Source organism: Falco biarmicus, chromosome Z (assembly GCF_023638135.1).
Source record: "Falco biarmicus isolate bFalBia1 chromosome Z, bFalBia1.pri, whole genome shotgun sequence".
Lineage (NCBI taxonomy): Eukaryota > Metazoa > Chordata > Aves > Falconiformes > Falconidae > Falco > Falco biarmicus.
The window spans coordinates 12,799,886-12,944,064 of NC_079311.1; the positions used below are offsets into that span (position 1 = coordinate 12,799,886).

The 144,179-nt window shown below is 41.4% G+C and overlaps 2 protein-coding genes across 2 annotated transcripts; one reads left to right on the forward strand and one right to left on the reverse strand.

Annotated features, from left to right (window-relative positions):
* Nucleotides 1-61,378: 61,378 nt before the first annotated feature.
* Nucleotides 61,379-102,688, forward strand: LOC130142708 (atrial natriuretic peptide receptor 1-like). The gene is made up of 23 exons (XM_056325038.1): nt 61,379-61,513; nt 67,072-67,168; nt 69,845-69,977; nt 72,238-72,361; nt 74,310-74,414; nt 75,108-75,210; nt 76,737-76,882; nt 79,489-79,561; nt 81,801-81,948; nt 83,391-83,477; nt 83,746-83,889; nt 84,750-84,871; nt 86,522-86,663; nt 90,221-90,273; nt 91,214-91,299; nt 92,246-92,365; nt 93,240-93,333; nt 94,123-94,210; nt 94,966-95,105; nt 96,258-96,410; nt 97,284-97,382; nt 99,770-99,861; nt 100,400-102,688. The coding sequence occupies exons 1-23, from the start codon at nt 61,379-61,381 to the stop codon at nt 100,562-100,564; spliced, it is 2,649 nt and encodes an 882-aa protein (XP_056181013.1). The 3' UTR covers nt 100,565-102,688.
* Nucleotides 102,689-104,363: 1,675 nt separating this feature from the next.
* TMEM215 (transmembrane protein 215) lies at nt 104,364-112,216 on the reverse strand. The gene has a single exon (XM_056323645.1). The coding sequence runs from the start codon at nt 112,007-112,009 to the stop codon at nt 111,290-111,292; it is 720 nt and encodes a 239-aa protein (XP_056179620.1). The 5' UTR covers nt 112,010-112,216; the 3' UTR covers nt 104,364-111,289.
* Between the last annotated feature and the right edge of the window lie 31,963 nt (nt 112,217-144,179).

Consider the following 144,179-nt stretch of genomic DNA (forward strand, 5'->3'; position numbering starts at 1 on the left):
TAATAACCTACCATCTGTGGGTGTCTGGCTGTCACATGCTGACTTTTTAATGAGGCGGATTTGTCTGACAGTTACTTTCCCTCCCTGATTGTGGGCTGTGGTTTGGGGGGCCATGAGCACGATTAGAAAGTGATATCATTTTCTAGGGCCTGCCATTCTCCCCCATGCTCTGATATGAAACAAGCAAAGCCCTTCTGCTTTACATCTGACCTTGACAAGGGTGTTTCTCATTTCCTCTCTACTTTTTCCCTCCTAATCCTTCCTGAAAACATGTGCCTGCTGCATAAATTTGATCCAGTGCTTTTAATTGGCATCTTCCTGGTGTTTTCGCCTGTGGTTGAATTTTACATGCGTAAGGTCCTTTTAAAGGGATGGGGGAGATGATTTCTCCTTTGGCAATTAACAGCAGTGATCTTTCCTTCAGTTACCATTCCCCATCTCTATGTTCGTCTGGAGTGTAGCTGGTCTGTCTGCCAGGATGGTGTGCTCTGATGAATGCCATTCTTCAAAAACACGTCAGCAAATCAGCTTTCCTCATTGAGGTGCCTAAAAGCAAAAGCAAGAACATTAGCCTGTTTACGCAGCTATTTAACAAAGCCTGTATTTTTTCTCCTTAGGTGGGTCATCTTGACTTGAAGGTGAGATATGAACGATCATTTATTCATAGAAGTCTTTCATTTGTATCTCAGATTAGGTAAATGACAAAAAAAAAAAAAAAAAAAAAAAAAAAAGCACAGCTACAAGGAGAACTCGGGTCATTTCAAAGAATTGAGATCTTTTCAGCAATCACTTAAATCAGACTTAGGACTGGGATAATGTCTTTGCAGTCTCCAGTAGTGCTGTATTAGGTTCCATCCTGAAAATATAAATACTTCTAAAGTCTAGCAGATTACTGCTTAAAAGTTAGAAATAACATAATTGCCTGACCACTTCCCCGCTTATTAATCAAACTAATTTTACACAATGACTGAAAGTAGAAGATAAAATCTTTGTCTTGCCAGATTAAACTAGTCCTAAATTTCAGAATTGCAGTGGTATTCAATAAAAGCTGGAGGATTTTTGCTTCCTCTTCCCTTTACCTATATGACTGCCACAAATTAACTAGTACTGAAGGATCTGCAGAAACGACTTACTGACAAAAACTACCACAAAATGGGAGTGTACTCATTTTTAAAATTATAACTGTATGTTCACTTTCTGATTCTTGTTAAAGTCTTCTTCATGAGACCTCCACCAACAAATGTCACTTAGTAATGCGCACTATTAAATGTCACATTAGCATCCTTTGACCTTGCATTTTCAGGATGTGTCTGAGTGCCTGCTGTTACAGGCAGCCTGCACAGGGCACAAATACAAGACCACTTGAGCAATGAAGACATTAAATGGTTCAGACAGGTTCACTTATGGTTTGAGAAGAAAAGGGAGACCAGGATGATTGTAATCCAGATGCAGTAGAGAGCTTCCTTCCATAGAGACACACTCCAGCACTGAGACCCCAGTTGCCAACCAGGAAAGCCAAATTCTTGCAAGACTAACACAGAGGAAGAAAACATAATTTTGTCTAAAAGATCAAGGAGGCATTCGTAGTCATCACTCTCACTTAAAATACTTCCTTCAAAATGTTTTGATCAGACTTGTTTTCCTTTGTAAAAGGTTTGTTCCAGAAAGTTTTTAACCATGGCAGAAGGTAATACTTGGGTTCTTTTATCAATAAAGATACACTTTTTCTGTGAATGACAACAGGGAAAGCAAGCATCACAATGCTTTAGGTTTTATTCACTTGAGCTGTAGGCAACAACTGGGGGGAAAAAACCCTGCAAAAACAGGTCCAGCCCTCTACCAAGTAAACCTATGACATTATAAAAGGATAAAAAACCTGACAGCATCCAACAGGCTAATTTAATAAAAGGTTATTAGAGGGATTTTTTAGACTGGCTTAATAGTTGGTTTCCTAAGACCATTGAAATTCCATTCTGTTGCAGTAATTTCCATACATAGAAGAAATCTGTATTCCTGTGCAGTCTTATCAATTTCACTGTTTTCTCATTCTACATTAAAAGAACACTAAATGAAAACAACACAGCAAAACTGCTCAGGGAAAACAGCCGTTTCTAATCATTTCTGCTCCTTGTACCTTACCATATCACACAGAGAGGAAAGTAGCTTTCAGACAAATATGCCACATTAAAGAGCCAGCATGCGGTTTTAAGATTCAGAGGCTGGGTTTCTGGGGATACGGGCTTGCTGGGGTGTGGGCTAAGGAAGGGAGAGAAAGGGTGTTTTCCATTACATTTGGGATAACCACATAGAAAAGGTGGCACTGGACCAAAATTTCAGAGAATCCAAAATTTTCCTGCTGACTCCCCAGATCCTGATAATGCACTGAATTCTTCATTGGCATATATATTCATATAAATGAACAGAAGTTTTGGCATGCAATCTGTATATCTCAGCCCTTTAAATGTCAAATACTCATGTTCAGTATAGGCTGCTCAGGGCGGGGACTTACTGCAACAAACCTCCCATCTCACTTAGCACCTCAGAAAGGTACTTCTATCTGCTGTTAGAAACTAGGCTTCCAGGAAAAGTGAACATCCGTATGCCCACTTCATCCACTTGATGAAATCAGACCTGTATTTCAGCATGGCTCCCAGAGGATCTGCTTTCAGGATGATGTGGATTCTGAACAGTACCAGCTGGCTCTCTAGTGCCACCACACAAAGGCTCAAGGTTTTGTGCAGTGAACTGACATAATCACCCCAAACGCTGCATGTCTGGGAACACCTGGTCAGAGTCGTCCACTCACTAAGAGGAAAAAAAACAAAAACAAAATCCCCAAAATTAAGAACCTGAATTAGATGTCTGGAAGGAGTGACTCAGTGATTGGGTCTTCTTCACAGTCTTATGCTTGCTTCTCATGCCTACATCATTTTTATTCCACTGCTGTGAGCCAACAACAATAAAACATTTCAAGGCTGTCACAACTAGATTTAGGCATATCTCTGTCCATTGACAAGTTCAGAGAGCAAAGTTGCAATGAAACAGCTGCAGCACTTTTCAGACTAGAAAGCTCTGTTTCTAAGAGTATATTCTATTTTAGAAATACATTATCTCAACCACATCTTAGAAACAAATCTGTAGATTTTGTTCTCAGAAAAGCCAGTACTCAGCTTCCATGTTCCAAAAGTTTGGGGACAGAAGTGATCACCATGCATGTTGTGAAACACAGCCTATAGACTCGTATTTTAGCATAGGGAAGAACAGTCTTTAAAAGGCAATATTCAAAACACAACAGTGGTAAGATTCATCTCTGGGAAGACAATTGGCATAAAATTAATCAATTTGCCACAGACGATTGACATCCACAACACTAACCCTAATTCTGACCCTAGATATTTTAGTGCTCCTGAGTTTGGATTCTAATTCCGCTCACAAAAGGAAGCCAAAGTAGCCTGTTTGCTGGCTATCATGGAAAAATCCCCTCAACCCACACAACAATACTTTGAGGTATGACCAGTACCTTCAAATATGAGGAGGAAGCCACTGGTCTGTCAATGATGAGAACAAGGGAAGTAACTGTGGTATCCTTTGCATGAATCTATGAAAAAAATGAATGGACTTCTCCACTTTGTACTCAGATGTAGAAGGAAAAAGTAATTCCAAAGAGGCAAAGCAGCATGCACAAACTTTCTTCTGCCTGCACAGTATCTTGCATATAACTCAGCAAAACAAGCACTGGAGGGAGGAGTCAGCTTTTATGCCTGAACATAAGACATGGTATCTCATGTCCACTACAAAGCTAACTTTCTGCAAAGATATGGATGACTTATTGAATATCATATTGCATGTGGTCAGGTTCTATTTCAACTTCACACATTTATTTTTCATGATTAAAGTAACTTTTTTTGTGTCAAGAATTTACCTGACAGAGTAAACCTTTAGTCAGAAAAAAAAAAAAAAAGGCAGAAAAGAAAGTTAGATTTTTAGGCTTTGCAGGAATATAAACTTTAGGCACCAAAGCTCCAAATGAGATCACCACTTCTGGTCCTCTGGTCCTGGACAGGAGGCGAGTGGGTGAGGTGAGCCAGAGGGCGGACAGATGTGAGTCTGCAGTAGGGAAGGAAAAGAGGAGGGAAATATGGAATATACAAACATGGAAAAGGCAGAGCACTGAAGCACTGGAAATTATGCTCTTCAGCACTTTTTCTTTCCCTTCAACGTCCCAGCACCTTCAGATTGGATGGGCCAAGACTCATTACAATGCTGGCAAATGCACTTTTTTTTAAAGAAAGTTGAGCAGCTGGAAGTCTTGAAACATCAAGGGAGAGGGGAAAAAAGAAAATAGCAAATCTAAAGTCTCTGGATTTCAACACAAGCTTGAATATGATATTCACAAGAAATAAATGCCATGCTGTCACAACCAGTGAGTCAAACCTGCCATGGCTGACTTAACTGACAAACACGGTTTGAACCTAAAGCTTCAGGACAGAATGGAGGCCTGTGTTCAGGTGAGATTTGGTTCTTTGAAAGCAGAGATATGACTTCAGAAATTAGACCTTGAGATCCCTGAAGAGCTCATAAAGCATGGCTGACCACAGAACAAATCACTTCTCCAGCTCATACACAAAATATTGACAGTTTGCAAGACGGTGCCAGCATTAAAATCAGGCCTTTTGGGGAATGACAAAAATAGTCTTATGAAGTGTAGGACTATTGGAGTCCTTATCAGACCAGTTTTCCTTTGGTCTGGGGCCTTGCACTGACTCTACCAAACATTCCCAAGGGACACAATTCTTGTAACACTGTGAGATACCTTGTCCCCACAGTCTGTTTTCTTAATGCATGGCACACCTAGGAATTTGCACTCTCAGGCATGAAGAATGCTATCATGGAGGTTTTATCACATTTTGTGTGATGATGGATGCTTCCCTTCTTCATGGTAATACCAGACCCTTCTCAAATCTGCAATGCTTGTATACAGAGTGATGCTTATTGCAGTGAGATTCAAAGGCTAACTTCATGATACTGTTTTAAGCTTTCACTTTGTGTCATTTTGATGTTTTTTCTACCCTTCAATTTAACCGACCCCAACATTATGAAATCATTTAAATAGGACACCAGAATGACCTACTTTGCCATGTCCATTTTTTCTTCATCTTATACAACACCTCCTTTTCTCTGCCTCTGACCTGGGAACTTCATTCTTTTTCATCTTTTCATAAGGAACAGATTGTTATCTTCAAAAATAAACCATTGACTGTCAATAGGAGGAGATGGAGGAGCATGGCAAGAACATTCTGCAGGGTTGAATGATATAATTACAGTTACTTTCACCTACATTTTCTGCCCTGTCCTCTATGTTCCTACTCTAATATTTTAGTAAGATGCACTGAACAGACATTTTCATCACAGCTCTGTCTTTCTGACAACGTGGAAAAGGTTGTGGTTGAGTTTGCTCAACTGCAGTATAGAGACTGCATGGCTTTTAAGTGTAAAACTCTTGTCTTGAAATACCAGAAGGTAGATAAAGCTACACTGTAGGACGAGACTTGTTTGCTGGTGTGTTAGAGTGACCATCTGTACAAATCCTCTATTTCCTACACACCCCTAGAGCTGTGCCTTACAGAGGCGAAAGCAGAACAGTCACCTTCTGCCAGGAAACTTCCTTGGCAAGAGATTTCAGCCTCCGGCATAGTAACATTTCATCAACCAATTAGCCCGCATATCCAGAGGCTCACAAATCTGGATGACCTTGAAGGCCACCCAAGTTGAAAATATTTCCTAGAGGAGATGGCTGAGGTGTTGCCTAATATGCTGGTAAAGCCTTCAAACTCAATGTCAGAGACAATGTCAGTCTGGACAAGCCCTCTCAACACAGTCACCCAAAGCCTTTTCTCATTTTCCATCTTTGCTCACTTACAATAATCTCTGCATATTTGTGTTGCTCTGAGTCAGTAGCAAAGGACTCCCCAGGACTTAGGGAAGTGGCCCCAGAAGACCAGGGTCATGACCAAAGCTCAAAGTTTCCCTGGAGAAAGCTGCCTCTCCCAGAGCTGGTCACGCACACAGCCTCCTGAGGCACAGGCATGGCTGACCCACCAGTGGTCTGACATTGACACCCTGCCTGCTATCACTCCTTATAACCCTGGTGACACAAGAGAAGAAAAAAGTCTCAAGCCTTGGACACCACAAACAAAGATGGGCACAGACTTTGTCACAAACCTCTGTGATGCCAGAGGAACTGTGTGGGTTGCTTGAAATTTAATGTGCTTGCTAGTACATTGATGACTACAAAGCATTTATTTTAATGAAAATGTCACAGCAGCTCCATTGACAATAAATGATCATTCTGGAATTGTACTGAGGAGCCAAGGACAGAATTTGTGGATTTTCTGGGTTAAAACCCTGGTTGCAGAACAAGGTTACAAAATGTTGCTTGCTGAGCTGTAAAATACCCTAGCAAAAAGTTGTCTTTTTTTTCTGCCAGCACTTGGCATTTTTACCTGTAGTTTGTTTTTTTTAAAAAAAAAAAATTACTTTTTTTTTTTTTCCTGCAAACACCTGATGTAACACAGCCTGCAACACAGGGAATAAGCATATCCATTACTGCCATGGCTAGCTAAACACTGCTCACTGCTTGTGCCATAAAGAAAACACAGTTATATTCATTCACTGAGAATGACCGCATTCATGGCATTTGGTATGCTGCTATTTTTACTTCAATGCTATAGTTAGATTCTGTATTTTCAACAGTAGAAAAAGGAGAAACTTTCTCAATGGAATATGTTCCCTATTTCTTGGGACCACATAAAATTAAGGACACTGTCCAGGATTTGAGAGAAATAGAAAATTAAAGGATTAGAAATACAGCTTGTGTTTTACAGAAATCTATTTGGTGCACTACAGTTGGACTATTTATACAGCTAATTCTTTTATAATTTGCTGGTTTCCTACAAAACAGACAACTCCATGTACTAAGTTAATGCATTCTCACATGTTAATTAACACTCACTGCATGAATAAATCAGCAGACAGCTACACTGGGCTACTTACCTTTTGAAATCAGATGAACCGTGATGTACCAGGGCTGCCCTGTCCTGTTTCAGAGATTTCATTTTCAATAAAGAAAGACCTGAATTAGAAGTGCAAGCCTCATAAAGCTAAAGGAAACAGTCTATATGGTCCCATTTCACTGGGGTTTTTTTTCTGCAGTGGGTCCAGAAGGAATTAGGCTCATAACCTCAGGGTGAGGTTCATAACCTCAGGGTTCCCTTATGATTTCATTATGTTATTTATTTGTTTACTTATACCAAGCAGTTACTGTGCAATGAATGAATGAGGAAACATCAACATCACCAGAATTGCTCTCAAATTGTACTGGTATAAATCCCTTTGTATAGAGTTTCCTCAATCTCAAGGCAATTATAGCAAAACCATGTTCTGTTCTTTTCCAGGATGACATAATATCATGCCTTCATCCTTTGGATGGGACTCTATGAAAGCTGTGGTATGGTTCATGATTTTTCAGTATGACAGCCAGATTAGGTAACCACCCTGTAGCTCCAGTGGCACAAGTGTTTCCATAGAAATACACAGGGCTTCTAGAAAATACCTATTAATATTTTAACATGAGGTGCAGAAATAAAGGAATCCCAGATCTTAGTCACCAAGTCATCTGTGGTATCAGCTCTGAACAAAACAGAGTGACAATTCCTTCTCTGAAGAACCTGAAGCTGGTTTAATCCATTTGACAAGGAAAAAACTGATTAAAAATAGTGCTGATTTGATATATATTACATAAAGTAGTATAGTTTAGTGATGTAATTCTTTCAACATATCAGAGAAAGATAAACTGTTACTTACATGAACTAATTACAGATGACAAAAATAATGTTTTGGTAGCCTGAAAAAATCGATTAATACTATATATATATATATATATTAATACAAATACAAAATTAATAAAAATACAAAAAATCTATTAATACAACTATATATAACATATACTTGCCCTGGGTTTTTTTTTCTAATAGCACTAGTTATTCTAAATATGCTGTATCTTTACATGCATGGTAGGAAATTGGGTAGGACATGTGTTTGCTATGATACTGCAAAGAGAATATTTACTTCATTTTGTAAAGTATCTGAGAAGAGAAGCAGTAAGTATGCAGCGTGGAAATTGAGATGAACTTTTAGAAAGGAAATGGAAATCCATTGTGACATGAAAAATATCTCAGGTGCATGCCGTTTCCTAGCTATGGTTGTAGATCACTGCAGGCTGATGTGAGCTAGCTGGCCTACGGGTAAGAGAAAAAGTTCTGCTGTTGTACTCTTACAAATTTAGGAAGTATGCTAAGTCAAGCAACGAAGGCTCTTTTAATAGTCACAAACCCAGAACTATTTCCTTGGTTTTACTCACCCCTAACAAATGAAAACTCTGATTCTGTTGGAATTAGAGAGGAGCTAAGATTTCACCCAGTATCCCCACCGATCTGCAAGTTCAAAAGACCAGGAAGTTTGGGATCCCCTGGGTTTTTGGTCTTTGAACACAGAAACATAAAAAAGTGAGCACCAGACTTGCTGCTTGTTTCCCAGACAGTCTGTGACCCCAGCAGTCTTCTGGCAACCTCACCCACCCACCCTGACCCCAGCTGCTTTCATGTCTGCCATAAGGAGCAGGGGAGACACTTTTTCTACCAGGAAAAAGGTTGCATAGCAGTGCTGAATTGTTAAGGTCTGCCCAGTGAAAGATGTTCCAAGGGACAAATCAAGAGGCGCAAACCCACTTGCTGTGGCTGGTCTGCATCCCCCCTCCCTCCCCCTTCCTCTGCAAGCAAGAGGTCCCAGAAGTTATGAAAATATTGAATCCGTTTATTTTTTAAACAGAGGAGAGGAGTTGGGGGGGGGGGCGGGGGAAGGGGAGTTTTTGCAGCCAGCAAAGCACCGCACCGTGCTCTAACAGGACGGACTCATCCAGCAAGCAAGGACAATAGCTCGCTTGTGCTGAGCCCTACCACATCATTGTCACACAGGAAGCGTATCCAAAGGTCACAAAGAGCAGACTACTGGCCAACTGTATTTCACAGGAGGAGATGTAAACCTGATGGATTGAAGGAACATTACATACTGGACCTTGCTGGGAGGCTGGTCATATACAATAACAAATTTGCGGTTAAAGAGCACAGGGGTTTAATGAGCTTCCCTTATTTCAAAGAAACTCCTTCCCCTCACCCAAATTTGGGGTTTTTCTTTCTGATTCAGTGCTAGAATACTACAGCACCTCAGTTATAATCCTAATTGAGCTTCACAACTAGCATGACAAATAATTATTCTGTTGGACAATTATGAAACCCAATTAATTGGATTTCAAAGAGAGGGAAAAAAAATCACCCCAACACTTGCTGTTCCAGCCTACAGAATAATCTGAATTAGTGGTCACTGAGTATTTTATAGGCCTCTGGAACAGAACTGACACCTTTGTGAAGTTGTTTCTCTCCCCCGCAAGACTCCAGTTGCAGGACATGCCATTTGCAATGACACAACCTGGTGGGTAGCACCTCCTTCTCAAAGTCTTGTTTTCATCAGAATGACCTGCAGAAATCATGAGGAGAGAAATAAACTATTCTCTATGTTTCACAAGAATTTCAGAACATATGTTAGAAGGAGCTTTCTATTGATAGGTTCTGTCAGCAATATAGAAATACAGGTGTAAAAGGACTTGCCTGTTGGGACAAGTTTCATTAAATGCAACCAACAAAGAATTGTGTGCTGATGTTCCTTCTGGAACAGGTCACAAGAGAATTTCCCCACACTTCTTTCATACTAACAAGTCACATTCTACCAAAATAGACAGAGGACAGTAATACAGAATAAATAGCCTCAAATCATACAGTGATATCGTAATAGGATTGGAGCAAGACCAAAACTTTGGAACCCCGAACACAGAATTGATAAGGTGAACATGCCTAGAAACTGATCTACAAGCCACACTGCAGAGGAAGGCTATTATACCTCCCCCTTTACCTCTGAAACAACTGTCCCTACTGTTTTGACCTAGAAGAATATATTTTTCTGACTAATCCAGACAAATGGAGTAAGTCCAAGCAGAAGCGGACCATCCAGGTGCCTGAGAAACTTAGTATTGGCAGCAGCAGTACCTAACCTCACACAGCACCAGTGCCCCATCAGTCATACCTGCATATTTTGACAATAACTCTGTCAGGCTTTGGATCCAGCATGCACGGTACGTAACTGCAGTGCAAACCAGTGAAATGATCTAAAGATTACAAACAGTTGTAGCCCTTTCTTGACTGTTTCATATAGCTCCCTCCCAGAACACAAACTGGGTGTCTTTCATAGTGGCTACCAAGCACCACAAGGACTGGCAACTTCTGCCTTCAACCATTCACATAACAAAGGAAACCACTTCAGCGTAACCTGTACTTTTCAGTCTTGAAAAGGCAAAAGGTGACACAAATTAAGTGACAGGCCACGGACAAATTATTCCTTTCCAACATGACTGACATGGTACATGTGCAAAATAGAGCAGATTATAAACTCCTTTACAGTTTTTTGGGGAATATGAGTGTGAAAACTCATGCTAGCCCTCAAGAGCAGAAATAAACCCAGAATTTTGTCAGATAGCTCTTGTTCAGTGTCTTCCAGTGAAGCTCTAGAGCAGAGATGCCCTTTATGTCTTGAAGGACAGACCATTTCTAAGCTTCTGTTGTGCATGCAGAATCAAGGGCCTGGCTATGTCTGGCTGGTGACAGACATTATGTCTTGGTTTGCTTCCCAATATGAGATCAGCTTTCCTAGTGATAAGCCCAGGCCCAAGAGGGATTTTGGAAAACTTCTTTCTCTTGTAGCTTGGTTGAATAATCTCAGACACAGCATTTTTTGCCTTTCTTTTCCTTCCTAATTTATTTCCACATAATCCCAGAGATGAGGGGAAGGAAGCCCATCTTTTCACGCAACATTGTTCTCCTCCTGGAATTTGACTAAAGCCAAGAGGGCTTTCAATAGGATTGGCCAAGGAGGTACAGAAGGGTGGCCTAGCACTTTTCTAGTCTCACTTTCTTGGGATAGGTCAGTAATATACACCATAGCCTATTTACTTCACCTAGACCCCAGCACTGGTTGCAGGGAGAGGTTGTCTGTTGGTCCCAGGTCCCCACAGGATTCTCTTTGCCCTGCAATAGCCATCCCACAGCTCTCCTATTGGATTTAAGGCCCACTGCACTATCTGTATGGCAACACCAATGGAAGAGAGACTCTGCCTCTCATCAGCAACAGGCTGGTAAACAGTGTGATTTCATCATTAAACGAAACCCTGAGCATTCCTACCATCCTTCAGGCTTCTCATTATGTCCTTTCCCACTTTTCTTTGTAGAGGAATTAATTTTGTTTACCAGTGTTTAATTTGTGGTGCTCTCACTTGTGAGCTAAATATGATGCACAATATTTCAAGTGACTATCATGTCAAGCTTCTAAATCTATATACAGGTATGTCAAGTTACTTAATATTTGTAGGTGTTTCAGACAGCTAGAACTCATTCTGGCTCCCTTTCCATTCTTTTTTGTTCCCTCCCCACAGATTTATCATTAAAATCAGTACAAAAGATTTTTGGTAACAAACATTTAAAAAATAGAGAAAGGCAGATGATGGGCAAACCAAATAATTTGGCTTAGAACAGTCCTCTAAACATCTACAGAAAAATATCCAGATCTCTGCTTTTTTGTGTTACACAGTCTTTGCTATTCCCTCACTGGAATGAAGCTTGACCTCTAGTTTTGAATTTATATCAAAACTTGGCGGTATGCATGAGTTATTTAGAGTAAAGACCAATTTAACAAATAAATTTTAATTATCTCAGCAAAAACATCTATATCAAGGACTGGAGGATTGGGGAGGAAAGGATGGGTCATAGTACAAATGGAAAACTTTAGGTTTAATTTTGAAAGCAAGTGCCCTGCTTAAGCTCAACTGCCATGAAAAATAATTTCACTATTAATTGCTGTTGTCTTAAACTAGACATGAGGCAGTTTCAGGAAACATGAAGGCCTTAACAATAACACCTGATAGAATATGAAGGTTTTAAAATATTTCCAAGTCCTTACAACTACATTATTTTTTCTTTTTTCTTTTTATTTTTCTTTTCTTTTCTTTTTATTTTTCTTTCTCTTTTCTTTTCTTTTCTTTTCTTTTCTTTTCTTTTCTTTTCTTTTCTTTTTCTTTTTTTTTTTTTGGCTATGCTTGTGATATCATTTGTTTGCATATTTCAACCCATGGTACTTGTTTTATAGCTATCAAAAAAATCTTTCTTTCCAGGTGTATTCCAACGAAAAGAAATAAAAGCCTGCTACAGCAACAGACACCATAATTTACTTATTTAGTGAAGAAAGTATACTGGGAAGAAAAAGCAAGAGCCAATACCTCAGAAGAGGCACTGTACAAGAACTTCTTCAAAATCCTTCACTTGTTTAACTTCATTTGAAAAAAATAAAGGGAAGACCTATATCTACTAAGTTCTCAAGGAATTGTTTTTCCATGCATTTATTGTGTAGGAATTCAGAGAGGTAGAAAGTTTCATGGAAGCTTTTCCAGATATAAAAATGGCAGATGAGGAAATAATAGTACTAGTTCAATATAATGTACTTTCTAGAAGGTTTTAAATTACAGAGGGGAAAACTGGTCTCATTTGATCAGCTTTTGGAGCTTTGGCAGTGTATTTATAAATTTTTAAATACAAATCAAAGAAAACTTGAACACAGAAATCGAGTCCTCAGTAGAAGAATGCAAGATTTGGAATAATTAAATTATTTTATATAAAATTATTAATTAATAATGTTACTGTATCCCACTACAATCATAATCCTCAACTATTCTGTAACTATACTCTATAGCTTTCTTAAACTTCCCCTAAAGCAGCTGCCACAGGATATGAGATGGGATGGCCCACTGGTCTGAATCATTCCTGTGAACCGATGCCAACGTTGTGGTTTAATCCCAGCTGGCAAATAAGCACCACACCGCCACTCGCTCACTCCCCCCACACCAGTGGGATGGGGGAGAGAATTGGAAGGGTAAAAATAAGAAAACTCATGGAATGAGATAAGAACAGTTTAATAATTGCAATAAAACCATCATCATCATTATCCTCGTCAAATGTAATGAAAAGGAAAACACAGAGAGAGAAATAACCCCCCCCCCCCCAAAAAAACAAGTGAGGCAAATTAAAAACTGTTGCACACCAGCAACCAACTAACTGATGTGCAGCCTGTTCTGGAGCAGTGGCCCCCGGCCAACTTTTCCCCTCAGTTTATATGCTGAGCATGATGTCATAAGGTATGGAATATCCCTTCGGTCAGTTGGAGTCAGCTGTTCCAGCTGAGTCCCCTCTCAGAGGTTCACGTACACCCTAGCCTACTTGCTGGTGGGGTGGTGTGAGGAGCTGAAAAGCCCTTTGCTTAGTGTAAGCGCTACTCAGCAACAATTAAATGTCAGTGTGTTATCAATGTTAATCTCATCCTAAGTCAAAAACCCAGCATGGCACCAGCTACTAGGAAGGAATTAACTCTATCCTAGCTAAAACTAAGACAGACAACATTACAACAAAAAATGCTAACCATTGTAATTATAAAGTTTTTCATTTACAACATGTTTTGGTATCCTCATGTAACTTTCTAGACTTAACTGTGGGAGCAACAAACTGCTGTCATGGACAAACGCCCTCTGAAATTGGTATTTAGACCAAGAATAAAATTGGCCCATATTATTTAGAAGCTATACTTCACTTTCAGCTAATTGGAATATTCCTTTGAAGTTTACCATGAAAGTTTCAAGGAGCAGACGAAAAATAATCAGAATTTAATTGCAGTGAGATTACTGCATAATTTGTTTGGGTGGCAATGTAAAACACAAGGCCAGCACGGCTGAATTTCATCTACGAAGTTTAGAAGTGGGCAAATTTTCACAGTTATGGAAAACCAAAGAAAAGAGGAATAGCATAATGCCTACCAAGGCTTATCTGCAGGACATAATATCAGCAAAAGAATCCCTAAATATCCAGCATTCCACTGCACGATAGTGTCCACAGGCTTTGTAGCTATGCACTGCTTGATATAGAAGGAAATGGAGTATTTTATTGCTTTGGGGTTAAACACTCTGTAATGCCTGGAGGTCATGGTTAACATTTAAAGTCTAAACCAAACCACTGAAGAAAAAACCCAGCTCACTCCAGGGCTGACAATCTGCTCATCAGACTGCAGAATTACAAGTCAAATTACTTGGATGTGCTTAACTTCGAACACTGACACTTCAGGCAAAAGTACACTGTCTGGGCAAAAGGATGGACTTAGAATTCTGTTGACAGATTATTATCCCTTTAGATGAGACATTATTTTCACTGGAGAGAGAGTTTAGTGCAGGGGTATCTAAACGTGAGCAATAGCAACTGCAAGCTTGTGGGGAATAGCCTGGCTCAGAAGTACAGTACTGGTGAAGCATGATGACAGCATTTTTGAAATAAAAGATTATTGCCTGGGGACAACTCTGTTCCAGAGAGAGAAAAAGAGGGTTTCCCCATATGACAGTGACAACTTCCACTTTATCAAAGCTATGATTCTCTATCAAGACACGTTTTGCAAGGGAAGTTTCAAGCACCATAATCACTTACAACTAGGTACATATGTAAGCATTTCTCTGGTCCAGAGACTAAATGAGACTTTTATTCAATTGTCTTCTTGTGTAGCATTACATATCAATTCTAATGTCTGGTATGAAACAAAGAATTATTTGGTTTTCTGAAGGACCTTCTATTCAAAAAGAAAATCCCATCACACACTGTTTATATTGCTTAGCTTTAAAACTCATCCATAAGGACGGTCTGGTTCAATAACTATTGGAATTAGTTCAAAATGGAAAACATGTTCACAAGTACTCAGGTAGATTCTCTTCTCCTACTCAGGTTAATTAAATTTTTTTAGAAAACATTCAAAAAGTGTTCAAAACACAGCCCAGTGTATAGGAGTGTACATTTTTAGAGAGAAGACACAGCTGCTGCTGGTATCCCAAGACCAACAGGAGCCAGACACCATGCAAACCTCTGTGAATCTGGGTGTTCAGGTACAGCTTGCTCAGGATCAGTCTCTTGAGGAGGAAAGAGATCTAAAACCAGAGCACCTCATCTGCCTGCCCCAGCATTTCCATGAAAGCAAGGAAGATGTTAATTCCTCGGCCCATAACTGTAATCAGTAGTGTCTCATCCCTTGACTAGACTTGTGAAAACAAGTAATATTGAGGTGTATTTTGCTGTCTCTTCCTAGAATGACACTGTTTTGCATATGACAAAATTTGTGTTCTATCTACTTAGTGATAAATCTGACTTAAATTATAGCTTCTCAGCTGTATTTCATTACCTTTGGCATTGAACCTGGGAATCTGTGAATAAGGCACCTTTCTTTCTGAGCAGGTGATTGGGGACACAATTACTTACTGGTTCCTGGGAAGCTGAGTTAGTGCAGGGCATGTTTCTGCATAGGTCATTAGTAAATGAATTCTCAGAGAGGAAGAAGAGTGATGAAGTGCCTTTTTACAAGGGCATGCAGTGATAGGATAAGATGTAGTGGTGTAAACTGAAAAAGGGCAGATTTAGATTAGAAATTAGGAAGAAATCTTTACTGTGAGGGTGGTAAGACACTGGAACAGGTTCCCAGAGAAGTTGTGTATGCCCTACCCCTGGAATTGTTCAAAGCTTTGAGCAACCTGGTCTAGTGAAAGGTGTCCCTGCCCATGGCAGGGGATTTGCAACTAGATGATTTTTAAGGTCCCTTCCAACCCAAATCATCCCATGATTCTATGATTCTAAGTGGTCCTTCTTGGAATGGTGTTGCTCCCTCTCTGTTCAAAGGCTCCAGATCCTCACAGCCCTTGTGGAGTGTAACCCTTACCAAAACAAAAACAAACAAACAAACAAAAAAAAAACCCACAAAAAAAAAGGAGAAAGACAGGGAGGAAGATATTAACAAGGTTCCATATTGATTATATCTACAGCGAAAATTCCCACCCTCATCATGATACGGGTAAACTGAGCAGGCAACTCCTAATATCCAGTCTTTCTCCTCCATGCCTTCCAGATTTCCTAAAATATCTCACCTGAAACACAGCAGTGCCAAGTTCATGGCCATGGAGCGCTGCAAGTATTAGCACGGGGTCACCAAGAAAGATGCAGGCGAACAGCAGGACATTGAAAGATAGTTTCCATTGTTCCTGGAAAAATACACTGGCTGCATTGTGTCTTCCCTGGTGGAGCCCAGCCAACCTTGCCCGGATTGCTCTGCTTTCCAAGAAGTTGCATTTAGAAACTAAGTTGTTTATACACCATCCCCAACTGACTCTACTAAGTACATTGGCATGCAGAGGCTGAAGTGTCTCTCCTGACTGTTGCCAAGTCAAATGGACAGGACTTTATACTGTTATTTCACATACTAACCCTACTTTGCTCTTTTGCTGATTTCTCATCTACTTGTACAATTGTGGGTTCAGGTGGAGTCCACATTCAGATTAAGGGCACAATGACATCCTTCAAAATGATGGGAAATGGAATACTTGAAGCACCTTTGAACGCTTTAGGGGGACACCTGGATCAATGATGGAAAGCAGAGCTCCATTAAAAGTGATGCTACAGGGACTTAGTGTCTCTGGCATGGCAATGCTGCCAGTTTAAGGGGAGATAGGGCCAGGCCAGGACATAGACTGCATGTGTATCTCTACCTTTCACTTCAGCAATAGGAAATGAATGCTACAGACACTTTCATCTTTTTCCAGGACTTGTCCAGCACTTGAAAGTAACTTTTATGGATTTTGCATTATGCCTTCACTGTAAGGCTTATCAGTAATACAGCTTAAAATACAAATAGGAAGTTAAAAATGAGAGCACCCACCTTCTGCTGTCATTTTTAAGTGTTTAGTTTCCCAACCTGTATCTGTCAGCACTGTCATAATAGTTTTCAGTTGTAAGAGACTTTTTTTCCTCTTTTGGTTGGTTGGATCAACATGTTAGTAGCCGTAGATGTCTATGAAGAGAGAGCTGGAGCAAACTGGGGACAGTCAGTTCAGGTAGATTAGGAAGCAGAGGGTGCCAATGGTAAAAAGAACCAGCACAGATCATTACCCACCCAACTTGTGTGCAGAACCAGCACTGGATTAAACTTTTTCCAGTCATGTCCATACTCGGCTGCCTAATTGGAATAGGCATTAGTTAAAAAATAAATCAAAAAAAAAAAAAGTCACAAAAGATGCAAGGCAGCAAGAAGACCTGCCCCAAATGGGACTATTTTAAAAAAGGCCGGTTATCAACATGTGTACACAGATGGGGCCTGCAATCTGGCAGCTTATCCCTGTCGTGAGTGACCACCATTGCATGCCTGTATTTGCATGCACATTGTTTGTGGCCTTTCTGCAGGGACATCCAGCAGACCACCCTTTTTTAAGCAGATGTCAGCACTTAACTTCTGTCAACAGCTGAAGCTCTTGGAGGAAGAGGTTTCATGTGCAACTGTTTCAGTGTGTGCATCTGTGTGTCTTGGATAGGGTGTAAATCACCTATTTTGCCCTGGGGCATGTTTGCATCTCTTTGTCTAGCAGCACTGGAAAGTCCTACATGGAGCTTGTTGCTTGTGATCTGAAGCCTGGCTCACGCAGTAATCTCCTCATGGGTGGTCTAGTTCACTGCAGAGGGTCTGCTGAATATTCTGTGGCTCCACCCACGCAGCAGTCATTGCTGTGTTCAGCCTGAGGCTGGAGGGCAGATCAGGTTGTCTGGTGTCGAAGAAAAGGGGCTTAAAATTTGGAATCTATTTAGTCTCTAAAAAGAGTTTAGAGAACGTTTATATGCAACCAGAAATGGAGGCTGGACGAAAGAAAAAATCATCTCATTGCAGGTATCTGGAACTTCTTTTAGCACAAAAGGAAAATAACCAAGTTACTTCCAGGAAAACAAACCACTTCTTATTATGTGATTTTGGGAATGTCTATAAAACCACAGTTTTGCTGAAGAGTAGCTCACCTCTTTCGGTTTTCCTCAGGAGGCCTCTGACACCAGGTCCCAGTGTGTAAAGGGAGGGTTTATGTGTACACAGAAAGCTTTATAGTATTTCTCTATATTAAAATTCTCACTTGCCTATGCAGCTAAGAGCTAGAGTTTGCAATTATTTTTTATGCCTTGCTCAAATTCACAAGACACCCATCCATCTGCCATGTGATCACTAATAAGTCTATCAGCTCGATTACATTACAGAGACGAATCACATCTAAAATATTGAAGCCACTTACTTCTGACAGGTTAATTAGAGAGGGGATTTCTATACCCAGTTACTAAAATGTTTTCTCAAATACTGGAATCTTATTTCCTGCCCCTCAAGAGCAGATCATGTAAAGCCTATAAGTGGGGAATTTAAGAATAGATTTACTTAATTGTAGTTGTAGAGACTAAAGGTCTTCCAATTTCATGCTTGCTTTGATGGCAAAAAGTCAGGAGTGGTTGAATGGAGATGGTCTGTGCCCTGATACAAGAAGGTAAGGGAGTAATGAAAACAGAGAAAAGCGACATAGACAGCTTGCTCTTCAGCTCACTCCCCGAGTGGTTTGCCTTCCAAGCAGTTCCTGTAACCTGAGGGAAGACTAGAAGAGGGCAGCCTTGCCTGAAATTGTTTTATATGCTAAACAGCAGTGGTCACTGTACTCCCATGAAGATGAATAGATGAAGGGAACCAGAAAGGAAGAGAAAATCTCAGAAGAGAACTTTCATTTCTTAATGGTTAAAACTGCAATGGTAAAAGACTTGAAGTTCAGATGGATACACAGTTGTTTGCAGAGTGCTTCAGTTCGGTTTCACATGAAAAGTCTTTGGCATTCCTATCAGCTGTCTAAAAGCCACTAATGGCTGCAAATTAAGCAAAGTGAGAGGTTAATCATTAAAAGCAAAGGAACTTTTAATAAATCTCAGAAGCTGAAAGACTATCTCAGCAAGCCTGTCATCCTGGCAGAACATTTCCAGAGCTGTGTCCAATTCAGTTTTAAATGATGAGACAATGGGATTGTCTATTCTGCAAGTCATGCCAGAATACGCAGATGTAACAGCAACCGCCACATAGATGCTGTGGTAGCACAACACCAAGCACGCAGAGAAACTTGAAGAAAATTATCATTACATGAGTGCCAGCATCAGAGAGAGGTTGGGGCCTTTTTGGGACTTCAGGACTTTGGTGAGCTGTAGGAAAGAGCCATTGTTCTGGCCTCTGTACAGTCTGCTAGACCTGGGAAGAAACATTCTCGCCCAATTTCTACCCCCTTAATACAGATAAGCAATGAGACGCTGATTAGAAATCAAGAGGACTCACATGCAGCAGAGTATCTTTCATCCCACCAGAATTTTTTTATCATCTGTCAGTGTACAGCTGTGCCAGCCAGCAGTACAAGGGCTGTGGCTGAACATAAGACGTAAACCCAAAGCTGAATAAAGAACCAAAGGTGGAGCTTGATAGGAGGTCACCTTGTGTGGTGTGTAATAGTGCTGGCTGGGTCAAGATGCAGCTAACACTTCTGTATCTCAGAGACTTAAGAACCTATTGGTCAAAAGTTTCAGGGAATGCTTTTGTCCAGACTCTGTCCAGGGGGTTTGGACACAGCAGAATTTACCTCAGTTTGTCTTTCAGTCTTACCTAAGGAAAAGACAATGACAACATTGGTTTTGTCAGTGGAAATAAGTTCTGCAACTTCAACACAACCACAGTCCAGCTGTCTCACATGGGCCAGAAACCATTCAACAGTTTCAAGATGTTCCCACTGTTGTTGCATTTACCTGTGTGTATTCTAGTTGTTTCTGGGAGCGTATGCTGTGAATCCTCACTTGCAAAAAGTATCCTGCATTGCTATTCCTTCCCAGGACCAACATGGCTGTCATCTTACTACTAAAAGGAAATTGTGGGAAGGCACTAAGGAAGTCAGAATTTAGATGATTTTATCTACACCTAGATGGGTAAGTTGCCATCAGAGACATTTTGGCTTCACCCTAAATCCCCAAGAAGCTGGCTAACTCAGTCTGAAGTTAGCGCCTAGAGAAAAGGCAGCTTTCCATGCAGATGGGAGCAGTCTCAAGGAGACTGTCCAGAGCCTGCACTATCTTCAAAATGAAGACAAAGTAAGAGGATTGCTTCCTGCCTTTGCAGTCTCCTCCTGGGGCACCCACAGGATTGTATACACTCTAGAATAACCCAGTCTACAGCATTTATCTGGACAGCTGAAGATCCTTTCATTTCACACTTACCAACATTTCCTTTTCTCATCTTTCTAGTGCACTCTCCCCACTTTTTGCCTCTTTTCCCCTCTGCAGTAAAGTTGATTGCTGTTTGACCTGTTACATAGCATCAGCTAAAGCTATATGGTTTCTGTATCTAGCCGCTCTGGAGCATGCTGCTTGGAAGGGGTTCTTGTCCCCATTTCATGCTAAGTCTTTATTCATATTAATACTTTGAACTTGGGGGAGCTGGAGGGGAAGGGAAGAAAGGGGAGTGTTTTCGTCAATTCAATTAGAGGTGCTCATTGCAACCAGGACCCAGCATAGTGCTGCTCTGCGTTACTACCACATGGATTTCATTTGAAATTAAACACAGAATCAGAGCTTCTCATGTTATTTCCAAATGAAAACCAGGTGTTTCCAACCCAGAAGTGCCATGCAAACACTGTGTCATATTTTGTCTGAAAAGGTTAAAAAGCTACAAACACCACAAGAAAACTGACTTGCTGACCAGTCATTAAAATGAAGAAAATCGAGAAATAATGACCCTGGGGTTTTTTTGTTCTTTGTAAATCACCATCTGGGAGGAGTCTCTGCCTGCTTAAGAAACTGACTTGCTCTCTCCTCAGTATCGTCATTCTCTGGGAAGTTTGTCTCAAAGCTGTTTTCAAGAAATATATGGTTATAAAGCTCTGCAGAACTAACAGCTTTGCAAGATGTTGCCCGTATGTGCACTAGATGTACTGGACACCTATGCAACTGAGAGTAGCATAAGCAGAATGCTCACACACAGTAGAAAGGACATGAGCACAGAGCCAAGAAAATCTAGGCTGTTGTGCCTGTTCCTGGAAATGAGGGAACAGAAAAGGACTTGAAACACTGTGGCTTCTGAATAACATGGAAAAGTTATTTTCTTTTACATTGCTTGATATCAGGCCTCTCTAACCATGTCCAGGGAAACAGCTAAATAGCCAGAAGACCATGGATGAAACAGAGAATGTGGGTATGGAACAGGAAAATGGAGCTCTGACAGAAACAGCATTCTTAAGAGTACACAGTGTCTCCCAAAAACTGCAGCATGAAAACACAACAAAATTGCTGTTTCCTCAGTATTGAAGTGATATTTCTAGAGGCAAATATCCTCCTGAATGGCATTAAACACTGATTAATCAAGAGCACATTATTAAAGCAGTAAGATTCAATAACAAAGCAAAACAGAGTTTGATGTGTTTAATACACATTTGTTTGTGATCAAGTTACTTGGAGGATCAGACTTCCAGTGTTTCTGTGTCCCAGATGACATACTTTATCTGATATGCTAGAAAGTGTAATCTTGGATCCTCATAATTCATCCAGGAAACTTAACAGTAATAGAATATTCACCTAAAGTGGCATGTGTGTAAGTCCTTGAACATGAAATGGAAGAACAGGAACAATTGCTGAGTAAGTTTCACCTGAGTACTTTCAATCCTACAGGTTGCTGGTTGCGCTGTCCTCTGAATGTCAGTATTTTGGGGGTGGCAGCAGTCTCCTGTTTTTGCAGCTTGAAGCCACCATTATGTAAGTCACAGTGTATTACCCTCCCCTGCTTTCTGGATTATACTTTCCTTTATGGCACTCTTATACAGAACTAAAATATTTTAAAGTAAGTGGAAACTAAGCTGATTAGCAAAAGAACATGATCTTCAGCAGTAAATAACTTATCCTTACTTTTCATCAAAATTGATTTATTCTGCTTGTTCTTTTCCATCAGAGGACTGCAGACATAGCTGTACAAGTACCAAAGACTACTATTGACATCCCAATCAGCTTTATTTAAAGGTACATGAGCAATCAGCTAAATGGGTAAGGGATATTTACTCTCACATCATTCATCAAATACCCATCCCAAATTAAGACAAAAGGAGCTGAAAAGCAGAAAATAATGGTTTTCAGAACAAAACAAAGGGGTGCTTCAGTGTGCAGTGAGAACTGCTAATCAGTACACTTCTACGCAATGCCACCACAAATACATTTCTCTTTGAATCTTCCAAATAACTCTAATTCACTGAGGAAGTTGCCACATGACTTTCTAGAAATATTTTACTGTACAGAGACCTGGAAGATAAGGCCACAATCCCATTTTTCTGAGTAAGCAGGACACATTTTCAGAAAAAAAAGTCAGTATTCCCCCCCCAATTAAAGTTATATTTTAATACCAAGGAACAAAGACATTATACAAGCATTGCCCTATTTTAGCGAAAATGCTTGCCTTTGCTTACACTAAATCCAGCATTTTTAAGGTCAGATCAATACTTTCCACACTGAAGGAAAGCAAGCACTCTTCATAATGAATAACATTTGCTACCTCAGCACTATGAAGAGTATTAAAACAATTTGCACTGATAAAATAATCTTAAAGGCGAAAAAAAACCAAACCCATATGCATTTTCCTTTTTCTCTTACAAAAGACTGCTGTTGAATGCTATTCAACATCCAGAAAAGGACCTAGGTGTACACAGCCATTAATACAAACATTAAGAACTGCTCTAGAGTTTTCTAGCATTAATTTCCTTCTTTAATGACATAGCCTTTTCTCAGTGGCATGGTGAAAAGACAGAAAAGGACAGGAAAGCACAGAAGCGTTGGGACTGATTTCCCTCTCAAACAAAGAGGTAAAGACACTTCACATTTGTCCCTACATTTTTTCTCTTCCCCCGCTTTCATTTCTCTTCTCTGTTCTTTGAATAGTCCCAGACTCCTCCCTGTCAAACAAGCTTATATCCAATCCTTTCCAAAAATTCTGCTTTGCTTTAAAATCAGCTAATTTATGAGGAAACATGTTGGACAATTTTCTGTAGCCACCTGCGAAACTTCCCTAGCCACATCCATGAAGAAATACACAAAGAACACAATTTCTGAAAAACCCAAATTCATAACAAAATATTTTAATAATGTGGCCTCAGGCTGGTTTCTGGATGAGTTAGCAGAAAACAGATTATGAGATAAAGTGAAAGTCTTTTAGATCTGTGTTAGTACTGGCAACAGGTTGAACAAGTTAAGTACCTTGAGTAAATGCATGCAATATTACCCCCAATCTAGATCATAACTGCTTTATCACTTAAGCCATGGGGTGCCTTATAAGCCACTCTTGAAATAGTTTTATTTCAGTGGCTGGAAGCTTTGCTTAAAGCGTGTTGGCTGTTTATTGTGGTGGGTGGTTCAGACATATTTCTATAAGAGGCCAGACATGCCTGCTTCTTGTAACAGTTGTGGCTCATTTGGAAAATTCTGCTTTTTCTGTGTGTCTCCATGAAGGTCTGTCCTAAACACCTGATGGTATCAACAGGAAAACACCACTAACTTTAACAGTAAGGCTGAATCATGCCAGCCAGCCATGTTTCCTTTTTGCAACCATAGTACTGCTTTAAGCCTTTCTGTTGTTGCCAAAAGTTATTTTTATTTCTACACTAAGGGTCAAGCATCAGTCTATAACCATGTTACTGCAGATACCAGCAAACAATTACTCTTCATGCCACAGGATAAATGCCTAGCTTTTACAAGCACTCTTATGACTGGAAATTCTGCAGTGAAGCCAAACGACAGGTTTTTATTTGGATTTTAATGGAGCCAGCTCTACCGGAGGAGAGTCAGAGCTGTCATCTATTTAGGTAATATTAAATTTCAAGGATAACATTTTATGTCATGTTATAACATAGTATCTATTAGGCCCAAACCCATACACATGAGCCAGATATTCATCTGGAGTAAGCCATGGTAGCAGTACTGACTTCAAAAGAGTGTTTTGCTTTCATCATCTGCTGAACTGATCCAAACAATGGTTCAGGTTAAGATTGCTGGCAAATTCAAAGAGGCCATGGCTCTACTGTCTGATTTGCTGATGTCAGAAACCTGAGCTAAGGGATGAGTTTTGCTTTTGGGCATCTGTTGCAGCCTCTAAAACCTAAAATAGTGGCAAGCCTTACCCTCCCTGTTTATGTCCTGACTTTTCTCATCCTCCTGTTTTCTCCCTGAGGCAAAAAAATAGTTCTGCTTCTCATCTTTGGCTAGCAAAGCTTTGTTCCCAAGGCGGAAAGGTCTTCAGCTGGCTCTGATTAAGAATGACTCCATCAGGTGGGAGGACAGGCTTTCTCACTTGAACAATTTCTCAGAATAACCTTACTGAAAAGAAAACCCTGATCATACCAAGCCAGTAAGAGTTTCATCAGTTTTATCAGGGCCAAGGTTCAGTAATATGTGTCTGTTCTCCATGGTTAACCCTTAACTGAAAATTATTTTTCTGTAAGCAGCAAAATTGATGTTTCCTTCCACAGAAGGGAAAAAACACATCCTATTTAAAATTGCATAAGATCTCATTGTTTAGATGACAAAGACAGCAGTGTTTGCTGGTATTTTCAAGTATTTGTGCTCAAAGAGGATCTTTGTTTGAGGGGTAGGGAAAAGTTCAATACAGAAATCACTGTATTCTATTAGCCAGAGTAGATTTGGAAAACTCACATATTAATTGGGTTACACTTCCACAATAGCAAAACAATGTTAAGCTAGCAGCCACAGAGAAGGATCAATTGGAAGCTTTGCAAGGCTACTTTTCAAAAAGTATTAAAATATTTACACTAGGGAGAATATTCAGAATTCTAGGAGTTAATATGTAAAAAATAAGTAAAACACAGAGAACTTTGGAAATGCCAACTTCTAGAAATAGGATAATCACTAACTACAATGGTCAGGAAGAACTTATTGCGAAGAAAGTAATTCCATCAAAAAAAAAAAAAAAACAAAAAGGTCCTCTCAGATATTCCTATCAATTTTTAGATTTGTTTACTGCAGTGCATTAACCACAGTACAAGTGTTACTATTCCACAGTGAATCAACAGTAAATTTGCCATAAGCCTCAAAGGATGAGAAACATTGAAATTCACAGCCTTATCTAAAAGCAAGTATTAGATGTCAAATAAAGCAATTATGTTATTTTTAACAATAAAATAGAATAGAACAGAATGGAATAGTTCTAGTTGCAGGGGACATAGCAACAGTCATCTAATCCAACTGCCTGACCAGTTCAGGGCTGACCAAAAGTTAAAGCATGTTATTCAGGGCATTGTCCAAATGCCTCATAAACACTAGTAAGCCTGTTCCACTGTTTGACCACCGTCTCGGTAAAGAAATGCTTCTTAATATCAAGTCTGAACCTCCCCTGGGCACAGCTCTGAGCTGTTTCCATGCATCCTGTCACTGGAAACCAGGGAGAAGAGACCAGCACCTCCCTCTCCACGTCACCTCCTCAGGAAGCTCTAGAGAGCAATGAGGTGGCTCTTCAGCCTCTTTTTCTCCAAACTAGAAAAACCCAGTGTCCTTAGCTGCTCCTCACAGGACATGCAATATTGATTTGTTATTAGGTAAAATTAGCTTAAAATCAAATCCTTTTCCTAGAAAATCATATACATGTTTTATAGACTAAAGCTCATTCTAAATTCAGATTGGTCATTTGCTACAAATTCCTCACCACTGCCCCTAAACCACAGAATAAGCAGTTTCAGTTAAATACAGTTTCCATTGAAGTATTTTATGAAGAAGAATTTTTTCAACTAATTTTTCAGCCTTGTGCGCTGGTCCGTCGCTAGTGTGTCACATTTTCAAATTCCAGAATAAGTATCTTGCTGAGGAATCAAGAATCAAGTGACAGATCTGGGAGCTTTTAACTTCAGGATGGTGGTGATACAAATTACAAAGACTTTTCTTTCCTGTAGACTTCCTTTCCTCAATACTGCAAACCTTGCTCAATCATACCAATACCTACAGCATGGAAGACACCACATCTTTAAGGATTTCATTTCTGATAGGTGAATCCTCTCCTGGACAGACAGCATGCAAACATACACATGCTGTGCTGCTGGCTCCAGCAGCCCTGCTTACTGGTACTTTGTTGATACAATATCAACAGAGAGGTTGTCAAGCACACAGGAGAAAAGTTGGGACATTGTGTCCTCCAAAATTCACCAGCAAGTGCTCTAAACTCTCCCATACACTTGAAATACACCTTCTCCTGCTTCATCCTCTTTTAAAAACACTAAGACAAGAGAGATGAAAACAGAGGTTTCTGCAGCCTAACAGAACCCTGCTGTGTAATGGCTGTGCCTGCTAGAAATCAAGATCCTGAAGGTTAAAGTTTTACTTCATGACTTTTCAGCAGCACAGGATGATTCCAACCACCATTATCTAAATCAGGGGTCCTCAAACTGTTTAACCAGGGGCCGGCGCGGATGCAGTGGCAGGCAGCCATCTGCGGCTGCTTGGTTTCCCCCCCAGCCCCCGGCGGGGGGGCAAGGGGGTCTGTAAATACCGGGGGCCGGACTGAGGACCCTGGGGGGCTGTATCCGGCCCACAGGCTGTTGTTTGAGGACCCCTGGGCTAAAGAAATCTTTTCAAGAGTTTTTAGGTCACTTGTGACTGGAGACTGCAACAGTGCATATGGTAGCCATTAGTACATTTGATAAAGAGTTTGAAAAGGCAGTGATTTCAGCCCTTCACTGATAGCACCCACAGGACACAGTACAAAGCCTTCCTCTCCACTTCCTCCTCCTCCTCTCCATCTTTAAAGGCAGGACGGCACTGACCCATCTGCCTTACACAAAGAAACTGCTAAGACACTACATACCCTCAAGGGGACATGGACAGACCAGGGCTGTACTACACTGTTTCACAGAGAGTTGCTTAAAGAATGTCAAATTATGACAGTTTTTTCAACTGAAGAATTGTATTAATTTACAGATCCCTTCCCTGGTAATACCGAGCCCAGTCCCAGCACTCATTCACCTCCTTCACGTGCAATTCTTCATCCCAGATCCCAAACATGGAACAATGGGGGAAGGAAAGAGAAAGCAGTTTTTCAGTTGACAGTCAGAAATTTGCACCTGTAGGAAAATAAGGAATATCATACCTAGTTTTTCTAGTAAACTTCCAGCTTAAGATGCCCTAAGGGAGGAAAAATTAATTTTAAGCATAATAATCTGAGAAACTCTTCAGAAACTTAAAATTAAGCAACTCCTTAAATAGTTGGCTGAACCATGACCATGTGGATTGGGGAACAGACTGAAAATTACTAGTTCAATGCAGGTCACTGTGTGTTTCTTGTTACCTCTGATCCTTAAACTCAAAATTGCATCACTGATTACTGTCTGTTTATAAATCTGCCTGCATTTGTCACACTTAGAATATCTCTTTGTCTCACAAAGTATTTCCTCCCAACCTCACTGCACATCAGTGCGAGACAGAAAAACTAAGCAGACAATGGAACATGGAAAAATGCCTTTGCCATCTGGTACTCCATCACTCCCCAGCTGAGACAGGAGAAACACTGCATTGTCATATGCACATGAGTTAAATGATGTGTCTTTGCCTCTCATGTTCAGAAAGCAGGAAGGCTAAAGGCAGGTGAGAAAATCACAAAGGTCAAGAAATGAAATCCAAAACCAACTTATGATGGGGAGAGCCACCTACAAGGGGACCCCATCATACATTAAGCCATGGACAGAATGTACAGCATAACAGAAAATCAGGTGACAAGCACTGTGACAGCAGAATAAGTATCCAGACAGTATGTTTTAATCAAATCAAACAGGATAATTCTCTCAACCTCACCTCACAAACTTTTACTGTATATTCTTTCAAAGTTATCTTGCATGGTGTTCATTGCAAGTATTCTCTCAGTAATCATCAACATAAGTAACAAGCACCACTGCATGGTATTCGACTCCCATTCAACACAAAACTTATTATGCAGAATGATTTCTGCTTAGTAAGTGTATGTTTGGGTCTATGGTGTCTGCAACACACATCACTCTAGCCCATCAGCTGTAAGAAAATTATTTACTCCTTGTTTTCTGGACTCTATTTGCGCTAAAGAGAGACCAGGTTTTCATATGATTGCCCAAGATATAAAGTGCTAGCAGTTCACACAAAATAGGATGCACATGTCCCATACTATAAGAGGTGGGAAGGTCTTCATGACTCCAAGATAAAATGATGACAGATCTGAGGGTTGCAAACGTAATGTACTATTTCATCCATCCAAGCCTTTTCCCACATGTTTATGAGTCCTTTTCATGCATTAAGGAAAGAGGAGCACAGAGAAGTAATTTCTCATCTAATAAAAGATACCCTAGTGGTGTTCTCTACCCAAACCTGGGTCATCACAAGGAACCTTGTGAGGACAGCATAGATGGAGAGGCAGGAGGGAGAAAGCAGGACTGGGACTCCTTACTTCTGGCAAGGTCCTGTCCTACAGGTGGCTAGGAAATGAGAAAGTGTTAGATGCCTTATTGCGCATACCCCTCTCACTAATTCAGTGCAGTACCAGGGCAAGGTATCAGTAGTTTGCCCAACATGCTGCACTGTCTCTACTGAGTCCTCACTTCCACTCTTACCTATCTAGATTTACCTTTTTTCTTTGGGTCTGTTCCAGTTTCTTCTCCCGCCAAGACAAAGTCCTCCACCCTTCAAATTCCCTTATTCCTTGTCAACTTGCAAAGACATCTTGTAAGCAAAGACCAATCTCTGGCCCTGGTATCTCTACTCCAAAACTTAGAATATTTATTTTGCCTCTCTCCTACTATTACTTTCCAACAGTCTGTCAGTTTGGGTATCCTAAGTAGTCCTAAGTAGTCTCCATACACACAGATGTTTAGCTGCTATAGCCTTGGTATTCAAAGCATTTTCCTTTCCTCTCTTAACAACCTGTTCTCAATAGCAGGATCAGTGGGAGCCAAGAGCAACTCCCTCAACATACCTTCCACAGCTCGAGTTGCAGCTGCAGTTGTTAGAGTCTGTTGAGGACAGAAAAATTAGATTTGGTTAAAGCAATAGTATTAGGACAATCTAATACTAGTATCTGGACAAATCCCCCATATTTTCAGTGAGAAAGCTTACCTTAACACTAAGGCCTCCAATTCCATACAAGTTAACTTCGTTCTCAAGATCACAGCAGTTATTCCAAGGAAAAAGATGTGGCAGGTGGATTTCTGATTTTTAACATGCATAGGACTTAGTATTTATTCCTTTTTATACTGTTCTCAAACTATTGTTGTGCTATGGCTGAGGGCAAACATAATTCCCTCTTAGAACAGGTCCAGCTCTCCTGTCTTCTCCAATATCCTGAACCGGGCTTCCTAACACTTCCTTGCTCCCCTCAAAAAGTTTAAGATTGGAGTTTATCTCAGAGCATTGAGCCAAGCTGTCCATTAGAGCAGTCTTCCAGATCTGTGATCTACCAAGGAAGAGCACAGAGGTAACTTCACCAATGCTCAAGCTACATGAATTGTGCAATGGGTATAAGGATGGAGTAATTTCCTTCCCAATATATTTGCCCTAATATGCTGTAAGCTATGAATACTTTTTGGTGTCTTGATTCACTGCAAATGCAGGGATTACTGAGAAAGAGGTAATGAGGTAAGCCAAGAGTTTTCCCATATGGTCTTCCAATGAAGTCCTGTTGCTCTTTGGCCTTTAGGTGTCAGAAAGCAAATTAACTGCAAGTTTCTCTCCAAGTCTGAATTTCTTACTTTTTTATCATTTGAAGGCAAACTTCAAGGATATATTTTAGAAATACTAGGAAAACAGGAAATTATGAACCATAAATTGCAGAGACAAAAAGAAATGAAAGTTCTGGTAACTCTGAGACATTCCCAGAGCCTGTGTATTAAAAAACCCATACTGGCTATATCAACTGTGTCGGTGGGAGCAGACATTTTCCAAAACCAAAGCAGCCTAAAGCACAAATAGGTTTTAGCTATGACAACTTTGATTCTACAGTCATAACAGTTTGTGAGTTTTATGAGACAAAAAGAAAATCCTTTCAAGACACTCTTTTCACATCTGAAAGAGCAAGCAGCTGTTTGGGATTAATAGGTTATCCAGAAAGTTCAGTGTAAAATACTTGCAGTGTTGAATAGTCGGAGGCCCAAAGAACCAAAACTGATGTTTAACACAGATTCCAGCAGACACAGAGAGGAGTAGGTACATAAATACATACCTACAACATATGGCATGTGTCTCACAGTAGTACCTCCATATCTGATGAGAAGAATTAGAGTCACATAAAGCAGGATTTAACCCTTGAAAAATAATTCTTTTTCTAAGGGGAAAGCAGAAACCAGTGTTGGGTTCCTTCTGAAGACCAACCTATAAGATTGGTCTAAGGGTCAAACCACAGAGGGCAAGGCAGAAGTCCAGCACAGCATACACTGCTGTTCAGATCCAGTAGATGAATTTTTAATCCTTGTCATCATGTACCTAGAATCACAGAATCATAGAATATCTCAAGTTGGAAGAGACCCACAAGGATCATCGAGTCCAGCTCCCTGCTTCTCACAGGACCACGTAAAACTAAACCATATGACTCAAAGCATCATCCTGATGCTCCGCGAACTCTGACAGGCTTGGTGCTGTGACCAAGTACCTTCCCTGGGGACCCTGTTTCAGTGACCAACCACCATCTCAGTGAAGAACCTTTTCCTAATGTCCAATCTGAACTCCCCCTGATGTAGCTTTGTTCCCTTTCCTCATGCCCTATCACTGGTCACCAGAGAGAGCAGATCAGCACCTCCCCTCCGCTGCCCCCCTTGCAGAAGTTGTAGACTGCGATGAGGTCACCCCTCAGCCTTCTCTCCAAGCTGAACAAACCAAACGGCCTCAGCTATTCCTTGTACCTCCTGACCTTGAGATTTTTCACCATCTTGGCCACTCCTCTGGACACACTCTAATAGTTTGATGTCTTTCTTATACTGGGTGGGCAGAACAGCTCACAGTGCATGAGTCTATGCAGCACAGGGGCCACAATACCTTCACCCACTACCAGCATTTTTCAGTGGAACTAGTCCAGAAGCTGCTCTCCAATAAGCTCCTTTCCTGATCAACACAGGCTCAAAGGCAAGTCCTGCTGCTTCAGCAGCCAAACTCTTTCATGACACTTTGATACAGTATCACCCATCCCAGAGCAGTAAGCTACCCAGTAAGCAGTAAGAGTAAAACCAAAAGACCATCACAGCTCCAAGTGCTATGTATAAGCATATATTCAATGTTCTGCATTGATCTGCTGCCATGGTAGGTGTAGATATAGCTACGGAAGTGCTTCTGCTCTCAGAAAGATCAGTAAGCCTGTGCAAGTTCAGTATCATAGCACAATTCATATTTACAACAAATATCAGGGACAGAGATAAAATAAGTGGAAAGAGAGATTATCCATTAAGTGCTTTATCCAACAGAGAAAGCTAGCATAAATGTTGAGCACATCTGTCATCTGACAGAATATAAAGAATAGTTCTTTTCCTTCCTTCAGCTGACACACTTCTGTAAAGCAAATTAACAAATGAACTGCTACTAAAAACTGAATTGCACGGCCTTTGCACTAATCAGAATGAATGTGTCTTCCAGGGGAAAGAAGCAGTTTAGGTCATCAGTAACAACAACAAAGAGTCATCGTTTGCATCAGTGATAGTTTTTCACATTCTTTACCTAATTTGTTCCCATTACCAACTTTACTAGATTGGAAACAGAACACTGAATTTCTGTAGGAATTGGAATGGATTTCCTTCCTCTGTTTGCTGCTCATGTTGCTGCTGTCTTCTCACCTGATGGTTATAGGATTGCTGTTTCAGACCTCAGGATATTATTTGGTCAGAATGCAAAGAGTAACATTTGCATAGTCCCCAAAGGAATTTTAGTATGACTAAAACTTGTGCAAATACACTTTTGGGCTGCTATTCTTCCATTTATGCAGGAGGGGGGAAAAAAGTCTCAGTCTTTGTTTCCTGTCTCACTTGCCCTGTTTCACAACTACTTATGCTTTTGCACTTGGACAACAACCACTGCGGCTAAATCTAAAGATTCCCATCAGCTCCTGTGGAGAGGAGACCACCTCCAAAAGTGGTCTTGAGCCAGTGTTATTCTCTTGCTCTCAATGTCACCCATAAATTCAGTTATAAATGTTCTCTGGATACACTTCAGCATGAGCCCATGACTGGGGAATTAGGGATCACTGTTCTCTAACAGTCTGACACTGCTGCATCTTTCCTGGCAGCCCTGTGATGTGAGCTGAAAATGAACCCAGAGACTCTCCTCTTCATCCCAGCCACTGCAGGGCAGCAGCAGCTGGGTGAGTTATCTGTCACGCCTCTGACATAACACACTAGCCCATGCCACGGCTGCAGCGTGCCAGAGCAGGAAGCAGGTGCCACATTTCTACAGGAAGCACCAGTTCCTTGGCAGGAGCGTCGCAGCCAGCAAGTCTGATCATCTCAGGCATGCGGCTGCATTTCCAGCCCCCCCTGCCATCATTTAAAGAAGCTGTGCTATTCCTGCAGGTGCTCCTGGGCAACAGCTTGGAAAGCAAGTGTTCTGCCACATGGGGCCCTGGGCAGGGAGCCACTGCTGAAGATACATTTGGCACATAGGCCTGCTGTTAGGGAAGAGATTAAAGCATGCTCTTATGAGTGTCAAGGGAAGAGGAGACTCCCATGTGACATACCACCAGCAGCAGATAGCAGGCAAGCAGTGAGATGGCTTCAAATAAATCTGACTTGCAAGATGAGGGCAGCAAGGCTGCTGCCAACACTAGAAACTGAATTATCATGGATGTGAGTCTGACAGTACATTACACCAGAGAGATGGCTAAGGGAGAGGGAAACGATTCAGTACAAACACTCAAAGGTCTGTGGTTCATTTTCCCTGCAGGAATCCCACGAACACACTTTCTGTCCTTTCAGATGTGTACAGGAGGCTACCAGCATGGACTAGAGGGAAATTGTCTCTTAACACAGCAGTAACAGCAGGCGCATTTGAAAAAGGATTTCAGCAGGGGGTGGAGTGGGGGTGGGGTGGATCACACAATATAGTAATTAGTAAACAGACTGGCCACAAAATTCCACAAATAATAAAAAAAATGCAATAGGCTTCTTAATGAACTCCTTTACAGTAACAGTGCACACTATTACTCAGTTGCATCCTTAAGTGTGCTTGAGTTACACTATGCATTTGTCTCTCTGCTCACTGTACACTTATTTCCTTCTAAATATAGGAACTTTCTTCTGTAATGGCATGACTTAATTCACCATGGGAATTGTCTTAAGTTTTATCCCAAAATAAGATCATAACTGTATACCAAATAGCAAACAGTTACAATGGAAAGTTTATGAGCTAAAATTTCTAGGAATGAGACTGCAAATATTTGTGAAATAGAGGAATTCAGCAGAAGATGGGGATAAATTAATTATTTACACTTAACAATCAGAAAAGATGTGGTTCTAAACCAAATTTTCTCGCAAGATTAAGCTCCATACTGTGTGTTGCATTGCATTGCTTGATGCCCCAGGAAAATACCTATTTTATTTAAACACCAAATTTTCAGAGTATTCTAGACGTATTTACAGCCCCGCCTACATACTAAACAGCTCTGCAGAAAAAATCTGTCACCTTCGAGTTTGGCAAGAAGGGAAAATTTAGTTTGGTCTAAGCACAGATTGGTTTGAGCTTTTGAATATTAATAAATAACCTTCTCACATTCCTGGAGTCACTGAGAACACTAGTCACTGCTTGCTGTCTATAAGCAAAAAAACCCAGTCATTGATCCCTTAAATTCACTGCCATTAATTAAATTAATTACCAACTACAAATGCAGGTATGCAGTTCCAGCAGGACTTCTTTGATTACCTAGTTCAACTGTTTCCATCAAAAGTTCAGCATGCTCAACACCAGCGATATAGCTAGGCAAGAATTCAATGAAATGGCATCCCAAAAGAATGATACATCAACCAGCTAAACAGAGACAACAGAACTATCTCACTGAATCCACTCCCCGTGTTAATAGACTAGCAGAGCTCTTTCCTTGGTAATACTGACAGCATTTGGAAAAATACAACACTGAATACAAACACAGCAACCTTTAAACATCATTCTCAAGCCAGAGCCAAAGAGATGGTATCAAGTTCCTGTCACAGGAACTTCAGTTGTGGTACATTTTACAATCGCTCTTTTGGGTGTGTTTAAAAAAAAACACATCAATGTTTAACCGTAAGAAGGCTTTGTAACATTATGCAGTCCAAGCATTGAACCATAAAGCTGGGGTAGATAAGGAAGAAAACAAACAGTAAGCAATATCAAGTAGTGTAAGGCTGTCTGTCTCTCAAGTACCTCATAGCAGCCTGGGTGCAGCCAGCTAGGTGCTTTGCCTTGGAAACTGACTGCTGAGGTGGTACGAGGCTGCCCTGACCATCCCGTTCTACCTGGCTGCAGGAATCCCCACTGCCGGGTGGGAACTTTGGTCTCAGGAATGTACAGCATGGGAAAACAATGCCTGACACATTAGCATTTATTAGCAGTCCTTTTGGATGCTAGTTATTAAGAAGACACCATAGAAACCGTGGGGTTAAAAAGGGGACCTCCTGACAACTCCAGATGTGCAGGTAAAACAAACATAAAGGTACTCTCTGCTCAGTATTACACATCTTTTTCAGATGCCAGCACAAACCACTGTTTGGAAAGATGTGTGTCATTGCTAAGGGCAAAGAGCAACAACTCATATAGCAGAGAAAGGCAGTGAAATGATATCAGGATAATAAGACAATACTGGCACCCAGTGGTTTTTAAAAGAGGTCATGCTTGGGTTTTTTGGTGAGTTTTTTTGTTTGGGTTGGGTTGGGCTCGGGGTTTTTTCTGTAAAAAAGTGTTTCCTTTTGAAACAGGTTCTTGATGCATTTCCCACACTCCTTCAACTAAGACCAGAGTAAAGCATGTGATTTATTCCTAAACAGGAATGCAGAAAGTTTTATTTTAACTCTTCTTGATTCACTTTTGGCACTCATTAAGGTAATTTGTTGCAGCAAGAAGTAAGATGCAGGAGCATTTCAATCCGAGAGTGTATGCTCTACCAACAGCAAGGCAGAGCAGAGACCGTCAGTACCCTCTGATTCTGAACAGGTTCCCATACCAAGACACTGGTTTTCTGCAGTAACCTCTTCCCAAGTTAGAGGATTTATTGTGCTAGTAGTCCTATCCTTAACTCACACTTATGCCATGCCCCATTTTATGGTTTATCTAAGAAAGTATTCAACACAAGACAACACAGTCCCCATAACTTCTTCCTTGATGCTATGCTAAGAAGACCGGATTATCTTTGGACTATGTGTATTTTCTATTAATCTTCTAAAGAAAGCTCTGGAGTAAGAGTGAGAATAGGAAAAATGCTTTTAGTTCCTATTTGCCACAGAACACATACTGTTGTGGCAAAACAATTTTTCTTAATCTGTGGTGGTTGACATATGCAAAAAACACCTGCACAGTCACAGAAAACCAAAACCAAAAATAATAAACTGAAAAAGAGATACACAGCAAGGGCAAAAACTGGGAAATAAAGCCATTCTCTGCTCTTCTCAATAGAAAACATAGGATTCTGAGACCACCACTTGCACAGCTGTACCTGGGATGTATTTAGAGAAGACTGCAGGAGAAAGCTCTACACATTCACCCCTTTTGCAGATGTGGTGACAAAAAAATCAAGATTTTTTCCAATTCTTTGCAGGCCACTGAGCCTGTAGACGTCACCTGAAAGTGTGCACTTACAGAGACTCAAGGGAAGAGTCAAGAACATGCAATAAATAGCTCCTTTGCATTGCAAGAAACAATCCAAAGCCTATGTCCCTGCAGATAAAGGAGCAATCAAAAGCACAAGGAAAATAGATCTTGTGAGGGCACTAACAGGAGTGTGAAGGAGAGAAATGAACAAGCACAGCCTGGTTTATGCAGGACTTAATACTAAAGAGTTGCAATGTTAAGCAGGGAACACAGCTGGCCAAAACACATGGCTTTGCAGTGGAAATCCAGGAGTCAGTAGAATAATGTATGGACTGGGCACAGGAGAAGGCTCTTGGAGAAATATAGAAATATACTAACAACAATAACTCTGAAAAGAGCTTTCCTTTGGGTCTACACCAAATATAGGTTGAACAATCTTGGCCATGCACGGTGCACACTCCACAGAAGACTGACCCTCCTCTGTTGTCTGTGCTGCCACTCTGACATACGGCTGTGGGAAAGCAGTTCATTCAACGTTATGTTATTCAAGGGGTGTAGTGGCAATGGAAGTGGCAGATTCATGAATGATAGCGACTTCTCTGTCCAACCACATCATCATCTTTTGGTTGCTATAGGCCTAAGCCAGGCTCTACCCATTAACAACATGATTGTAAAAGTGTCTGCAGACCATTATCAGCATAATAGGCTTCTGCTATATATTTATTTAGGCTTATTTTTAACAATTTTGTCCCCAAGTTCTGGCTTTTTAGAAGTCTGTCCCAAAGTAAGCCTCCCAACAAAGTATTGGTTTACAATTCTAATCCCTCAGTGCATTTAATCTTATTCACAAACATAAACATACATTGCTCAACTGGAAATTTTACTGAAGCAGCAATGCAAATAAAATTACACATCTCACAAAAAGAAAGACCATCAATGATGTTCCTGTTTTTACAACAGTTATCAAATACTAAAAACCCCACGTCTTACACCAAAAGAAGGAAGAGACAGATGTAATTATCACTTTATTCTGCTTGGTGAAACAGGGTAAAACTAGATGGTTCTGTTGAGTTAGAGAATGATGGGAAAGCACAGTTTACAAGATGAGCCTTGTTAGAGCTCGAAACATCCCCCTCTATCTATCTACTCACAGTTTTTAAGCAGCACTTCCATGCTGACTTACATTTGACACAACTCAGTCAAATACAGTATTTTCCAATTTATTTCCGTAAGAGAAGAAAGAACACGATAACCCCCAGGTGCATTGCAGGAATACTCAGACCTCCCTTACAGTAGATAATGTAGTTCCTGCTGGGCAGAAGATTATTCAACCCACTTCATCAATGTGTGTTTTACCTCTTCCTTTTTTTTTTTTTTTGCTCAAGCAGTCACACATCCTTTACACAGAGATGAGTATTTTATTGGACTGGAAAAACAATGAAATAATTTGTTTCCTCACATTTTACCACTGTTCAGGATTATAAATTCAACTGTATTAAATATAAAAATTGCAGCTCAGAAAGCCAACCATGTCCTGGGCTGCATCAGAGGCAATGTGACCAGCAGGTCAGGGGAGGTGGTTCTCCCCCTCTACTTGGCTCTCCTGAGACCCCACCTGCAGTACTGCTTTCAGCTCTTCAACATAAGAAGGACATGGATGTGTTGGAACAAGTCCAGAGGAGGGCCACAAAGATGATCAGAGGGCTGGAGCACCTCTTCTATAAAGACAGACTGGGAGAGCTGGGGCTGTTCAGCCTGGAGAAAAAAAAAAGGGTCTGAGAGACACCTCAGAGCGGCCTTGCGGTACCTAAAGTGGGCTTATAAGAAAGATGGGGACAGACTTCTTAGTAGGGCCTGCAGCAACAGGGCAAGGGGCAGTGGTTTCAAACTAAAGGAGGACAGATTTAGATGAGATACTAGGAAGAAATTTGTTACTGTGAGCGGGGTGAGACACTGGAGCTGGTTGCCCAGAGAAGTCTTAGATGTGACATCCCTGGAAGTGTTCCAAGGCCAGACTGGACGAGGCTTTGAGCAACCTGGTCTAGTGGAAGGTGTCCCTGCCCATGGCAGGGGGTTGGAACTAGATGATCCTTAATGTCCCTTCCAACCCAAACCATTCTGTGATTCTATGGTTCTGTGAAATATCATTCAAACATAATACCAGATGTCTTCATGTTTACAACATATTCTTTTGGCACAGCTTGTCAAAACAGTCAGTCTTGGAAAATCTGAATGTTTTCATGTACGTGCCGTCCAGGGTTTTTGTTAGCCCAGGCAGTTTAAAACCTTGTAGTTTTAAATTAATTACCCAAGGGTCCATTCTGATCACAATATTGTAATACTTTATTATTATATATATTATTATAAATCTTTAACTCAGATGCTAGTTTAACTTTTCTCTCTCTCTCCTTTTATACCCAGAAAAACCTAATTATGCTAGTTGATGCAGGTGCTTAATGAAATAATTAAATTGATATGCTGTTTTCACTTTGTAGACAGTGCTGACATGGCAGTACTGAAAGAATGATGGTATCTTCACTTGGGTAAGGGAAGAGAACTGCTAGAAACCCTTCCAATTCCCAAAGTCAGACTGGGCATAGCTCTGGGTGACAAGTGAATATGAGACCATAGCATGTCTCTCACTAAATGCTGCATTTCAGTCTTCACAGGTGAGAAGGAGACTCAGCTCATGCTCACCTGGCCTCTACTAAGGCCTCCAGTGTCCCAGGGAAAGCTTGAGCAAGGTTATCTCATTGCCTGATTAAGCAGGCACCTATACACCCATACATACCTTCTTATGATGGCACAGGTTCACTATCCCTCCTTACTTCCTCCAGATGAGTTTTGCAATGGATTCAAAATGACATAACACTGACAGGCAAAGAAAAATTTCTTAAATTAGAAGGAAAAGAAACACAAATGGGGCTGGGTAGGAAAACTAGATTTTAACAAGATGGGTTTAGTGGCTTCAGTGGATGTGATAATTATAAATTTAGGATTTTGCTTCTTAGATTCAAACGTTCAAATACAGCTTTATCTTTCATACTTGGGTATTTGTTATAAAAGCTCAGAAAGGGTTTTTTTTTTGTTAGAAAGATGCAGATCAACACAAGAGTTCAAGAAACCAGTGTTTTCAAGGGAACACATGTCTTACTGTTGCCTCAGGAGGGGGTCATTAATAGCCAAAATGCCAGTACCTGAGGTAAATTTGCAAGGATTAACAGAGTGGAGAGCTGTTGCACACCTGAATCTTAACAGACAACTTATAATCTTACTGGAACATTTACACTTCTACATAAATCAAACAATTAAACAGATGCCGTGAGCTCTGAAATCTATGTTATTCATTCAATTTAAGTTTTTTTCTGAGAAATCTCTTAACTTTAATATATATTTCCAGTTATAGTCACAATTACCAACACAGAAAGAATTAGTCCTGCTTTTGTGGCAAAACTCTTCATGCTACAGAGATCCAGAAATTGTACCCTAAGTTCACAAGGAGAGCACACAATCTTGCTAAGAGTAAAACAAGGTTTTGGTTTGTATTCCTTATTTCTTTCCCATTTCCTTAGCTCTGACTCTTGCTACAGAAAAGCACAGCTTTGCTTTATGTTGTCTAGACCCTTCCTTAAAATCAAAAGCAAATAAAAACCTATATTAAAATTAAATCTCGTGATGTATCCTTTTATGCCTGAGGGACCTACTTTGGACTTCAGTAATTCTTAAGGAAGAACTTAGTAAAGGTTCTTTCTTTCTTTTTCTTTCTTTCTTTTTTTTCTTTCTTTCCTTCTTTCTTTCTTTCTGTTCCCCTAAGACTGTAAAATCAAGCAAGCAAATCTGAGACCTTGTACTTTGCAGCCAATATTGTACAAAATTCTCATGGCTATCTTTTAAGAATGGTGACTTATTTAATACAGATTTCCAGAAATACTGCTAATTTTGTAATGCATGGATTGTTTCTGTTGCTCATTTTATCACCAGGGCAGAATCTTCTTGTTCACTATTTAAAACTTGGCTTTACTACTGAAGCCTGTAAGGCCACAATTCACAGAATCACAGAATGGTCAGGGTTGGAAGGGACCTCTGGAGATCATCTAGCCCAACTCCCCCTTGCTAAAGTAAATTCATACAGAGCAGTTTGCACTGCAAAGTGTCCAAGCAGGTCTGAGTATGTCGAGAGTAGACTCCACAACCTGTCTGGGCAGTCTCTTCAGTACTCTGTCACCCTCAAAGTAAAGACATTTTCCCTCATATTCAGATGGAACTTCAGTTTGTACCCATTGCCCATTATCCTGTCACTGGGCACCACTGAGAAGAGCCTGACCCCATCCTCTTGACACCCACCCTTAAGATAATTTGTATGCATTGATGAGATCCCCTCTCAGTCTTCTCCAGGCTGAACAGGCCCAGCTCTCTCAGCCTGTCCTCACAGGGGACATGCTCCGGTCCCCTCACCATCTCTGTAGCCCTCCGCTGGACCCTCTCCAGACTGAGCTGGAGAAGAAACCTTTACAGGCTGAAAAAAAAACCATCGAAAGAAACCTGCTTTCATAGCAACCTTTATGATAGCAGGGAACTGGACTCAGTGACATTAGAGTGAAGACTGTGCCAGGACTCTTACTGGCCACAGCCTTGCTTCAACCTGTCTTGTCCCCTCCATGCCCTTGCTCCAAACTGAATCTTTCTGAAACCCAGCCTCTTTTTTTTTTTTTTTTTTTTGGAAACACTTAAACATACTGAATGCAAGTACTGCCTTGGTTAGATAGGGTCACAATGCAGGCAGTCCATGCTCTCTGCTCTCCAGGTAAGGAGGTACAGAGGGGAGACTCCAGGGAACAGCTCAGAGGGCTGTTACTTTCTCAAGACATCTTCCCAATGGGGCACAGCTGCTGAGTACTGTCAGGTGCAGAGAATGAGGGCATCACACAAAGTAGTCAGAAGTGAGATGCTCCTTACTTTTCTAAATCGAACAGTGGCCAGATCTGAGGGCAGGGATGGCTGAAATTAGACTGAATCACAAAATCACAGAATGGTTTGGGTTGGAAGGGACATTAAGGATCATCTGGTTCCAAAACTTCCTGCCAACGGACATAAGCAAGTTGCTCAAAGCCTCGTCCAGTCTGGCCTTGAAAACTTCCAGGGATGGGGCATCCACAACTTCTGTGGGCAACCTGCTCCAGCGTCTCACCCCGCTCACAGTAACGAATTTCTTCCTAGTATCTCATCTAAATCTGTCCTCCTTTAGTTTGAAACCACTGCCCCTTGCCCTGTTGCTGCAGGCCCTACTAAGAAGTCTGTCCCCATCTTTCTTATAAGCCCACTTCAGGTACCGCAAGGCCGCTCTGAGGTGTCTCTCAGATCCTTTTTTTTCTCTCCAGGCTGAACAGCCCCAGCTCTCCCAGTCTGTCTTTATAGAAGAGGTGCTCCAGCCCTCTGATCATCTTTGTGGCCCTCCTCTGGACTTGTTCCAACACATCCATGTCCTTCTTATGTTGAAGAGCTGAAAGCAGTACTGCAGGTGGGGTCTCAGGAGAGCCAAGTAGAGGGGGAGAACCACCTCCCCTGACCTGCTGGTCACATTGCCTCTGATGCAGCCCAGGACATGGTTGGCTTTCTGGGTCACAAGCAGACATTGCTGGGCCATGTTGACACCTCCAAGTCATCTCCTGAGGGCTGCTCTTAACCCATTCTCTGCCTAACTTTTGTTGATACTGGGGGTTGCCCTGACCCATGTGCAGGACCTTGCACTTCCATTGTTGAACTTCACGAGGTTTGTGTGGGCTCACCTCTCAAGCCTGGTGGGGTCTCTGGATGGCATCCCTTCCCTCCAGCATGTCAACTGCACCATGCAGGTTGGTGTCACCTGCAAACTTGCTGAGGGTGCACTCAAGAAATTGTCCCGCAGTAAATGGTCTAGCACAAACCTTGTGGGGATCCCAGCCCACCTCCCAGCCTCTCTCATCTTTTAGCTATGTTTCTCCACCCTGATTGTCTCTTGCCGCCCAGACACTTTGCAGCCCATGTTTCATGCAAGCCATGGACACACAGGAGAAAAACAAATCTATCCTTGGAGTCACTCTTGTGCTCTTCAGTGCAACTCAACAGGAAAGACAACATGCTGGCAATTTGGTGAGCCTTGCAATGTAAGGGCTATCTCTGCCGAGCGCTGTGCCATGGATTTCAATTAAAGTTACATGGTTCAGTCAAATGTACTAACATGATGAAATAAAAAAACCTGACTGCATTTTAAAACTCAGAATAAAAACCTGAGAGCTTCCAAGAAAGAAACAGAATTCATATTGTGTGCAAGACACAGAAACTGGTTAAGCACTATTCAAATAACTTGCTTAACTAATTTTATAATATTCACATACTTGTAAAGAACACCTTTGAACACTCTAGTCCCTCTTTCAAAATAAACCACGAATCTGTGTGTTCAGAATGACTTTTGCTAGCTGCTATTTAGTGCAAGGCTCACCAGAACTGAGTATATCGATTTTTTCCCGAAATGCTCAACTGAGCACCCAAGAGAAAATCAAGAATCTCTATCATTTATTTATGTCTGCTGCTTCAGACACCCTTCAAAGGCATCTGATCCACTGAATGTTCCACATACCTATCTGTTCAAGACATTATTTCTCTCCTGCCCTTTCTTGTAAAGGGTAGGAAGAGGAACAGCAATTCATGGACCTACTGCAGAAGTAAAGAGGATGCACATGTAGATTTGTACGCATACATATAAAACACATGACCATGTATCACTTCCCTTTGATGTCCGTACCAGTTGTCTGCAGAAGCTCATTGTATCAACCTAACCCACCAGTTAGTGTGACAAAATTGTCAAGCTGCTCCCACCCAAGAAAAGCATTATATTAAACAAGTTTGGTTGTGACTTTTTTAACTACATTTGGGTGTATAAAGCAAACTGTTGAAGTATGTATTTGCATGGATACATGCATGTCTAGTGCATGTAGAGAGTGTAAACATTTTCTAGACACAATTAAGGTGGCAACTGGGTATGAAAAAATTTTCTAAAAAAGTTTTTTTGAACAGATTCAAAGTTGCATTTTAAATGGAGTTACTTTTGCCCTCTGACTTCTAAGGTGACAGGATGCATCCAGACTAGCTCAGCAGAAACTGAAAGCTGCTATTATCTAACAGCTACTTACTGACACATACGATATGAGCTGACACAGTTAACTTCACCCACACAGGCCTAGAGTTCAAAATATTGGAAGTGCCTTTTTGTTTACAGAAGGGACAAGGACAGGTGACCAGCAATGAGGCAATTCCATTCCAGAGTGCATCTGTGGGTCAGTATCTGTCTAACAAAGGCATTTTAAAGTGTTCTACTGAAAGATTTCCGGAATATTTTGTCGGGTACTGATTTTCAAATTTTTGAAAGTTACAAATCACAAACTAAATTTAGCTGAAATTCACACATTACAAATGACATCATAGGAAGCTATTGTCACATACTTAATTCTACCAAATGGTACAAAGAGATCTTTTGTACAAAGTTTAGTCATACTTAGAACTGTTTTACTTTATCCCAACAGCATTTATTAAGATACAGAAATGATCTATTTCTCAACAGAGTTTCTTTCTCTTTTTACTAGTCAGGCAGACAGTAGACTCTTTATACTCCAGACATATTAGCTGACTTTCAGGAAGAAGCCTAGTAATGTATGCATAATCCTATGCAGCATGCAGTCCTTTACATTTTACATTTTCTTACATCTCCAACGATCATAGTTCAGCAAAAGAGAAACAGGTTATAATACAGACAATTAAATCCTTGCTTGAACCTGGCATAGAAATTATCTTAACTTTGTTCTCCTGGGATTAATACTGTTAATCTTCAAAGTGCAATACAAGGAGCACTACATGCTTCTGTACTTACTATTACTCATATTAGTCACATCCCTGAGGTTATGTAACAACCGAGACTGTGTTATAATAAAAATTCAAGCAATGCTGAAGACTGTGAAGTCAGAAACCATTTGTTAGTGTGGATAGCTAACACAAGTGTCAACATGGCAGCTGTGTTTCCATAGCTGCTTATGTGTCTTTCTTTGATAATCTCTTACTTCTCCAAAAGATGTATAGGGACCTTATACCAGCTACCAGCAAATAAGGAAAAATCTTTTTCTCAGCATTTCTTTAACCATTAAACAATACTTTTCAGTGCACATAATCAGCATGTAACTTAGAAATTCCTGTGAGTTTGAGAAGTATATTATCTCTACAGTATTGAAATCACAGAATATGTGAATGTGAAGAATGCATTTCAGAACAAAGTACTAACCTTAAGTCTAGTTAAGTATTCTCCAGTTTCTAGAAAAGCTCTGTAGTTTCATGTTGACCCCCAGGACCTTCATGCTGTTGCTTTTCATGAGTTTTACTTGTATCACACAATCAGCAGGAGACATGCCGCCTTGATTAGACACCCAGTAGCTCTGCACAGCTGTGAAACCCCAACTCACCATACGTACCGATCTTCTTCATCGTCCACCACAGCCCAAACCCCTGCCTCAAGAACATCTAAGTTATTCTGGAACACAAATAAGAGCAAGTAGAAGCATCTGAAGATGGCTGTTGCCTTTAACAATTGTGAGCAATATTGACTATTAAAGTGTCAGACAGATCACTGCTGCTAATTAAAGACCATTCATTTTTAATAACATTTTTCTGAGTTTACCAGAGCAGTATATTCATACTACTTCAGGGTGGTAATATTTTTTACATGTGAAACCCAGCTTAGCAATTTGTCCTTACAACACCTACACAGGACCAGCCCTGTTCAGGGAAACCATGCCTCCAAAGCAGCCTGGCTCACCCACATGACAGCCACAGCACACCAAAGCATGGGCACAACCTAGGAGCGTTAAGAATGGTTGCTGAGATCCATGCTTTACTGAACAATTCTTCCTCTTCTTTGGGACATTCCCCTGGAAAAAGGCCAGAAAACAGAGAGCCAAAGGACTCTCTAATGGGCGTGCTAGTAGAAAAATGTGTTTGTAAGGAACTGGATAGAGACACTGATGTTTTTGTCATGTCGCATTACTTCAGTTCAGCAGTGCCATCTGGGATAAGTTACCGTATGTTTGGTATTGGATCTCTATTTGTCTCCTGTGAAGTGCATGTTCCCGATTTAGTATATTTTCCTATTTGGTTTAGTCTGCTGGAACTGCCTTAGCTGCTAATGCTCCAGAAATTCCAGGAAAAACAGAAATGCTGAACCTATAGCCTTTGTCTTTTTCTGAGAAAGCTCTTGCAAGTCAGACCACACGATTTTTTTGTATGAGGAAATCTTATTGTGTGATAGTAACAGTGCACATTTGGCTCACGCAAGATCGATCAGCTTGTCTTTCAACAGAAAGAGCAAAGAAGGAAAACAAAGAGGTGTTTTTCACTTTTCAATCAGGTAGGGCCACACAGCCTATGGAGCTACCTAACTGAGCACAGACCACCTTCTCACGCGTTGCATGAGAATTATGCTGCAAAGCGCCAAAAAACTGAGGAAACCAAATCAGAGGTGCAGTTTCTGCAGCTACCCTTGATCCCCGACTCAGACCTTGAGCAGCTTTGGCAGGTGGGGACGGTCTGGTGGTTTCCACAGCAGGCGCAGGACCAGCAGCCCTGGGCCTGTCACTGAGCACCGGTCTCCAACAGAAGCACAGAGTGAGCACAGCACATCCACAACGCCTGGGTTTGCTTTATTACTTTTTTCTTCTCTGCAGCTCATCCAGCCTTCTATAAACTGGGGCAATTAACACTTCTCTACTATCGCTGGTAGGCGGGGAAGGAGCAGGAGCAGCTGTCAGGACCCCACAGATAGGGGCGGGAGGGCAGGATGGAGGACAGCTGCAGGCAAGGCTACCGACAGCTGAAACTCCGCGGAAAGGCTAGCGCGGCCCCGGCGAGCAGGCCATCAGGGTGGCCGAGAGGGCAGCGCCTGTTCTGAAGAGCCCGCAGCTGCCACGTTACGGGCATCTGCCAGGCCAGCCCCGCAGCAGAACCACACCGCCCGGTGGGGCAAACCGACTAAACCGCCGAGGGGCTGCCTGGTGCCCTCAGACCCCTCCCTCCCCCGACGCCGCTGCGGGTAGACCTGTCCGCCGACCCGGGCTGCCCGCCATCGCCCGCCGTCCCGCGGGCTGGGAGCAGACCGCGCTGCACGCCCTGCCTGCCCGAGCTTCCCCGCCCTGCGCCCGCCGCCATCTTCCCGGGTCACCACCGGCCGCCATCTTCCTTCGCGCCTCAGGAAACCCGCGCAGCCGATACGTTATGCAAACCTGCCACCTGCTGGTGAATAGGGGCTAAGGGGATGCTTCCCGAAGCCTTGCTCCCTGAGCAGTTTCCTAAAGAGTGGAAAAAACGAAAATACCGGATTTTTTTTTGTTTGTTTGTTTAGTTTTTTGTGGTTTTTTGTTTGGTTTTGTTTCGGTTTGGTTTGTGGTGTCTTTTTTTTTTTTTTTTTTTTTTTAAGTTTTGCGTGTAGCACACCACGATTTCTCCTACACGCAGCATACTTCTTACCAGTCCATGGGATTTGGCATTTTTGGCAAAAGGAGTATGCCTTTGCCAGCACAGCACCCCACGGTTTCCTGGCTCCCTGCTAGGCTGTGGAGCTCAGAAGCTCTGCCAGGGGCTGGCTGGGGGTTTGTGGCTGGGGAAAACCGTGCAGCCGCGAGGTCTACAGCACGGGGCAGGCCTGGCAGAGGCCCAGGAGCTGGACATGGCTGGTGGGAAGTGTAAAATCCCTGGAGCCTCACAGGGACTGGAGTCTCACAAAGTACAAACACCCCACACCCCTGCCCCATCCCCCCGGGTACCTTGGTCTCTGCCCCACTAGGCTGTGGGCCCTGGTGCTGCCTGGAGGCCTCCGCACCCCCGAAAGACACCTCTCCCCACCAAATGCTGGGGCTTCCACTTCCCATGTTGTCTTCTTCTCTGGCTGCCACTGTGCTGTTAGCATGAGAAATATGAAGGCTGAGAGCAAGCCCTAGGAATCTGGGCAAGATCCTGTCCCTTGATCAGAGGGCAGCTTGTTAAAACTGAAAGCAAAATAATTTTCAAGTCCAGCAAAACAAAGTTTGAGAAATGCTGCCCTTGCTGTTCTTTGCAGGAGGTTGCAAAGTGAAGATCCTAGCTCCTCAGCTTAATGGAAGATTTTTCCACAAGCCATTCTCATTTTTGACCTGAAGAAATACTATAGCTCTGGGCAGGAAAGGAACCATACTGAAAACATCTCAGCCTTTCTGCTGGAGCTCCTCTCAACAGACATTCAGCTCCAGATGTGTTGGTTGTTGGTGATCCTGACTTTTCTCTATTAAAAGCAAAACTGACTTCATCAGTAATAAATACAGTCTCATTGTTTTAACTAGTTGACTATTACTTTGTACTGAGCTAAATCCAATTGCTGAACAAAAAACCCATCTATGATTATAGATGACTTTAAATTATATGTTTTATGACAAACAGTGGATTTAGTTTGTAACCAGCAGATGGCCATTACAGATTGTGCCAACTACCATTTACTTCTGGTAACACGGTATCGTAACACCACATTCTGGCTGTCATATCAGATGTAGCTTCATTTTTTACATCTGAGTGTTTTAGCTATCATTCTGTCAGCAACAAATGCTGCCAAGGTCCTGGAAACCAGTCGATGGCTGTATGACTGGTAAATTCTTGACAGGTGTTTCTAGATTTTGTCCTCAGTCATTAAATATTGTCCTCAGTCACTCCCTGGAAAGTCCGACTGGTACCGAGTTACTAGTCCAACGTATTACATGTTTCTGAATGTTTTTCTTTGCTGTTATTTGTCCTCAAAGATATAAGGAAATAAGAAGCTTTGAACTAGTTTGCAAGGAACAAGTTTGCAAGGAACTTCTTGCAGCATTTTGGAAATCAGTCTGATCTGTTTGGCTTTGTTTTGTTTAGAAAAATAATTTGCCTTCTTCATTCTTTAATACCTAATTTTTTGTATTGACATATATCCTAATTTTGTTGGCATGTGATATTTCCTTGAAGCCAACATTGTAACTGAAAGACAGAAAGTCTGTGTAACATGCATTTCCTTCCCAGTCATTTAATTCAACATGCCACCACATGTCTAAGAAGCTCACTGTTTTAAAGAATCTGTGGACACTGTATGAATGGGGTAACATTTTCATCACAAGTACTTCAAGATGTTTCTACTGCCAGTCTCATAGACATCACATTGATTAAAGAAGCAATGAACTACACAAATTGCATTTTTGATGTACTACAAAGCCACTGCCTGTAATTTACTAGATTTTTCTCCTGATAGTTCACAAGAGCTGAATTTAATGGAAAGAACTGCATTTGTATTTGTGTTTGTGATCGGATGATATTGTTTCTCCTGTTTTAACGGGTGTGTGGAATACTGAGATGTTTGGTTTCACCAAAATACGTTCCTTATGCTTACTCTTGCTTTTTCAGTATTTTGTATTTCACAGTTGCTGCAGAACATAGTGTTTATTTCTTAGTGGTGTAGTCTGGTTATGCATAAAAAAACCCAATGCATTCACTTTTGTATCCATTTTTACGCATGTCCAATAGAACGGCATAACATTTACCTAACGACTCCATGTTTACATTTTTTAACAAAATCATTTTTATCTGACCATCTGCAATGGCTTATTAGATAGTTGCTGTTACTAACCCCTAATGCATAAATTAGTAATAATTAACTGAAGTATAGATTTTAAGTCCCTCCACTCTTCCCAATGAGTAAATAATAGTATCAAGGGACTAGAATAAGGTATTCACATTTTAAACATACCAGTGAGAGCTGAAACCATGCTGTTGATTCAGAATACCATATAATTTTTGTATGTGATTCCCCATTGTGTCATTTACGATTGAAAAATAAAACAGCAACACGGAAGGTGAAACTTTAATAGCTAAAAAAACCAGGGAATGCCTAGAGGGCTAGTAGACTTCTGTTGACTAGACTAGAAGACTAAACTTCCAAGTCTTCTGGTTTTCAAATGTTCAAGCTATGTAGAATTCCAGCCTATTTCAGCACAAGCAAGTGGCTTGCTCACCAAGGACTGAACTACGGCACTGACCATGTATCCTTAGCCTGCACTGTGATCTCTAGCAGGTCACTAAACATTTCCATGCCCTAATTTCCCATCTTTTAGCATAGACCCTAAAAAAGGGCAAATTTTATTAGGAGTGTCCTTTAATACGTTAGACTATTTTGAATCATATCACAGAGCCAGCTTTCAAGAAGACATTCTCAAAATGTTATCTCATGTATAGACATGCAGAATATTAATAAACGTCTTGGGATAGGCACACACATGATCCAGGTAATACAGTGGCTGAGCAGTGGTTAGCAGTTACAGCTTAACGTAGTGACATTGCCTTATAAAGTGGAAAGTATCCTGTCTGAAGGACAAACTCTTCACCTGGTACACTGCTAAGTCAACATCATACTCTAGAGAATTGTGACCTAGAGCCACCTGATTTAAAACAGAAGGGATTATCAAAGCAGTCACACCTGCCAAGGATTTGAAAGGTGGGATTAGTTGTCCTTAACTGATTGTTTATGAAGGAACAGCTACTTTCTTCCAAAATAGAGAACCGCGGCCTTGCTATTTTGTATCTTTAAAGGAAACAGTGACAATGGAGCAATTATTACAAGGCCAAAAAATGTTACAGGTAAAGCCCTGTAAAATGCAAGGAAGAAAGTTTGCTCTTAGCTCAGGACTGATCACAAGGTATCATTTCTTCATCAAAAGCAAGAACCAGAACTGATATGAAATTCATGAGATAATACAACATCCTGAGGAAAGTAGGTTTTCCAGTGGAGCTCTTGAAAAATGTCTGGGGCTGCAGCTTGACTCCTTGGGGGGTACAAGAGGGGTGCTGCCCAGGCACTAAAAATTGACTTCTAGGAAGGAGTGAAACTATCTGAGAACAAACACCTGGTTATCTATGTTAATCATAGCCTAGATGAAGCAGGAACACCCAAATTAAAACCAATATTGGAATCACAGAATCAACAGAATCACAGACTGGTCAGGGTTGGAAGGCACCTTTGGAGAACATCTAGTCTGACCCTCTGCTAAAGCAGGTTCATATGAAGCAGTTTGCACAGTCACACGGGTGAGTTTTAAATGTTTCCAGAGGAGGAGACTCCACAGACTCTCTGGGCAGCCTGTTCCAGTGCTTTGTCATCCTCACAGTAAGCAAGTTTTTTTCTCCTGTTCAGATGGAACACCCTGTGGTGCAGTTTGTGCCTGTTGTCAATTACCCTGTCACTTGGCACTACTGAAAAGAGCCCAGCCCCATCCTCTTGACATCTACCCTTAAGGTATTTGTATGCATGGATAAGATCCCCTCTCATCCTCCAGGCTGAACAGGCCCAGCTCTCTCAGCCTCTCCTCATAAGGGAGATGCTCCAGTCCCCTCATCATCTTTGCAGCCCTCCACTAGACCCTCTCCAGTAGTTCCCTGTCTCTCTCGAACTGGGGGAGCCCAGCACTGGGTACAGCACTCCAGATGGGGCCTCACCAGGACAGGGTAGAGGGGCAGGATCACCTCCCTCCACCTGCTGGCCATGCTCCTCCCAATGCCCCCCGGGATCCCACTGGCTCTATTGGCCACCGGGGCACACTGCTGGCCCACGGGCAACTTGCTGTCCCCAGGTACTCGCAGGTCCTGCTCTGCTGAGCTGCCTTCCAGCAGGTCACATCCCAGCCTCTGCTGGTGCATGGGGTTGTTCCTCTCAAGGTGCAGGACCCTCACTTGCATTTGTTGAACTTCATCAGGTTCCTCCCTGTCCAATTCTCCAGCCTGTCCAGGTGTCACTGGATGACAGCGCAGCCTTCTGGATCCGAGTTGAAAGCCATGTTCAGAATCTCTAGCATTTGAGTTCATTTTTAGGAAAGAGGCCAAGAGGTTATATGAATATATATATGGATACTGAATTTTATTTAATGTCAGCTTGCAGCCACTGTCTGTAAACAAATGTACACACACCTGTAAGGAGTTCTCACAATCCTTACTCTTGCTTTTTAGCATTACTAATTTGTAATGGATTGTTACAAATAGTTTCTGGAGAGCCCATTAAAAGTCAAATACATAGCCATTTTTTGCAATTCATGGGGATTTCTTACCTAAACATTTACCTGCAGGACTTATGTTGAACACTAAAGTTTTTGTATGAGTTTTAAAGATTTCAGTGTGCAAATCCATGTTGTAGTTATATACCATATCTCACCTTAGCTCAGAAATGAGAAGCCAGTACAGCTCAGCAGCAATCAACCTTCCACCTTTGTAAAGCTTTTTTTTTTTTTTTTTCTAATCTCTAGGCTATTATCTAGGCAGTTACTTGGAGCCTTGTTTCAAAAATAGGAAAGCTGAAGACAAGCAAAGTTCAACAAATTACGCTAACACAGAGAAGGTCTATGGCAGAGCTGGAACTGTTTTGCATGTCTGCTGGCCCATAACTTTATATTAGCATAATGCCATCTACATTTTTAAGCTAGATAAAGGCATGGAAGTAGCCCACCAGACCATTCAAATTCTATGCATATAAGGATAGCAAACCTCCTTTAGGTTTTCACTGGCAATGGCATAGGAGCATTTTAGTTTCAGTCACCTGACTCAGTGGTAACAGCCTGTAGCCTGACATGCCCTTATTCCCCACCTCTGTTTCTTCCCTCTAGGGAGTTTTGGTTCATCCACCATTAAAGACTTCCCTTAGTATAAACTCTGACAGACCCCTCAACTGAGACTAGGATATGAAATTTTTAAGACTTGATCTTTCGAACTGGCACTTCTAGGGATTGAAATACCTGGATCATTTAGTTAGAAAAAGTCAGGATAAAAAAGCATGGATAAAAAAATAGCTTGCTTTGCAAGACATTGAGTAGCCTTCTAGTTGTGGTAAATCAGTATCCATTACTTAAGAGTCTTTTAAAAGTCCTAATTTAAGCAACCATCATAAGTAAGTGTATGTTAAATGTATCCACGAGTGCTGTAGGCTGCCTCCTTGGCATTGTCTCAGAAGGGATTCTGTACTGGTATCACTCAGCTGTGCTGTGCTTATAGGGAGGTGAAACGTGCCATAACAGTTTCAATAGCAGCCAAATTTTAAACCCCTGCAAGTACTGTTGTGTTCTGTAATTAAAATGATGAGCCTGGGTTTGGTTTTTTTCCTCTGGGACAAAGGGTTTTGTCTGTTTGTTTTTACTCTGATGCCCTAGGAGCTTCAAAGCAGATAATATAGGGTGACTACCTTCTTGCTGACAAAACCTGCAGGTTTTGAGGTACACCAGCACTTACTAAGTCCACTATAAATTCACTTTCCATTAAAGAGAATATCAGTCAAATATGTCCCTTCCACTAGCCTCCATTTCCTAGAACTTTTTTTTCTCTTTTCTGCAGAAAATAGGTCTTAGAGTAAGTGCTGCTGACAATCTCTTAAGCACGTTAAAGCTGCTCCACCCCCACCCCCCCCGCTTTAAAATAAATGGGAAAAAACAAGATATAAGTGAAATTCATAAGACCTAAGGTGAAAACTGAAGTGTTTTTAAAATACTTACATCCTCCGAAGAAAAAGCGTTTAACCTAGATATAGAAAATTACTGGCAAATGAATCATGCAAATATTTTTTTACCAAATTTCAAATAAAAGTGAAAAAATGTTGAGAAGAAAATTAATTTCATTCTGGCAATTGAGATAGAATACCTTCTCCCCATAATTTAGCAGGGTAATAAAGTCCAACTGCTAATAAAAGAAGTTAGAAAGTCCTGAAATATGTACAGTGGCATGATGATGCATTTTGGGACAGCTTTGATAAAAGTGATTAGCTCATGGAGCAGGAAACAATTCTGGAAGAAATTGCTTGAAATATTTTTTGGTGTGCTGAATGCCTAACGCAGTCTAGGGAGGAAGAAATTCAGGTTAAGTTCTCCATGCAGCTCTAACTCAAGGCTTGACAACCCAAGAGAAATATATGAAAACTTAGTTTCTCCATTCTGATCTATCCGCATCTTGTAAATCTACTGCTGTAATACAAACTTGTTTGTTATATCTATTTCCTTCCATTCAACACTGTGACAAACCCAGAAAAAACCTCCTTGTTTCTAAAGAATTCATCTTCTTGGTGTTTTTTCTTTGTATGTATCCATCAGTATTGTTATGTCTAACAAGTGAGACGTGACTCACCACTGAGGCAGAATTGAGATTCTCCAGTAACAGTAAATGATTGTCACATATAGAATTATTTTTGTAATTCCTGCTATCCTAGGACTCCAGGAGTTAAATGAGTATATTCTTAAACCATCTAAAGGTAAGTATTAATAGAAGAGCAATGTCTTGGCTAATGAAAGCACAAAACAGAAAATTCATATGGTAAGAGTAGTAATTATTCTGGCTAAATCCAGGTTAGTGGGCTTTCAAAAAATTATTACAGGAAATTGATGAAGATGTATCTGTAAAAATGTTGCATTACTGCACTTCACTGTGACACATTAATCATGCATGGCCATTATTATATTTATTTACAGTTTAGATTTTTCTTTACAGATCAGGTAGAAACTTGCATTGCTCTTTTGCTCTTGTGTCTTAATGTCCCTGGTATCGATCTGGATCTTTCTCTTCTATTCTAAAACTGAATCCCTTAGTAAGAAAACAAGGCATAAGCAGAGCCAAGGATTTGTAAATGTGAAAAAACTGTATTAAGGATATGACCAGAATTTCTTTTATATGTAAGAAAACATAATTTGCATGGCATTGCTTAAAACACATTTAAATAATACAAGCTGCTTGCTTGGATTCTGGCCATTTACCCTAAGAGCTGAGACTTCTGTTGTATCACCAAGCATAGTCTCCACTGTTTCTTGTCGATCTCAGACAAACCAATTCTTTCAGAACACCCTAAAGAAAAATGGAGACTCTGCATTCACTACAGAAGGCAGCAGTGACAAATATTGATGACAGAGAAGATGGCCTCCATAGCATCCCATGGTAAGTCGAGATGTGCTTGGTGCGTGTCACTGTTCATTTCATACATCTAATAAAAAGTAAATAAATATCTCACAATTCTGTATAGCACTTCCCCATTCTGCCCTAGCAACTGAGACTCATTCTTCCTTTAAAGTCCTTTTGCCCCTCTCAACTAAATGACACCAAACTTGTTATTGACACCCTTTGTCAGGGAGGTCAAATAAACTCTGCAGTCCTACCTGCTTCCTTGCTTGCCTGTCAAGTATTCTGCATGAATTTTCATTGCCGTTGCCCAGTGCTTATGAAATCACATGGCCGTCTTGCAGTCTCTGATGTGCCAGCAGCTAGCATGCAGCAAATTGTTGCCTCTCAGCTAGTTTCATCTAGCAATCAGGGTTTCCAGTCAGGAAGAAGTGGACAGCATAACCGAGCAGCTGGAGTATGTCTGCATACCACCAAGGTCACTATCAGCCCAAAAATCCAGTGAAACACATTTGTTCAACATGGAGGTACAAGCACTTTTTCACAGTGTGATGCCAGGCACGTGTAAAAGTGTAAAACTTTGTCCTCACAACTCTGGTCCGTGACTGCAACTCTACTTTGCTTGCTGTCCTGGATACTCTTTGCTCTGCTCCTGACTCCTTTAACCACGAATATTTTGGCTATTTAAATTATTTTAGAATGCATATAGCCTGTAGGACTCCACACAGTTCTATTGGCCATACAAGTCCAGGCAACTCTGAAATAAATTTTCTTTCCCTCTTTCTTTTCTCCAGGCATTAACATTTATACTCCAAAACTTTTACTTGGGCAGACTTACCAAAGCTCGTTAACCCAGGTTTCTGTGCACAATTGCTATACATACATTGCAATGCTCCACATATTATATGATTCTTTTACATATTATGACTTATGTTTTAAACAGTAGTACCTCCCAAACATGCAAGAATGAAGTGAGAAGTGTTGCTTCTTGAGCAAGTCAGTCTGGCCCACTGGCTAAATTCTGTGAACAGAGAGTAATGCGGTGAAATGGTGCTGCTAATGATAGGTCATGTTCATGCCATGGTTGGAAGTGAAACTGATCCCAGACTGCTTTTAAGAGAGAAGAGAATCCTCTTTGTAGGACCAGAAAGATCAGGTTTTAAATATATCCTACTCATAATACATAGAGATATAGCTGTTTCACAAAAGCTTACTAATTCAGTTAGATTTGTGGGAGTTTTTTGAAGCAGAACAAGGTGTAAGTTTGTTTAAGAACCAAAGTTATGCACTGGGTATTTATTGAACCCAGTACTGGTACATCAGAGGAAACAAAAATAACCATTGAGTTATTTAAGAGAATGATCCACTTGTGTTTAACCAAAGCCACACAAGTAATCTTCAGCTTTATGCTAGCCACAGCTCCCTGGTGGAGTTTCAATTTATATCTCTTACATAATCAGAGCACACTTTCAAGGGAGAATTTGACCCTGAGGGAGGCAGGAGCACTGGAAAGACTTGCTAATAGTCATGCGGTAAAAATAGTCTTTTCATAAACCCTGCATGAAGCATGGAGAATGCCTTGAAACATGCCCTAGCTAGTATAAGAAATAGATGAGACAGAGATGAAAAGCATCCTTCTGCTAAATGTAAAGGGAAAAAAACCCGCTGAAATATTCTATAATAGTCCTCATGAGTCAGTCCAATGTCCTAATGAGTTTGTCACGAAATGTCATAAAATGGCATCCCTTTCCCACCAGCGTAGAGGCACACCAGTTCCCTGGACGTTCAGGTTCTCATGTAACCCTTCTCTCCTTAAATGTGGAATACACTAACAACAGTCTCATGTCAAGGTCTATAGAAAACAGTCCTCACAGACAAGGTGTTTTTTTCACAAAAAGAAAGATGAAGAAGCCTCACGATCCCTGGGAAGCAGCACTTTCTCCAGGAGTTGAAAGAAGAGCAGTTTCTTTCCTGATTTTGCCTACAGCATTATCTAGTTTCCCTACCCTTTCTGCAGGTAGCCTGGCTCTTTAATCCCATGTTGTCTGACAGTGGTAGGAGATTTGTCCTACTTCATGCTTGGAGGGCTAAGGATTTTGTGAATTGTTCTTCCAAATGGCTTACTTGCATCTATAAACTTTCCCATCAAGTATGGAGCTGCTTGTCCAGCTTCCATGGGATATAAAGAAGGCACCAATAAGGTGGGTTTTTCTTCTCACTGAAGTACAGAAAACAAAATAAATTCAAGTTAGAAGTCACCTCCTATTAATGGAATAAACACCTGAGGCCAGAGAAGAGGACTAGGGCCTAATCTTTATGACTAGGGAAAGACTGATATTCTGAACCAATGCAACAATTGCTAGTAGTCAAGCATTAACAAAAAGCTATCATTGTTAAGAAACTAAAGTACCTGTATAAATTTTATAAAAATCTCTAAACCCATAGCCAGTCTGGAGCAGGTATTTTGAAGTAGGAGTGTGCCTGGAAATCAAACTGAACAAGTGATAATACTGTTCATTTTAAAATGCTATAGAAACCATAGAAAATCCCAAAATAGCGATAACATGTTTGAAGTTAACTATGCATAGAATTCTGTCCTGATGATTACCTACTTAGTATGAAAACAATTTCTTGTTTGTTTGTGAAGAATAAGTCCTTTATAATAATGCATACTTGCAATTATAAATTGTTTAGCAAAAGATGCTGTCAAGAGGTATCTATGAGGTTTTGAGCAAAGCATTTACATTTTCCTTTCTGGGCAGAATTTTGCTTTAGTGCGTATGTACTCCTGAACATTTTTTTTCTTTTTCTTTTTCTTCTTCTTTTTTTTTTCACTGCAGCATTACAGCTGAGGTGTCCTTGTCAGTGCGCAGCAAGGGCAGAGTGCTCCACCAGGGAGGGAGATCCAGGGTGACAGCAAGGCAGGCAGAGTAGTGTCACCCCAAACACTAAAGCCCAGGTCTACAGTGCCTGAAAAGGGCAAGCATGGCAGGTTTGGAGAATAGTAACCAGGGTCAGCCAAAAGTGGAGATCGACAGACGAGTTAATGATGAGACAGGTCCAAGGTCAAGCCAGGCAGTCAAATCCATGTGTTGGGGTCAGGATTTAGATCAGGATTCCTCAAACTACGGCCTGTGGGCTGCATACAGCCCCCCAGGGTCCTCAGTCTGGCCCCCGGTATTTACAGACTCTCCCTGCTCCCCCCCCGCCGGGGGCTGGGGGGAAACCAAGCAGCCGCAGATGGCTGCCTGCCACTGCATCCGCGCCGGCCCCTGGTTAAACAGTTTGGGGACCCCTGATTTAGATCAAGAGGTTACCTGGCCAGCTATGGGCATAAGTGCAGTGCAGCTGTGGCAGAAAACAAGTGTGAGAAGCCAGCCTAAAAGCAGCTTCTAGAGAAAGGTAGAGAGCCCCTGCAAGGGCTTCTCAGGCAGCTTTCCCTCACATCTCTTCAAGGCTGGACAGCTGCACTATCAGTGTCAGCCCTCAACCCAGTGAGCACAGCTTCCAGGAGAAGGGGATACACTCAGGGCCCTGATCGCCTGTGTCAGGATTGTGTTTCCTTGTATTTCTCACTGTACACATACTTACACACAGAAAAAAAGAGATTTTTCCAAGAAGTAAGTGGCAGTAAACCATGAGGGGGTTCAGTGGGCACCAGGCGTAAGGGAAGTGAGGGGTCTGGAGGGAAGTGTAAGATAAGAAGACACAGCTCAGCTCCTAACTAGTATTTGTCAGAGCAGAGCAATGGAGTACTTCATGGCAGAATCATACTGCTGCTTGTTAACCAGTCTGCACTAGAAACCATTAAGGACAGCACTATGGACGGACTGTGCTTTCTGAAGGGAGAAAGGTGTCAGAAGACAAAAGGAAAAGCTTATTAGCTAGTAGCCCTAGGCAATACAATACTAAAATAATGGAAAATAGAAATCCTCTTTATAAATACTGACTTACTATGCCTACATTTCTCCTTGCAGTGTGTTCTCAGGTTCTCCATTCTGTACTAGCATATCACTGGAAAAAGAAAATGCATGTACAAAGGATTTCAGTCAAAGTGAAGCTGGCTACAAAAGGATACCTTATTTTACCCCAACAAGTAAGTCACATCAGGTATTTAGGTTTCAAATTCAAAATGGTTTTCTTTTCTGTCTCTCCTTCTCTGTTAACATATGAGCCACTGTTCCTTGTGTCGAAGCTACAGTGCAAATGGTAGATTGATCTCTGGGTGCTAAACATGACAGGAAAAGAAGCTGCTGGTTCCCCAGTGTTTTCTGACAGAAGGCAGGTATGTCTGACTTCAGCAGAGAAAGTAATGTACTCAGAGAACCAGAGAATCCTGAATGGCAGAGAAATCTTTTCAGTTTCAGTAGCATGTGAAAAATCCTCAGCTTCTCCCACTAGACTAGTTCTGGCAACTAGTCAGTCACAAAACAGTCTACAAAACGGCATTATGCCAAAATGAACATTTACCAAGTTTGCTCCACTTGAGGAACAGATTTAAAAAGCTCATTGAGGCAAAGCCTCCATCAGCAGAAAGACTGGGATGTTAAACAAAGACTGTTTTTTACTTCTTTCTGGAAATGTGACATTAATTTTAATTACAGTATCAGAGTGGTTTCGTGATTATGATCCTGAGCTGTATTTGGCATCACTTGTTTGTATCCAAAGATCCAAGGAGAAAGTGTTCATTCACACTGTTGAAATACCTGTTCTGCTTAAATGTATGCATTTTCTTTAATCACTGTTTATTCTGGTATTCTACTCTTTCTCCCTGTGAAGAAATGTGAGAATACATTTGTGTAAGGCATCTTGGTATGTAGTAACTGGCAGAAGCTAGAACGGTAAAGACTTCAAACATGTGAAGTGTACAGAACATGCTAACTGATCTTTGTGTAGCTGGGGTAAGTACTGACCTGAAATTATAGCAAGATAGAAGTAGGTGAGAGCATAGAGAAAATTTTCCAAGGTGGAAAGGTAGCGAAGCATTGGACTACACCACAAGGAAGGGGTAGTCTCCACTACTGAAGTTTGTTAAAAACAGATTAGGCAAACATCTCCCTAGCCTGACATATGCAGAAATGATCATGACTTGAGGAAAGGAAATAGTTTGGATCTCTGTTTCATTTTGGGGCTGGTCCAAAGAGATGATCCAAAACACTAAGTGTCCTTCAGGTACAAAAGGCCAAAAGACCCCCTGTCTCAGTGACCTGTCAGCACCTCTTAGGCATTCCTGATTGTGAGGCCCTAGAAATGTGGAAGGAATTTGTGGCTTAGGAGGCTGTCTTTTTTGGGGGGAGAAAGAGACTGTGCAGTGTCAATAAATGTGCAGTGCTAATGTGCATCAAAATATGGGCAGATAATCATTCAAGAACTCTGAAAACAGGAATGAGTCATGCAGTGAGAAGTGAGGAGGGGAAGAAGAATCCATTAAGCAAAATGCAGATTTCAAATGAATGCCACCACAACCAGAGTAGTGACCAGTAAATCTCAGGAGCATGATGCAGGTAGGAACAGAAATGTCTGTCAGCTGCTCTCTGTCACTGATACCCAGATCCTCCACAGTAGATCTTAAAGACAGCCAAGTTTGCTTTTCTTGAGCACTGCAGACATCTGTAACATTTCTGCCTGTGTGGGAAGACTGAAAGATGGGAGGCATTTGAGAACATCAGTGATGTTTTCTGCTCAGTTTCTTCCCAAACAGAAAACTCAAATTATTCTGTCCTGAGATGTGACCAGCTCTTCTTACGTCTCACAGGCAGTTATCCTATCAAACTGAAATTCATTCTCATACTCTCAGACTTGCTGAATGCCCATTGAACAACTACAGCATTGACATGCTGCATTATAGTAACATAAACCCAATTATCTATTCAAGCAAATTCCTTGATGCAAAAATCTGTTTGAAGTTATGTACTTAGGCTAGGATTTTTGAAAGGTTAACCTGGATCACTTTGAAAGTGAAGTTCCTGTTGGCTTCTCAGAGAATTGTGAGTTCAGTTTTCTTATGCAGTCTCTTTAGAGGTTTTCAGTCATATGTTATATCAAATTACTAGGACCAACAACATTTTCAGCAGAGATAATTACTGTTACCTGTTAAGTTTTCTATCTGTGAATATTCTTCTTGCAAAATTCCAGATGTCATTATTATTTCACCTTCTCTTTAGAAAAAGAAAAATTACAGATGGCTTACATGTTGAAAATCCTGGAATGTTGCTTTCCTTCCACAACAGCCCACATAGTGGTCAATCCTCTAAGCAGAGAATAGTACATATTCTTAGAAATAAATATTTCTTCTTCGAGTCCGTAACATATCCTAGATGACAGTCTTCATACAACCTGCAGGGAGTATACATGACACTTTCTGTTTCAAGTTTCGGTATATTTTCAAACATTTTTGAAAAGCATTAGATGTTTAAACTCGTTTATGCTGCAGTTCAAACCCAAAGTGCAGCAACAGAATAAGGCTTCCTGTGATACCCTCTGAACTAGAATGGTCCCGAGGAATGCATCTACAAAAGCATAGATTTGTTCAGCATTCCCAGTAACTTGAGGATCCAGTGAAGTCTACCTGCCACGTTACCAATGAATACCATTTGCATTTTTGAGGTTTCTGTGAGTTTGTGAGGTATGTGTAACATCATAGGCGGTAATCAGAAAAAGCTGTTTCTCTGCTGCAGTTTTCAATGGCTCTTGTTACCTTTTTACAAAACTCTCTCTCTGATCTGTCATGCTTTCATACTGCCTCCTAGCTCTGTTCCTTTGTGTAAACTATGTAACTGTCTGCTCCTTCTGCTGCAGATGAGTTAAACTGTCATCAAAGATTACTCATCTCACATTAATCTTTCAAATCTTTAGTAATGAATATGTCATTACTTCTTTTTTATTTTATGATTATCAGTCTTTTAGCCCAAGGCCTCTTTCACTGGAATTCTCTCAAACTTCCAGTATTTGGGAGAGTATATGAGAGAAATGGAGAGATGCTATGAAGTTAGGGGATGGTGTATGTGCAAGGCTCTGGAGCTTCCTTACTGCTTTCCAGCATTTCACCAGACCCACACCTGTTGCCTCTTCAGCACTCCTAGCAAACTGAGGGCACTCAGTACTTCAAAGCCACTGATCTTCTACAAAACATATGACAATGTTTAGTGTTTAATTTTAATTACCAAGAATTCTGGAGCAAACGCTGATTTTTAATTGTGCTAATCCAGGCTCAGTTGAGGTCTGAGTCTCACTGAACCAGAACAGCACAGATGTATGTTACTTGAATAAATTTGCACCCAGAACAGAAGAGAAAAGACAAAGTGTGGGAAGAAAAAACATTGGCTCAGTTAAAACTAAATAATGATAACAATAAAGATAACAATAACAATGATGATGATGATGATGATGATGATGATGATAATAATAATAATAATGGCTAGTAACCAGATCAGACATTCATTCCAATTGTCTGGTTCATCGTACAACCAGCAGAAAGCACGCAGGACCAGCACTGAAGGGAGAGCACCAAGGAGCCCATGCTGGAGAATAAAGAGCACACGATGAGCCCATGGTGGAGCAGGGAGATCACCAAGGAGCCCATAGTGGAGCAGGGACAGCACGTGAGCAGCCCATGGTGGAGCAGGGAGATCACCGAGGAGGCCATGTGTCACGGTCCACTCAGTGGACTTGTGATGGTTCGTTAACTATGATCTTGAAGTGGAAAAATCAAGGTGACCACGCCAAGGGGTTATGCTTCAATCAAACAGCACAATTTTATTGTTTGCCCGTAAAGCAGCGTGCAATAGGTAGAAAGACAGAAAGTGAATAAATGGTAAAGTAAAAAGAAAAGGAAAGAAGATTATAGCTACCACCACGGGTCCAAGGCGTCCCTATGGTCCCAGGTCCAGGCAGCGTCCCACCAGTCCTTCCGATCGTCGTGATCCTTGGTGGGGAAGATCTCCAAAGTTCAGTTGCTAAGAAGGCATCTTTTTATGCCAAGCCACACACCTCGCTCCTCCTCTGGTCCATGGACTTCCACCAGTCTCCGCCTTCTCGAGCCAGGTTATCTTGCCCCAGAGGCGGGTAGCTTCAGACCAGGAGGCGTGTTCTTGTATTGTTTTCTGGTTCGTTGTTATGACCACTGTTGTGATCCATCTTCTGGACAGCTGTTATGTGGCCTTATTCAATCCCAGGTGGCAGGGAACGGCATAGTACTCCTCGTACCGTGCAGTTCTCCTTCCCAGGGTGTAGCTGTTCCTTTCAGTCCCAGGTAGCAGGGAGCGGCATAGTACTCCTCGTACCGTGCAGTTCTCCTTCCCAGGGTCTTTGTGTCTTGTGTCCATGAGGACCACATTCCATCTCCAGGTCTCTGTTGGCAATGTTGAGACAATATTGTTCCATTTAGACCGACTCTTACACCATGGTGGAGCAGGGAGAGCACCGAGGAGATCATGCTGGAGCAGGGAGAGCATGCGAGCAGCCCACGGTGGAGCAGGGAAAGCACCGAGGAGCCAATAGTGGAGCAGGGAGAGCACCAAGGAGCGCATGGTGGAGCAGAGAGAGCAAGAGAGGAGCCCATAGTGGAGCAGGGAGAGCACCAAGGAGCCCATGGTGGAGCACGGAGAGCACCGAGGAGCCCATAGTGGAGCAGGGAGAGCACCGAGTAGCTCATGCTGGAGCAGGGAGAGCATGCGAGCAGCCCATGGGGGAGCAGGGAGAGCACCAAGGAGTTCACGCTGGAGCAGGGAGGGTACATGAGGAGCCCATGTTGGAGTAGGGAGAGCACCAAGGAGCCCATGGTGGAGCAGGATTGGGAGCAGGGAGAGCACCAAGGAGCCCATGGTGGAGCAGGGAGAGCATGTGAGCAGCCCATGGTGGAGCAGGGAGAGCACCAAGGAGCCCGTGGTGGAGCAGGGAGAGCACGTGAGGAGTCCACGCTGCAGGACCTCTTTTGAAGCATGTACTTGTTTGTGTCAATGTGGAATAAGAAGACACGATCAACACCCTGTCTGTGGGGCTGCATTCCACAGAGCAGCAGAGCACTTTCCAAGCACGAAGCCCAAAAGGGCGTGAACAAGTAGCTACAGCGGCCCGGAGGAGGTGTGACCACTTGCCGTGCTCTACCTGTGCCGTGGCAACGTGCCCACACGCCACAGCCCTGGGATTTCTTGTGGCTGACCAGTGCGTTACTCTGCTTTTGGGAAGGGGGAGAAGGCCACCAAGCTGCTGCCACCAACCTCCAGGGGAGCACCCGAGACGGCGAGTGCCGGCCGCTGTTCTGCAGAAAAACCGCTAGAGGGCGGTCCCGGTCCCGGTAAGCAAGGACCCGGTCATTTAAAATGCTTTTTATTATACCTAACGCTATAGAATGAGAATAGGCTAGGTAATCTTACATCCCGCTCATCTGACCTTAAGTGAGAACCGGACAGATGACCTTCCATCCCGCCAGAGGCGGGGAGCCCCGTGCGGTGGGGCAGAGCGGGGTGCCACCCCGCGCTCAGGGCAAACGTAGTCTGCACAGTGGAGTTGTATATTTCAGGAATTAGGTTTTAACTACTGACTTCACAAAAGACAACAAAGTTCTGATAATGGTATCTTTGGCATTCCGTCATTTTGAAATGTCAGATGAGCCCTGGTGGGGATTTCTTGAGATTTTTTTTTGTCAAAAATAAGTGTCTTGCTAGAAAATGTATTCTAATTAAAAGTGAAGTAGTTTAAACATGTCTGTTTAAACTTCAGCTTGTGATCAAGACAATAACCATCTGGAAAGTTTGAATGCCAAAATATATAAATATTTTAAAGGATATCTGAAGCTTTCATGACAGTGATTATTGTTTTCGTTTATTGCTGGAACTTGCTTTCCTAAAATATTTGAAACCACATAATTAGCAAGTTTTACTCAGCAATATTTTAACAGTTGTAATTATTTTCTACAAATATTGTGTATTTATATTTTAGCTATAATGTTATTATCAAGACATTCATAAAAATTAATGGTTTTGCTAATATCTACGGTGATATTGCTCATAAAACTTTGAAATATCTTTATTTTTCTTCTGTTTGGTAGTAGAAATTCTTATTGCCTTAACAAAGGAAATGGAAACAATGTAGCTTAATGGATCATCTGAGCACAGCCCACACAACAGAAAGGAATATGTAAACATAAAGTTATTTAATAAACTTCCTTTCAATCAGTAGAAATTGCCGTTTGTTTGTTTGTTTGTTTTTCAGATTAAGAAATCCTTCTAAGAGAAGCAGCCAAAGAACTATCTTGTGGTTCTAAGCCAGTTAAGTGGCAGTAGGTAGAATTCAGTTAATCTACACTAGACTGAGTCTGGCTGTGTTAATAAACTCATTTGTAGTGCGATGCGATGGTAAAATGTTAATGCAAATTATGTGACTGCATATAATTTATGGACAGAAAAAGAAGCATATGTAAAGCAAAGATTATTAGGTTTGAGATGATCATCTCACTTTGTTCAAATATGTTTCTGATTTCCTTTATATGCAGAGAGCTGTAGATAGACCTGAAGAACGTATTACTAAGTTGTCAATCCTTTCTTTTTACCAAGGTTCATATATTTATATTGCAAAATAGTCCTCACTGGTTTTCTTTGTAAAATTTCCAGTGCCTTAATCCAGAGGTGGTAATGTGCTTCTCAAATAGCCGGGATAGATTGTTAAATGAGATAATCACCAGCCATTCTGATCCATCCATCCATCCATCTTTAACTCAAGATTCCCAGACCAGCCTTCTGTACATGGCCACTTTCTAGGAATTCTGAACTTGGTGACAGACAAATAACTATAAAGGTAATGTATGATCTTTACAGTCCTTGAATCATGATATTAATGTTGTGAATATTTGACAGTTGTATTAAAGATAATAGGATCAGTCTAGTGATCTTTTGCCTGCTGTAGGGTCTAACAAGTTACAATCCTTAGCTTCCCTGCCAGCAAATTCCTCATTAAGCACAAGATATCCTAAAATAAATCACCAGTAAAACCTCTCTAAGATGTTAATCTCTGTAGAATTCTTTTAAGCAGGTTGTTCTAGCCAAAGAAGGAGCTTTTTTCCCCCCTTTTCATTCTACTATGTAGCCAAGCTGAAATACTCTAAAGACTTCCGTATATTGAAACCTGTGATTTGGGTGAAATGGTCATAGTGAAGCACAAGAATGCAACACAGATGAGGTTTACAATTTCAGTACAGACATGAAATTCCAACCTAAAATATTTGTATTAGTTTATACAAATATCTCTTTTATGTGTGAAGCCAAACAGGTTTTTTGATTGATCTAGAACTCCGTTCAAGAAAACTGGGCAAACACTGCATTTTTGTCAGGCAATTTTGATGCAATAAATGGTGAAGTCCAAGCATTTTGACTAAGATTCTTAATGTCAGCTTGGGCTGAGAGCCAGAATTCCAGAGAAAACACAGGCAAATATTCAGGAGAGCTGAATCACAGCTGAGGTTTTGTGTTGGCAGTGACTTCAGCAAACAGCAATAGTCATGGACACATCTACGTCTTTATCATACAGGCATGGCTGGGCAGAGGTCTGTTTCACCTGTGTTTGTAGTAGGACAGTTCTCAGGTAAAAGCTGTCCTACAGCTCCGAGGACTGAGGAATTGAAGTCGTAGTGTCTAATACAATTCAGGTTGGAAGGAAACTCAGGAGATCACCTAATGCAACCTCTAGTCTTACACAGATAACCTTTTCTTGCCTTGGAGTTTATATATAGTTTAGATATCTCCCCCCCCCGGCCCAGCTGTGTCTCTGTTTTTATTTCCACAGTATCAATTCATCTGCTGAGGGTCAGATGCTGGAGAAGTTTGACAAGACACTAAAATAAAATCCTCCCATTGCTTTCCCAGCTTTGAGCTGAGGAGCACAAACTTCAAAGGTCTGACAGTGGAGCTGCCCTAGGTAAAGTGTTGATTTTTCAGAGCAGTTCAGCGGAGGTGCAGAAGGTGTTTCCACCTTGCACCAAGTAGTGGCGTAGTGGAGAAGAGGGAAGGAGGCGGCGGAACAGCTGCAGCAGCTGGAGTCGCCAGCATCAGTTTGCCTAGCAACCTCCCTTCTTAGGTAAGGGCATCAAGTTCAGTAGCAACAGCACCAGCAGAAGCAGCTCTGACACCTGGTGAGCTGGGTGCATGTTAGAGAACATGAGAGCTGTCAAAACACCAGCTTTAGGGCTCCGAAGCCTCCTCAGTTTATTGGTAGGTAAACTATATAGATCTGCTTACCAGAACTTATTCCAGTGGTCTGTGCATACTGAACAAAATGTATATGGCTTACTGCAGCGAGACAGCTATTTATACCAGGTGATTGTTGAATGTTACTTTAGTAATTTAGAAAATAAAAGTAATAGAAAACTATTTTGGAAAAATCCATTGTATAATTCTATCTTTTTCCATGAGTACTGTGATAAGTAATTGTATAATACAGTAGATGATTAACCTCTAATAATATAAGGAAAAGTGATAGCATATTATATTAATAGAAACTATTACCTTTCACTGGAAGTGGAATAAGACCAGGGTGCATTATCATGACATACTCTGTTCCGTTCATATATATGCTAGAGTATATATTTTAATACATTATTTATATATATATTATAATGTGTAATATATATATGTATAATTTTATTCTGCTACTGATGCAATTCAATCTGTATGCTATTATGATGCTGTATCCTTCCTGTAATAGGCTTATGTGATCTTAATATCTGTAATTATATAGTTTAACATTTATATAATTAACCGTTGTATTGTGTTATTAATGGTATAACAAAAAAGACTTACTCAAAGAGTTTAGGTGTAAAAGATTAAAAGAAACTGAGCAGTTTTGAGTGTGTTGTGTGTGTTTGCACGCATGCCATTTCAAAAGCAAGCAAAAAACCTGCTTAAATAAAATGTCTCCCTGAATATGGTCCTAGAACCACTCACTCTTTGTAGAGAAAACCTTCTGCAACTGAAAGATTCTTAGGTTCCCTCATTGTTTCATAGAAAATTTCTGGATAAATCAAGATAATATACTGATTGAGTTTGCATACCCCTAGGAAGCTGTCAGTTTTTGCTCTAGAAGTAGAAAAGAGTGAAATATGCCAGGCTGTGTTTCTGCATTTCATTTGACTTCTTTAGAAGACATAAAAACTTTGGAGATGAAACTCATCCTTTCCCTGTTCCCATACTGTTGGTTTTTGGGGTTTTTTTTTGAGTCTATTCATATGCTTTTTTTCTGGCAGGGGATATTGGTGGAGGGGTGGCATGATTTAGATAACAAAGACTATGACTGTTGGCCCCTGGAAAAACCAGATGAGTATAATATGATGGACTGTGGAGGTGAGTGAGTCCTTAAGCTGTTCAAAAAAGTTAATCTCTTGCTTGGGGAACGGTTGAAAACCCAAAACTGCAGTACTCAGAATAATAACTAACTCATAATGAATGTTATGCATGGTGGAAAGCATCTGAATCAGTGACAACCTGTCTTCATAGAGAAATAAGTTAAAGAAAACAAACAAAAGATACTTCAGAGCAATTATTTGTCTAATATTCATTGGTTCCAAAAGAAAAAGTAGTAGCAAAAGCTGAATCCCTTCCCCCAGAAAGAAACCAAAACCATTTTATTTCTCATTAGAAAAACAAATGCAACTTAATCCAAACAAAGCAGGCAGGCAGTTCTGCATTGCAGCAAATTCTGTTGAGTCATTGCTGAAATTTTGTAGTGTCAGTTCAAAAGTGGACTGTTTAAACCCTCCAGCCATTAAGCAAAATCATTGATTCTACATGTCATGCTTTTCCACCTTGTCAAAACTGTGTTTCATGAGTACTTAAAAAAAATCTGAGATCTTTAACCATTTAGTCCACTCCGTTTCAGAAATCAATTTACATAATGAGATAACAAATAATAGAATAATTTTTATGTTGGAAATTGATTGTTTGAGATTGAAAAATAATTACAGAGGGACTGAAATATAGGAAATTAAATTTAAACAAAAGAAAATCATTCTGTACTGTAAGGGTGATCAAACAGTAAAACAGGTTACCCAGAAAGGCTGTGGTTCTTCCATCCTTGGAGATTTTCAAAACCCAACTAGACAAAATCTAGAGCAACCTGCTTTGGGTGACCCTGCCTTGAACAACACAAGGCTGGACCAAATGGTTTCCAGTGGTGCCTTCCAATTGCAACTAATCTGTGATTTTGTGACTTTGTAATTGATAAGTAGGTGGCATCAATCAACACTTTTGTTTATGTTGTAAAATATAAGATCCGAGGCAATATGTTTCGACAAGGTTTTTAGAAAAAGCAAGGACACCTGAGAAAATAATACTGATAAAACACTCCAGAACATTTACTGCTGGGTCACACTCTGAGCTCAATTAAACATTTTCCAAGAGTTGTGTTGAAACAGTGAAATTCAAAGACAATCTAAATAATTGTCAGCTAAGATTTTTATCCCTGTATAAATTTACTGTTGCTTCAACTATTCATCAGAACAGATGACTTGTTTAAAGCTATTCTTACTAATAATAAAAGTGCAAACTAAGTACAAGGAAAACTAATATGAGTAGGTTGCTTAATTAACATATACCCTTTGCAACCAGTTTTACAATGAACTCCAACCTCTGTCCTGCCTTTCTCTGTAGTTTTTCCCTGTCATCTGGGCTTTCTTAAAAGCAAAGTAAGAAGCATATACTGTAGCCTCATTGCTGTGGATTTAACACAAGATCTTCAAAGCATTTAGATGTGGGATATCTATCATTGAAAGAAGAGGGCTTTTTATCTTTGTGAAACCTTTAAAGGCAAATAGAAAGTAATTTAACTGAAATGTATGCTGACCTTTGCCTTCATTCTTACACATTCTCTGAAGCTCAGCTCTCTTACCTTTTAATGCAAATCACACTAGCATTTTTATGTAAATTTTTGTGTTGTATGAGTTTTTCTCATAGTGTTAGCATTTATAAAGAGTGTTTAGTTTTCAAAAGAGCTGTGAAATCAAGAGGTTATTTTACAATTTACTTCTATAGATCTGAAACCGATTTATGTTTAGAGAAGAAATAGTACCTTCACTAACAGTGCAAGTGAAGAATACACTTGTAAAAACAACTCCAGAGTAAGAAAAAAGTTTAAAATTTAACAACAGCACAAAGTGAGGATTTTTTTGAAAGGCAGGTTTGCCCATTCTCTGCAGAAGGTATTTAACACTTTTTGACAAACTGAAAGTTACACACTTGTGTGATGTAAATAATTTGAAGGTATGCAAATTAAGCCTTCATTAAAACCTTCATCCAACAGTACAGAAAGAGGTAGGTGAATGGAGTGGAATGATTTTGATAGTGTTTAAGAATATGGATTAAAAACTTCTCCCATCTCCTATTTAATTTCATTCTCAGGCTCAAGGTAGGTAATATGGTGTCCCAGAGACAAGAGAGATGAATGGGATAAATCATCTTTCCCAGTAAGAGTGTTGAAATGGAAAATGACAGATGATTGGGGAGCTCTTCTTCCACTGTCCTCTGTTCTAGATGTGATACAGTTTTATAAAAAGAAAATGCTTTCTTAAATATATAATTATCAGTATATATAATTTATGTCTCATGAGGCTAAGGGTTTTGACTGAATTTCATGTGTGTTGTCTATGCTTCCATAATGAGGTGTGCCTCAGTGAAAGCAGCCAAGAATGAATAGAAATCTTTATTGACTGATCAAAGTGGCAAGCAAATCTGCCAGGGGAAGCAGCACTGCATTATGCTGGGAGCAAAGTTACTTCAGATAAAGTAACGAGATTTTTTTGTCTTTTTCTCCATTAGCTTGTTCTTTTCTAAGTGAGTGTCAGAAATGATCAATTAATGTGCATTTATGTATAACTGTAAAACCATTAAAATGAATAACTGTTTTGGGCTTATAAAAAGCAATGAAACAATAGATGAAAATCACTATAAAGTTTTACATTTGTATGCATTTGTAAAGTAGAAAAGTAGAGCAAATATGTTAGCTCATGATTGTGTTGTTTCTAGGCTTGGAGATGGCATGGGTGCAAAGACCTCCAGAAACAGCTGTGAGCGGGGAATTCTTCAATGTGACCTATGCAGTCTTTGCTTCAGACAGCTTTTATCAGTATGCAGTGCAAAATCAAATCCTTTCTCACAGGTATTACCTTCTATAAAAATGCCTTCATGGTCATGAGTATGTAAGGATTCTATGCGTACATTTTCAGTAACATAATTGGAACACACACTCTGGGGCTCCTTCCTAGTTTCTTGCATCTCTTGAGGTCTCCTGCAGCTCTTTTTGCCCTGATATTTTCCCTCTGCAATGACTTTGCCCTCAGAGCAGCCATCATGGCACACTTGCCCACATGGTCATCATCCTGTATCTGCATTACTGTCTCAGTGCAACTCTGAATATCACTTCTTGACTTCTCTACACATGGATTTTGCAACTGAAGTTTAAGCATCAGACCAACACTAACTGTGTCTTATACTCCTTTTAATCATAAGTGTATTTTAAGTGCACAACATGGATATGAAAAAGAGGCTGGCCCAACCCTGAATCTACTGAATTCAGTAATGAATTTTCTTTTGATTTCCATGGGATTTAAATCAGTCCAAAGTTTATATATCAACTCAGAGATTGAGTTGGTGACTGTAGACAGCAGAGGTTAAATACAGAATATTTATGTGTACAATTAAAAGGCTAATACATCCTGATTTTACACTTTTGTCTGTACATAGCAATTCTCCATCCATATACAGCAATGTCTGGGACAGAGGCAGCACTTGGTTTTCCCCACTTTTTGTGCTGTACTTGGTTAGTGTAAGAGCTGTTTGCAGAAAATCTCACATTTTCCTCTGCCAGTCTGAGTGTTCACATAGCAAAAGGTTGATACTGTATTTTGACCAGGTGTACAGATTACAGTTTTGCAAAATTTGTTTATCACATTTTCCGAAATTTATGACTTATATTATTTCCAAGGACTTCAACATAGAGCAGGTTTTTTCACTGCTTGGAGATGAATCTGGTTTTCTAGTCATTCCAGGGAGACCTACTCCCTTGAATCAGTAAAGAATTTGGAAAACTCTGTTCTTTGTGTACATATACATATCTTGCACATAAAGACAGATGACAAATATTTAAAAAGAGAGAAATCTAGGCTACAACTTTTCAAAGGGATTAAATTTGCACCTCATTTTAACTAGAAGACTCTTAAGTTTAGTGGTTGACCCAAATATGGCTGAGCCTGGCAAGTCAATATATGGGCATCAGCATAATTGGGTAAAACCATGATGAAGATATGAATAAAAAAAAGAGAATACAGGATAAATTTTAAAAAGTAGCCATAAAGACAAATATGTGAATTAATACTTTATCTGTTTAGGTGCCTTAGGAACTGACAAATTTGCTTATCTCAGATTTCAAGTGTGTCTATGCCTTTGTAAATCTGGCCATGTCAATCTATGTCAACCTGATCCCAAATGATATTTGTGTTTAGTTCTTGTAATACAGCCTTCAGTCCTAAATCTACTCATTACTGGCTAGTTCTTCTCTCATTAAATACAAACTCAAAAATAAATCCTGGTGTTCTGGCACTGTTTTATAGAGACCCATCAAAAGTGCATAACATGTAAACTTAAACCCTACAACTAAGTCTGGCTGTATCTACTGAGTAAAGCATGTTTGTGGAAAATGTTTTTATTTTGAAGCCAGATTTATTAGGATGATAAGCAGCTGAAAGTGTAACTGAGGAAACAGTGGGAGGAAGTGTTGCATCGCACATTTGCAGGTAACTACATTAATCTTTCAGGGATGAACTTTCAAACGGCCCACCTTGTTTTGCAAAACATTATGCATAAGGTCCACTTTCTGCTCTAAATTTTTCATTTGGGGATTTATATCTGATATTATTGTCAATAATTGCCTTTTTCCTTGGTGTTTTGGGTTGTGGAGCAAAGGCTGGAGCTGAATGATATGTATGAATCACATGTATAGATGAAGTTGCATAATTAAAAACACTGAGAATTAAAGTGGCCAGGGGCATGTGTTTCTGGTGGTGGAAGTAGAGTAATTGCATCTTCTGTGTCAGATATAGCAGTGTCAAGTAATCCCATCTGGTCATGAAGTCAGTCTGGGGAAAGAAATGAAGGCTGGTACTTGCTTGTGGCATAGAATTTGCCGGAAGTCCCTACCACATGGCAGTAGACAGTTGTCGGGTTGAAAACAGTCTTCATTGCTCTAGGAGTGCTTCAGCCAAAAGCAAAATAAAAGAGAAAGATGTGGTGTAACAGTGTTTATTCCACTGAATGTGTTTTTGCTACTGATTTTTGTGTGCAGGATGAAGAATAGGCTCTTGTGCTTGTTGCAGTTTTGGGGAATGAGGAATAACAATTTTCTCTCTTTGCTGCTCGTCTAGCAATGCTACTGCTGCAAAGGAATTCTGTGAGGAGCATGAATGCCCTGCCAGCTGGAAAGATGCAAATGGGGAGAACTGCTGTGTCTACCATGCCAACATTCACTCCTGTCCTCTGGCCTTCATGGTTAGTATAATGGTACAGCATCATGTGCTGGGTTAGACATAGTTGTAATAATGAGGTACAAGCTTATGACGTCTTTCTGTAATTACAATTAGACCAAGTCTACAGTTCACTAAAATCACTGCGGGAAAATTTGCCAGTTTTAGATTTTTTGCACAGGATGCTGACGCTTCAAAGAAATAGCTGAATTTTTGGACAAGGCAGTATTCAGAATCTCTCATTTTATATTTAGTGGGGCCAGTTTGATCTCTTTGAGACTACTTGACTCAGATCTCTGTTTCAGTCAATAGAGAAAGAAAGACAGATAATTTCATTCTAAAGCAAGCAGGGTGAGTTGTCAATTGGAATTGTTGTACTGTCCTTCAGCTTATAGAGGGACTCTGAATGATATACTTAAATTACTGAAGTTGAGTGGGATGAGTATCACTGTCTGTCACTTGTAGGATTGAAGATTGTATACACATGTCCTAGGGTGGAATGATTTTTCTGTATCAGATCAGAGCAAAAAAAGGAATCCAAATACTGATTGTGTAAGTAGTATCTATCATAATGAGTCTGCTTGGTTCATCAAAAAAGCCTGTCCCACTCTGAATGAACATTTAAGGTTCTGATGCTAACAATACAGTTTGGGACACTTTTTTTTTTTTTCTCTGTGAGGTAAGCCTTAACAATAATTATAATAATAAAGCATAATAATCTTCATACCATTGCCCAGTTTTTCTAGTTGATCTCTCTTCTGTCAACCTGACACATTCTTCATGATCAAAGATGGTATAATAAAAAGCCTAGTCTACACGTCTTGTGGCTAGTTCATGTACACTTAATGCCTCCACAACACCCCTGGCTTAATTCTTGGCAGTCTCTTCTAAAGGAGCTGTTTTATTAATGATTTCCTGGGAGCCTTAGCTGATACCAGGACTTCGGTTTAAAAAAGGAATCCATGCTGGAACCATCATGTCAAAACTTTTGTCTGGAACCATAGCAAATAACTTCAACATCCCACCACCACTGTGGTGGCCTCTCCATTATTTCTTACTTTCACAATTAGTTCTGCATGGCATTAAGGTGTGGAAAAGGTGAAAGCATGTAGCCAACATGCATCATCTGGCTTCCTTGTAATACTGTAAATATTTCAGTTCTTGTCATACAGCTGTCATACAGCAAAAGGCCATGAGTATCATTGTATAAGATCAAACATACTTCAAAGCAAGGTTTTTCCATTGTTCAAGAGGAGGTTTTGTTGTTTGTTTGGTTTTTTGGTTGGTTTTTTTTTCAGTGTCATGTGTTTTAAAACATTATATCTTGGTTAACATGAACCCCATTTCTTTTGAGTTCGTCTGTCTTACGGTGCATTGAAAGAAGTGCCTGAAGAAATCTCTGGACTTAGGAGACAGACTTAATTCTTTCAAAGAAAAAAAAAATTCAAGATCATCAGACAGCCAAAATAATCCTTTATGGTTGCAATTGCTTGGAAGTTTACATCTTAACATCTTTACTAAGAAATGTTCTGCAAACAGGCACAAAAGAGATGTTTTCCTTCCTCATTTCTGTATCAAAAGTGAAACCGCAACAAAACCCCTTTAGAAAAATATAAAAAGTATGATATGATTCTGTTTCTGGTTCTAATACAGAAAATCCTGGAAAAGTGTATTAGCTTCTTAGAATTACTGCAGTTAAAATTTGGGACCACATTTTGGTTCATGTATTTTAAAAAATAACTATATTTTTGAGATTTTACTTCAATATAGGAAAAAATGCTTGTCTCTTATTTTATCTTTTAGTTTATGGCAGAACAATGTTGATTGTGCTTTGACATTTTAGTAAATTTGGTTACAGAATATAACTTTATTTCCTGTTAAAGAACACAAATCATTTTAAGAAAGTAAAAGTGGAGGAGCTAGGATTTTTGTTGTGTTGTGGTTTACTGATGTAACCAATGTATCTGATAAAGGGTAGAGGAGGAATATGTGGTCCGTGGATCCCAGATGATGGCCAGATATTTACTCACACCTTGTCTACAGCTGGCAAAATGACCCAAAGAAACTGGACTGCCAAGGTAAGTATATTTATATAAGACTTTATACATACATATACACGCACATACCTACGCACACATACACACACATATCCCCAGAGGATTTTACCTGGTTTGCTCTCTTCAGAGCTTACTTGCTATTAGTTTAGTGTGGTTCATGTAAGTCTTCCCCATTTCATTTATTTTTAAGTGTTCTGTGTGTACATGATGCATATTGCTGGATAATATGAATTCCTGACTGACAACATGTAAGTAACAGCTTTACACACTACTACTGCATAGGTAGGTAATAGAAGTAATGGGCATGGGAGAGAAGAGAACAGCCTAATCTGTCTGTTTGAGGCCTACGCTAACAATATATTGCACATACATTGTTATGTGCATGTGTCTGGAATGTGTCACAGGTTAATATGGCCATTAGCAGGCTTCTACCCAGCAGAAGTAACAAGGAAGCAAACATGGCAGCATGCATAGGCTGATCACCCTGCTTGGCGAAAAGAACACACACCAGAAGGGGAATCAGGCCTGCCTTTCCCACAGACATTCTCTCTCCTGTTTCTGTTTGTCTCCCCAGCCAAGGATACCTCCTTCCTGATTCTGAAAAAATGCACACATTCTTTTGCAAAACACCGCAATCAGGCAATTGTTTTTATAATAACCTACTATATGCAGGTGAAGTTTTGACACTTGCTGCTTTGTTCACTTGTTTGACAGGTTGTTTTAGTTCACGTGGGTGTGACTTCTCTCATCGCACACATCAGAGTTGGGAGAATGCAAGTTGCTCTGGAAGCAAAAACCACAGTCCTTCCTGCAATAGGTATGATATAAAATGAAGATGTGAGGGAATTGCTTATTGATGGCAAATCTCAATGCTTTTATCATTCATGCATGGTTACCAAGAGCAAAAGAGACTCCTACCACTCCCTCTTACCATTTAAAATACACAAAATTATTTCTAAAATTCTTCTTCACATAACACTAAACATCTGAAAAAGTGTCTGAGCTTCTAACCTGTGTTTGAACCTAGAACAGTTGGAAGCCACTCATCAAACAGGTAAAGTCAACTACCATGATGAGTGGCTTCAGGTACTACAAAGCTTGTCTGCAGTTGATGGGGATGTGAAAATATTCTTCCATCTAGTATGTTTTGAGGATCTGGACACTCTTCATCTGAAGGGGAGCACACTAGCCTTAAGCACATAGGAAACATAGGAACCCAATTTGTTTCCCTTGTTCACATTAAAATTCGAGTCCTCTGAAAGGCTCTGAAATCGATCTTTCATTCACTTTGGTATAGCTGTATGCAGGGAAGCAGAAATAACCATAACAATTCTCTTAGCAATGTAAAACTTAAAAGTGGACTTTATTTAAGAAATTAACCACACAAGCTGAAGAAAAATATTGGGTAGAATAGGAATGTCATCACAGTACTCTTCTGGAAGTTTGAGAATATATTTCCTAATGTTATGGAAAAAACAAAGAACCAAAGCAACTCCAGTGTGGATGGAAGTATTTAGCTATTGAATTTGCTATTCATTTCAAGACAGCTGCAGCTGAGTTTTCCAGTAAACTTACAATTTATTAGAAAATAAATTTAAAATGCTGCTCTACCCCTGAGGCAGAAAGCGACTTAGTGATTATCCTGATGTTATGCTGGAAATAGATCGACTGAGGCAGAATTACAACTGAGCAGTGAATTATTACATAGTGACAGAATGATACCTTCGGCTCTTCTCAGAAGGCTGAAGTAGAGCACGATATTTGTTTAGTCATACAGGTAAAATTGAAACACCACTCAAGACAAGGGAGAAAGAGTTTTGTTCTCTAGGGCTTTTTTTTTTAATCACATCTGATAAGGGTCTATTTTCATAAGACCTTGGAGAAAAAGAAATACTTGAAGTATGGGTTGCAGGGTTTCATTCTGTAGTATCCAGTGTCTGCTGCTGCTGCTGAGGAAGGGTCATCATCTTCTGGGGATCTCGAGGGCTGGATCAAGTACAAAGAATATAAAAGACAATGACTGCCTTGAGGAACTTTAAGTCTCAGAAAAAACAGATGGACAATGAGAAACAGAGTAGTGATGAAGTGATTTATACACCAAACATGTCAAAGTCTCTGAGGTCATTAACAATTCAATCTGATCAAAGAGATCCTGTATCATTTTAAAATTTCAGGTTATTCTTTCAGCTGCTGGGGTGCTATCTCTGGATTCTTCAAAGTTTATTCTTTCTGGTACTCTGAGGTTTCCCAGCTCAAGGAACCTGTGTTTAAATCTGAATACAACCTTGTGGATGGATGACACTAACTTAAAGTGTTCTGATACGTGTTTTCTTTTCTAATCAGTCTGTGGAGATGGCTTTTGTGAGGAAGAAGAAGGCTGCTCTATCTGTCCAGCAGACTGCGGGGAATGCCCACTGTCTGCTGATGCTAGGATAGCAATTGCCTTACCAGTTTGTTTAGTCTGCACTGGCTTTATTTTGGCAGTCATGGTAAGTATTCTTTCTCTCATCTTCTGTTTCCTTTTTCTTACTTCCATGGTTTGGTTAGAGTGGAGCTCTCTCTTAGTAGAGGGATAGTTTTTCTCCTGCATCCAGAACCTGTGTACTATGGAAGAAAGCAGAAGGAAGAGAAAAACCTTTTTGGCTTCTTTATGAGGGGAAGCTCGTTGGGCTTGGAATTTTCATCCTGTAAGAGAGAAGACTGAAGAAGAATGTAACAGAGGGATGGATATATAATAGTAAAGTAAGAAGAGGTTTTTCACAAGATGGGAACAAGGGTGTGCCAATAAAATAAGAGTATTTTTCACTCAGAATAAAACTCTGTTATGAAATTCACTGCTTCAAAACACTATGGAAGCCAGAGGCATAAATGAATTAAAAAATAAATTAGGTAAATTCATAAAGGGATTAGTTCCACCAGAGGCCATTAAATCTCAAAGTCCAAATACAACTTATAATGGAAAACTTTCAACTCAGGATATTCTCAAAAGAAATAACGAAAGAGGATCTTTCTTTTTTTTTCCTGCTTTTTGTTTTGTTTTGGGTTTTATTTGATTGGGGTTTTTTAATAGGCTCATTTTCTTAGTGTAACTGAACTGGTTTGGTTCAGTTCAAAGTGATTAATTTTGCATAACAGTTATCAATTATTATAACAGGCTCATGAAGAAAAAACAAAAAAGGAGTGAGGAGAGAGGAGTATATGAATATGGGAGAAGTAGTTTGGGATACCATTGTATGAAAATGTCTGTATAAAGAGCATGCAATAATGGCTTATTAGCTCACAGTGCTTTGGGGGAAAAGGATCTACATTCCTTATGTGTCTGCGTCTTGCAAAAAAATACATTTCTGAATCTCATAACAAGGATTTAGTGGGTGAATATGGCAGTTGTAGAGTCATTATATTGACTATGCACATAACATAATTTATTGGGGGTTTGGCTTATAGAGCCTGTAAATTTATACACTACTTCCTCGGGGGTTCCTTCTCTTTCCATCTTATATTGCAGTTGCAGTGAGCATCTGAGGTATGGAAGGGCAGTGAGAGGGAATGAGCAGAAGGCTGGTGGCCCACCAAACAGGTACTACAGGAGGGCTGCATCACAATTAGGGATTTTCTCTGCTCTGTGCCCCTCTGTGTGGCTTTGTGACTTAGGAATAGAAGCACTGTTGAAAACTATTTGAGCATTTATAATCCATAGGGCAGTTTTGACAATGTGTTTATAGTAACTGTCCTGTAAAAACCATGTGATCTGATAGAAATGTGTAATTGGACAGATAAGGAGTTCATACAGTTTTAAACAATCGGCATTTTAGAAAGAGCAATGGAGTTTCTTGGCCTTGCATAGGTTTATCTAAAGGGCTTATAGCAATATTTACCCATTATTTCTGATTTTTTTTTGTATGTAGGTTTTGAAGTTGGGGGTTTTTTCTTCTTGCATTTCTGTGTACTTATTCCTGCTAACTTCTGCAGTAGCATCTTCTTTTTTTCATGTTTTAGTTAGGTGATGAGTAAACAAGATAAGAAAGATCCTTTTATCTGATTCAGTAATTAATATCATGTAAAAACAACCATCTGGGAAACTAATATCTTCTTCAGTCACTCAACTGTTGGAGAGGATTCCTTTGATACCACTGTTTGTAATAAGCCTAGTGGTCACTTCTAGCCAAAATGCCTTTGCTCAGTCATACCTTTGCAAGATAAAATGTAGATGTCTTTTCTCAGAAACCTTTTGAAATAAATGGGATTACCTAATTTTGAGTCAGTGACCTCTATGTTTGTCATAAATTTCTACTAAACTATTGGCAGAAACTCCATACCATGCTCCTTGTGTACTATCTGGGGTTTTGTTACCTGTTTCAATGGATGCATAATTCCTAATACTAAATTCCACACTCTAGAAAATGGTATAATGATGATAAAATGCTGCTTTGGTTTGACATTTTGGCAGTGACTGCAGCTATAACAGCTGTATAATCTTCTGCTCCTCTTTTGAAAGCATGTGTTTACACTTTCTATGTTAGTTTTGCACGTCATCTCTACAGAAAATCAGCTATTAGATTGACGCCACCTTTTCAAAGTAGCTACAGAATTCCTATCTAATGTTCTTTATGCTAGAGTATTTGACATAATATGACCTCATTTGTGGATGGGTGGCTAATTCTGTTACAGGATATAAGATGTACTCCTCCTTATCTTGGTGTTGGGATGTAGTGTGTTCTTGTCATGCACTTACATAGCACAGGACATTTCCATGGCACAAGGTGATGTAAGCCACTCGTCTGATGTCCAGGCTGAGATGTAAATGTGTAAGAAGTATTGACAATAATGGAGAATTTGTAGCCAATGCAAAATGTGACATGTAGTTAGATCCTAGGGTATAGACTGGACAGTTTTTAATATTGGATGCTGTTTTCTTCTAAGCTTTTTATTAATATTCTTGGTTCTCATGTTACTCATAAGGTATATATTGGATACTTAAACATCAGATTTTGTTTGGATTCTTATAAACTTTCATCTTTGAAAAAAATAATCTCTGGTTTAATTCCTTCAAAGATAGTAGGGCTACATCAGGAATGAATTTGATTTATCTTTGTAGTGGTTTCAATACCAGAAACAAAAGATGTTTTGGGATGAAAGCTGGATTATAGACTTCACCTGCATAAAACAAGGTTAGTAACTTGTCATTTTGATACTATGATCAATTTTCTTAATAATTTTGAAAACAAGTTCAATCATAAGTACATCTTTGTGTTTTAAGGATCTTCCTAAAAGTGAACCAATTTGTGACAGATCTGTAGTTTCACCCCTGTAACCTCTCTGAGCTCATCACTGATATTTTTTGTTTATTGAAACTTTAGAGGTCAAAGTTATTCTAAATAGTTTCCTTCTTTTTTATGGTGATTTGTCAATTAAAAAAGACAGGCCTATCCCAAAATAAACAGATAACCTCTGGACTTGGACAAAATAAATTACAGTTGCTTCAGTGGATGTATCATTCTGTATAATTGGTCTCACTAAGTTGCCCTGGACTTGCACAAATATAATGACGGACCTAATGAGATACTAATTTCTCTCAGTGTATGCTATCTGTGACAGACTTGCTGCAAAAAGTAATTCATTATGGCCATTGTATTTTTTTTTTTTTCCTTCTGGATATAAAATATGATTTCATTGGTTCTAATTAAGTGTGTTCAGAATAAATTCAGATGTTAATCTATGCTCTACTATGCTGCACTTAAAATAGGTATAGATTATTTGCTTTGCTGTTCATTGTTTTAACATTCAGAAGGGAAACAATGCCTAGATCTTCAGAAAGGGTAAATTTGTAGAAATCTGCTGAAGTTGATAGTTCTGTGCTGACGCACACTCTCTGTCTTTGTGAGGAATTGCTAGAAAGATGTCTGCTGTATCTGCGTTACATCATTGTGTTGCTAGTAGAAATGTCAAGACATTCTTGTGTTAATATATAGTAGAGATGCTTTCAATCTTGGACTTCAACATCAATTTCTGTGTAGTTTTGATATGATATTTTCATTGCTGTACAGAAGAGATGTTAGCTTAGAATTTGAGTACATAAACCAAACTAAATTTCAGTCCAGATTTGTGAAAACAGAAATAGAACACTCAAGGAAAAGTGTCTTTCAGTATAGCAAAAAGTAACATGAGCAAATTCTCAGCTGATAGTGAATTAGAAGAGGTCATGAACATCACATGGGAGTAGAAACAACAGAAAGAGACTGAGGAAAATTAGAACCATCATCAAAATATAACAGATCAAAAATTAATTTGAAAAATCCAAGATGAAAGAAGTAGTTTTCTTGGAGAGGAGCCTATGAAGCATCGATACTTTTTAAGGCCTAGCAGTGATAGTTAACAACTTAAGAGTAATGAGGACTGGTAATATGATGAGTTTTGGAAACAGTATGTCTCTCTGGGCAGAACTGTTCAAAGACAGCCATAGCAACCTGAAATGCACAGTTATCTAAATGGAAACACATCAGTAGCGGTGTACCCACACTATGTAGCCTGCACTGTGAAAAATTAGCTTTATTTTTGCAAGATAACTTCTTTATTGGTGCATTGCACCATACATATATTTGTGTGTGTGTATGTGCGTACACACACACGCACGCACGCTCTTATTCTCAAAGCTGTCTCAGGGATCTGTAACATATTTCTGGTGGAATGCTGTAGAAAGACTCCAAATGTCAGCGCAATTTTGAACTGCATATGGATAGTATTATGCTGTGGGAACAGGCAGTCCTGACGGAAGGTGAGATACTGAACTTCCTCAGCAACACCTTATTGGATACTGACACCAGAGAGAGTTGAGAGGTTTCAGTGATGCTGAGACTGGTTTTAATTGGAGATGGTGAAATGATACGTTTAATTCACTAAATTAGTTTTAAAATCCATTTTGTTACCTTGAGATGGTCAACAGAGATTAAAAAACGTATGTTGAGATCACTGATCTTTTTTCTGTCTGACTGTATTGTTGCTGTTCTCTGACTTCCCTCTGGTGTCAGAATCACTTCCCACATCCCTGTAACTTAAGTCTTCTAGAAGCTCCAAATAGACTTGTCAAAGTACAGCACAGGGCTTGCTCTGCTTTGCTGTGTTATGTCCTTGACATCTAAGTAGCAGCAAGGGCTAATCATCCCAAGAGCAGAAAGTGAAACTGGCATCACATCCTGAGGATTAGTGGGAAAGATCTCTGGCAATGAATCACCTCTGGAACTTTTTTACTTTTTATGCAGCAGTCACATTCCAAGCAATAGGTTTCTATCTTAAAAGACCAGTTGAGGTGCAAAGATTTGGGGATTTCCCTATATTTGCCTTCCTCTGAAGTCTCTGCTTTGACAATAATATGCATCTTCAGTGCCTTTTCTGATCCCACATCCCATTTAGATCACATAGTACGGAGAGCAACAGGAAGCATGATGAGTGCTCCCACAGCGCCCAGTGACTCCAATGCCAGCTGTATTACTACTCTGAGCTCCTGCACAGCAGCTGCTAACATGTCCAGGAAACAGTACTTCACCCAGACTGGGAGATAGTAAGTCAATGTATTTCTCATTTACTGCAGTACCTACTGTAATATAGTTCCACCTTGCTTTCTGGTTCTTGCCACTTCTTTTGTCAGGCCAAATCCAGTAAGTTAATATCATTGTTCCGACTTATGCACACATACTGGCTGTGGAATATTTTACATGCCAGGCTTCTGTTTCATTTGTCATTTCTCCCTTTTGTCTCGGAGACTTATTAAAAGGCTATGGCTGCATAATGTGTCTTGCATCTGTTAACAAATGATCCTTGCTGTTCAGATATGTTTCAAAGCAAGGCTTTAATGCATTCCTTTTTCTAAAATGCAGGCAAAGCATGGCTAGGTTCTTCTCACTAAAGAATAGCATCCTATACAGTAGCACATTAGAAATCTTGTCCTTAAACCAGCTGATGTGACTGAAGATATAGAACATTTCACCTCTGGGTCACACTATAAACATGCATATCCTGTAACTATATGGGCAAACAATATAGTCATATCCTGCTATCCAGAAAGAAATTTTTCCCGTAAAAATAATATAATTAAGGGGTAGGGGAGGAAACGTGCAAAGGTGGAGTTAATACCTACCATTTGAATATACAGGGCAGGATCTGTGCTTTGCAGGATAGAGGAACTTAGGATCATCGGCTGGGGGAGCAGCTGCCTTTTCAGCATAGATCACTGTTCTGGAAAATCAGTCACTTCACTGATGAGACACTGCATCCAGCTTAGATCTTTTACAGTGAGCATTTTTACTCCTTCTTTCTGAATGATGACATTTTCATCATCATCATATTCCTCAGATGAATCAAGGTCAAATGCATTCATCTAGGATGAAAGGTGTAAGAATGGAGCATTCAGTCTCATTGGCAAAGCACCTACATCTGCTATACCACAGACTGTGCACTCTGTATTTATATAGTCAGTATCACTTAAATTTCCTGCATATACCTCCATTGGGTTCCTTTATCCTTCCAAGACAAATTGCTTTGCTGTCTATCAAACCCATCTACTTCATTACTGAGAATGCTTCATCCCATGAGAACAAAAAGATGTTAAGTATCAGTGGTGGATCTCCAAAACATCAGGCAGAAGGAACAGATGGCAAGGATGTTGCTGAACATTTTCACTAGCTTTGACACATCCTTTTCTGCTACTCCATTATCCAACTGTCTCTTGACTCTAACACTCTTACATTCTACATGTCATCTACAGATCAGGGATGCTTGAGTATAATCACTAATGCTTCCCTTATCACAGAAAGAGGGCCCTGTCACTTGTCCTGTACTCAGATTCAGATTTACACCCACATATGGACACACTTAAATTCTGTGCCTCATCTCCAGAGACATGAAGCTGTCCGCTGTAGAAAAAAAATCCAGTCCACTTTTGTAGTCTGACTGGCTTACGAAGTTGGCCTAACACTCTGTGAACAGCATTTCATTCTGTTTCAGTGATGGTAGAACCGTGGCCATAAAGAAAGTAATGAAGAAGGCATTCACACTCTCCAAATCTATACGTAAAGAAGTAAAGCAAGTGAGGTAAGAAGTAAAACCTGAGAAGTGACTGTTGTTCCATTTTTACACTGGTTCTTTAGGGGTTACGATCTGTCCAAATGTGACTGTAAATTCATATTCCTCTTTCTTTCAACCTTTGCTTTGACAGGAGATCAGAATTTCTGTATGCTTGATTTACTTTTCTCTCTACACTGTGAAAAAAAGGCACTTGGTTTTCCATTTACCCTACAAAAAACAAGACAGACATCCATGATAATTGCTGGTGTGCTGTGATTTCTGTTGATTTTCACAGGGAACTTGACCATCCCAATCTCTGCAAATTCATTGGAGGTTGTATAGAAGTGCCAAATGTTGCCATTGTGACAGAGTACTGCCCCAAAGGCAGCCTGAGTGATGTTCTCCTCAATGAAGACATACCTTTGAACTGGGGCTTCAGGTATAAAAAAACTTTTGAAAAGCTGAATGACAACAACTGTGCTATGTGCTGTTTAGGAAAAAATGTTAATTTTAGATTAAGTTCTAGGATAGAGAGGCCTGCACTGTGATATGGAGAGAATGAAGAAGAAAAAAAGTAAATTCAAATATCCAGCCCAACTTGTCTTCTGGGTTTTTGAGCAATCATATATTTAGTACTGGTCATTCTAAGCCAACAACTTTTCAACCCACCTCTAGTTACACTGCAGAACTGGTTTTAAACTTTTCTTCCCAACTTCATTTTTTTTCCCAAATATCTTAGGCATCCTCATTTAATTAAAAATCACTGCATCTCCCTTTGTAAAGATACATTGGTGAAATGACCAGCATACCTAAAAATGCTTTATTATATTTACAATACAGAAAATGGGCTCACATTGTCAATGAAACTGCCACAAAGGCAATGACACTGTTTTTCTGAGAATAATCTTCTTGGCACACTCCTTCTACTTCTGCTTTATGTTTGTCTTCAGCAAAGAAAAAGATTGTAATGGAGGAAGCCTTCCAAGTAAAGTGAGAAAGTTAATAAAAAATGATTCTCTTGTAAACATTTGAAAGCACTCTCAATGATACAAAGGTACTGAGAATTTCTAAGAGAAACTCAACTGTCTTAAAAGAGGCTAAAGGCCTGTGGACTCAGACGGCTGAAAAGAAGTTATGGGCTTCCAGAAAACCACCTTAAGTGCTTTGGAAAAATGGGCATGAGGACACAAACTGAAAGCTATCGCGGTCATAGACTTTCTGTCAACTTCAGCAGGCTTTGGAGCCACACTTAAGTGAACATTTCATTGCAATGCTAGCTCACTGATTTTTGTCTTTCAGGTTTTCTTTTGCTATTGATATTGCACAAGGAATGGCCTATCTTCACCACCACAAAATGTATCATGGACGGTTGAAGTCTAGTAACTGTGTGATAGATGACCGATGGGTTTGTAAAATTGCAGGTAAAGAGAAGATAAGAAACAGAATTTCAAAACTGTCCAGCTAACTCACTAATGCATATAGATTTTACACTCAACGGTCCTCACAAGCACCTCCATGCTGACATTTCATGTGGAAATGCTGACTATATCAACCCTCACTAGAAGTGTCCTGTGCTGAAGCAAGTTTCATGTTACATTATCAGGTCAAGTCATTTAATATATGCCATGGATGCACACAACTGATCCCACAAATGATGGAGTCTACCAACATCAGTCTGAGCAGAAACTCCATCTCATTCTCAGTTTTGATACAAAGAGAAAACCTGAGCCTGGACAGTGCTGTATAGACATGTAATAATGCTGACTGACTGGTAAACACAAGGTAGTTTCATGGAGAAAAGCAGACTCAACTCAGACCTTTTCAGTCCTGTACACAAAACTGAACCACATTCTCCCAGAGACAGACTTACAGGGCTGGGCTGCTCCTGGTGCATGAAGGCAGCCTGTGAGGACAGGAAAACCACTGGAGGGTCTAGTTCAGTTTGCAGCTAGCAAAGGGAATGAAAACATTGATCATCTCTTCTACTTCCTCCCTAAAGAAGTTATCACGCTCTTTAACCTGTAGCCATCTTAGAAAAAGCAGCAAGAGATTTGATTTTCAGTGGTTCGTCCTATGACTAAGGCTCCTACACAGGGTCGTGCCTGCTGCTCCAACTCATGTAGTATCCTGCTGCCTTCAGAACTGCCTACTTTGCTTAGAGCCTGTTCTGGAGAAAAGCACAAAAAAATTGAGGTAGTTGATTACATCAACTGTCTCACCTTAGCACAGCTCCTATGAATTAAATGGGATCTCTGTGACATTGTTCAGAATTTAACTGGTAGCATTGTAGAGACTTCAAATATTCATTTGAATTCATTTGGTTTATCTGGATGCAATAACGTTAAACAAATCCCACAAATAACCCATGTGGGAGCTATTTGAAAAGCTCCGATGACCTCCAACATAAAGGATGAAGCCCTAGGACCATCTTAGTTAGAGGTCACTCCAGACAAAATCAGACATATGCGTCCTGTCCCATACACTCAACAGAGTGCTCTTTATATCAGAAAGTGAGCTGTTTTTTTCCTCCTCTCCATTGCTGAATCACAGGCTGAGAATCTCTTCTATGTTAGGCTAAAAGTATAGCTGCAAAGATGTTTCACATTTATACTGCCTTTATTCTGAAGCTAGGGGGGTGCAAGCAAAGCCCACCATCTTTCAGTAGTTCTAGCCTATCTAACTTGTAATTATTCTAGCAACCTGCCACCATAGATAAGGATCAGGGGATGACTGAAACAGAAAACTGCATTTGCATGCTAACTCTTGCACTGAAGTGAGCCTGGTCTCTGGATATAATTTTATAAAATCATGAAATAATTCTGATTGGAAGGGGTCATGTAGTTCAACTTCCCTGTTGCCATACATTGTCACTCAAATATTTGGTTTCCAGATCCTATATTTGCAATAGCTTTAGGGGGACAAGACCACCAGATACACACTATTTTTAAACTAAGATGTGTACTTCAAATAGGGAAAATTAATTCCTTTAGACTAGTTGTGCTGTCTACTAATGCACATGTTTCAGAGAAGTACCTACTAAATAGTTTAATTCCTGTTTTATTCCATGGTAGATTATGGTTTGCAGTCATACAGAAAAGAAGATTCTCCTGAGGAATCAAGCTCACACCAGCAGCATTTGATACCAATTTACACAGCTCCTGAAATCCATTCCCTTTCAGACTTTGAACCCAATTCTATGACAGACGTCTACAGGTAGTTAACTTTTCCTGTTCCTTGCACTTAATAATCTCATATCAAGCTGGATATTCTTTCATGACATTTAGGCTCAGTGTAATTCTGTGGTCACCCCAGGTATATGTTTGACTGTATTTTGAAAAGGATTGACCCTGGAATACAGAACAGCATGAATAGTAGAGGATCTTTTCTTTCAAGGTAGATAAACAAATACTGAATTCACTGACATTATGTAAATGCAGAGTTCGTCTAATGATTTATAAGGAGTTACTCTGGACTGGTAAATAAAAAAGGTATAAATATCTGCTATTATCTAGTAAACCATCTTTGTTGCTGTTTCTTATGAAAAAGTAGATTATTTTCAATAATGGTACTACCTTAAAAGTTAATAGCATCAATTTTCCAGAATGTCATAATGCACATCTGCATCCCATAATTCTGTAATTAGTGTCAATACATTATTGTTATGCTTGGTTTTCAGGGGGAAAAAATAGTGGTAGGAAAAGGAATTGATGCACTAGTGAATAAATCCATTTCTTTTATGGAAGATCACTTCACAATGGCCTATTTGGCTATCAGGCTTAGACTTGCCAGTGATGGATAGCCTCTATCCAATCACTTCTCAGACAAGTGGGACTACAATTGAATTTTCAGGGAGTAATAATACAATGAAAAAATCATTGAACTAGGATTTTTAAAAAATTACCTACATGTCTTGGTTATTGCATGACTTTTCTGTATAAAGTAGGAAAATCACTGTGTTCTTGGTGTATCCTATTTCATACCAATGATACTTCCTCTGTCAGCTTATATCTAGTAGTTTGCTGAAAGCATTTGAAAGGGGGAAATACAGAATGGTACTACATGATGTTTTATGGCTCTTTTCTCTTACCTTTTCTTGCCACGTTCCCAGCGCAGCAGAAGTCTTCTATTTCTTGGTGACTTTGGTAGCTAGCAGAATGTAAAGAACTGGAACTGAAGTAAAGATTGAAATGCTGATAATGCAGCACACTGGAGCAGAAGGTGGCATGGTTATTAGCATTGTTTATCAACAACATTTACCAAAGTGCAGCTATTACTGCCTTTTATCAAAAGCTCTGAGTTTTCCTCTGGCCTACACTAGGCCACAACAAATGTTTACTGCCTTAGGTGACTATTGTCAGGCTTATATTGAAAAATTAGTGGCAGAAACAGAGAATGTTGTTTAAGTCTTCCCCTTTTTTCAATTAGGATTCATTAAAAATTATATTGGCTGACGACATGATTTTATATATAAGATTTACTGGATTAATGCACATTATTCCCTTGTAAAGAAATGTATGACTATTTGCCAGAACATTATTAATTGTAATCCATTCTATCAGATTATGTAAGCAAGAATTTAAGGTCTCAACAGTATTTATATCCATAGGCTTAAACATGCCCTTAGAATTTGCTTCAGAATAGCTCAGCTAAAGGCAGTTCATCACTGTATTGTGATGAATACACTGAACGGGTATTTCTGGCTATTGTCACTTATCCTCTGTCAGTCTTCACTTTTTCAGCGTGTGCTCATCCTAGAAAGTGCTGTCCTCCAACTAAACATTAATGTTTGGATTGCCTTATGCATTGCAGTCTATCATTGCCCCACAGACAAAACACATTCAAGAAAATGTTTCCTTGGTGCTTGTCTGGTTCACACTTTACCCCTGTTCAGGTTAGGTATCATTACTTGACTTTGCAGGCAACCTGGCCTCCTGAAGCCATTTCTTGCCAAGGACTCCCATTAAAATAGTGCTAAGAGCTGATTTGCTCGTATCATAGGTGACTGCAATGAACTTTTGACAGATTCAGTGAAAGCTTGATGAATCTATCTTGCTGTCAGTCCCCATGTCTGCAAAATCCAGGTCTTCTTTTGTTGTACTGCAGTTAATCCTTTCTTGGTCAAAACCAAAAAACAGTCAGAAATGAAATCAGAAAACGGAAAAGAGCAATATGCAGCCAGGGAAGAAAGAAAGAGATGTATCCTGTAGCATTAGAAAGGTTCTTTTTTTAACTGAGTTGTTCTTCAGAACCTGCATTTAACATAGTTTGTGCTGATGATATGAGCAGGTGCTAAACCTTCCTGAGCATGTATGTGGTGGACTTGCTGGCCAGGGAGCAGTGTCCCAGTCTTGAAGTCCTTAGCTTTTATCTGTGCAAAGATTCCATTAAAATTCCTGAAGGTACAGCCCAAACAAAAAATTAGTAGAAACTGCAGGAGTAGAACTTGTAATTTTGTGTGCTCATAGAGATGATTCACTTGCTTTTAAAGTTCTCCAGGGAATGTGTTGGTCAGATGGGAAAGCTAAAATGGAAATGACAACAGAGCATGAAAGCACCTCCTGTTTGAGCTGAAGAGGCTGCTTCCAGTCACAGTTTATCCTAGATTGGCTCCTTTTATTTATAATCGTGATGTGAATTTCACTATCTACTGTGTTAGGACTTTTTTGACCAGTGCTGCGGAAGCTGAATGAAATCAATGCTGCTTTATCTGAATTACCATCATCTAATTACTCTCCTTGATAATCTGTTTCAGTTTTGCTGTCTCACCAGGACTGGTATCCCTTTCTACTACCAGATCAATCCAAAATTAACATAAAAATATCATCAGATTAATTTCTACATTATTCAGTGTGGTTTACATATGCATCATTTTATGGGCCAGTGGTGGTCCGTGAGTGGACTGAAAGATAGAGATACCCCATTATACTGCCAGAATGCCTTACAGAACATGGCAACCATTAGCAATACAACAGATTGCAAACGAATATTTCCTGTAAAAATAAATGTTATCAAATAGAGATGCATCTAGGGAGTTAATTATTACACAGTGTCAATATACAAAGAGGCAAGAGCACCTTTATCAGGAGTGCTGGCTGGAGGAGGTGCTGGCTTCTATAGATATAGCTGTTTCAAAAAATCCTAGTGAATTCAGTAAGGAGACTGAATACCCAGCTGTTAACCCATTTTTTCCATTGTTCACCCTTGATGAGTGTGCTTGACCTTGATTCATCTGAGGAAAATGATGATGATAAAAATATCATTCAGAAAGAATGAGCAGAACTGCTTACTGTAAAAGATCTACTCGGGACACACTGTCTCATCATTGACTTTATGGAGATTTTCCAGAAGAATGATCTATACTGAAAAGAAGCCAATCCTCCAGCTGATGATCTTGATGAACCTGCTTCTGCCCCTTGATTACAGCACAAACCTGACCTGTATGTTTAATTGGTAGGTATCATGTAAGTCCCTGCATATACCCCTCTGGATTCCATTAATTCTTCTAGAGGAAATTGCTTTGCTGTCTACCAAACTCAAATGCATCATCTCTGAGACCAATAACTGTGAGAAGAGACTGCTATGAAATGATCAGTCACAGATGTCTGAAAACACAGAGCAGTAACAGATAGCAGCACTGTTGCCATTCTCCCTTTTGCAACACTAGGCTTTCAGACATAAAATGGAGAAGAATAAGAAATCACGGAAAGAAGAAATCACTGACTTCTTTAACTGTTATTTCATTAAGATTCTGTTTTGGTTTTACTCTGCAGTTACGCCATCATTTTACTAGAAATTGCCACAAGAAATGACCCTATGCCAGTAAGTAAAGATAAAGTTTGAAGCTTGCATGATGACTTTTATGCTGTTTCTGCTGAAGATACAAACCAAACTTTGAGTAACTACATCTTTGATTTGTTTTTTGAGCATGAATTTTCCTCTTGATTTTGTGGGTGCAAGTTCAGTTTGAAAGGAACATGCAATCAGGGCTTCCTCATGCATCTACCAGTATTCCCTTCAGGACTCTGAAGAAGAGTGTATGACAAAAAACAGTATAGCCCCAGAACTGCCTGTTGGTTAGCTCTGTGAAGCTTAATGACAGCGGGGTGGAGAGGGAAGGTATGCCATAACATCCTCTGTCTTCTCCTGTTGTTTCTTCTCTTTCCTGCCATGCATCAGCACTTTCAGTGGAGTCTTGCAGTGATAAGAATATGCTAGAAGAGCAAGTAAACTGCCGTCTATAAGGAAAATGTCATCTTTGCACATGTCCTGTGATCAGTGCTAAATAGCAAACAGAAAAAATGGACCTTAAAATTGAAACCAGATATTCTGGATATGTAACTATGTTCTGTCTCAAAAATTTGCTTAACAAGATCTCTAATGATGAAGATCTGAAGCTGCCATCCTTCCATTTCTGACAGCTTACGATAATAGACCAGTATAGGCCTTGTGATTTCTCAAAAGTTTCCCAATATCTTACCAGTTTTTCATTTGTTTCAAAAGCTGTTTGCCTCATATAAACACTGAGATTAAACTATTTTAACCATGAAAAAGCTTTTAGACAAAGCCACCCAGTTTAGACTGGGTTATATCCCAGTTTGTTATTTTTTTTCTTGTACTCTCAGCTGATCTGGAAGTGGTAGGGAAGACATCATAAAAGTAGTTGTGATTGTAGTAACATATTTTCAATGGGTGGTATGAAAAACACAACACTTGTTTCAACATTTTCCAATACCTTCTACACTAGAAAGATGATGTGCATACAGCTGAATATTCTTGGTGCCCACCTCTGGCGGAATTAATTTCAGGAAAGGCTGAGAATTCTTGCCCATGTCCCACAGATTACATAGAGGTGAGTAAGAGACAATGTTGTGTACAAAAGTTTGCAACTGAAGTGAATTTAAGGCATGTCACAGAAGTTTTATGGTAATATTAACTTTGATGAATGTAAACAACTCAGAAATCAAGAAGTATATCTCAAACAAGGCGCAATGAAATGCTTTAATATCCTTAATAAAAAAACCTGTCATTCTGACAAATTGAAAGTTTCACCTGTCCCCTTAAACTGTCAGTGTATTAAATGATGCTTTTAATATTCAATAGTTGATTTTTGTGCATTTTCACTTTATTATAAAGTGTTGAGTTCCATACTTATTTTATATTATTAATATCTATTTAGCTTACTGGCAAAGGACTTTCAAATACTGAAGTATGTATCTCAGGCAAAGTACGAGTTTGGTTTGATTCTCATGCATGAGATCTATGTGTTCAGTAATAAAATAAAGTACACCTCCTTCCAGTTCAATTAAATCAGAACAGAATAACATTGTGGCATCCTTATTTCAGCTAAAGAGCTGTGTAATTCACATTTGGTGGTTTGTAGCAACCCAAATGCAACAAACCTCACAAGCAGCACTGGATGTTAGTCAGGAGTTAACATTCTTAAGAAGTAGTTGAGTTTTTAATCTTCTGTGAATTTTGTGTACAGACAAATTCTCTGAAGACAGTACGTGACTCTAACAGCATAATACTGTCTTAAAACACAAGACAAGAGCTTAAGCAGTGTTTGGCAGAAGGGGCATGAGCATCTAATTAATGATTTCCCACAGCAGCAGTTTCATGAACTAATACCCTTTGTTCAGCCTGAATCAGTATAACTCTGCCACTTTTCATCAGCTGCAGATAGGGTTTCTGCATGCACGGTTTGCACTGAGAAAATAGTAGTATTAATTAGAAACACTGCCTATGCTTGGGATGACAAAGGGCTGTTTGCTTTTCTCACTCTTTCGCTGCTGCAGTTAATCAGAAGGTGCAGAAAATATAATCCAGCCCAAAGGCCTACATTTGAACAAGTCAAGAAAATGTTGTACAAGATGAATCCTAATAAAGTTAGCCCTGTTGACATGATGATGACTCTGGTAAATTTAGTTTTTTAATTTAATCCAAGTCAATATGCTCCCTTGCAATTAACTTTCACCTCTATCCTTCACGTTTGTTTTTTAATCTCATACCCCTTGTTTGGTAAGAAATTCCACAGTCTTTCATTCAGCCCTGGTGGGCTGATTGTAGCTGCAGTTCTGCTTGAGACCCAGCTTTCCTTCTCATTCCATTTCTGTCAGTTTTTCTTAACTTTCTTCTCTTCTTTGTGGCTCAACATTCTTGTTTCTTCAGTCAAGTGTTGTTTGTTTTTTAATGCACTCACAGGTAACTACATCCCCCTTTTCCAGTGGCTTGGTGGTGTTCTCACAGTACTGGGGGTATAGAATCCGTGCATGCCACAACTGGCATGTTTACAGATGCATTCTGAGCAGAGCATCTTAAGCCCATCAGCAGAGAAAAGATGCTTCTGCCTCCACAGGCTGTTGCTCACACAGAACAAGGATGCAAAAAGCAAAGCATAGCATAGCAGGATAGTTTATGAAACAGCATTGTGAGCTTTTGGTAAAGGAGTGAGAGTCAGATACCTTTGGTTTTGGTAATATATTTTAATTTATATCTGCAGCTTGGTGTCTACATTGGGTTTGATCCCTAATGTTTACATAGACTTTGAAAAGTCTGGAATTGGCTTTTGCCCTCTTACATGTAAGCAACTATCTTATATACAGAACTGTAAATTTTCCTAGGGAGAAATCTGGTCTTTGGATTCTGTAAGAAAAAATTAGTTATCTCAGACCTGAGCCTTTGCTTATCTGAACGTTTTCAAAGCAGAATCATTCAAATGCTTAAATCCTATCCAATTACGAACCTGTTTCAGTAAAAGGATTACTTTATGCAATTCTCTATGTTATTTAGATGGAGAAATACAGCAAACATCTGGAGATACTGGTTTCTGAGAGAACCCAGGATTTAATGCATGAAAAACAGAAGACTGATCGTCTGTTGTATAGTAAGTTATATAACAAAACTACTGTATATTCTCAATAATAATTTGATTGTCTAATTACAAACAGGAGCCCTTTGATAGGTGATTATTTAATAGATAACATTTAGTTGGCAATGAATTAATATACTTGTTCCTTGCAAAACTGGAAAGATATTTAGCAACTTTTTATATTTTCTCCCTGAAAATCAATGCACTCTGAATGGCTCCAGAATCTGTAGCGCTCTCACTTTGATCTTGCTTGGCAGTCCTTCTCGATAGTTATAAATATTAGGGAACTGCTTTTGGACTGACGTTACTTCTGATGGCAGTGTATCTTCCGGAATTCCACAAGAAAAAAGGTATAAAGGAACAGGTATAACACATTAGAGAGAAAAAGGACTTGCACTGTAAACGTGCAAGATAGGTGAAATAAAGATAAAAAAAAGTCAGAGAAGAGATAGTAAACAAATCTAACACAGGAAAAAACAGTAACACAGAGTTGACAGAAAAGGAGTTAGTAATATCCCAAGTCACACTATTAGAATCCCACCTTACTCTGGCTTGGAATGTATAAATATTGGTTTGTTTGTACTGAAAGTTACGGGTCATCTGAAAAATCTGGACTTTTTATCAGTGAGATTTACTGTAAATTCTAACATTACAGCAAAGATTTTTGAAGCTAAAGAGTGCTTTCACCTTCAGAATATTTCACATTTATGAACATTGCTTTTATACCTCTAAACAAACATGTTCTCTTTCTTGTGTGCTTTTATCCATGTCAAAAGAGTAACAATGCTCTGTTTTCTACAACAGGTATGTTGCCAAAGCAAGTAGCAGATGATCTCAGGCAGGGAAAACATGCACAAGCTCAAAGTTACTTAAGTGCCACCATTTTTTTCAGGTAAACAAAAATGAAAAGATAGAATTAGAACTATCTTACTAAGAAACTTCTAGGACCCTAGTGAGGGTGAAGATCCTAATGAAGTACAAGCTTTCTATCTAAACTGCCATTTATCATACCAGGTAGCAACATCTGACTCTGCAAACCAGTGTCTTTCCATATTCTCATGCCTCTCCATTTTTCCTTATAATTAGTTAAATTAAAAATGAGGTTACTGTGGAGCTCTAACACACAACAACACATCACTCTATGTGTGTTACACACATTTGCATGTATGTTTCATAAGCAGGCCTGAGTAAAGGTTCCAGCATTTAGCTGTGAAGGAAAATTGTCTATCCTTAGAGTCCACATGGACTTAGTCTTTGACCTGTTAAGTGTGCATGAAGCAACATATAAATTGCATGTCTTCACTTGTCATAAATGGACAGATATTAAGTTCCTTTTTTTCATTTGTACATAACCCAAAACTGAAGACAACTTAGTTTATGGCAGAGTCTAGCTGTAGAAAATGGTTTGTTGCATTGGTGAGCAAAAAGGCTTAGATCAGTCAGTCCTGTTAAATGGAAGAAGTCTGTTTTCAGTTTAAGTAAATGTCTGAAGACAAAATGATTCTTTAAGTTACTCAGTGAAAGAAACACTGCAAAAAAGAAGGTTGAGGCAGTTCCACTGAGAAATGATTGCTATGTGTTTAGGATCACCAATCTGCAACAGTTAAGACAGTGGATGAGTATGTTCTTTCTGTTGTGTTTTAACAGTGACATTGTTGGTTTCACTCAGCTGTCCAGCAGCAGCACACCTTATGAAGTGGTAGATCTCTTGAACAAGCTTTACACCACTTTTGATGAAATCATAGATAACTATGATGTCTATAAGGTGGAGACAATAGGAGATGCCTGTAAGTTCCTGGAGTGGTGGACAATGATGGGGCATGGGTATTTCATCAGGATAGGGACTGACTTGATGACAAGGAAGAAGAGATGAATGAAATTTGGAAAGCTTATTATGAATGGGAAGACAACACAAAACAATTAGGGGTGATGTCCTAGCAAAGCCCTAACAAAATTTAGGAACATTTTCCTGCCTACCTTCCATAATTTCTACAATTGAAGGATATTGTGGATGGGACAAACGAGCTGAGTAAACTACCGCTTTTTATTTTTTTATTTGATTATTTGATTTTGGTTTTTTTGATTCCTGTTACCTGTAAGGTCTGACTTTAAACCTTGGCAACAGATTAATCCCAGTTAGCAATGTCTGTTTCACAAGAGCACAACTGAAAAATTTGCCTTCTACATGACAGAACAGATGTCATTCCATAAGCTTTATTATCTGTCTTTTTTGCAAAGACCATGACAAACCTCTCTCCTAATACTCTTTAAGGGCTTGGATGCCTCTTCTTTTGTTTGTTTGGGTTTTTTTGTTTTTTTTTTAAATGGCTTTCGATTTGTTTCCATAGGAATCTGCTGGGGATTAAAACTAAGTTCCATCCAACACCTAGCAGAATTTAGCAGGACTTTTGGATGGAACAGGAAATTCTGTAAGATGTGGGAAAAAACCCTGCTTTTTTTTCCTGTTGCATGGTTAAGCACATTCTGAAGCATAGAATTCCTGAACAAATGCACCCAAGGGATCCTGAAGAAACCTGCCTCTTGTCCTACACAGTAGAAGTCAGTGCAGGAAGCATAGCACAATGCCTAGTGGGAATCATTATCTGTCTTTATAATATCTACCCAAAGACAAAAGCCACTTTTCCACTACCTGTCCCACTTCAAGAACCCTCAGTGGAAGGGGGGAGGAAGAAAAGGCAGGAGGGAATAAATCTTATGGAAAATTAAGAAGGAAATCCAACATTTTTCAGAGGTAGGGTAATTACACATATGAGCTGTTGCCCTATCCTTCATTTGTTTCTGGTTTTCTCTGCTCAGCAGGCACAACTGTGCTGCAGGATATGAAGGAAAAGGGCTTTGTTTTTTCTAACTTAGGCAGCATCCTTTGGTAAATGCTTATGTAATGCTGAAGGTTAACACAGTTGCATTGTTGTGTTAAGATATGGTGGTATCAGGAGTACCCAAAGAGAATGGGATCCTTCATGCTGGTGAGATTGCAAGCATGGCTTTAGACCTTCTGGACGTCTGCAAGACTTTTAAGATCCCACACAAGCCCAACACCCTCCTAAAGATAAGAGCAGGAATCCATTCAGGTATGTTGAGAGGGCTGCAAGAGTCCTTCTCTGGTTTAACAAATGTTCCTGTAGTGGCATTTCCTCTCTATTAAAAATGAAGTTGATTTCTGGACATGGGGTGAAACACCTCACAGAAGTCATCCCAACAGAATATTGGATACCTGGAATATTGGGAACACAATGTGGAATACAACATTGGAAACACTAAATACCCCCAGTGTATTTGCTGATATGAGTGAGGACTGCCGTTCTGTGTCTGTTGTCCTTTTCAGCTGTTCTCTAAACAGTGAGTTGCTTCTTGACTCTTTGATCTAGCCTTCACTCTCAGACTCCCAGCTCCCTGACCTAAACTGTTGTGTGGCTGCAGCTCCTTCTTGACAGCCAGCCAGAGTGGGACATGTGCATTGCTCAGCATCTGCAAATTAAGCAGCTTACATTGTCTCAGAAAGAGAGCATATCTTCTGTATTTTAATGGGGCTGACATGAAGGAATCAAAATGCTCATTTTCTGCCTTCAGCAGGGACAGGTTACTTCCTGGTCTTGTTCACCATGTGTGTGGTGAGCACTGTATGCATAGCTCCTGTTGGCAGCTTTCCCATCTCACTGCTCCTCAAAACGTTCTATTGTCATGTTGAAACATGATTCCGCAGATGCCTTAATTCATGCACACTACCTCCGTCCCATCATCACTTCCCCCATCATTCTCCTTTGAGGCCGTTTTGCAATTTCCTCCATGCTCTGGAAGCCATCTGTCTTTGTGTAAAACAATACTGACAACCAGTCTCTCATTAATGAATGAGATAAAAGGTAATGTAGGAAGCAGCTATGAGGCTGTATGACTGACTATGTGATGGTAAACCACAAAATATCTTGTTTTCTTTTCTTTAACAGGGGCAGTTGTAGCTGGAGTTGTTGGGACCAAAATGCCACGGTATTGTTTATTTGGAGATACCGTGAACACAGCTTCCAGGATGGAATCCACCAGTGAAGGTAACAAGGAACAAACTGCAGATGTGGTTTTGACCATCCCTTAATTAGCTCTGAAAAAATATTATGCGGAGTCCTGTCCTGTTTAAATGACTGCAGATCCTCTCAGGAGGCTGTTGACTTCTGGGTCCAATCTGCCTACGGGCAAATCATGCCAGTGATACTCACTACAATCTTTGTAACAAGTTTCCCTCATTCCCCAAGTCTCAGAGAGGGATTTTCATGGTTTTGAAGTTTTCTACAATAAAAAAGGATATGAATCAGATAAAATAAGAGATAAGTGGATATGTTCACTGTTTCTATTCATTCCTGGCACCCAGACAAATATTCTCATGACTCCTCTTTTTCACTGATAACTTTCTTTAACGAAGAGTACAAGAGGTGGTAGGACACCATGGGAGCTGTAAGTGCCTTTAAGCAGCATAAAGATGATATATATATGTCCTCCAGCAAAGAGATTAGACATAAATCTCTAGAGATTAAATCATGGAGATGTCCTCCCTTTCACTTCTTCCCAGGAGATAACAGAGCTCCATGTTTAGTTAGCAAGCTTCATATTTAGCCTGTATGAGCATTTGAACCTCAACTTCTGAAATACTTTAGCCTGATCTACAAGAACTGGGGAAATAAATAAATAAATAAATAAAAGAAGAAGGGGGGGGGGGGGGGGGGGGAGAAAGCTTCAAGGTCAAACAACCTTTAGGGCTTGTTTTTGTTTCTTTCATTCATGAAATGAAGCTGAATAGTTTTATGGCTCACATTGCAATGCTTTGTAAATTGATTTGAATTAGACAAAATCTAAGGTGTTTTCAAGTTTAATTTCATGATAAAAAGTGATGTTTTCAACATCTATCATGATCCACTGAAAACAAGCCAGAAAAGCAGAATGGTCCTACATGACAGATGTGAAGGTTTAGCCTGAGGGTTTGAGAATCAGCCAGGATCTACTCCTTCTCACTGTTCTATACATTTTTCAAAAGCAAATGCTAGACTGAATGGAACACACATAACTTAGTTTTCTGTCAGTGTCCCAGAAAACTCCTTTCCTCCCCCTCCTCATCCTCCTCCTCCTCCTCCTTTCAGGGTCCCTGTGTCATCTCATCTGAACTGTTGTAGAACTAATGCCTTCAAAATCTGCTTCCATCTTTCTTCTTATATCCTTTTCTGTTCTGTATGTCAGTCTGGTTTTCCTATGGCACATCAACACTATAAACTTACATATAAAGACAGAGCTTTTTATCTTTAAAGTCTTCTACCTCCTTCTTTCTCCAGCAACGTACGCCTGAGGATCTCATTACATTAATCTGTTTTAACCCTAAGATGATAACTTTAAAATAAATTAATTAATTAATAGCAATGTAAATTAAAATTGCTATCAGCTGGAATCTGAGTGCTAGTGTCTTGTTCCCAAGATGGGATCACTGGATGACCAGTTAAGATACCAATATGTACTGGAAAGAATATTTCAGAGATATGTACCTCAATATGTTGAAACATTCATTTCCTGGTGAACAGGTGTCAGGTTTTTTGAGACTTCCAATAAAAAACATTTAAACAAACAAAACCAAGGTGTATATTACAAAACTATCATTTTCTGCTATAAGAAAAATAAGTATGAAAATCTTAGCCAGTTCTGCTATAATCTCAGATCTTTTTCAAGGCAGCAAAATGATTTAATCAGTGTTGCAGAATTTTAGAGGCAAAAAAAAAACCCAAAAAACACACCAAGGTTTTTTTGGCATTTTGGCAAAAATTTGCTTCTGGCAAAAGTAGGAGTATTCAGAATTTGTTCTATTTTTCCTCCTCCTTGGTCTTTCCTCCATCATTTGGAAAAGGCAAGACAGCCAGGGTTTATATGACAATAAATGCTCAACTAAGGAAACGTCACATTCTAAAAAAAAAAAAAAAAAGATAGTGGAATTATGGTAATGTGGTCTCTTCGTCATGTTTTTATTTACAGGTTTGGAGGCAGAGCAAGGATGGTAGTTTCTTTAAAGTTTAGAGTTTGCTGAAAACTATTTGCGAAGAAATTGCTAGTTCTTTATTGACCAGGAGGTAGAACTATATGTGGTATTCTCCCCAAGATGAAAAGCGTGCTTATCAGTAACTCCAGCCAGGAAGCTATGAAGAGTAGACAAATAATATTAGATGCAGGATATGAAGAGCAGTGTTTGTTGACAGCCACCTATTTGTCCTGAGATGCTCTCAGAAAGAGGCCAGGATACTGGAGCCTGAGTGCTATCATTCCAAGTAACAGAAGAATGACAGCAAAAACATGAAAAAAGCAAGGGGGGCTTCATTAATGACTCTTGATGTCTTTGGCACATAGAGGGGGATGGGTCTGTGTTAGATGTTTAAATTGTTACCAGATGACAGTTGTCTCTTTCCAGCTCTTAAAATACAGTGCAGTTCAAGTGCGTACCAGCTGTTGGAGCAGATTGGGGAGTACGTGTTAGTATGCCGCGGGAATTTACAAGTCAAGGTGTGTATGCAACATTTATACTCAGCTTTTCAGAGTGGAGAGTGTGAAAGAACTCTGGAGTCCCTGAATTTTAGCCCATGCAGTCCTCTATGTCTGAGTCCTTGCATTAAACTGTTTCCTGTCCCTGAAGAGAGCAGGCTTAAGTTTCAAACCAAGACCAATTCCATGAGCTCATTCACAGGACAGCCCTGGTAATTCAGAGATGAAGGACCTAGTCAAACTTGGAAGTTGTGTGTGGCACGTCACTTTGTCATAACGGCTTGAAGTCAAAAAAGATCATTCAGAGACATCATAAAACGTCATAAGAGTTCAGGACTAACATACCTCTGGACGCAGTTTTGGATGGGACTACAAAGAAAAATTTTAATTGATAGTGCTGCTACTGTCTTTTAAGAAAAAGTTTTATGCCTCAGTTTTCCTGTATGGCTGACAGGCACATCAGTCTCTTTTTGGGACTTGCTTTGAGTTGTTATAAAAAGATTATTATTACAAAAGTGATGCATAGTATTATAACCCCATGACTCATTTTCTTCCTTAGGGGAAAGGAGACATGGTAACATACTGGCTTGAAGGTAAGAAAGCCTCTGCCACCCAGAAGGCAGTCACCAGCACTTCCGTGATGCTTCAAGACCCCAACAGAGCTCTGTTTAGTTTGCTACCAGGTGTTCCTCCCAGTGACCCTCTCTCAAGTCCTGCTTACTAGCCACTCGCTACCTCCTGTTAGTCTGTTAGGTCATCCTGCTGAATTAGAAAGTAAGAAAAGAAATAGTCCGCCCCTTTGGCCTTGGAGATGTATTTGCTCAGATTTTATTTACAGGTATTGCTTTCCCATCAGTGGCAGGAAAAATACAAAAAAAGCAAAAATTCGTCTTCAGAAATTATATATAAGACAGACCCACCAGACACTAGGGCTGAAGGTAGCTCCCAGCATTACTTGTTGGTTTGGATCTGCTGGGTAATCCCCTGCCAGAAGCCTCCATCACCTTAAAGCCAGCTGGCTGGACATTCCAGCCTGTAAGCTTCTCCCACAGGAAAGAAGGAAGCAGTGTAGTGCTGCTATTCAGCGGAATGATAAACCTTGCGGGTGTGACTGGTTTCGTGCTATGAAAGGGAAAAATGAGATGTGTATTGTGTTAGAGAGCAAGGCCCACTGAAAGAGGAGGATGAAGCAGTGCTGTCATAGTGGATACAAATTGAAATGAGAATTTGTGCTCCTGCTTCCATGTCATCTCCATTGCCTGGAGCAGAGAGAAAAGAATTAAGAAGAAAGGCCAGACTATTTCCGTAGAGTCAACACTTAGTGACACCTGCCATCATGGTACAGAGATCTGAATGTCTTGGGAGAGAAATGAAAGACATTGCACACTGTTGTTAAGCAGAAGAGAGTCCATTTCAGCTGTTCTTTGCCTGCTCTGGTTTTTCTCTGAAAAAAAGCTCCTAAAGTTAGCTTACGTTATGGAGTTGCTTTGACTAAAGTGGCAGTGAACCTACTGTAGCTGGTGAGCTGTCTGACTGCAAAATCAGGCAGCTCTCTGAGTCACTCCGTAATTTAGGACACAGTTTGGAAAAGGTCATTCCTGAGCAAGCATTTCCTGTAAAGAGAGACCCAGCACTACATATGTAGTGATCTGTTGATGAGCGTGGATCTATAAGCATTGCAGGTGTTGACTTTCTTTAAAGACAAAGCATATATACAGTGGACCCTGTTTATATTTTTTAGTGTTTTACTTACGGCAATACATTAACTTTCAGGGCTAATCTATTTTGAAGAGTTTAGCCAGGTCCAGCCGAATTGATTAACACACGGTCCAACAGAATTAGTTATGTGAAATGCAGAAAGGAAGGATACCAAGAGTCACAGCAGTTCCACCATAATGTGAACTGGACTGGCCAAAGATAAGTGGGAAGAGGTGGAAAGGAAGTACTATGAGTTACAAAGTACCATCTGCTCCTCCTTATTTTGCTTCTTTATCCTCCATCCTGTCCCCGATTCTAGGTATGAGTACAGAAGCACACATGCACATGCAGTTTTTCTGGTATAAATTTGTGCATCTTAAACAAGCAGCTGATGAGTTAGTTGTCCATGTTCCCATGTAGCTAGCACAATTTTGATGCTGAATATGTGCTGTGTGATAGTAATAGAGAGTCACAGTATAGTCCTTCTTCAGCTTCTGTGCAAAGTAAATGCAGTGGTAATGTTAGATTTTTCAGAGGTGCCTAACAGAGATTAGAAAGCTAAATCCTTCCAAATTATGGACGACTTACTTGAAATCCACAGAAAAATATAGAACATTCTGAGTGAAATTCTGTCTCAGAAGTCTGTGGGAATACTGCCACTTGAATGGAACCAGAACCTCAGCAAGGGACATAGAGCTGATCTTGACACTTGAGACCCCAAGGCAGAACCCAGCCAAATTCTTTAAAATTAAAATTTTTAATTGGTTTCACATTCCTTCCTGATCTTAAAAGATTCCTTTCACTATTTTTGAGTTTCATATTAGTATATGGTACAGTACAGTTAACTTATTTGTAATCTTAGTAAAATTAAGCTTTTAGTTCTCCAGAGCCCAGAGGTGTTGTTAAATACTATCATTGCCCTTATTCAAATCTGACCTAGATATTGTGAAACTCTCTGCTCTATTATAGTGCTGCATGATATATATTTTACATTATACTTTTAATGAGTTAGCTTTTTAAAATTTTTATTAGAAAGGTGCATGTCATATGATCTTTTATCAAATGTCAATGTGAAAGCATGTGCTTTGTTATGTTTATCTGTAGCAGTACAGTTTATCTGTACAGTTTTAACCCTTCTGCTGTATTTTAATGTTGGTTTTAGAATTAAAAGCTTTAAAATGAGTGTCTTCTGAGTTTAAAGTCTTCCAAACAGAAATGAGTGATGAGTGACCATTTGCAAGCTTGTTTGATTGACAGCCTTCACCACTGACATGTGCTTGGCTAGTATTCAAATTCTGCTGAAGACCGTAGCGAGAGTCATGTTGACTTCAAAAGGCTTAGAAACTGGTGGTTATCTACAAAAAAAAGTACAGCTTGAAGAAAACCATTGTCAGCCTACCTCTCTGTTTTGCTGTTATCTTTTGATCCTTTTGAATCAGATTATTTTCTAAGGACCGTTGAATCTGCAGTATCTCTCCTGAGGCTTCAAGCAATAGTCCTTAGTAATGTCAGTTTTAGAAATACAGGGTAATGAATGTTATAGATGCAAACAGAAGACAGAAGTGTCCTCAGTTGATGGGCGAGTATTTAAGATCTATCTCAGACATTTTGACAGATGTAGTCAATGGCTACTGCTGTATTTCATTGTCAACTACTGACGCAACAGGCAAATTTTGGGAACGTGAGCTCTACTTGGTTACACAGATTTTTACTAGAAGTTACTTAGAATCCAGCCATCATTAGAGACTGTATGACACAGCAAATTCAGCAAAGGTGGTTGCAGAATAAACCCTGTGAGATACGCTTTGCTTTCACATCCTGGGAATGGCACAGATGCAGAGATCATTTTTTTCTGTATTGTTGTGCCCAAGCAGACATACCTATGTGCAATAATATATATAGTATAGGGAGAATTATGTATTCTTATATATGTAAAACATGTCTGGCTAGAAATATAACTGTATGGGGAGAGGCTAGTGCAAATCAATACCCAGTATACAGACACAAAATCGTTGACAATTGTTGCCTCAGCTTTGAACAATGCAAGCATCAGGTTCTGCTCTGCACAGAAATTCATGTACAAGGACAGGTGGTCTTCATAGCACCTGCAAACCAAAATGCTGTCCCATTTCACCACTCTCAATCTGTATCTTTTGTGGGGCAGCACTTGTGACTGATGTTACTGCGAATTCAGATCTCCAGAAAGTACTGCCATAGCTCCTGGTGTCTTTTACTGCCCAGGAAATGTGCAAAGGAAACTTATTGTGGCTGACACTGTACTGCTGACCAAAGTCTCGATAATCTTGCCAATGCAGGAAAGCATTCACCAGCTGGTAAAGCTGAAGCGTGATAACCAGCATGGTGCCCATCTGTGAGATGCTTTAAATCCACAGAGATTCACGCCCCAGATGTGGAATTACTCAGCAAATCTAGCTAGTATTCTTTTCTAAAATGGCATTCTATACAGATAAATATGTGATGTGTTCCTCCTTTCCTAGGAGATTATATCCCTACCAGAAAATGGGAAAGCAATTGTAATAACATCTGAAGAACTGAAGGCGATATGTACTTGACCGATCACTTCGGTTCTTCACTCCGTGGACATTCATTGTCTATGGTTACACAAAATAATGCAGAGGATACTAATACGGTATTCATGATGTGATGATTTTTTGGAAACATTGTGCATTTGTATTGTTTATTGCAGTTCCATCTACATACAGGTGAGGAAGCAGGCAGGTATATGAAATAAATCACACAATGCAACAACAGACTCATGAAAGTATTTAATTAGATTGATAAACCTTCACTATATTATTTCAGTTTGAATGTTGAGGAATAGATTGAATAACCACAATATTTTAGAAAATTCCAAAAAGTAAAAAAAAAAACCCCAAAAAAACCAGTTAAGGTATTTCCAGGTGTAAAACTTCCTAGATTTTATTCAAACCATTGGCATTGGAAAAAGACTGTTTTGCCACTGAAAAGTTATTCTTTATCCCCTAGACTAGGTAGCAAATGTCTTTTTTATTAGCTTGTTATCGATATATTCAGAGGGTCTCCAGTTCCATGGTTCTTTTTGTGTAAACGGAGGAAAGTTATCTGCTTCTTCCTACAGCTAATTAGTCAAACCAGAAAAAATAATTTATTTAAAGGAAAGTCAAATGAAATCAGGTGTTTCCTGCAAATAGTGCAAGGGCATAGTGTTGAGCCTGACTGTGCAGTCAGAAGATGCAGGGTCTCTTGAAGATCTGTGTATGAAGAACAGATTAGTAAGAGGTTCCCCAGCATGTAGAACATCTCTCTCCCACCCCACTCAGACTGCTAAAAGTTATCAATAGCCCTTCCATCTGAATTGACCTCAATAGCAAGTCTTTGGTTTTTTAAGTGTGTCTTTCTGGGGCTGTCCTTTCAGACCAATATAAAGGCAAGGCTATGCAAGATAATTCTGATTATTCTCCAGCTGGCTAGCATCTGCTTTTCAGCTAATGAGTACTCTGTCCTCATAATTCCTGTCTGAATTTCCCCTACTTCACACCAGTCAGTGTAAAACATTGGATTGTACATTAGTACATTCTAAATTGGAATTAAAAGATAAAATCAATGGCAATCCAATGTTCCAGAAAATCGGGGGAAAATCCCTTTCCTCCTAATTTAAAATTTGCTAAAATGCACTTTCTGATATAGAGATATAAACCAGTCTGAAACGTGAGAAAGTGAGTTTTGTAGAATTTGTTTGTGTGCGAACCCTCATGGCTGAAACCTTCCAATGAGCATGCACAAGTACATGATGTTATTTAGTGTCCCATAGTACACTAACCATGGTCCTTTGGTTCAGACGTGGAATTAAGCTACCCCACGTTCTGTATTTGCACCTCACCTTTCCACAGCACTTTGTCTTACATGCAAATCCATCCTTTTTGGAACTAACTTCTGGTGTTGGATTGAACAGTTTCACACAATACCAAGTTCGACCTTGGAGCTCCTTTTACTCCTACACCTTTGTGAATTTTGCCCTGGATTTCAATGGCAATATGTACTTCCCAGCCACTGAATGCCAAATACAAAGCTACTGTAGTGGTATCCTTGTGTTCGTGAGTCCACATAATTGCTAATCACTGCATTTCATAGCAAAATAAAATGGTCTGAAAATAAGCGTTTTGATGAGATCTGAGAACAAATCAGTGTTCCTTGCACCAGATCTCTAGTGCATACCATTATTTTTTTTTTTTTTTGTAGCTTTTGCATCCTGCCTTCAGGCAGAAAAACACTCTCTGTTCCTGCCTGAGAAGCCTGTTTAGGTTAAGCTACTAAAAAGAAGCTACATGTATGGAAGAATGCACTAAACATATTGCCTGCGTGCCCAGAATATAACACACTTCATCTATCAAAGTCATGAAATACTGCCTGTGAAGCCTTTTTGGTCTCTTTCACTTTCATGAATAATACTTCTTTTTCTGTTCTTTCCTCACTACAACAAAGTACAGAGACATATTTTCAAAGTATTTAACCCTTTTTCACTCCCGAAGTAATGAAACTGTAGGTTGAAAAAATACTAGTACTGAATCTGTCAAAACTGACCAAGGGATCAAGATTTTTACCAATAGTTTGGGGAAATGCTGAATGCAGAGCACTAGAAAACTTCAGTTCGCCATGGGCAAAGGAGCCAGGATTTCACAGTGGCTGGAATGAAACACAGTCACGGGACATTTAAACTCTGTTTTTCCTGTTGGAAAAAAACCGTGTCCTTAAAAAGCCACAATGGAGTTCTTCTGAGAACACTTCTCATAAAGGATGGAAGGGATTTTAAATTGCAACAATGGACTTGAGGCAGAAAATGTGGGTGAGGTGTCAGAAAGACAGAGCAGATCTGAGCAGATCTCAATATATTGCTGTGCTTGTGCATTCTGTGACCTTTTCTGACAAACGTGTAATGTATATACACCTATGCATGGTGCAGTGTTTGTAAGTAAAAACATCAAGTATAAACACTTCTGTGTGCATCTGAAACAGGATAGTCAGGGCTAATCCATGCAACTGTTCTGAACAGAAAATGAACTGTGATTTAAAAACCAAATGATAGCTGGATCTCCTTGCCTGATAAAGGGTTTGGAGTTCCTCCACTGAGAGGACTGATAAATTATAGGTAATGCTTACTGCTGAAAGTTTGCAAAAGAGCATTAAAAATGAATTCTAGATCCATTCTCTGTGTTGTTTCTGAAACCCAGAGATGAAAAGGCCTATAGTACCAGAGATGTAACACACCTGCAGGCAGCTGGCCTGGTAGGGGTGGCTCGTTCAGGCTTGCTGCAGAGTGGAAATGGGCTCAGCATGAGCTGCTGTGCAGCTGATGCCCCATGCTGTGTATTAAAGATGTGTTGAGAAAACTCCTCTAATCTATATAACATGAAACTCTTCTGCAAGTTTTAATATGATTGATAGTAGAAAATTACACAGAGACCTTTCAAGACTCAGAAAATCTCCCATGTCAGAAGTGCATTCTCTAGCAGTATGGCTTTGCTGGCAATGTGTTGAGATTCAGGTTTCTGAGTGCAGATTGTGCTCTGCCTTTAAATAGATCAGTCCCTAAATGCTCATGGAAACCAGGCTGCGAGTGCCTTTGAGGCCTGACAGTCACCCATGACTAACTCATCTCTACAGCACCTTTAGTGTGAAAGATATTAGATGGATACACAAAATCCCAGGCCTCTGCTGCAAGAACTGACAATTTAGTTGGATGTCTCAACGTAACAACTTCCATGGGATAGATGCAGTGTCAGATTCTACCACTCCAGTCAAGTGCAGGAGCTCACTCTGCAAACTGTCTGGTATGTGCTCTCTATGTGACTCTGCTAATGACAATGTAATAAACAGTTAGTGCTACCAGGACTGTGGAGAGGTTGGATCAGACAGGGAGGAACTGCTGGTGGAAGAGCACCAGATTTCTGCAGAACTCAAGATCAAGAATAAAACACTGGTCCTGACCTGAGTACACTCACCACTGACTCATTTGGTTCCAGGCAAAAAGGGCCAGATATTGTTTAGTGCTCTAGGAGGACAAAAGGCAATTTTCTGTTAAAGGGTAGGCAGTGATCAGCTTGGATAATTGTAAAAATGCTATGTATGACAACAGAAATAAATAATAATAAAAAAAACAAACCACAAAATTGTCCTGTGTACAGCTGATCTGTATAGCACATTGTTTCTTAAAAGAAGGTAAACTCCACTGTAGCACTATGCCAAATGCTATTCTAAAAATAAATCTTATCTATCCCACGAACCTTCTCTGAATGTCCAGCTCATTGGTTTTCTTCAAACACTAATATGTGCCCTGCCACCCATACGATAGGACCAAGAAACACCTGGCAATTGGTTTCAATGAGACCAGGTGTTAACCCCACAAACAGAGCTCCACTACAACTGCATGCATTGTTTGGAGGGTAGCATTGAGGAGAGAAGCAGGATTTAGACCCAGAGGTGTTTTAAAGGTAGCAAGAACAGAAAGAAGCTCTCGCCTCCAGGCCACGGCTTGGTATCACCCAAGCTGTGGCATCCTGAAGCCAAGTTCAGATCCAAGACTAGAAGCTGCCTCTGAAAAGCAACGTGATTATTCCTGTTTGTTCCACAATCAGCACTGTTCCTACAAGTTCTAGCGGCCATCAGGAGAGACCCCATCAGCTGAACAAAAATAAAGCCCCAGTAATTCTCTGGCCTGAGCATGGAGTCTACAGAAAAAGCTTGAAGCTTCTGTCATGCTGTCTTTGATCAAATAAGCAGTAGATTCCTACTGGCTAAACTACAGTGTATTAAAAAAGTGTACTTTATTTAAAAAAACAACCCCCCAAAAACTTTCCTTTTTAAATGGCCAAATTCTTATATTTAAAATGGCCAAAAAAAACCCTATTCCCATTTATTTCTCTGCTTAACTAGAAGAAAAGAAAATAAAAATCACAGTGAGGTTTCAGAGGCAGTACTAATTTATTTCTGTAACTTCAAATTCTCACATGTTCAATAAAAAACCTCAGTGGATTATGGTGGATTAGCCTAGAAATATTGCTTAAACTTGTATTTTGTTACAAAATCTTACCTCAGCTAAATGAATGGAGGAAGGACATTGCCTGTAAATACGATGTTTTAAACATACATTTTGTTCTACCGTGGGAATTTTTCACTCCCGTTAAACTTTGCTTTAATACAAATACTTTCTTGGTCTTACACTAACAACGGAATAAAGCACGACTCAGATCTGCATGGCTGTATCTCAAGTCATATGTTTATCATTCCATTTTTCTCTGGAGTTTGCTGTCTTGCCTTGTAAAACCCCATATAACTTTTGACAGAGAACATCTAATCCTAGATAAAATGGAAAAAGTTGTCCCCTTCCTATATATATTTGCAGAACTGTACAAATCTAGGTTCCCAGCAGGCTGACACTTTGCTTTCTTACGCAAGGCAAGCAATTGCTAACAAACCCGGCAAAGGCAGTACGCAGCTACCTGGCAGCCTGTTTTCTCATGGTGGGTCTGACCTTCAGGGATGCTCAGCACCCATGGGCACACCCTGAGACCCTTACCTGCTTCCTCTGGGAACAGAATGCAATGAAAGACCCTACTCCGCATCACGTCCATCAGCAGTATTTTAGCTGTTGGCCTCAGGGTCATGAAATAACGACTTGCCTGCATCATCAAAGAGCTGCTCTGTACATTGCAGAATAAGGTCCTGCAGTGACTAAGTCCTGCAGGAGACAATCTGCCAAACAACAGAGTGCTTTTATGTGGAAGTGGGAGTTGCGCATGTCAGGGAGAGGATCTGTTTTTGTGGAATTCCTTTGCTCAGTGGATAAAACTTAGGTTGTACAGTACCATTGCTGCAGGCCAGAGCAGCAAAACTGCCTGTAGTCATCTATTCAGAGGCCGTACCTGACTCAAACTAACTAGTATTTTTTTAATTTATCCTAATAGTATTCTGATGCCCCACCAAAGCCTGATCAAAGCATTAACATCTTGTTTGGTCTGAAAGAAACCAAACTGTCTCATTTAAAAAAATTTTATTTTCTCCTTCTGGAAACCTCTGCAGAGACTGGTTGTCTGTAATGATTTGATGTAAGTTTCCAAACAAATAAACTGGTAGATGCATAAAGTTTCCATTCACTTTCCAAACAACTCCATGGACAGCAAAGAACGTCTTGCTTCAGTGGAAAATTCCTTGCCACTTCCTACACATTCGAGGCTGCTACAAAAAAAAGAGAGTTTTTCTTCTTTCCTACCCTGGTAACTCAATACATTTGTCTGGTACAACTTATGGTTGACAAAAAAAACCCAGGTAAGTAAGAACAGCTGTTAAGACTTCCCTCACAGAGGAATGTTTTTTGGAGTTGTGAGAGTTTAGTTATAGGAACTGGGACTTGTGAGACGCTAGCAAATTACTCTATGCTTTAGTAACCATTACTCTAAGAACTTAACCCTTAGAGCAGCTGTTTAGCATTCACATCGTATTATAGCACATCTCTTGTTACCTACATAGTAGCGGCCAGATAAGGTTTTTATACACATCATGGAACATGCAATTCACTGTTGGATAGAATAGCCAGGATTTTTGTCTCTGTAAGTTGCAGGCTCAGATTTTGAATGGTTAATCCTCATTACTCACTTCGTATTTTTCTTGTTATGTATCCATAAGCCATGAACAAACCCATGTCAGCCAGGTCCTCTGTCCCCTCCCCCCAGCAAAGCATGGCTCTGAGAGCCCTGAGTGGACCCCTCCCCCCAGCAAAGCATGGCTCTGAGAGCCCTGAGTGGACTGTAACCATTTATCAACCATAAAGAAACATCTGGCATTTTAGAAAAGGCACGTGAAAATGACGTTTTCAGAAGAGTCAGATCCAGCTCTGAACACAACACATAGAATTCTATTGCCTAGGCAACTTTAGAGGTACTGAAATGTATTTTTAATATCTGAGTCCACTGACATCTGCTCCTAGTCTCTGCAAGAACTGTGTCATGATCACGTTGTAATCTCCTTGTCAAGTATGCCTATAGAATCCAAAAGTGTTAGCAACATTCCAATGAACTCAATACTGGTGGCGAACGAAGCTAAAACCTGTACTTTGCAGGTACTGATGATGGATTAGCCTTTGAAAACTCCTCTGAGCCTATCTGGCTGCTAGGAGACTTTCAGAAGAGCCCAAAGGGTGAGCACATGGATTCCTTGAAGCAGAGGAAAATAAAATACTGCCAGGAAGAAAAGAGACAAATCACTTCTACGCTCCCTAACATCAGCCAGCTATTGGAGTGCATGCTGACATCTCTCAATCCCTCCCAAAATGGAGCGATGCTATTGCTAAGACCCATTCATCTATAGAGCATGACATTCTTTCCTACATACAGCTCCAGAGTTTTGATTCAGCTCTTGGTATCAGCTGGCAGCCACTGCTCCCCTCCTGCCAGTGTGTCTATGGGCTTGGGTACAACTGGCAGCAGGAAAACAAAATAAGAGGGAAAGGGAGAAAATCAAATTAAAATGTAAATTTTTTTTCCAAGATGAAGAACTGAATTGTTTAACCTTTAAACATGCTTGTTTACTTACAGAAAGAGTATTTCAGGCACAAAAGGTCTGAGTATCAGTCACATACCAGGTTAAATTGTAATAGTATCAGGATTGTCCCATGCAGTGCAGTCAGCTATATTATCCCCTATCAAGAAGTTGAAATTGTAGTTTTTGTATACATACATATATATAAAGTATGCATCTTTCACACTATGGTCTCCTGGTCTGAGCTGACTCCAGCAGGGTTTATGTAACAACAGTATCTGTCGTAAGGGCTGTTCTCCTTGTAAGAGCAGACAATGATACTATCTTTAGGAGCAACAAAAATGTTGTCTTCAACATCAGGGCAAGCAGCGCTGTCCCTGGTGGGAGAAGAGCTCTTCCTCTCCAAGGCACTGTACATGGAGCCATCTCCCACAAACACATTCCCCGGCATCTCTGGGTAGCAGGTCTCCAGGTATCTCAGCATCTCCTCCTGCTCCACCTTTCTGATGAGACTCTTGCACTCTCCCATGGTGGTGGTGGTGGTGGTGGTGCAGATGGACACGGAGTCCTCGCCTTGCAGCACCCTCCTGTCCTTCCGGTACGCTTTCTCGGCCAGCTCATCACAACTCCCCTTGCCGGACTCCAGGTCTGAGGGGGTCCTCAGCAGCTCCATGACATCCCGGTCCTTGACTTCCTTGCAGCATGGACACTTGTTCTTGGGCCATTTGGTACAGCCATCAGTCTTTCTGGTGAGGGCAATGGCGGCGATGCCCGGCAGGCAGATGGCCGGCCCGATGGCCAGCAGCGGGATGTCCCCCAGGGTCTCCCCCTTGATGCCAGACACGGTGAACATGAAGCCGAACACCAGGAAGACACTGACGAGAGCCACCACCAGCCCCGTCCGGGGGTTGATGTCATCGGGTCTCATGGTCCGCGCCATCCTGCCGGCGTGCGAGGGACCGCTGCCCTTGGCCGCGGCGGCCCCGGGGACAGGGGACGGGCGCTCGCCGGCAAAGTGGCTGAAGTTTCCCGGACGGTGAAGCGCGGCGGCCCCCGACGGCCGGCACCGCTCGGCTGCCCCTCGGTGGGGCCTCGGCCGGGGGCAGGGGCGGCGGCGGGGCCGGGGCCAGGAGCCGTGCTGCCTGCCGCGTCCCCCCCGCTCCGCCGTGCGCCCCGCTCCGCCGTGCGCCCCCGCTCCGCCGTGCGCCCCGCTCCGCCGTGCGCCCCGCTCCGCCGTGCGCCCCGCTCCGCCGTGCGCTGCGCTGGGCGGGAGCGCCCCCCCGCCGGCGGCCCCGCCGCGCCCCCTCACGCGTGACGGCAGCCACGGGCCGCGCGGCTCCAGCCCTGCGGACGGGCGGGGGTGGGGCGGGAGAGACCCGGGCGGGTTCCAGCCGCCGGCGGGCGGGCGGGCGAGTGCCGCGGGGGACACCGGCCCTTCCTCCTCCTCCTCGCCCGGCGCCGCGCAGCCCCGCAGCAGCCGAGGGTACGTGCGCCGCCCAGGCGTGCCGCGGCGCGGGGGGCTGCGGGGTCGGTGGGCGCCGGGCTTTGGGAGCGCTCGGGGGAGGCTCGGGGGGGGTCCCCCCCGCCTGATGGCCGCGGCGGCTTCGCTGGCAGCTGCGGCCGCTCCGGCCGGGCTCCCCCTCCCTCCTGGGTGGCGGGGAGCGAGTCCGGGGCGCCCGCGCGGACCCCGACACGCGCCCTGCCCCGCGGCGCTGGGGACCCCCGCCCCCAGAGCCCCCGCCGCTGTGGGGCAGGGGTTTGGGGAGTAAATCCCCCGCCGGACAGAGAGCGGTCCTGTCCCAAACTCTGCTTCCCCGCGGTAGGCGCAAGCAAGTAACGAGGCTCAGGAGATGCTGTGATGCCGCTGAATTTCATCCCGGAGGAGGCCCTTAGTGGTAAACCTCTCCCGGTGTTATCCCCTCCCCAAGACCCCAAGAATGAATTTAGCTTGTTGGGATGCACCACACGGGGTTCCCCTGGAAGTCTAAGGCCAGCAATAAACCGACTGTGAGGGTGGTGTTCAGCCTCTGTGATGTGATGCATATGGGTGATGGTAATTCAAAGGATGTCGCTCTATCTGAATTAATATAAGAGAGGATCTGAAATGTGTGGCAATGTGGAAACACAGGAAGAACCTTATGAGCAGCAGCATGTTTGGGCAGGTGGCTTCAACATCTCATGTGCCAGTGACATAAAGGGGTAAATGCTTTTACCTGGGGCAGAGATACTGGGAGAGAAAAAGGGGTGATGCCAGAAAGCATCCAAGAGAATTAAGAAAATAAAAAAGGATATTCAGAACTAAATCGCTAAACTGTGGTTTCTGTAAGTTTTCCTGTTAATGTGATTCCTTTTCCTCATACTAGAAATTTGGAAAGCTCACAGAAGCCATTTTCGAAAACACACAAATACCCCTCATCTTTCAGCCAAGAAAAGGCCTGGGTTCATCCTCCCTACAGTACATCATGAACAAAGCACCTCTGTGTTCTAGATTTCCAAAGTGCCTTGCAGAGAGCAAGCCTGAGAATATCCTCTTGTTAATGGGCACAACTCCTGGACACTTTATTCATAAACAGGGTGACAAGCCTTTGCTGTCTTAATTTGAAGGAAGGGTAAGTCTGGGAACACAAGTACTCGTATCAGGGAGAGGTGTTTTAAGTCGGTGGCAATGGCCTGGTTTTGAGATTAAAAGTTTGTAAAAACCGTGGTCATTGTTTGAACTTGTCCTCCAGAAAGTTGTCCAGTAAAACCCACATTAAGCCTCTGAGCCGTTGCAGAGTGGGCTGAAATGGGAATGATTTGAACTGTTAGGAATACTTTCCATCTTGCCTAAAAGGCTTAAAAATCAAAACCTTCCACTTAGATTTCAGCACCAGTTAACTTCTACTTTCTTCAGCATGCAGGATTTAGCAGGGTGAGGAACAACTGTAGCATCTCAGCTCGTATTTTCTGGAGTGAGAATTTACTGCTTGTTTCCATCTGCTGTTATTCAGATATACAGCTTTTGTGTCCTCACGTTAGAATGAATAATGCCTTTTTTACCCATCTGCTAAATTCTGGTTGAAGGGAAAACTTCAGCCAGTCTGCCCCACATAGCTAAAATGTTGTAAAGGTTATGTTATTAGCAGGGTTATCTTGGTAACTAATGCCTAGAAACTCACCATTCCTGCTCCCTGACCATCCTTCACCTCCCCTCGAACATTTGAATAGTCTTTAAGATTTCGTGTTGTGTTGGAAACTGGGTCTTTTGCTGAAAAACTGTGTTGCTTGGGAATAGCTATTAGCTGTAGCTGTATTCATCAACGGTCCTTCAGAGAAAGTAGAACTGCATCAGTAGATGACACAGAAATGTAAATATCATTAGTGGCATCAGTGAAGGGGAAAAAATACTGTAAGAACTGAAGTACATGTCAGAAGATCTAACAGGAATAAAAATGGTCCATCAAATCTAAGCGACAGGTTTACTGAGGTGGAAGAGAGAACATCTACTTTGGAATGGAAAGCTCTTAGTGGGCAGAAAAATACCTATAGAAAATGTCAGGGCAAAGGTGGAACTAAACGCCTCCAATTTGTCCCTTTGTAAGCAGTTGCCTAGACTAACAGTATGAAGATTGTATGCTTCCTGGGGCCGGGGGGGGGCGGGGGGGGGGGGGCGGGGATAGAAAAGGGAAACCAACCACCCTATTCCAGGAAAGGATATTACATTTGTTAACATTGTTTTTCCAAGCTAGAAATCAAGGTATCAGCAAGTATCCACTTACATGATTGAGCAGCAGTGCAATGGTTGAATTTTCTATCCTGCTCATAACTAGAGAAAAGACTCCTTTGATGTGAAGCATCTCTCTGTTATGGCGCCTTACACAAGTTTGGGTTAGCTAGTGCAATGGCTGAAAATCCAAAGTATTAATCGAACAGATGATGGCAGTGATCAATGATCTTTTATTGCTGTTATACATAACTTAGGCTGTTCACTCAAAGCAAAATTGGAGCTGAATTCAGGGGAAAGGTGTGTTCTTACTCTGCACTATGATTTTGTCAGCTCTTTCAGTACTGGTCTAATTGGATTAACCTCTGGAAAGAGGCTTTTGGGACGATCCAGGATTCATTAAGGGAAGGCTGTGAACAAACATCCTTTACCAGGGCAGGCAGTATGCTGATACTTGACACGGATTACGTGTCAGGCGTGAATAAGGATATTAAATGGTAAGCCACCATGTTCTGGACTGGGGCACTAATTTCAGCTTGCTCACCATGCGTTTCCCCTATATACTCAGTTAGATACAAACCCCTTTTCCTGTGCCACATAACGGTGTAGTGTAACTGATAATCAGGTAGTGTATGCCGTCCTCTCACTATTTGAAATTCATAACTGGAAGTAGTGGCCACTGTTGCTAAAATACGTAACCACTATGCAGGTTGAAAGCCACTACAAGGTGTCACCTACCCTGCTCGTTATGGCTGTGGTGTGGAAGCTGGAAAACTGCAAATTAGAGCTGACTTCAAATAGAAAATAAAGAGTTAAAATAAGCTAATTCAAAGTGCAGTGACTATTGTAGCGTTACTTGTGTTAAATATCATGGGTGCCCAAAAGTACTCAACGCCCTTTTTTATAATCTTGATGGTCAAATGTAAAATATATAAATTTGAGTGGCCCCAAATGAGTAAAATGATGTTGAGCATTGGCTAGGAAGGTGGGAACTTCAATGTGTCAAAGACCTGAGAGTCTTCAGTAGCCCTGGTCTCATGTAGTGGTCTGAGCCCAGGGCATCTATATAGGAATAACTCGTCCTTGCAAAACAGTTGGATCCCTCAGATAGGGATGACCCCACCTTCTTTTTTATTTCCACTACTTTTAGCAGTTGCCACCTCAACAATGCAAATGCCTAGTCTGCCTTTGCTGACCAGTTGTATTGGTGCTGAAATACCAAGAATCAGCCAGTTGGGGTGCTGCAAGCGCACATTGCCAGCCCATGTCCAACTTTTCATCCACCAGCACCCAAAGTCCTCCTCCGCAGGGCTGCTCTTAATCCTTGCATCCCCAGCTTGTATTGATACAGGGGTTGTTCCGACCCAGGTGTAGGACCTTGTTGCAGTTGCCCATGTTGAACCTCATAAGGTACACTTCTCAAGCTTGTCCATCCCAAGAACAAGGATGGCACCCCATCCCTCACGTGTGCCAACCACAGCACTCAGCTTGGTGTTGTGTGTAGAGTTGCTGAGGGTGCGCTTGATCCCACTGGCTATGTCATTGATGAAGGTATTAAACAGGACTGGTCCCGGTATGGACCCCTGAGGGACACCATGCATCGCTGTCCTCTGTGTGGACATTGAGCCATTGACCACTACTCTCTGGATGTGACCATTCAGCCAATGCCTTACCCACCAAACAGTTCACCCATCAAATCCATAACTCTCCAACTTAGAGAGAAGAATGTTGTGGGAGACCGTGTCAAAGGCCTTAGAGGAGTCCAGATAGGTGACATCTGCAGCTCTTCCCTTGTCCACTGATGTAGTCACTCCACCGTAGAAGGCCACTGGGTTGATCAGGCTGGACTTGCCCTTGGTGAAGCCATGCTGGCTGTCTCACATCACCTTCCTGTCCTCCACGTGCCGTACCACAGATTTCTAGGGAAGTCTGTTCCACGATTTTCCCAGGCACAGAGGTGAGGTCAGTAGTTCCCAGGGTCATCCTTTCTACCCTTTTTAACAATGGGTGCAGTGTTTCCCTTTTTCCAGTCACCAGGGACTTACCTGACTGCCATGACTTTTCAAATATGATAGAGAGTGGCTTGGCAACTACATCAGCCACTTCCCTCAGGACTCTGGGATGTATCTCATCAGATCCCATAGACTTATGTATGTTCAGGTTCCTTGGGTGCTCACGAACCTGATCTTCTCTTACAGCGGGAGGGGCTTTGCTCCCCCCAGTCCCTGCCTTGGGGGAGATTGCCAGTGAAGACTGAGGCGGAAGAGTCGTTCAGTACCTCAGCCTTATCCTGTTCTGTTACCAGTTTGCCAGTCATTTTCTTTGGGGGAAGGTATGCTTTCTTTTACCTTTCTTAATTACTGTGGAGCAACATAAACAGCTACTTAGATAAACAACTTTAGAGATGTCACATCATTTCTGGTGTAGTAGGTTTGATGGTACAGATCAGAAAAGAATGGACCAAGATGGTTGTAGTGAAAAGGGTACCAGCTGAGTGACACTTAAATAAATTTTCCTGGAACTTCTTTCTTAAACCCTTTTCTGAACCTTTTGTTTTGCTGATCTGATTGTCCACTTCACTCAGTGGTGTTTTGTAAAAATGGAGCCTTTCTCTGACCAGGCAATACTGTAGAATATGGAAAGGTGTGTGTAGCATGTTTGTTAGTATCCTTAAGGGAGATAGATCTGGGAGGTGGAGTTTTGAATTAATACATTACAGCTGACAGCTGGCCTATCTATAACATCTCAGTCATACCATATGAAGACTCCACAAGCCCTTAGTAACATCACAGGCAGAATCAGACACTTCTTTCCACCTTCCAAGCTTTAAGGCAATGCTAAAACTTGACACAACTTGATACTGCTTCTAAGGGTGGGATCATGTAGGATTTACCTATAATTTGGATATGAACATGACTTGTTTTGCTGACAAGTTCTGTGTGAATTGGGATGCTCAAGTTTCGAGCTTTTCCAGCAGTGTTGTTCTGCACATATTTGAGCCACCCCATTCACTTCTGTAGACTATGTCACCCTGCTGAGGTCATTGGCACTCCAAACTGGCTCAAGAACTGCTTCACAAAGTCATCCGAGTTTACTATGTATAGCAGGTACTCCTTGCTGAAGGTGGGTGCTGAATGCCATATCCATCTCCAAGCCTTCTTTAATGTGTGTTTTCTTGGCCACACCCACAGAAGGAAATACTAGCTAATTTGTGCTGTGCAAATGTGTGCTGTGGTCCTCATATGCCTCAGTTTGCAAAATTCTTTTCCCCGTTTGAAAAAGCTTGTGGTTCACCCAACTCCAAATACTAACAAATAACATATATTGGTATATAACTTAGTTATATTTTTTAGGGGGGTCTGTCTAGCCGGATCCTATGGCTCTACCAACCCTCCTTACAGCTATCAAAGCCCCAGGCAGTTCTCTGTGTTTTCATGTCCTCAAGGACAAGAAGTTCACCTGACAGAGAATTTTTGGACTCTGGCTGTTCACTAATGCCCCCAGGTATTGATCTTTTCAGGCAGTCAGTTGTGCTTGGCCGCTGCTTGCTGGTTGATTGGCCATAGATCAGATGTGAAAGGACTCTGCTAATGAGAAAGTCCAATCAAGAAACAAGTGGCAAGAGGGAGACAGCAGATGCCTGAAGGGCTTGTGCTTTGCCACCAAGCCATCACACTAGGAGTGGGATTCAGAAACCCTGGTAATGAGTCATGCATCGGTCTTGAGGTGACCTTGGGGATTTCAGCAGGGTTGCTGTGGAAGAGGTACAAGCTGTTGTATAAGTCACAGCACCAGACAGGAAATTTGCACCATAGGAGCAATACCCTGTCCCTATAATTCAATGGGAACTCTGTGTATCTGCATCTTTCTGCTTGCTGTACTTTTTTCTTTAAGGGTACTTCTGATCGAATATGCTTTACTTCTTGTATCTAGAAGTACTCAGACAAAAGATGCAATGATCTCAGGGAAGTCATTGACAAGTACTGTGTGTTATGCATAATGGTGAATAATAGGTATCTTGCTTTGTCCCAAAGAACACAGCAAACTGAAGCCCACACTTCTTAAAAGGGGTCTCTAATTGGAGTCTCTAATTGGAGAGAGAGGGAGGGAAAATAACCCTTGTCAGGTTGTCTTGATCTATCTTTACAGAGGCAGCTAATGATTTCTGATGTGCTGAAACACCTTTAGAACAGTTTTAACCATATTAATGTAGAAATGAACCACCTATTGGGTCACTCAAAATGAATCATTCTTTCTGGGAAGCTTGCTGACACCATTCCTGTCTGGTTAGGAAAAGATAGTAAAAAAACCCAATTTAACTGATCAAAAGAGTACCAGCAATTCATATTACTTGCAGGCTCTGGAAGACTTTAACTTCCCAAACCAACTAAACTTGAAGAAAATGAAAATGGGAATGGATACAATCAAATCCCTAGTCTGTGTCTGATTTAAAAAAGGTAGGTATCTCTTTTTAAAAAAACATCTCATGCTGTGGATGTGAAAGAAACAGTGAAATCTTTGTGATAACAATCCTGTTTATCTGCCCTCTGATTACTTTGTGCCACATTACTTTTTGAAAAATGTGGCAGCTAATCCTGGAAATCATTTCCAGGCATACAAATGACAAGAAAATAATCAGGAGCATTCAGCACGGGTTTACGAAGGGGAAGTCATGCTTGACCAACCTGATAACCTTCTACAGCAAAATCACTGGCATAGTAGATGAGGGGAGAGCAGTGGATATCTACCTGGACTTCAGTAAGGCCTTTTGACACTGTCTTCTATAAGATCCTCATAGACAAGCTGTTGATGTATGGGTTGGATGAGTAGAGTGAGGTGGATTGAAAACTGGCTGAATGGGCAGACCCAAAGTGTGGTGATCAGTGTCACATCTATTTGGATGCCAGTGACTAGTGGTGTACCCTAGGGGTCAATAATGGGTTCTTCAGCATCTTCATTAATGATCTGGTGATGAGGCAGAGCACACCCTCAGGAATTTTGCAGATGACACAAAACTGGGAGGAGTGGCTGGTAACACAGGGTCATGGTGCCATCCAGAGGGACCTCAAGAGACTGGAGAAATGGGCTGGCAGAAACCTTTAGCAAGGATGAAACTCAACAAGGCAAAGTGCAAAGTCCTGCACCTGGAGAGGAGCAACTCCAGACACCGATATATATCCTGAGGGGTGCCCAGCTGGGAAGTAGCTTGGCAGAATAGGATCTGGGGGTCCTGGTGGACACCAAGTGGACCATGAGCCAGCAGTGTGCCTTTGTGGCAAAGGCGGCAAATGGTATCCTGGGCTGTGTTAGGAGTGTTGCCAGCTAGTTGAGGGAGGTGATACTTACCCTCTACTGAGAGTTGGAGTATTGTGGCCAGTTCTGAACTCCTCAGTACAGTAGAGTCCATTGAAGGGTCATTAAGACAATTCAGGGAATGGAACAACTCTCCTATGAGGAAAGGCTGAGAGAGCTGGAACTGTTCAGCCTGAAGAAGTCTCAGGGGGATCTCAATGTATATAAATACTTGGAGGGACAATGCAAAGAGGGCACAGCAAAGCTCTTTGTAATGGTGCCCAGTGACAGGACCAGAGGCAGTGGGCACAAACTGAAACACAGGAGGCTCCCTCTGAACATCAGGAAACACTTTTTCACTATGAGGGTGACCAAGCACTGGCGCAGGTTGCCCAGAGGGGTGGTGGAGTCTCCATCCTTGGAGATATTAAAAAGCTGTCTGGACATAGTCCTGGGCAACCTGCTGTAGGTGACCCTGCTCGAGCAGGGGGTTGGACCAGATGACCTCCAGAGATCCCTTGTAACATGCACCACTCTGATTCTGTAATGGCAGAGAAAATGATGGATGACTGTGAACATGTGTGCATGCATGGGCTGAGCAGCCCCTCACCACATGTGCAGGGGCACCGGATGGAGGAGAAGGGCAAGGCATGTATTACCAGAGAAAAGGATGCAACCCACTCTCTTTTCACCACAAGGAGGTGAAACCTGTTTGGTGCACCAGGAGTTCTCTGTGGGGAGGAGTGCAATGTGACACAAGGCAAGGGGCAGCTGTGTGCCTGAATAACCTCAGATCTGTTTCTTTCAGGAGGCAGCCTGTCTGATCCCCATCAAGTGCTGATGGCTTCCCTCCACCGTCTTCTCCACTGGGACTGTCTGCTGTCACATGGCTGGAGGCACTGGAGCTGCTTGCTGCAGTCCCGTGGTGGCTCTCCCACTCTTGGGCACTTCCTAGGCAACTCCCCTTCCCGCTGCCTTTGGTGGATACCAGCTGCTTCACCTGCTGCAGCCTCGCCAGCCAGGTATCTCAGGTGTTTCCTCTGGCAATGCCCTCCAGCAGCTGTGGGGCCACACAGGGTCCTCCAGAGGACATACCTTGCCTCAGCCCAGCTAGCTGCTGGTGATGGGCATTGTGAAGGGCTTTCAGGCCTTTTCTGAAGTCCCAGGGGAGAGCGATGTACTCCAAGACAGGTATTTGTCAGCTCTGCTGTCCTGGTGAGTGATACCCAGAACTGGCAGTTAGGGTGGCTGGGGATCAAACCTACAGCATGTCTGCACTGTGCAGTTCCACTTCTTGTATTTGACCTTCAGGTGGGCCAGAGACTGAGGTCAGGGAGTGACAGAAGTCTGTCCAGGCTCCCACACTGTGAGCTGCTGGAGACTGACTGCAGAGGAGATGCTGTTCAGGTTTGTACCCACAGGTACTAGCCACGAGGAGTTTTGGAAGAAGGAAAGGAGGAAATGTTTTCCTCCGTGGATAGTGCACCAAAGGGGTGAGAAGGGGTAGTAGCTGTAAGGTCTCTGTGATAGAGTGGGGAAAAATCAGGAGATGTTCTGTTGTCCACACGAAAATGCCTGCGCATCACCATGGCCCTTGCATGCCTCTGGCTGTCTAAAAATCAAGAACTGACCTGTGCAGGCACCATTCATAAGAGCCCTCTTGCCTCTGTACTGGCTAAATGTGTACCTGACTGACCTCGGTGCCCTGCCAACTAATTGGGCAGTTATGGGGGCAGCTTCCCACGTTCTGATACTTCCTTTCTGTGCACTCACCTCCTTTTCTGCAGCTGTGCCCACACTACCCGCTAACTAACAAAGCCATTGCCAATGGTTGGATGATGATGATGACTGTGAGCTAGTCACAGTGCTGCCCTGTGTCAAGCAGCAGTGTTTAAAGGTAGGGTTATGTGTTCATTTGCTGGGAGAGCAGCTGTGTGAATGCTTTAGGCATAAAATACATTATAGTGTTTACCTAGATGAGGAGATGTGTAACCATAAAGGGTGAAGGATGGTGATGGGGAAGGACTTTGCCAGTTACACACCTTTCAGTGTAATAGGCTGTTCTTTTATTTCAAAGGCATTCACTGCAGAGGGGTGTGTTAAAGTTTTTATTGCTGTGCACTTGGACTGATTGCAACACTTAAAGCTGGTAAAAAGCTTGGTTGCTAATATCAGGGGATATCAAACAGCTCCTGATTGCAAGTGTGGGTGTACACATGCTGCTAATTCACTCCCTTTCTGTAGAACAGACCTGTGTCTCTGAAGAAACAGGAAAGGATGCTGTAAAAACAACTACACTACATATGTTGCAGAGGAGGAGAAGAGCACAGGAAGGTCTCCAGCCAGCCCCTGAGAGTGAGGAGCTGGTGCAAACCAAGCCTCTGAACATGGGCTTAAAATGGCAAAACCTGGCCCCCTGCCTACCCTCACCTCCCCAGCACTCTGCCTGACATGGAGGCAGCTCCCCTCAGACAAGGACAGTGCTTACTGTCCCCCACAGATGGGTTTAGCCTTCCTGCTGGGTTTGGAGGGCACCAGTGAATGTTTACCCAATGTGGTTACTGTGGTTGGCCCTTCCCAGCCCGTCACAAGCCACCTGCTGTTGAGTTCCCATCTTTACCTCCCATATCAGGTGTGAGGTGCCCTGTGTCCTCTGTGAAAGGATCTCCAGCCTACAGAGAAGGTGCTTGGGACACAGGGCAGGGTCCTTTCTTGCTCTGCAGTCTGCTGTGAGGTATTGTGCAATGCACGTGTCAAGATTTTTTAATTCACTTCCACCAAAGAATACACCTTGCACTGCTGTGGTGGTAGGGAAGGCATGGTAACAGAAGTTTCATAGCAGGCTTTTCTTTCCTTCCTGCAAATCACAGGCCTTTTCCACAGACTCTGGCAGCATTTTGGGTCCCCAGTGTACCACATGTGTGGGCACTGTCTCTTGAGGTAGGCTTTCACACCTCCACTTCCATAAGCCCTGTTACAGCAGGACAGCTGTCAGAGGTCCAGCCCCAAGGCATGCAGGTGAAGGCACTGCTAAAGGAGGAGCGGCAGTGCTCCCTGCTTCTCCAACTGCTACACCAGCTTGTGCAATGTCACTCTGACGCAGGGTAAGAACCCTTAGGTAAGCACTTCCTTGGGTTTCCGGTTGATCCCAAATGGCCTTTTCTCAAGACTCATTTTCATTTTCCATTCAGGAAGCAACCTTCAGTTGGAGCTGCGGGATTTGGGCACCAAAGACTCCACATCTGCACAGACAGCTCATCCCAGGCACAGGTGCTTGGCTTGAACACCCCTCAATCCACCTCCCTACGCAGAGTGAGCACGGATCAGTTTGGGACCCTCATCTGCTGCTCCCATGGTCTCTGAAAAGAAGCAGCCAGCCATCGGTGTATGCCGAGAAGTGCCTTGTGCTTTGACAGGAAGCTGCAATGTGGCAAGATAGTAATTAATTAGCCTCGTGCTGCCACAAGCATTTCCAGTCCCAGCTGAGAACAGACTAATTAAGAACCTCCCTGTGGTGTCTGTTTTAGATAACCATTTACTTTGATACAAATTAACAAAAGCTTTTCTAATGGTTTATTTCACGGGCGACTCATTAGATTAATTTGTGGGGCAAATAGCAGGAACTTGGATAGACATTTTGTGTTCCCAGCCACCAAAAGCTCAGACAACTTTGCTGAAGAGAACTCTGATTTTATCAAGGCAAAACACTTGGTTCCTTCGGATTTTTTGTGTTGTGTCATTTGTTCTCAGACATTACCTTAGACCAAGTCCAGAGACCTTCAAAACTGAAGGTGACCAGGTGACCTTGTGGGTGCTGGTTCTTAGGAACAGATTAATGTCCTGGCACCCTTGTACGTGAGTTGTCCAGCCAGGTCATCTGAGGTGCTTGCCGACCAAGCACCATGAGCACTGAGTGCACCCCATTATCGGTGTCTTCAGTATCAGCATCTCAGTGGAGGCTGAGGAACCAAACCTCATGCTACCCCTGTGATTCCCGTGTCTGTGACCATGGCAAACACTGATGCATGTACAACACCAGGGGTTTCACAGGATCCCCCCAAAAGCCTAAGAGAATCAGAAGAGGGCCCTGTGTCCCTCAAATAGCAGGCAGGAGTGTCCTTCCTTTCTACATTTGTTCTCAAATGTTAAGCTTGACCCTGCCTATCAACTGCACAAACACGGTTTGTCTTTAGGATGCTGCAGGAGTCTCGGATGTAATCTTGACCAGAGCAGGGGCAAGGGTTGACACGAAACCTAGAAGCAACCTCATTATCTCTGCTCCAGGACCTGTCTTAATGGGAAAACTTATGCAGGGGGATTTTACCTTCCCTTACTGCTTCTGCACTGTCTCTGTTTTCAAAGTATAGCTGCAAGGGTAAAATATTTAAGTCTGAGCCCAAATCAAGAGTGAGTGGAGGACAGCAAAGACAGCAGATTAGACATTACGTAGCAAGGGATCATGCAGTTTAGGAAGGGAACTGGGGCTTTGGACAGGAGAGAGCAAGAACTGGAAGGTCTTATTGGGGGAGCAGGGTGGCACCGTGGCAGCAACAAAATTTTCTGTGTGGTTTTCTGCAGGGTAGAATTCCCCAGGGGACTGAGATCAGGTACTTCTGTCAGCACTAGGATTAATTGGGAAGGTCCCTTTGAAATTAATGTTTGAGCACCTATTACCTTTTCTTTTTTTTTTTCAGGGGGAATACTACCCAGTTGCCTGTTTTTAAACACTGGTAGAAACTTAGGTTAGAGCCTCAGAGATTAATTTTTCTTTTACATTTGGTTGAAACTGCATTGTGAATGTGCATACAGAACAATTCTGCTGGAGGAATTGCTAAAGCTAGGGATGCCTCCCTACAGGTCATTTGCACAGAGTCACGTGTTCAGATGTACAGATCATCTTTGTTCAGGTGTACAGATCCTTGTTTGTTGATGAAGGGGAGCATTTTCATGCTTTTCTTCATAAAACACTGCCCCAAACCAGAATCCCTAGATTCTTGTCTAGGTTAGCTTATCGGTAGTGAAAACTCAAAACATTAGTGGGATTATCAATTTGCATTTCTCAGCACCTAATTGTGTGTTGGTTTTGCCTCAGTTCCCGCACCCCGTGCACCCCCCTGCCCAGCAATTCTATGTGAGCAGAAATGGGAACATTTTCCCTGTTTCATGGCAACAGAGCTATGCTGTGGAGATTCCACAAAGCCACACGCATTACAATTTTTATCCACTATTGCAGGCTGGCAGTGTGTAAGCTTTTTCTTCCCAGTTCTCTCTGACCCTTTTTGGATGCAAGCAGCTACAGCAAATATCAAACGTGGATTCATTTGCCATAGCTATCTGCTCTCCCCCTCCTAATCCTTAAGACCATTGATGATTTCTCCCAAAGCTGGATGCTGGGATGCTGGTGACCCACTTCCCAAGTCTGAGGGCATCATGGAGCATAGGGTAGCAGCAGTGCCCAGTGGCTCTGTTGAAGCTGAGTGCTGACAGCTGGGAAGCAGCAAGGGTTGAACACAATTGCTTCTGAAAGGCACACAGCGTACTTCTCCCCAGCAGATGTTTCTGCCATGGCTGCTGACAAAACGTGCTCTCAACTCACGAGGCCAGACTACTCGCAGGTGTAAACGCTCAGCCCTATCAGCTTTGTTTTTTTCCCACCAAGGAAATTCTCCCACCTGTGCTGTTTGCTAGAAGCCTCTGAGGACCCTATTAAGCAGGGAGGCTTCTAGACCTTTTTTCTGAGGAGTAGCTTTATTTAAGTGGCCTATGCCACATTGGTGGAGTTTGCACCATGGGCCTTTTCTGGATGATCCTCTGAGCATTTCACTGTGGCCTCCTGAAGTCAGTGGTCCTGCTGTACTAACTCCTACCTAGCACACTGCTCTCTCAGCTGAGATTAGCCTGCTAGGGTAGCAAATCTGTCTACAAGGGGCACTCCTGTCCACTGCTGAGTGCAGCTGGCAGAGCTGCAGTTGTCACTCCTTTCAAAACCATCAGCTGGTTTCTTTTCCTCTTTCAACTTTAAACAGCCATTTCCAAGAATATTGGGTGGTTTATAAGGACTCTGTGTGTGTAAGGCCACCCCCAAGGTGGTAAACTCACACGTTCTTTTTGCTTTGGTGTAACAGGCGGGGTACTTTGGGCACACTGCAGTGCCTAAGAGTCTGCCTGGCCTCTGAAGCTGACTTGATGTCTGCTGCTGATTTCCCAGAGCAGAAAATCTTCATGGGTCCATGATTCTAGGCAAAGTCTTGTAGGTGAGCTAGGTCTAAACTCCAAGTGACCACAACACACTGTGCTACATATTTCTCTGCACACGCTTGCTCAGCCCCAGCAGAAACACTGAAGAGTGCATTGTACCTCATTATGCAGCTTTGTGATTTTCAGACTCTCCCCAAATAGGCTTCTTTAATTGCTAGGTACTGTCTTGCCTTCAGGCCCCAGACAGTTGCATTCTGTTTGTTCTGAACTCCTGGCTCCCTGCAGGCACCAGGCTCTCTCAGGGAGAGTGCAGTCTCCTGCTAAACATGCTGGAAACAGGCCATGAGGAATATAGTCCTTGGGGCTTGAACCGGAGAGTGTGATCCTATTTCTCTACCAAGGGTACTGGTTCCTGTTGTATATCCCTGTCCTAAATCCCACCCTGTGCTGCCCAAGGGAAGCCACCAGCTGCTGTGTTATCCCATGGCTTGTTGCAGAGTTGCTGTCTTCTGCAAAGCAAGTTTCTAATGGTGTTTTAGAATTTATTCAGACCCTGTGTCCCTGTCAGGGTCTTTTCCATGTTTCCCATCCGGGTGCTAGCTGCAGCACATAGCCAGGCAGCAGGAGAAAGACTGGATAAAGAAATTCTCAGCAATGTTTATTTGACAGATTCAACCACTGTGCTCAAAGACCCTGTCATGGTCTCATTGAATTTAATAGACATTTTGCCAATAACCTCAGGAAGGCAGGATCAGATTCTCCCTGAGCTGTGGACAAGGCCATCATAGCTTTGGGAGAAATTAAATCCCTTCCCCTACTCTTTGGGTGGGGGGAAGAGGTGCGTATCATGCTTCCTCTTTGGATGATGCCTGTTTGCATAACTGGCAATTATCTGAGGCAGTAGCTGGTGTAGCGTGTGTCAGAGGAGCGTGCTGCGGTAGTTTCTCTCACCATCATGTGTTGAGCCCTGAGTCTGGTAGTTGAAGTCGTACTAGACAGAGCTGAGCTAAGGTTACCTCCATGATCGTAGCCATGCATTTCTAGTCTGTGCAGGTGCTGGTGCAGCAGAACCCAACTTAGAGCTTCCACTTCTTTTTATTCTTTCCTAACAGACTTGGTAGAGGAAGGAGTGTTGAGGTGATTACTCTGTCTTCTCCTGAGATTTATATTTTTGGAATATGTCTTAAATGTATTTAGGGAAAAGGGATGAAGTTCAGCACTAGCAGAGTAAATGTTTTGCTGATGGTAGCTCTCTCCCCCTTGATGTTAGCACTGAAATTGTTCTTGTATTCCTGAAATGCCTTTGAACACTTCATTTCTTCTTTAGAGTGAGCTGAGATAGTCCCTTGTGTGAAAGTTAACTTTGGGAAGAAAGCCTCTTACAAAAGCAAAGCCATGCCTGTGTTTAGACTCATTCCATCACCCTCTGTGGCATGCGAGCTGATTCTTCTTTTTATGCCTGTCACCTTCTCATTTCCTTTGGCTGGGATCCCTTTCTGCTGAACTGTTTGGAGGGCAGGCATTTCCCTGGCTGCCTGCAGATGAAAAGAGATCAGCTTTCAGCACTGAGTTGTGTAACAGCTGCCCACTGTCACCACAGAGCCGATTTGGGGATAGTGTCATCAGCTTTGTCAATCCATATGTCCCAGGGAGATTTTTAATGGATCAAAGCTTAAGTGCACATTAACTGGGTCAAATTCTTGAAAGTACATACAAGATCTGAAGTGATGAATGGGACATCCAACTTCCATTAATCAAACAAAAGTGTAATTCATTGATGTAAGTGGAAAGTTTCCATGAATTCCAGCTATCTATAAGTACATGATCTCTGAATGTTTGCCCCATGCTCACCTCAGTCTGTATATAAATGTGTGTGAATGAAAAAGAAAAATTTTAGTATTCTCTTCGCAAATTTTGCTTTGTTTTTTTAATAAAGCATGTAATTGTTAGGTTTATGCTTGCAAAAAGCATATCACAAAAAGACCAGCGTGAATAAATTCAGAGTTTCAGTTCGACAGAGATAGTGTAAAAAGGCCTGGTGGAAGCGTGCAAAGATGTATTGTAGCTTCCTAATAATAAAAATGCCTCACTCGTCTTAGATGTGGGACACTGTGTCCTGGAAGATTGCCTCTTGTTACCTCACAGCAGAGCGTTCTCCAGTGAGGCCATGCCCTGAATTGCTCTTTGCAAGTGAATTTCTTTCCGAACAAGGTGACAAGACCCCAGGGCTGGTAGGTCAGCACTACACAAGTTGCATCAGATCCCAGGTGGCTTCTGCTAGGAGGATCAGCATCAGCCCATCTCACCTGCATGTGCTAGGCAGCTGATCAGCTGCTGAACAGTATGTGAAGCTCAGACAGCTCATGATTTACACAGGTTTGCATAGACAGCTAGATAACTGAAACACCGTGTGCCTCAAATGAATCATCTGCAGAGAACCTGCTACTGAAAAGGAAGTCTCAGGACTGAGTTTGGGCATATTTCTCATTGTCTAAACACAAGAACAGGATCAATTCATCTTGCTTCACTTACCTGGTTTGTACTAGTTAAATTTTTATACAGTATTATTCTTTCAGCCTAATAGGGGCTTAGCTTCATCCATTACCTTAATATTTCTTTAACTGGCTCAATTTAAATAAGAAACCAACCACATCTGGTGCAAAATTTGCTGGGTGATTAAGATGTGGGCCTGCTCAGTAGCTCACAGTCTGACATTAGCTGTAGGTCACTTCTCAGTAGGCTTCTGAGCAGCCATAACATGACAGCAGCCTTCAGGGTTGCCAAAGGAATGAAAAAATTAATGCTTGTTGTTTTTATTTTAAATAACCACCTGATGTTATAATAAGCTAATAAACATACCTTAGCCACATGTGCAGCATTTATAAATCAGTATAAGCAGCAGTGTTCCTCTGATACATTGGTGTGTATTGATTTCCATCTTCCACTGATCAGACCTGCCTGCATGAGAGTAATCCCTTGCAATTATATTGTCTTTGAAAAGTGAATTTGGCCTACTTCTTTGCAGGACTGGGTAGCTTTTAATAGGAAATGTCAATCCAGCATTCTGGGTGCTTTTGGACAATGCGTTTCGTTATGGAAGTTCCCATAATAATTTTTTCCAGGAATAAGCTGGTTTTTTCAGGCTGGATAGATTCCAGCTCAAGTAATTACACTTTGCCTTTCTCGGTTCTCCCAAATATCCAATTAATTCAGGCATTCTTAGCATAAAATTGTTACATGCTGCCACTGTACACGGCTGAACAGCTGTTGTACTTCCCCCCAACGATGAATACATCTCAGTGGTGTGTGAACTGATTCCCTTACATCACTCTGTTGTGGTAAGACCAAATGATTTCAGTGCTTGCAGTCCTCCAAGAAAAATGCACATCAGTTATGCATACTTTTATTATGGTCTTCCTAGTCCTGCTAGTTTTGCTCATCCTTCTTTACTGGCTTTCTCATTCAGAAGAGAAGATGGGAGGAAGGAGAAAGTCCTGCTGGTTAAATTTTCTTCTGGATCTTGAATCACCATATAAGAGCAAGGTTTCAGAGCAAAGGGTGGCATGTTGCCAGAGGTGTCGGACACACCAGGAGGCTTTACTCACATGGCACACGCTGTTCTGAATACTAGAGAGGGCACTCACTACTGAAATAATTAGTTATATCCAGGTTGCTTAACAGACCCATGACATCAGTGTGTTGGCTGTTTTCCACCAATAGTGAAAGAGGGTTGTAAAACCCCAGAGATTTAGTGGAGATGGGAAGCCTACAGCTGTAGTGGTGCCTGTTCTGCTTTTTCTTTTGAAAGTGTTTTCACCTCTGCTTTTTTGGCCAGGTCTTGGTGTGATTGTTGCAGCAGCAGCATGATGTTTTGATGACCACCAGTTCTCAACTGTAATTATCTGATGCGGCTCCCGTGGTCTGTAAAATCAGCTGCAGTGCTCATGCCTGATGCTTGTTGGCAGACTGGGACCAGCTGTTGCATCAGTGCTCAGAGCTTGTGAATAGAGGGCTTTCCAGGTCTTCTCCAGCTTTGGAAAGCTTGCCCCCATCATAACTGCTGTGGTAGAGAGGCTGTTCCAACATCAGGGTTGAAAGGCACAGCCTCTTGCTGTTATAGTTTGAGCAGCTGAAAAGCAGTGTGCTGCCCAGAGGTAACCCCCAGGCTGCACAGACTGCCTGGTGGGACCTGTGCACTGCTGCAGCAGTAGCTCACGGCAGGAGGCCTGCATTGACAGAGGTTCTCACAAAAATAAAGCTGAGTATGAGAAGGATCAGAGGGGGGAGTTTCTCTACCACGTACTTTGCTGTTTGACCTTTGGGGGTCCTTTTTGACATGCTGTGGGATTTCCAGTTGTGTGTGTCAACCCCCAGCATACACAGCCAGGTCTGCATGATGCAGTGGGGAGAATTTGTTTTGTGGAGCTGCAGCAGGCCAGGATAATCCACACTTCTGTCTCCTCTGTGCCTGTGGATGCATTTATCTTTCAGCCCACGAAGGGCTCAGTTCACCTTCTTGTATTGCTCAAAGGACAGGATTTCAGCTAGCAGCTTCTGGGTCAAGCTGGCTTTGGCAGGTGGGGCAGTTCTGGGAGGGGGAAGAAGTTCAGTGCAGGGTGTCCTGTGCTGGTGTCTCTGATGTCCACGAGAGTCTCACTCAGTGTTGGTTTACAGCTTCCTTCCTGCCTGGCTGGCAGGAGTAGCTGTCATCCTACCAGACCCCTCTTCCGATGGTGACACTAACATCCTCTGACCACAGCACAGGCTGAAGCCACATTGGTGGCATGTGCCCTGCCACCAGAAAGCCGGAGAGCTTGCCGTTCCTGCATGTGCTGCCAGTATCAGCCAACTCACATTTCATCTGAGCTCAGTCTGGAGGTGGACACATTCAGCACGCATTCTTCCTGGGGAAAGCCTGTCAGCCCTGAAACATTGCTTCCTCCAAGCATGCTGGCTTCTGTCCTGGTTTCAGCTGGGACAGAGTTAAATCTCTTATTAGTAGCTGGTGCCATGCTTTGTTTTGGATTTGGTGTGAGAACAATGTGGATAGGACACTGATGTTTTTAGTTGTTGGTGATGTTTATACTAAGTCAAGGACTTTCCAGTTTCTCAGGCCCTGCCAGCGAGAGGGCTGGAGGGGCACAGTGAACAGGGAGCGGGCATCAGGACAGCTGACCCAAACTGGCCAAAGAATGACCCATTGTCCAAAAGCACCCAGAATGCTGGATTGACATTTCCTATTAAAAGCTACCCAGTCCTGCAAAGAAGTAGGCCAAATTCACTTTTCAAAGACAATATAATTGCAAGGGATTACTCTCATGCAGGCAGGTCTGATCAGTGGAAGATGGAAATCAATACGCACCAATGTATCAGAGGAACGCTGCTGCTTATACTGATTTATAAATGCTGCACATGTGGCTAAGGTATGTTTATTAGTTTGTTTACAACATCAGATGGTTATTTAAAATAAAATAAACATTCCATGCCAAAGAATGTCATGCTGAATATATAAGCTGGGAGAAGAAGGAAGGTGGGGACATTCAACATTATGGTATTTCTCTTCCCAAGTAACCGCTACACGTGATGGAGCCCTGCTTCCCTGAGGATGGCTGAACACCTGCCAGTCCATGGGAAGTGGCAAATTAATTCCTTGTTTTGTTTTTCTTATATGAGTGGCTTTTGCTTTACCTATGAAAGACTCTACATCAATCTGTGAGTTTTCTCCCTTTTACTCTTCCAGTTCTCTTCCCCATCCCGCTGTGGTGGGAGTGAGCGAGTGACTGTGTGGGGCTTAGTTACTGGCTGGGGTTAAACCATGACAACTTCCAAGGCATGATGTGGAGCAACTGACCAAGGGGGTAGAGAGCTAGTTAAAGCCATTAGGAAAACAGGTTTTGTTTCACATGTGTAACAGAGTTCCTCACATAAGAAAGTGGAATCATACTGTCTTTTTCTTCATCTGCCTGTCTTCATAAATGCACCTGCATGGCACTTGGGTACCATGATGTTGCAAAGTGAAAGTATTTCTGATTTTTTGGTGCTAGGGATGTGGTCTGTTTGCTCTTTGCATTCATGCTTTGCCTTAGTATGCAAGAGGTGTGAGACCAGCACTTCTCAGACCCAGAAGCACATCTCCCTGCCAGGGGGCAAGTTGACCAAGCTGAAGTCTGGCTGGCTGCATCCATGGTCAGGTCCTTTGCTGATAGCAGCAGCTGTGAAGGAAGCTGGAAGCAAAGACATGCACCTCCTTTCCCAGGGGAGATGCTTTGGGGCTGAGCTGTACTGGTGGCCCCCACCACACTGCATCACAGCTGCAGTGAGAGACATCTCTGCCCAGTCTTGTACCTCCCTGATGCCGATTCTGACTGAGACCTCTGCCTCTGATGCCAACCTGACCCACACTTACCGCTCTGCATCCTGGCACCTGCTAGTGAGGTCCCTGCTCGCACCTGCACCTCTATGGCACCCTGCTCCCTGTTCACCCTGCTTTGCAGGGAGGCTGGCCCTCAGTGCTCTGCAACTCCTCTTCCACACCTGATCCAGAGGTTTGATTTCTGTCCACACCAGCTCCCAGAGCCTCGTGGAAGTTTGTCCCTATGGGGGCAACCTGGTGACCCCTCAGCATCTTGCGACTTTTACCAGGTCTCTATGACATGCTGTTGTGGTGTAACCCCAGCTAGAAACTAAACCCCACACAGCCACTCGCTCACTCCCGGCCAGTGGGATGAGGAATAGAATCGGAAGGGTAAAAGTGAAAGTAAAAATGTAAAAGTAAAAGCAGAAAGTAAAACAAACTCATGAGTTGAGATAAAGACACCTTAACAGGCAAAGCAAAAGCTCTGCACACGAGCACAGCAGAACAAGGAATTCATTCACCACTTCCCATTGACAGGCAGGGGCTCAGCCAGCTCCAGGAAAGCTGGGCTTCGAGCACTGCTCAGCAGTAATAAAAACATCTGAATTTTCAACACTGTTTCAAGCACAAGTCCAAAACATAGCGCTGTACTACCTCTTATAGAGAAAATTACCTCAACCAAAACCAGCACGCAAGCTGTCCACCTCACTGTTAGATGCCTGCATAAATGGTGACAAAGGTTTGTACATAACCTCAAAACTTTTAGAGGGGGTGCCTCACCTGAGCTGAGGTGCTGGTCTTATCTATTGCCTCCATACAGGTCTGCATCTCACCAAAGGTGGGCTGTGAGGCTGCTGGCCCCCTCCCCACACAAGCACCTGCCCCAGCAGGGGTAGCAACTGGGGACATCTTCTGCCGAGGAGAAGGGGTGTAAAAAGCTGGTGCTACAGTACGCTGGTGCTTGTGTTTGATGCCAGGGGCTGGCAACTCTCAGGCCCCTGAAGGTGACTGGTCCCCAGAAGAGCTGCTGAGGGCTTAGTTTTGGCTTACGGGCTGCTCAGCCAGAGCTTAATTTGCTCTTCACGATGTGCCAGATAGGGAATCCCTGTGAGGGGCAGACACTGGCAACAGTCTTACCCCCCGGGCCAAGGGTGTGCGGATATTAAATTGCCATTCTTGGGATGACCTCCTGCCTCTGTGCAATAGTCACAAGAGCTAGTGGAGATACAGCTCCCCTTGTCCTCTTCCTCAGCTTTCCCACTCTGTTGTCTCAGTTTGTTCATCTCCCTGTCCTCTTCTCCTTTCTCATTAGCACCTGCATGACACAGATCCATATGGCCTTAACAGAATATCATTAACCTGCAGCACTACAGAAGGCTGATGCTTTCTGAAAAACATGCCACTGTTTTTAGCTTCTCTGAACTACAGGCGCCTCAGTCCAAGCCAAGGAGGTCTGACCCACTACTGTGTGCTGGTTTCGGCTGCAGCCTCCCTGCCCAAGTCCTGTCTTCCAGAGCTTCAGAAGTGGATGGACTCCAGGTTGTGTCTGTTCAGACTGTGGCCCTGTCCCAGATTTTTAACAATACCATGTCTAAAAAGGGTAGGAGGAAACATGTTTTCAGATATGCATATGCAAATGAGTATGCCAGGAAATTTAAAGAAGAGTATGGGGTTTTGTTCTGTTTCTGTATTTCAAATACCCTTCTTCCCCCACCCTCATCTCTTTTTTCTCCTTCTGCTTTCACAAGTGCTGCAAGAAGTGAGATCACTTGCATTGTGACGCTTACGAATTTGATGTGGTACAACATGAACATGCCTGTGCTCCCTGCCCAGTGTATTGTAAGTTTGTCTTTTTCACATGGCTTTTTTAAGCAAGAGTCTGATAATAGTTTGCATCATAAATAAAAAGGGACTCAATCTAAGTTGCATTTTCCTCATTTAACAGCTGGATAAGCAAATATTTACTGCATTTACTTCACGTGGTTTCTTTTCTGCTCAGTGATAATGATATCCTTTTATGTAGTACGTTGGCATATAATTTTTTTGGGGGGTAGATTTTTTGAAGGGCAATTGCAAACATTTTCAGCATTTAACCAGCCATTGTGCTAGCAGCCAGTTAAATCACATCCATTGTAGGCACTGAAGGTCCAGCACTTGCAATGGGAAGCACATGGGGCTTCGAAGCTATGGGTAAATTGCATTGTTGTGAATGTCAAAAGAAGTTATTTTGCCTAAGAGTTAAAAAAAGTCTAGCACTGTGGGATCCAGCTGGACACCTAACTTTCCAAACTCCAGGAATTCTAAAATTAAAATTTGAAATGAAATAACAATCAGACTTTGAAACCTTCCCAAGTCCCCATGTTTCAGCATGAAAGGCCACCTTAAGTCCTCAAACATTTAAGGCTCAAAGCATGTGGATTGTACTGATATGCCTGAAAAAATATTTTTTTGCAGCAGTTTTTCACTTGGGTGTTCAAACTCTGAAGCAGAAGAACATAAGGCATAGAACTAGATTTGGGCATTTGATATTCCTCAGTGAGAGTCGCTTACATAACTTAAATGTATATGATTAACAGAGGTCATGCTTTGCAGTATCAGTCTGACTCTGAGAACTCACCACAGCTGCAGAGCATGCTGGCTCCCAAAACCAGGCTGTTCCAAACTTGCTGTTTAGATGTCTAAAGTATATTTCCTTTTTTTAATAGATAGATAGATAGATAGATAGATAGATAGATAGATAGATAGATAGATAGATAATTAATTGGGCAGCTGGCACATTTCCGCTGCTTACTTGGAAATATCCTGTGCTGATAGAGAACTGCAGTTGGAATGGGACCTCATAATTTATTGTGATTTATATCTGTCATGGCCTAACTGTTCACAGATGGGTAAGAGAAGGGTTTCTTTTTTTCTTTCTCCAGATGCAATGTAATGAGGTGACATACCCAAAATCTGCATTTCCACTGCACACAAGAAGCAGGAGGATAGCCCTGAAAGCCCTGCTGTGCACAGAGCTCAGCTGTCGTGGAAGCAAGACAGAATGCAAGTGACCACACACCTTTGTTTTTTCTCTCCCTTGTGGTTTCTGCTGGACCTGGCACATCCTGTTTGTAAGGATTTATTACAGTAGAGTGTCACTTCAGTCTCCGTTGACGGGTGTTTCTGTCACTTCAATCTCTGTTTACAGGTATTTCACAGTTGTTGGTTGCTTTTTTTTCCCCATAAGATAGCCAAGACATAAGGACAGATAATTTTAGGATGACTCTGGCTAAGGCTTCTAGTCAAATCATTGTGCCGTTTGTATTTCTGTACAAATTTCCAGGTAAATTCTTCAGTGCACAGTTCTGCTCTTGTCTCAGGATCTTACCGCAGCTCCTTCAGTCCTAGGGATGGGATGATGGGATGCTTTTTCTGACTTCACCCCACCAGGGAAAGCATGGGTATTTCATCAGTGTTCAGGTGTGCCATGCAGCCCCCATTCTAATGTCCTGTGTTTCTGCATTTAGGGCTGTGTGCTCTGAACACATTGCATTCAAGCACCTGTTGCTGCCCTGGATCACACAAAGTTATGCCTTGTAAGCTTTCAAATTCCCTCCCAAAGGGTACTGTAGAAAGCCTTGTAAGTACTGTCCTGCTAGCATCCCTCTCCAAGAAGGATGGAGTCATTGCTGGTTTTATTCCTCTCCTTTTGAGGCATTAGGCAGTTAGTGTGTGTGTGTGTAGACTGGAAACAGAGATATTGTCACCTAAAAGGATAATTTGCATGCGTGAAAAGTTCTATATGCCTTTTTTTTCTTTTTTTTTTTTTTTTTAAACCTATTAGTGAGTGTGGGAGGTTTTCACTGCTGTCCTTGCCTATCTTTGAAAGCATATGATTTAATTTCCCTGCCTTGTCAGGATAGTTGCTCTTGGTTTTTTTCTCCTTGCCTTCCTGCTTTTGTAAATGGCTGCTGCTCCCAGTGCGGATTGTGTCTACTTTATACAACTCCTGCTTTCTTGCAACTCAAAACTGCCTTCAGTCTTGAGCAGAGCACAACCAAAAGCAAAGCACATCACAGCCACAGAGCAATATTGTCTCATAGAGCAGCTTTGAAATAACAACCTTGGTTTCTCACTTTGCTTAGCATCTTCTGTTTCAGACCCTTTTGACCCAGTTTTTCCAGGGCTTGAGAACTCATTGCATGCTTTACTTGGTGTCTGCTATGTGGCTCACTCTGTTCAGTGATTTCCGCTTGACCTTTCCAGTTTATCTTGCTTCTCTGCCATCAGCCACCCAAAGGGCAGGTGTTGAATATGTTTAAGGCAGCAGGTTGCTAATGCTGACACTGTTCAGCCATTGCATGTGCATCCCTGCAGCAGTGTGAGGAATGATGGGGGGATCTACAACTTACTGGTAGAAGGCAGCTGGTCTCAGAACCTGAAGGCTTTGCATAGGAGAGCCTGTGCCAGGGAACATTAAGTAAATTACTCCATGTCCAGAAATAAAACTCTGCAGATGCTATCATGCTGAAAGGTATTTGTATCTTCCTTTCCAGTTGTTATCCAGAGAACTCCTCAAGGCCGGCTTGTAATTTTGCAAAATTTTGGTCCCCTCTGCATGCTGTACACATCTTGTCTTTTAGATTATGGCGCTGTTTTAGACTGTATATGCCCTTTCCACCCAGGAGACCAAACCTGTGTGGTTTTGCTTAGAGAATAATAATTTTAAAGTTAACAATTCTATTTTTAAATCCATTTACCCTTTTCCCCCAGTAACATACTTATTTTTAAAGGTAAAATAGCTTACTAGATTCTAGGGACCTGGCAGCTTAAAGAAGAAGTTATGGGAGCTAAACCTTTGCTTTCCAAGTTGCTGACTCAATTCCCATTGACATGTGAGCGATGTTACCATCTGACAGCTGCCTGAAGCTAACATCAGAATGAGATGGTGGTTCAAGTCCAGTCCTTGAGGCTGAAGGGAAACTGAAGGAAAGCAAAAATAATAAGCCCCTCTAATTTCTCCTGAAGGTTGAGACCCTGTGGGCACCCTTGGCTAAGTGCCAAGAACAGAGAGAGAAGATGCACACATGGTATTCTCTGCCTGGAAAGACTCCTTGTCTCAGTGAGCAAACTCACCCTGTCATTCCACAGGCCAAGATGTGACTCATGCTCCAAGGTGCTTCTCAGCAGCGATGACCTGACTACCCAAATGGTAATTTTAAATTGTGTTGGGTGCTGGCTGCTTTCTGTTAGCTGAGAGAGGTGTACCTGGTGGCTCAATTTTCTTTGAAGAGACTAATGTTTAAAGAAGTCTGTAATTTCTGCAAAATGTGTGCATATATACTTTGGAATTATTGAAATTCCTTACATCTTCCAAGTGTAACACACTTCAAGGCTTTACAAGAATAGGGAAACAAAATTTGACCTCTTAGGTGAATCATCTCCTGTGTTTGCAGAGGCACTACCAGATTTGTAGATTGATACAGTGCTAACATGGTACTGTTACAAGCCCACATATGTTGCCTTCAGAGCTTGCCTGTAGTCAGAATATTGCTGATTTCATATCTTGATTTCAAGTCACTAAAAGGCAGCATAGGCCCTCTAGGAGATGGAAAGACTGGAATGGGCAACACAAGGAAAATAATTGGCGATGCCTGAGCTCCAGGAAACAGAAGGTCCCCTGGGAAAATGTCTTTTCAATAACTTATACTTCAGCTGCCTGCTGATAACCCCAGGGCCAGGATGAGACATTAGATTAAGCCCATCAGGTGTGCTGGATGGCACAACCTGGCTGATTTAATGAGTTGCTTCAATAGGACTTATAACTGATGTGAATTAATGTCTTCACTGCATGACTGGATCTCATTGTTAGAAGTCAGACTGCCTGGTCTGGCAGATGGTGCAGCCTGGAAGATCAGCTCAGCAAGCAAGGCCATTGAAAAGCGCCTTCTCTTAGGCAGAGATATGATTATACCTGCTGCTTAAATACTAATCTATTCATTCTTTAATTCCTGAAGGTGTTAGGGGATGCTGCCCAGTCTTAAGAGACAAAAAAAAAAAAAAAAAAAAAAAAAAAAAAAAAAAAAAATCAGTTTGTTACAGCGTTGGTCTCCTCCAGGTCAAAAAACAGTAGAAAAACCCACCTCACATGGAGTTTGCCTATCTCCTCACTCCTGTGTCCTCACAAGTTTTATTTAGAGATACACAATTCACATGCCAGCTGTCCCTTGTGAATGGTTAGTGCCAAATACAACTCACCCTAGATAAGCACTCCTGATATTTCCTTCTTATGCTAGCTCTGTCCTCACACAGGAAAAGCCAAACATGGCACCTCTTGTGTGCACAGGAGGATTTGGGAGTGGAGGGATCTGCAGTCCGTGTTGGGAAGGAGAGGTGTGAGATAAGACGAAGAAGTTAAGGACATACCTTTCTGTTCAGCTTACAGTCCTACTACATCAGCAGACCCTGATGAAAGGCTAAGAAAAGCAAGGGGGTTGATTTTTGCACTGTCAGCTCAGACTTCAGGAAACTGAACATATTTTATATAAAACATGCCTGTGTAGGTACTTAAGCATGCTGGAATATGTTGGGCTTGGTTAGTTAGAAAATAATACCTTCCTGAATCTTTGTTACCTTCATTATCGTTATAAAGTGATTGAGGGGTTTGTCTTTGAACAGTGAAGCTCACCTGATAATTTTGCAGCATTTACACAGCTTTGTTGCAGGTTGTCTCTTTTCAAGGTCAATAGGAGGATGAAAAGATCATTGACAGATGCAGAATTCTTAGGGTGAGGCAGGAGGAGCAAGTCAAGAAGGCAAACTGGAGGGCTAAGTTGCTAATTATACTTCATATGTCAAATGTTACCAAAACCAAAAGGCATTAGACGTGAACAGGAAGAGTGTCCATACTCTCACACCACGCACAGGTTAAATTCTGCGTTGGCTTCTTCCTCTTCACATGCTCTGTTTAATAAATGACATCATTTAAGGATAATTAATTTAGTTTCATGCATCTTGGAAGCCAAGGAAAGAAGAGCAGCAAACAGATGAGATGCTCAGCAGAAACTCACTTTCTATTTCTGGTTTTGAAATTGTCCCATCCCAGAAATACCTCTTTGCCTTAAATTTCTTCTGAAAAACTCATTAATTCTGATCATTTTTTTGGTAAAATCTTTTGTTTCAGAAGACATAAAACCTCCACACTGATTCTGTGCAAAGAGAAGTCCATGATCTTTGCCTGTTGCAATATAACCCTCTTGCTTTGCAAGCTTCTGTACATGCAATGCTGGGCAGTTTCAGGGAGAAAAAGTGCAGGTGCTGTCCCAAACCCAGACAGTGGTTAATGCATATTTTCCCACCCCTGCTTAAACTGAAGTCACTGATAGATTTTGGAGTTAACATTGCTCTGGTGTAGCAAGATCGCCTTATAGCTCTTGCCCTTGGATGTCTGTGCTCTCATGCAGGTCTAAATGATTTATGCCTGACTCCCATTTTTCAGGCACTCCCAAGAAATTAGAGAAGAAAGCAATAATTCATTGAGGTGCCAGCCATAAGCCAGCTGAGGTTGGCCCATGAGTGAAAACGAAGACACCATATCATTCAGCAAAAATTAGATGGCCTGGGATGGTGGCTAATTTAACTAATTAACCTAGCTGGCTAATTTAAACTAGATATTTAACTCTTGGGTGTGTTATTGCCTGTCTTTGTTCTCATAGCTTGGCCTCATCAGCTTCACACCACAGTAACTGAGCTTATCCACAGAGTTGTGAGAGGAGAATGAGGTCTTTAAATAGTTGAAGATTTGTAAACATGGAGTGTAAAATAGGTACTATCTTGTGGCTTTTAATTGCTGTGTTAGTTCTGTATGCTGCTTGAATGCTTCATTCAAGGCTTCTAATAACAGTGAAAGACATCATCACCTCTGTTAAGTGAGGCTAAATATGAGGCTGCTACACTGTAGAGTAAGATTTTGTGGCCTTTGTCCTTCTTATTGGATTTTCAGAACTTATGCTTTACGATTTTGAAAAGAATATTGTGTGAACTTAGCAAAAACCTGACTTCAATTTGAGTTTTAAAATTTAAATTTGTGGCAAGTTTTGCTTAAACTTCTAAATGTAGCACAGTAAGGAGGTTTTTTCTAATTCTTTTCAAAGGCATGACTTTGTGTGTGCTGAGCTGGTCGTGTCAGGAAAGACAGTCAAACTTTAGCTGGTGGAGGTGGCCTCATTTTCTCAGGGGCAAGTTGTTTCAGAAGCCTCTACTGATGCACTTTGTCCCCTGGCAGGCACTGGGAGATGTGCCTGATTTAAAGCTGACAGTTCTCTACATTCATATGCATATCATCAGTCTTACTCTTTCTTCATTTGGGCCTTTTGCTCAACACTAACAGGGAAAGAATAATTTCTTTTAGTGAAAAATATGATTGTGAAAATGTAAATTATCAGCTGGCTGCAGGCATAGTTTGTCTTCTAAAACTAATTGTAACTCACTTTTATTAAGCACTTAACATTGTCCATTTAATTCAGCACTGAAGCTTTATACAGGTTACTAAAGCATCACTTAGTGTCATTATCTGACTTCAACAGCAAAATTCAACATAGGTGAGCTATGTTTAACTCAAACAAACAAATAAAAGAACATATGCTTATTAAGCAATAATAAAGGATTCCTACTAAGCTATTTCTGAAATTGCTTCCCAAGCTATGAGTATGCATTCCTCAAATGAATATTGGGTACTCTTTTCCCAGAGGGAGCTGGTTAGTAATTGTTATCAATATTAATGTGGCTGAGAGAGATATGTTGGCCAATGACAGATTGTAGCATGAGCAAAGTAGTTTTGAGGTGTAGTTATGTATCTTCCTGTTGGGTAAAGACTTCTGTCTATCTGAATTTATCTAAAGAAAAATTGGCAGAGCAATCAATATACTTATTCACAGACGAACTGTGAGTGAATCTTGCACAGAAAACACCATAAGAAGTTTATATCAGTCTACTGATATCTGTTAAGAATTTGTGGTTTTCTGAGCTTTTACTATTTTGAGAAAATTGAAAATTATATTTATTATACATACATTCAAATGAAGAGTTAGTGATCTGACATACAACACTCTATAAAGCATATGAAAAAATATATTTTTACATAACCTTTGTGCTACTACATATTAATATACCTTGGTATATCTGGAAAAGTAATTAAATAGTTGTTTCTGAATTCTCCACTCTGCTAACATTTGGTGTAAAACCTTTCTTTTTATCACCATGCAGTATTATTTTTTTTCCTTTTTTTTTCTTCCCCCCCCCCCTTTTTTTTTTTTTTTTTTTTGCTAGAAGGAAGATTTAATGGACCATTCAGAAAGAAACAATCTCTGCAAGGAAAGATGCAAATCAATCATCTGTGAGCAGCTGATGGTCCCGCACAGTCACTTGTGCTGGGCAGCCTACGGGGGATGGAAGAATACCTCTCCCTGCCAACCTGCTTCATCCTGGGGAAGGCAGTTTGCCATTGCCTGTCAGGTATAGTTATCTCCCCTCCTATCCTATCCCTCAGACCGGGATTGTCCCTCTGTCCACCTTGCTCTCCAGCATGCTCCAGGCTCGGAATGAAAGGCAAGGAAAATGTTAGAGGAGAAGACTCACTGGGGGCAGAAAGAGCACCTGGAGAGACCAGAGAGTGACAGAAATGTCAGTGGCTGTAATAAACACAGACTATCAATAATTCACAGACAACTTAAAAGCAATGCAGAAAAAATATTTGCAAAAGGTGAAATTTGCTCCTTTCTCTGTGAGTTCAGGTGAGCTAGCAGCTGTTATCAAAGAAGCTCTTGAGGAAAAGGAAAAATCTGTCAGTGGGTTTGAGAAAACAGTTAGGATGATCCTGGGACAGCAGGGTGACTCTGCTGCTACAGACTGCTGGTTCAGGAGCAAAACCTACATAAACTGTGATAAACTGATCCTGCTCCACTTCTGTTGGCGGCATGGCATGATTACGAGCATTTGTCTCCTGGACATACATAATGCAAAGAGCTTTTCTGCAGAAAGAGGCAGATGACTGCAGATTTCGAGGGAACAAATTTATTTCTTTGCTCTTCCAGTTTATTGCCATGGTAGCCATCAAATAACTATTGCCTCAGGTTTTAAAACATCACTCATTGCCTTTCAATTTGGGCAGTCCACTGTGACACTACAGGATTTTTTTCTGTTAATCTCTACATCCCTCTGCTGTCATCCATTTGTAGCACAGCGTTCCCATCACAGCTGTGGCTGTTTTAGCAGACTTTCAGAAGGCTTTAGTAAAAAGTGTATGTTAGCTGTTTTTTCAAAGGCTCTTTAAAACCCTATGTGGCCTGGAAAGATGCTCTGGCATGGGACCGTCAGGAAGACTGCAGTCAGTTGCTAGCTCTCAGCCTGCTTGTGAGCACAGCCAGCTTTCTTATGAGCTCTTCTCTCCTCACCTTCTACTCAGGCAAGCAGTCAAAACTGTATTCCCCTTCACTTTTTGCAGCAATTCTACATCAGACTGTAAACTCCATGGGATGTATGCTGTTCTTCACACTCCCACAAAAATCTGGGCATCTCAGTCTTACAATTATGTATGCCACCAACACAACAGTGCTGACAGACCTCCCTGAAGCTGTTACCTGCTGCTGTGCTTTGGATCAAATGCTTAATGATCTACACTTATTTGACGAGGGCTTTATTATTAAGATGGCACCTTTATCACTAGACCAAATTCCTTGGTTCTCCACTGAAGCAAACCCCTCCTGGTTTTAGTCAGTAAAATCTATAGGCTGTGGCTGGATGCTACATGTCTGAAACAAAGCGTAACTTCTAATAGGTGCCGTCTATTGGCACAGAAATGGAAACAAGGACTGGAATGTTAACATGGCTTAGTTTAGTTCTGTGGAGGAGAAATACCCAAACAGCTTCTCTATGGAAAATAGTGCTCAGCATTACAAACGTAGGGGTTGTTGAAATGAAGTCATGGACTTTCTTCTTTTAATCAGTGATGGGATGGTAATGGACGAATTCAGCTGCAAATTTCACACAATATGTGGTCCTCAAGCCTTTGGAATACAGATACTGAGCAAGCAGAGACCAGCTGAACCCAGTGGGCCATCAGGACCTGGGGGCCCACTGCTACCTGCAGTGCAGTGCACTAGGTGTGACCCCTTCTGGGAGGTACAGTACTTGGGTACATCTCGTCCCTGTGGTCTGATCCTGCAAACAGGGTATGGTATGGGAATTTAAGATAAGTGATTAGAGGGTACCACCAAATGATACAGAAATACTGATTAATAAACAGCAGCCCTGCAAGGATTTTAGTCAGGAGCTTGTTTGGGAGCTTGTTTGATGCTAGGCTGAATTAATTGGTTTTATATCCAGATTCTGGAAGTTCAGCGTGTGCTTTTGTATGTGAATAGTTCCCTCGAAGTCACTGGGAACAACTGTCAAGGTTGTAGCAAGCTCCTTCTCTGCCATGATCTGAAGCCTACTGCAGATGTTTACACAAAGCACTATTTTTTAATTTGCATGCTTTCATTGACTTTGATAGGATTATTTGCCCAAAATCATGATGAGTTGTTT

What these genes read in the sequence shown, in the direction of transcription:
- LOC130142708 (XM_056325038.1), top strand. Translation starts at nt 61,379, where the DNA reads ATGAGCCCATGGTGGAGCAGGGAGATCACCAAGGAGCCCATAGTGGAG. An exon ending in TAATATGATGGACTGTGGAG is followed by an intron (nt 67,169 to 69,844) that starts GTGAGTGAGTCC and finishes TGTTGTTTCTAG; the next exon opens with GCTTGGAGATGGCATGGGTG. An exon ending in CCTGTCCTCTGGCCTTCATG is followed by an intron (nt 72,362 to 74,309) that starts GTTAGTATAATG and finishes TATCTGATAAAG; the next exon opens with GGTAGAGGAGGAATATGTGG.
- TMEM215 (XM_056323645.1), bottom strand. Translation starts at nt 112,009, where the DNA reads ATGGCGCGGACCATGAGACCCGATGACATCAACCCCCGGACGGGGCTG.